A 140,460-nucleotide genomic window follows, 5' to 3' on the forward strand; every position below is an offset into this window, starting at 1 on the left:
ACATATGAAGATTGCATTTCTTGATACCGATCAATCATGGGGTTGTTGAATTGACCATCCCGAAGTATGGGTTCGGGCTCCAGTGGTAGTCCATTTAATCCAATCGGCCTTTCATATATTCTTGTCAACGATGTGTTCATTGGATCGGGTTCAAACACCTCTTCAGCATCATAGTCATACTCATCCTCCACAATCATGTTGTGAAGGATGATGCAAGTCATCATAATACTCCGCAGCACCTCCTCATCTAGCATCCGAGCAACACCTCTAATAATTGCCCAACGAGCTTGCAAGATACCGAAACACCTCTCCACGTCTTTCCTGTAACCTTCTTGAAAGGAAGCAAAGTTTCTTTCCTTCTCGGATTGGAGATTCGGAATTGTTTTCACGAATGTCGTCCACCTAGGATAAATTCCGTCGGAAAGGTAGTACGCACCAAAGTAAACGGTATTGTTGATTTGGTACGTGACTTGGGGGGAATGACCTCGCAATACCTCATCGAACACTGGGGATTGACCAAGGACATTGAGGTCATTTTGAGAACCGGCAACCCCGAAGAAGGCATGCCAAACCCAATAATCGAATGAAGCTAAGGCCTCCAAAATTATACTTTTTTGGCCCTTCCGATTCCGTACTCCCTTGCCAAGCAGAGGATTCTTCCACCGCCAGGCATACAATCAATGCTTCCAATCATTCCTGGAAACCTCGAGCCTCGCCTTTTTGTAGAAGCCGTTGCAGGTCTCTTGGCGTTGGTTTGCGAAGGTACTCCCTCGTGTACAAATTTTCCACTGCATCACAAAATCTCACCAAGCACTCTAGGACAGTAGATTTTCCCATCCTTGAAATCTCATCCACCGCTCTGCAGATGCCCCATAAGCAAGCATCCGCAGCATTTTGCTCCGGGATAAGACCTAAAGCTCCAACAAAGCATCATGCTTTTGAATGAAGTATGTGTCGTAATTACAAATATCATGCATGATTTTTTGGAACAAATGTGGTTGCATTCTATATCTTTCTCGAAACTTAGAAGCAGGATATAACGGATTTGGGATAAAATAATCCTCCATGAGATTCTTACCCCGAGACTCCCTACGTCTGTCCACATTCGGGGCACGAGGACGACGGTTTTGCCTTGATTGATCCATCATACACACCGCTGCTGCAAGCAGTAGTTCCTCTTCTTCATCGGCTTCCCGATCTTCTTGAGCACGTCTACGCCTTGTTTCTTCCCTTTGTTTCTGTTGCCTCTCCAACACCCTCAACAAGTTTGACATTGAGAGTAGAATGTGTTTTCTACAATCTGAGAAATGAAGGAATAGATAAGAGATGGTGTGAGAGGTTTGAAAATCAGGTCTAGTTTATAGACGGATTTAGAAGATAGAGATGACACGTGGCACAATTTGAGAGGATGAAAATCTTATCAAAAATCTGATATTAAAATTTCTTTAAAATATCTGAAAATGTTATCTGACATTTGACACGTGGCACAATTGTAGAGGTGAAAATCTTATCTGAAATCTGAGATTAATTTTTTTAAAATATCTGAAAATGTTATCTGACATTTGACACGTGGCACACTTTTAAAAGGAATTTTCTTGGAATAATTTTTATTAAAATCTAAAATACCGAAAATTAACTACGAAACTTTAAATGCCGTTTTGGAAGGCCAAACGACCTCAAAATGCCAAAATCTATTATACATCACAGCAAAGCTGTGAGTTTGACTCGTGGCGTCGTTCCCTTTCCGAAATGGTATTTTGTGTCCTAATCGGAGCTCGGACGACAAATCTGCAAATTCCCACTACGTCCTTTTTCTAGCTCAACCGCGATAAAATCTGCCATTTGTTCTACATCAGACGTGGCACAATTTTAGAGGGTGAAAATCTTATCCGAAAATTTAATTACAAAAGATTATCAAAATTAATGGTTTAAACTATTAAAAAATAGAAAATAAAGTACAATGAATAGTAATTGCCTTAGACTTGCCCTAGACTTTGCCCTTGTGGGTGGAACCACAAATGCAAAGGCTGACACTATTCACATGAATAGTGGCAGCCCTTGCTTGCCCTTACCTTAGACTTAGCCCTTGTGGGTGGAGATGCTCTAATGGGTGGATATTTTGGGGGAAGACGGGGGTGGGTGGGGATCCCAGATTTTTAAAAAATTCAACCGGAGATTGTATTGTTATCTCCATTCTCGAAGCCGGCCCGATAAGTGATGTATTTGTTTTTAATTAATAAATATATAATATAATACAATATAACAATTAAAAAGTTATGTAAGATAGTGAGGCTTTGGACTTTTATTTTATTTTATTATTTTATGATTTTATTAGTTTTGTCAAATTAAATTGAGTAGTTTAGTGAAATTTTATAGTTCAATTGAATGTAATTGAGTTGAATGATAGTTTAAGATGAAATTTAAGTGTTATAATATGAATGAGTTTTTTTTTTTTAATAGATTTTATAAACAAAGGATTAGTGTCGGGTTTAGGATAACATCCCTCAATGGGGACGTGGATTCCCATAAATTTCATATCGGGATGGGGGCGAGGACAAGTGTAATAACCCGATCCTAAATTATTATTAAATTATTAAATTATTCAAGTAAAAGACAATTTACCTCGAGAATATTTTATTGGGCTTAAAGTTGACTTTTGTTTGGGAAATATTTTGGGGAATTGAATGGCACCATGACGTAGATCGCGTCGAGATGAGTCCGTAGACACGTAGTGTGCTCAAATCGGAGTTGTAACAAAGAAGTTACGATCAAAGGAAGAATAGTGGCAAAATCGTAAATAATTCAGAGTCTGATTTTTTTACGATTGAGTACAAAAGATGGTGATTTTGCAATCTCTTTGCCAACGAGAACAACAATTTCAAACAAAGATTTATGGGTGTAGTAGTAAGCGAGGTGGTAGCATTCTTAATGTAAAATGTTGTTTGAATGTGAAGCAACTACCAAGAATACTGTAACTCAACATGCAATTCTTTACAACAAATAATGTGTACAGTAACAAAATTTAGTAGTACTCGAGAGAACGAGGTAGACCAAAGGCAAACATTCCCACACGAAAAGAAGAACAAATTGAACTCTTAAATTGATTTAGTGTCAAATTGAACGAGTATAATATAATATAATATATATATATATAATATATTTAAAGACCAAAGGCAAGCATTCCCACAAAAACAGAAGAACAAATTGAACTTTCAAATTGATTTACTGTAAAATTTCTTTCTTTTCAATATCTGCTTTGGAGATATAATATACTAAAACAATATAGCCGCGCGGCTATACTGGGTTTTTTTAATAAAATAAAACGTATGGCCGAGCGGCTATACTTTTTGACACGTGACGAAATGGGCGCAGGTGCTAGGCGGTTTTTTATTTTATTTTTTATAAATAGTCTAGCCCGCGCGGCTATACTTGGATTTTTTTAATAATAAAAATAGTATAACCGTGCGGCTCTACTACATTTTTATTACTAAAAAGGTGTATAGCCGTTCGGCTATACTATTTTTGACACGATGAGACATGGGAGCTAGGCGCCTGGCGCCATGCGGTCCTCTTATTTTAAATTTTTTTATAAATGGTATCGCCGCTTGGCTATACTCGGAATTTTTAAATAATAAAGATGGTATAGTCGTAGGGCTAGACTATGTTTTTTTAGTATAGCCGCTCGGCTATATGTATTTTTTTAATAATAAAAATAGTATAGCCGAACGGCTCAACTACATTTTGTTTTATTATGGGTATAGCCGTTCGGCTATAATATTTTTTCGTCCTCTCACTTTAATTTTGTTATAAATAGTATAGCCGCTCAGCGATACTCGGATTGTTTAAATAATAAAGAGGCTACACTACGTTTTTATTTTAAATAGTATAGCAACCCGGCATACCGGTTTTTTTTTAAAAATAAATAGTATAGCCGACTGGCTATACCTTTTTTAAGGGTTCCAGTTTAATAATCCGAAATTATCACTCGACCCGGCAACACACAGAATTTACTGGTACCCTCAAATAGGGGTAAATGTTCGAAGCTCCAAATTAAAAAAAGTCAGCAGATTACCTTTACAACTTTTTGTTTGCATTTGGAGATAACTTGGGCTCTGTTTGGTAATGTTTTTGGCTTATGCTATCTTAGTTAAAGACAGAGAAAGAAAAGGAAAGTTTAGAAGAGTTATGCTAGTGAGGGAGATATGAGAAAATATGTAAAATGGTTTATGAAGTAAAGACAAATTTACAAATTTACATAATTGTTTATTTTAAGTTTTAGTTTTATGTATTCTCCATGATTTCTTCCTCCCTTCCCCTCCATCCTTTTACTAAGAAAATAACCAAAAGAATACAGCTTTCCATCGGACTATGGATTCCTTATATACCCAAGGAGATGAGAATGAGGATAATTTCCAGAAGTTTAACAGAATCACACTATTATCTGTTGAATATACCGCATGGAATTGTCATCAAAACATATGCCCTCTCTCTCTCTCTCAAAACAAGGACTTGGAAAGCAGCCTACCTCTACATAAGACAGAAATTCTATGATCAAAAGTGCGAAACCAATTATGCTGGCCTAAAAATTTGCATAAAGCCAAGACTTAATTCGGCTTTCCAATAAATTCTCGAAACAGATTTTCTAGTTCGAACTCCTTCAACTAGTAGCAAGCTCACATTTTGGTTAAAAGAAAGAAAGTATTTTCCCAGAACAACTCTGATTAAATATAATATACTAAAAAAAAATACAATATAGCCACCGGCTATACTATTTTTGACACGTGCAAATGGCGTTACGCGCCAGGCGGTCCTTTTTTTTAATATATATTTTTTTATAAATAGTATAGCCAATCGGCTATACTTAGATTTTTCAATAATAAAATAGTATAGCCGTTCGGCTATACGGTTTTGACACGTGGCGAAATGGGTTTTAGGGCCAGGCGGGCCCTTTTTAACAAATAGTATAGCCGCCCGGGTATACCCTCATTTTTTAATAATAAAAATAGTATAGCCGTTCGGCTATACCATACTTCTGTTTAAAAAAGGGTATAGCCGGCCGGCTAGACTATGTTTGACACACAGCCATATGTGCCCTCGGCGTCAGGCTGTCTTTTTTTATTTTTTTATAAATAGTATAGCCGACTGGCCATACTGTATTTTTTTAATAATAAAAATAGTATAGCCGGTCGGCGATACTACTTTTTTAATTATAAAAACAGTATAGCCGCGCGGCTTTACGGGGTCCTCTTTTTTATAAATAGCCGACCGGCTGGACTCTTTACATAAGACAATTATATACACAATTTTGGCATATTATTGAATAAAAATAATATGTATTAAAAAAATTAAATAAATCATATTAAGAAAGGTAAAAACCAGACCCTCTGACCTCCCCTCCCTGCTCCTGACAGTCATCACTCTCAAACTCAGATACCCGACCCACACCAAACCTAGTGGTGTAACTCAAATTCTCCCTAAAAAAATTGTTTGGGTTTGAACAAATAAACTTTTACCAGCACAGTGCCATCCCCTCCCTCGTCTTCTTCGTGCACTCTCTTTAATTATACTGAAGGGTACTGAAATAGTTTTTGTTTTTCCATTCCCTTTCCTACTACTCATGCAATGCTTCTTCGGTTGATCGATTTTCTTCTTCTTCCTTCTTTTCTCCAGTTATTCACCGATAAATTGTGAAGCCAATTGCCTTGTCCCTTACACTTCTCCTTCGGTTATTCGTCCTCCATATTTCATTATTCTTCTTTGACAACTAACGCTTGAGTAGTTATTGATATCAGCATTTGGTCAATTAAAGAGGTAAGTGTAATTTAGTTTTCGTTCTTCTTCTTTGTTAACCTTATTGGGTGATAATTGGTTTGTTTCTTTTAGGGATTGCCCTTTTGGTATCGTATTTTTTTAATCCTTAATTAATTAGGTTCGGAGTTTGTCAATCTATACTATGTTGGTAATATTTAATAAGAAAGTAGATGGATAATTGTTGGATATTCGTACAGAAGGGATATTACAACTTGTTTCGTTGAACATTTAAATTCTTTTAATAAGTAAATCACATGAAATGGATGTTTGAACTTTGAACACTGCGATCCTGTAAAATATTGGGTTTGTAATGCAGGCCTACAATTACAGTGGCATATGGAAGCCGAGTTCAGACGAGTTGGAGATCAAGGTGAGTTTTGATATTGGTTTTTGCTATGCAGGCAGTTCAGTTTTATCGAATGTAGTGAGATAAGAAGTTTAAGGCTTTGAATGCTCTTGTTGTTGTCGTAGAATCTTGAAGGCTCTAGTTATTTCCAAGGCATATTAATCATATGGTTGAGAGGGTATTGATTTCTTTTCCAGTGCAATCTTAGCCATTAAACTGCTTTAATCTAAGGGTTGAAAATGTGTGTATAAATTTGTGGCCTTTTGTGTGTCCCCCCAATCCTGACCCTATATATATATTCATAGATTTTCCTTTTGTTTTGTTTTTTCATTTTAATTTTTTTTTGTTATACAACTTTTCAGATTGCAAACTCGTGGATGATAAATACAATGTTGAAGCCACTGAAAGTCTAGCCAATGAGGCACTAGTATGACACTGCAACTCTGCCCTATTTCAGTCTTTCTTTTTAGGGATAATTTATTTGGAGGTACACCTAATTTTATTCATATATCTTTCCATTTAGCATTTGCCTATTTCAGAGGCAGCACCAATATATGAGCAACTTTTGACGGTGTTTCCCACTGCAGTGAGTTCCTTCTAACTGCTATATATACAAATAATATATTCTTTATCTTGTGGCTTTACGTTCTTTAGATCATTCTTTAGTTCATTGCAATTCTATTTAAACTTGGATCTTGGACAACCCACAAGGAATGTTTAGGCACCTAATGTTAAGTACTTTTAACAGTAAAACTACCATGCTTTAAGGTATTGGATGAATATCCAAACGGTTAGTTCAAAATATATCATTTACTTACATGCTCTAAACCTTTATAAATTTAACTGTTTAGACTTTCATCCAAAGACTTTAAAATATGGTATGCATCTTATTAAAATACCCAATGTTATCTGTCTGAACACTCCTATATGTGTAGCCATATGTAATATACTTTTTATGTTTTGGCTTTGTTGTATTAGATCACTCTATTGTTCAGTGGAGTTCTATTTAAATTTTGCTTTTCTGTTTTTGTTTTTATTTTTGTTTTGAAGAATAGATTGCATGCCCAATTTTTAGACTGATGACTTAGACACTGGAGTATCAAGTATAAGGGCTGGTTATCTTTTTTTTCTGCTTAACAGAGAGTTGTTTTGATACACAAGGTGCTTAGCTATTACCAGAATTTTGGTGTTAATTCTTGGGACTAACCTGGAATTGAAGCAGGTTTCAATTAGGTTGAAGTTTTTATCTTATGGAAAATTTGTCAATTTGCAATTTTCTGGCTCATTTGCGAAGAGAATAGAAGAGCTTGTTTTCTGATCATTGGTGTTTTCTGTAGAGTTGAAAACTATTTCGTTGGTATTTTCTGATCATTAGTCATCCCATAGTAGGGTGGGCACTCTTTGCTCTTTCTTATGACATGGTCATGTTATTATTTTGACTGTTTCTGTTACAAACTGAATTATACCTAAGGGTGCAGAGAATATTTGTTTGTTGAGTATGTTACAGACATTTTTTAGTCTATATTTAATGTTTTCTTATTCCTGGCCAGCTTTCCATTTTTCATTTCAAGGAATGAATTAATTGCAAAGTTGGGGTATGAGGATATTATGATCTCTGTGATTTTTGGAGTTTCAATTATGACCTTTTGTACTCCTGGAATTAGCATCTTATATTATTTTTGTTGAAGTTTTTAAGTTCCATATCCACTATCTTCCTACATCCTGGAATTAGCATGATATATTTTTGTTGTTGAAGAGTGAGTACAAAAGTTTCTGTGGCCCTATTAGGTAGAGTGGCTGTGACTTGTGGGAAGGGCCATCATTTGTACTGTTAAGATTTAAAAAATATTTATTTTCAAAGGATAGTTGTGAAGTGTGGAAAGAATGGAACTATGATTTTTTTGGGGCACTGGCCCTGGGTTATTGAAGAAGAATGTCTTGTATCTGAACTCCTAGTTGCTTAAAGTACTTCTCTTTGAAGTAAACACTTGTTTGGAGAGCTTTTCTCTAAGGCCATGTTTGGTGACTGGGATTGGATTGGATTATGAGGTAGGATTGGATTGCATTGGATTACATTGGATTGGAAATGATAACACTAATCCAATGATGTGTTTGGTGTTACACATGATTAAGGGGTTGGATTAATTGAAATGTGCTATTACATGGCTTAGTAGGATTAGACATAATCCCAACATTTGAGTAGGATTCATAATCCTACTGCATTTGGCCCTAGTAGGATTAGACATAATCCAATCCATGTTCTTTTTAAGCCACCAAACATTTGATTAGGGTTATGAATCCTATCCAGCTACATAATCCAACTCACCAAACATGGCCTAAGTACCTTAATCAGGGTTTTGTGACAGATCATATGCTTATTAAATAGGGAGTTTCACTAAAACACCCAAAATAGGGGTTGAAATTATAAAAAAACCCAAGTACTATTTAAACATATAAACACACCCAAAACCCATCATTACACACACTCAAAACCCATTTATAAACACACCCAAAAAGTTGACTTTGGGTGTGTTTCTATGTTTAAATAGTGCTTGGGTTTTTTTATAAATACATGTCTAGGATTGGGTTTATTTATAAATTTGTATATTAAATATCAATTAACATAAATGATACTGAAAATAATATATGATGGAGATGACTTAAAAATATAAAGAAAACCCATTGAGGATAGGTTTTATAATCTACTTGTCACGAAATCTCCCAAAAAATGAGGGAAAAAAAAGTCTTGTAATCCTTATAAATCTGTGAAGGAAGTATGTTGAACTCTGCAAGACTTAATATAGAAGTCTACAAAAACTACATCCCCTTAAACTGTTTTATTTAAACTCATGTTAAGTATTTATAGGAGTACTGGACACAGAGCACATAAATGCTAATTTTTTTTTTGTTTTTTTTTTTTTGGAGTAGTCTAAAATCTGTTTAGTTATCTCATTATCTTTCCCATGTTTGGAAAATAGTGTTTTGTATTTAGCTGATTATTGCTGTTTCCCTTCTCTCCAGGCAAAATATTGGAAGCAGTATGTGGAGGCACAGATGGTTGTAAATAATGATGAGGCCACGAAACAGATATTTAGCCGGTGTTTGTTGAATTGTTTGCAAATTCCTCTTTGGTATATTATATTCTACAGCCTAAATACTGTCTGCAAAATCTTGCTTGCTTTAAGTTGAAGTTTACCGAATTTGATTGATAAGAGATTTTTTCTTGTATTTTTTTTGGTGATTCCATGTTATGATGTCGTATGCTTTTATATTTGAATGAGTAGGAATTGAGGTGAACTTCTTTTGTTGTCGATCGAGTCAAATGTGACAAGTAATTACAATGATTTGTGTCTTGAACCCACCTGATCATCTTCTGCATGCCTTTACCACCTAGTGAAAACCACTTAATCAAATAAATTTGTATATGCATAATGTGCAGTGTGTTTATCAACTTATAAGTCCTGAATAAATTTGTTGATTATGCAGCTTCTAATATCCTCATGATGCAGGATGGTTTAGGAAACGTATCGTATATAGGGTTATGTAGTTGGCTTTAGGAGGTGGCTTTATTTATTTTATTATATGGGAAAGGTGTCTTGGCCTTCTTTGGGCCTTATCGTTGCCCTTTAGATTTTTCTTTAGTGTGGTTCATCTTGACCAGGTGGGAGCTTTGTGTTGATTAGACTTAATGCTTTTTAACAGATAATGTCAGCAAATTACTTACAAATGGAGTTTTAATTGATAAAATAGATAAATACAAAACTACAAAGATGAAAACCAAACCACCCCTCCTCCATCACACCCCTCCGCCACCCCAACAGCCATCACCTTCCCCTAACCAGGAGCACTGTTGTGGTGACTCCTCATTCTTGGGACGCGAAGGAAAATAGTGAAAGATTGGAGCAAAGTGGAAGCAAACCATAATGTTGTGGCTGCTTGGGAGGTGGATTGATTTATTTTATTTTTATGGTAAAGGTGTCTCGACCCTCTTTGGGACTTACCATAGCCCTTTTGATTTCTCTGTAGTGTAATTAATCTTGACCAGGTGGGAGCTTTGTGTTGATTGAACTTAATGCTTGGCAACAGATAATTTCAGCTTATTCGCGTTCTTTTGAGGGCTGGAAGTTGGGGGTAAAATGTGCAGTATTTTGCTTTAAGTTGGGAAGAAAAGGGGCAGATGAATTTTCTTTATTTGAGAAGGGGCAATGAAGAGCTGAGAAATTTGGGGTATTCTTCTGCTTTGAACATTAGTGCATGAGCAGTCTGCAGAGAAGATAAATAGAACTTTATTTGCTTGAGTACAGACGAGTTTCATATAAATTTAGAATGTGTTGTATAAAATATAGTATATCAGTTACGTTGCATGTAAATAGTATAATAGATGACAAGCTTCAATTAAAAGAACAAAATAAAACACTCTATAGAAAAAAACTTAGATCTTAATCATATATAGCATTGTTTTTAGAAAATTATATATTCAGAAGAAACAGAAGATACCATGTTTTCTTGTTTTCCACTAAAATTTCATTTCTTCATACAATTACTCTACTTTCCTCACAAATAAATCTTCTGTGTTTGTAAATGTCTTTCTCCTATTAATGATTTGTAATGCTTCATTGTCTTGATTGTATTGGCTTTGTAGGCGATGCTACATTCGTTTCATCAGAAAGGTGAATGACAAGAAGGGTGTAGAGGGTCAGGAAGAGACTAGAAAAGCTTTTGATTTTATGCTTAGTTATGTTGGTATGTCTTTTGACTTAAGCCTTTTAGGATGCGTGTTAATGTTTACTCTGCTGTCTTCATTTTCTTTTAGTTGAAAATTTAAACACTTCCTAGTTTTGCTAGGTTCTCTCATTTGTGGGTAAAGAAAAATAAGTACTGAAGTGTTTCAGCTTGATAGCGTTTGATTGAGTTTTCAGTTTTTTTGGATCTGCAATATGATTTTAAATAAAATGACTTGAAGTTAGTAATGTTTAAAGGATAGAGTTAAACTGAAAGTGGGATCTATGTCTAGGGGTCCTTTGCCATTTGAATGGCAGGCAAAAATCCATTTAGGGCTTAGGGGTAATGGTTTAGGCTCTGTAAGCTCTGAAGATACTCTACACCCTGAAGAAATAAACAATGTTGGAATCGGGAATAAAAATGTATTAAAAAATGAAGTGCTGTTTGAATAGTGTGGTTTCAGCGAAGTGGGATCTTGTCTATGAAGCTCTTTATATATGTGTGAACTACTCAAGCTGATTTTTTGAGTTTTTCTTTTACCAATTTTTTAAGTTTTCTTTTTCTTTTTTCACTTTAATAAGTAAGATTTTATTTATTTATTTTGACATGTAAATGATATGTTTATGAAATATTTGTTTTTAACCAAGGGATGTAACTATTAACTATGCATTTACTGCTTATACTTACATTATATAGCATTTTGGTTCATCTAGTGAATTGAAACATGCTCCTAATTCAGTGCGGTTTAAAGCTGTTTTATTCCTTTGCATGTGCTACCAGGAGCAGATATAGCATCTGGGCCTGTGTGGATGGAGTACATCACTTTTTTAAAGTCTTTGCCGGTTTGTTATTTTCTTCCTCTATGTTCACTTTTATTAGGGCTCTTTTGGGGTGAAAGGGGATATATATATATATATACCGAAAAAAAGATATACTTCTGACAATAGACCAATGTTTGATTCTTATCAAACACTGTTGGACCCAGATTTCCTAAGTTGAAATCTGTGAAAAGCATTAACTCAGGAAGTTACTCAGAGTTTGAGAGAATACTGAAGTATTGATGGGAACTGATAGGGAACAATCAGTACTCATATCTGGAACAATCACAGGTTTGATGGAGTGGCTCTTGTACCACTTGATGTAAATAGAAGAAAGACATAGTCTATTATTCGCTGCAGTGGACCATGGACTTTACACCAAAAATTGTTGGATCAAGATTTTTAGAGTTGCAATCTGGGGAAGGCCTTTATTCAGGAAAACATCAAGTGTTTTACTTATGTAAACTAATTATCTTTATAATATCAACTTACTCTACTTATGGCTTCTAGGATTTGTTTAATAACCCATACTATATTTACTACTGTAAAACAGAAACAAGATCTACCTTTTGAATCTGACTGACTCTTCTTTTAGATAAAAAAAAAAGCCTCCTCATGCTTTTTTTCTTCACGGATACCCATTTTTGAGTCTCTAATGCAGACAATCTTAGCGGGTTATGTTGAGCATGATCATGTATGTGTCAAAACCTTATGAGCCCGATTAACCAGCTTGTGTTTTTGTTGAACTCACCTAACTAACAAATGACTCAAATTACACATCTAATAGTCATGTTATGTCGATGTGTTAACGTGTACTTGAAATGACCTTTTTATTTAAGACATCAGTTGGGTTATAAACATTGTTGAACCTAGTTAATAAACAGTTTTATGTGTCATGTTACCTGTAGGCGTTGATCTGGTTAGTATGTTGTCCTCCGCATAACTCCCTTTAAACAGCAGACTACAATCCTGCTGCCTCAGGAAAACTGCAGGTTAAATCTGATATCACATCTGAGTCTTTAAAAGCTCCAAATAGTTAGTTGTTCAATGTGCTGCATCTCATCCTGAAACTAATTAACCAGAATTTCCAGCCTTAGTTTTAGAATAGCACTGCTATTGTTGTCCCTCGTTCTTCTCACCCCATTGACTTTTCTTCTCCCCCCCCCAATTAAAATATAAAGGGATTAATCAATCCATAGATTCATATTACAAGAATGCTCTAAACTCCAACCCTAGACATTCTTTTTGGACACATTTTTTTGATACCAACGAAGCTAACTCTCTCAACAAGGGTCAGCAGATGACCTCTCTACCCGTGCATGGTAGTTCCCATGGCTCATGGCAGGATGTTCTAGAATTTTTCAGAATTTTTGTTTTGTTTTAATATATTATCCTTACAGTTATTTTATATAGGGACAAATTTTAAAAAGAAAAAAATTATTAAAGGTGGGTGTGGAGAACAAGATGGAGGTGGCAAGAATGCTGCACTTATTTTTTGTTGTAGCTGCTGTTCATTAATTATTGATGTCAAGGGCACTAATTTTTTAAACGTGATCTTGCAGGCTTTAAGCACACAGGAAGAGTCACAACGCATGATTGCTGTGCGGAAAGTATACCAGAAAGCCATTGTTACTCCTACCCATCACATTGAACAACTTTGGAAGGAATATGAAAATTTTGAAAATTCTGTCAGCCGTCAACTGGTAACTTTTCGGTTTTGGAATGCAAATGTGATATGAACTATGTATGACTGTCTGTCTGTGTGCTTGGGTTCTATATCTTTGTTAAGAAAGACATTTAAAGGATTGGAAATCTGATGATGTTGCATTAAGCAGGCAAAAGGACTGTTATCTGAATATCAACCCAAATTTAACAGTGCCAGGGCCGTCTACAGGGAGCGGAAGAAGTACGTTGATGGAATTGACTGGAATATGCTTGCTGTACCACCAACTGGCTCTTACAAGGCAATTTTGCTTATTGTGCTGTAATTTGTGATTTGTTGGCTCACAGATGCTGATGTTTTTTATATCTCAGCTGGTATCTCTTGTCCAAACATACAATCAAGGTTGCTGGCCTTGTTTCGGAAACACAATTAACTTGCAACTTAAATGTTCTTTTAGTGTCTGATTTTTCATATTACTGTCGACCCATGGTGGAAAAAGTTGTATGAGGATTTGTCTTGATTTTTTAGGTGTAATGTAACATATGCAGTCTTAGACATTTATTGACTTGCCTTCATACATGGCAACAAGCAGGCGTATTTTTCCTGGTCTTTGCCATTGTTTGCTGTATGAGAACCACATCTTTGTTTGCAGATTGGAATTCTCATGTATATTTTGCAATGGCAAATGGTAATTATGTGTTGTGCTCTTACAGGAAGAATTGCAGTGGATGGCATGGAAGAAGTTGTTAGCTTTTGAAAAGTAAGTAGTAGTTCCATACTGTTTTTCACTTTTAGTGGTTATGTATTCATTATCGTCACAGACATGATAGATCATGAATTATTATTAATCTGCAATCTGTTACTAACTTTATTTGCAGATTCCTTTTCACTTTAAGAATGAGATGCTTGTAGGGACCTATGTGAAAAAAATAAGTATGCTTATGTGCAAATTTTACCCTTTTAAGAGATTTGGTACTTCCTGAGAATGCCCTGATATTTCAAATGTGAAAATGATATGATTGACCACATGTGCTCATTGCTTCCATGAATTAGAAAGTTCTAAGATTAGATAACTACGAGAGTAAAGTTCTTGTATATAGAGCAATACAGGTTAATATTTCTACTGGCAGTTGTTGGATGTAGCTCCACTGAGTTTAAGGTTTTAGACAACCACTAGCCCCAAAAGTTTAAGCCGACATGGAATGGGCCACCTATGCACATCAAGCTTACACTGCCACTCACTTGCAGACCCATCCTGCATATGGAGAGGCAGATGTAGAAGGCTCTGATACCATGTTTGAAAACCACTAGGCCTAAAATCTTAAGCTGCCAGGGAATAAGCAAATAATGTATATCAAGCTTACAGAAGTCTCTGAAATGAAATGGAACCCTGAACCCTAAACCTCATGTATTTTATGTGATGATTCTGAAGAAAGATTGACATTACAAATAGTTAAAAATAAAAATGAATAACTTGCCCCAAAGTTTGCATGCTCATAGTTATTATTGTTCTTTCAGTTTTGTTGTCACGTTTATTTGTTCTGTAGTTCATTTGAGAATGTTGTGTATTTTAATCTATTTTCTTGTAACTGCATTTCAGAGGAAATCCACAAAGGATAGACAATGGATCATCCAACAAGCGAATTATTTTCACTTATGAGCAGGTAGAGAAAATATGATATAGTTTTTTATCACTTGAATTCATAAAATTAGTAAAGATTTTCTAGATTGTCTCTAAGTTTGTTGGATATTAACCTAAAAATAGCTTATGTGAATCTTATGAATTCCTCAATTTTAAAGAATTTATTGGTACATGTTTGGATATTCCTAGATACTTCGTGTTGCTTATCACGATGATTGGGATTTGTGTACAAGTCGATAATTTGAACACTTATGAATCTTTTCTTTTGGCTTGAACGCATCTCAATTTTGGACATGTAAATTTACTTGTTTATCCATCTTCTTTTCTAATTGTTGTATGTTTTTATCCTCTTTTGGTCACCTCGTGTCTTTGTAATCCTCTATTCTATGATGGGGATGCTATTCTGTCTAACTAGTCTTATCTAATTTAATCATCACCTACACATGCAAGTTGTATAATAATGTGGAGTGGAGTGGAGCTATTGTACCTAATGCAGTAGAATTAAAATGTAGTCTCGTGTACTGTATTTTAGTCCTATTCTAGATCTGATGCTCTGCTTTTTGATTTTTTTAAATTCACTCAACCATCATGAACAAAAACATATATTTGGAGTGCAGTTAATTATATGAGTTCACTTAATTATGCACACAAATAACTGAAAGTATACTTTCATAAAATTGTGTACATTTATTTCATTTTATTTATGCAATTGTTCACTGTTCCTTGTTCAAATTTTATTTCTGACTTCCTAACTGTATTTTGTTGGTTTCCAGTGTCTAATGTATCTATACCATTATCCTGATTTGTGGTATGACTATGCCATGTGGCATGCAAAAAGTGGTTCAATAGATGCCGCAATTAAAGTTTTTCAGAGATCTTTGAAGGCTCTTCCTGGTAATTTGAAGTACTTTTAGGGCCACTTCTTTTGTCTTGCTGCTTTGGCTTGATTGTTATATAAGCATGAGTGTAGTGGTCCTATGAAATTTTTTTGGATGGTTTTCACCCTTTGTCTATTAAATGGCATAAAGTAGCTTAAGAATCTCTCTCTCTCTCTCTCTCTCTCTCTCTCTCATCAGACTCAGAGATGCTTCGGTATGCTTATGGAGAGCTGGAAGAATCCCGTGGAGCAATTCAGGTATTAGGATTACAAATTTCTTTTCTAGATGTTGAAATTTCTGGCTCTGAAGGCTTGGTTGAGTTGAGGTGGAGCTGGATTTACTGCTTTCTTGCAGCCTACAAAGAAAATATATGAAAGCCTTTTGGGAGATGGTGTTAACGCAACAGCACTTGCTCATATACAGGTAAGTATTTTCTATTGGATCTTTAAGTGGACATGATCCTCCAATGTATGTAATTTTCTTGACTCCGGTCCTGCGTTTTTTTTCTTCTTGGAACCATTCTTCAATCTATGCTAGATAACCCCATTCAGCCTACCTTTGGTCCTAATAAGTTAATTTAGTAATACAGGTGCCTCATGATAAAATCAATACTTATGATATGCTTTAAAAGAGGAGGCCTATGCTTCTTGATCTCCTCAGTGGCATGTGTTGTGTGAAACAATGGGTCAATCATTTGTGTTATCTTCGTAAATTGCTTATTTGTGTCATAGATATGCACCAGGTTGTTCAGTGCTTTCGACTTTCATGAAATTGTTATTCTTTGTTGACTGAGATATTTTTGGGGAGGGGGCTTTGGTAGAGAGATGTTACCCTTTGGCATTGGGTGGTGGTGATGGGAAATGGATGGAACAATTTTTGGAGATATGGAAGAAGAGTTGATTTCTATTTGGGACGCAATTGGATTCTTTTGCTTCCTTGTGGGCATCTTTTCCTAAGCAATTTAGGGATGGTCCCTCTATTGTGATTCATCTCAGACTCGTTTGAAGTTTGTAATAGATGTGCTTTTGCACGTTTTGCTGTGTTTGAGGCGTTATAGTGAGTTCATGTTAGAGTTGGTTAAGTCTTCGTTGTAGCTTATATTGGATGACTCTTCTTGTAAAATAGGAGTTTCTAGTTTCATGAGGTGTCAAACGGGTCATGCCAGGCCCGTCCATTTATGAAAATCATCAATACCGGCCTGAGCCCATGGCCCTAGCCCGTATGGGCTTGGGTCGTGCTCGTGCCAGGCCACTAAATGGGCCGTGATGGGCCTATGCCAAATTTGACTTGTGTATTGCATTTTTTTGTTATAATTTTTTTTACAACTTCATTTAAATCTTTTTTACAATTATGTATATACAAACAAGATTTATTATTTGTTGAAAAGAGGCCAATAACTTTATTTAAAGTACATTTAATTAGAAAATAACTAGATTATTGTTTGGATTTTAAAATTTGAAACTTGAAAAACAAAATCATTATTTTATATATAAAGAAAACATTAAATTTTAATATATATTATTAGAGAAAAGAAATAGACTTGAATTTAAGATATAAATGTAATAATATTATGTATTATTTTTCTCTAAAATAAATGGGCTTTAAACTGGCTGGCCCGTTGGAACTTTATAGGCCAACCTAAGTTTAGAAGATACGGTCGAAGTTTTTTGTTGTTTTGTTTTTTCTATATAGGCCTTCCTTGCTGCTTAAACTTTTCTCACAAGCTCTTTAATTTGTTAATTCACTTATATAAGTAATCCTGCAGGCCTCTCCACCATAACATTATTTATGCCGAACATTTGTTTGATTGAAAATAGAGATTTGATTACATGTATTCTGCAGCTTACAACTAACTTTGTCCATTATTTGGGAAGAATCTCATGTTAGTATTTTTCACCGCAGTTCATTCGTTTCTTAAGGAGAACTGAAGGAGTTGAAGCAGCTCGCAAGTACTTTTTAGATGCTCGCAAATCTCCAAACTGCACGTACCATGTTTATGTTGCTTATGCGATGATGGCTTTCTGTCTTGACAAGGATCCAAAGGTTTTTTTAAGTTAAAATCAATGTTATCATGATTAGCTGTAATCAGTGCTGAAACTGTAGATAGCATTTATCTGTGTTTGGATTATATAGTCTATAAAATTTTCTCTGTTTTATTTACCCAAAAAAGAAAAAAAAAACTTTGTCACAACTTTATTTCTCCTAGTTGTGTTTTGCTTCAAGGAATAGAATGGAATCTGCATTTGAATGCATTGGAATAAAGTGGGCATTCCTATAGAAGGCCAGTTCCATTGTTTGGTTCACATATTTAGTTTGGGAACACTCTTTCCCATTCATGCCCAAACAATGGAACGCACATTCCTAAATTATAGGTTAGGAATGCTCATCCCCTAACTATAAGTCTCTTTAGCCAAAAGGCTCCAACACCCGAGACTTAGACTTGGGAAGCCAACACCCTAGATATCAGACTCCAAATCCTAGGCCTTGGACTCCAAACCCGGACCCTCAGACTTTGGACCTTACACTCAGAATCCATGATCTAGGTCCCACGTCCAGGATCCGTGGTCTCTATTCCAGGGTCCCTGTCTAGGGTCCCGAGTCCTAGGTACTGGGTGCAGTGTGTACCCTAGAGCTCAGACACTACACTTTGGAGGACCATCCACATCGAACCAAAGATCCAATAGTTGGGACAATGGACAATAATCTAATATACTGTTAAGGGACGTTTTTTATAATTATTATTTTTTTCTGATACGAAACAAATATTTACTATTATCTTACATCCATGCAGATGGCACACAATGTTTTTGAAGCTGGGTTGAAACGGTTTATGCATGAGCCTGTGTACATTCTTGAGTGAGTTCATGTCCTTTCCATAGATTATGCATACCAAATTGCTATGGTGATGTTTATTTTAGGATTTATGGAAGTGAAATGTTATATGCAGTGTCCAATACACTTAGTAAGTTGATCCTATAGTAGGAATTCTGGAAAGGGTTCCTTTTGGGGAATTGAAGAGCTCTCTTTTTGTTTCAAGTGCAATTCACTGTTGTGGCATTAATCCTATTGGCATGATGGATTCTACCTGTGGCTGCATTTCAGTAATATGTAGCTCAGATTGGACATTTTTTTTAGTAAGAAACAGCATACTTTGGAGAGACCTTATACTCTCCTAGACCGCTAGCCTATCAAGTTTAAAAAATTATTAACCCAAAGGTTTCATTTTTACTTTTTGATTCCTGTAGGTCCCCCACATCTGGATCCTATTCATGCTTGTGGGATGTGGCCCTACTTTTTGTGCGGAGACTCAACTTTGTGATATTTTATCCCAACTAATGCTGCTCACACACCACATAAATATGGGCCCCAGATGTATGTATTACAGTATTATTGTCTGTGAGTTTCGTTGTGTTGTGTGGCACATAGATATGGGTTGTCCAAGTAGTGAATTTGAGGCAGATTTGTTATGTGACTAACAGTGGCAATTTGTATTTCATATTATTAGTCATATTTAGGTAAAAGAAAACAGAAATTGAAGGATATGATATTCATGCTCTTGTTGATGTATTCTTATTGTGTGTTGAAGTATCTGTTATTGCATTCTTATTGATTATCATGTCCTTATTGTTGCAGGTATGCAGATTTTTTAACTCGTTTAAATGATGATAGAAATATTCGAGCTTTATTTGAGAGGGCATTAAGCTCACTACCATCAGAGGAATCTGTTGAGGTAGACACCTATTGTCATGTAAATAATAAATATACACGTGTGTTTGTGTTTGTCCTCTCGCTTGTATTGAGTTTCTATTTCTACCTGTGGTAGGTTATTTCTGAAGTCAGGATTTGTTACAATTAGTTATTCTAGTCATCTACATGATTAATCATTCCAAACTTCTTCTACACTAGGTAGCTTACTTCAATTTAGTTTTACAACTTTGGGTGCTGATCTGTAGTATTTGGCTAGGGAAAAATTGTAGAGATGTTGAAGATAAGTTGTTGGGATGCTTGTTCTGTTAGTCCAAGCAGGATCCTTAATATTATTTTACTATCTCTTGTGGATTTCATGTTTTGTTTACTTTCTTTATGTTTTCTATGTACTTTTTGTTTACCAAGAAGACAAAAAGGACCGAATGGATTGGAGCTTCAGAGCTTTGCTTTCTTTGGAAAAGTCATACAAAATTAAATTTTACTTATTTGGACTTCGTCACTAGCTTTGAGGCTTAAGCCTATGTACAGTACAAAACTAGGTTGTTTTCTTTGATGAAAATATCGTCCATATATCAGAAAAATAGGAGATGGATATGGAAAGGGGGTGATGACTTTATGGACCCCACGATACCAATATTCCGAAATATGGGCTTAATATTCTTGAAACCATGATATCGGCTTGAAATAAGGCGGCACGAATGTATTTAGGGTTTCAGAGGCAAAAGCCTCTAGGAAGAAGATCGCCTCAAATATAAATATATTTTTCCCTAAGAAAGTTTTTTGGCATATACGGCACCGTTTGATATCTGGTTTTTTGGCCTTTCAAATGAAACAGTTCATTGATCACTTGGACTTAAGACTCCTGGGGTTTGTTTATGGTTCTATGCTTTGACATTTTGCTCCTTGTTTTTGTGTATTTACTGAAGCTGACTAGCTGAGGCAGCAGAGTCCAAATAAAACAGCTTTGGGCTACCAAAAGTAAAGTGATTGATGTAGCCCAAACCTAACAGATAAAACTGAACAATCTATCAATACTAAATATTAAACTATAATAATTTATGTCTAAGAAAGCTTAAACCTCAATGTGTACGCCCAGATTTTTAGAAGACATAAAGCGCCTCTCCTTTAAAAACATTGAATCTCCAAATTAAGCTAACAGTCCCAAGGTTCTTCTTATATTAGTGAAATATATTGAGAAATGTATTCCAAGGATGAAAGTTTCAAATTTTTTTTTCACGTTTTAAGCTTATTTCCATAATTTCTGTTATGGTCACGGATATCGATATTTCTGTAAATTTGAGTCTGATGTTTATGTCGAAATCAAATATTTATTGTTTTCCTGCCTGTTTTTTATTTAAGATAGGTTATGCTGCATTCTTTGCTTCATTATTAATGTATTCAACATATCAGTGATAGGTTTTCTCAGTTCTTTTAATATTGAATGCAAGATTCTGATGGATCTTCCCTGTTAGGTATGGAAGCGATTCACCAGTTTTGAGCAAACTTATGGAGATTTAGCTAGCATGTTGAAGGTAGTAAATATGATCTTTCCTTTTGGTTTGCGATGTATTTTTCCATTTCAATCTTAAGGTCCTTTTTTTTCCTTGGTGACTGACTATTTTGCTATCTATGTAAAGCAATATTTTTGCTTTGGGTTGTTTGCCCTTGGTCAAAGTTTTGTTATGTGAATGGGCTCCTCTATAATGGTGAAAACTGTGAGTCTCTCTACTTAGCAAGAATTGGCAAACTGGTTTATGTATTTGGTAGAACAAGTTCCTCCAACCCTTGTGAGGTAGTACAGCCCATAGGTATTAGATTAAGCACTCAAACAATAGAACATAGAAGAATATAAGAGATCGAGGAGACGAAAATATAGATCGAAAAGACGAAAGAAAGGGCAGAACAGTAGAACAAGAAGAATATCGGAGGTCGAGGAGATGAAAATATAGATCGAAGGGACGAAAGAAAGGACCGAAATCAGAGAACCGAGAAGGAAGGACAGAAATCACATAGTTTTAAGAGAAGGTTTACTCCAGATCCAAATCTCCATTTTAAAGAACTACATGGGGGTATTTATAGCAAACTAACTTAAACAGAAATCCTAACCCAAATAAAATAGGAAACTTAAAACTAGAAATCTGGAAATCTGGAAAAGTAGAAATCCTACTAGAATTTGGAAAACTAGAGAATCTAGGAAACTAACAAATACATTAGGAAACTAATAAATTTAGGCCCTATGTGTCCTGAATCACCTTGGCTTCTGATTTGTTCTATGATTTATTTGACAGTTCCATTATATATAAAAAATAATAATTGCCTGGACACTAAGAACAGAATTTGTGTTGCCTTCATCGATACAGTTGTACCTGACTGACATTCTCTTTGATTTTTAGAAAGGAAAATAGTGTACAGTTACAGACGTTTTATGTATTTTTGTCAATTAAGCTATATAGCTCCAGGATTAAACATTACATGGGATACTAAGCCCTAAATCCTAAATTTTTTTTTTCTTTTTTCAATTACTTGTCTGTACAAATTGAATTTGTTATAAAAAGGTATTGTTAGATTATTGTTGCTAATTTTGATCCGTCTTCCAACCAAAGCAATAAGCTATTGAATCTGTGATTCATATAGGTTGAGCGAAGAAAAAAAGAAGCACTTTCTGGAACAGGTGAAGAGGGCCCTTCATCATTGGAAAGTTCATTGCAAGATGTTGCATCACGATACAGTTTCATGGATCTTTGGCCCTGCTCTTCAAAGGAATTGGATCATTTAGCCCGACAAGAGGTACCTCTAATGAAAATATTTTGTTAATGTGTCCATTGAAACTATTAACAGCTTTCTTCATCAGTATTTTCCTTTTTCCTAGCACACACATACACACACAGCCTCGTACCTACCCTAATCCAAAAAGTTGAGATTAAGAGCAAGCATTATTACATTGAGTTCATGCTGTCGTAAACTATTAAGCGTTCTGGTAGAGGGTTTGATTTTGTATTCCTGTTGACATGACAAAATCCGTAAGTGGACCTACTCTTTTTAAGTGAGAGGCGTAATTCTTCTATAACCTAGTTGTGGGCTTATGGCTGCTGCATCACTTCACTTATAATTTATTTGTTTCTCCATTGATTAGTACCTCACCCTGTTTCTGCTTTTCAGTGGCTTGCTAAAAATATCAATAAGAAAGTGGAAAAGTCAACTATGCTGAATGGACTTGGGTTTGTAGGTACACTATTGTTTGGTTATTACTTAGTAATCTCTGCCCTTTCTATATTTGTAGTTGGTACTGTTTGGCTATTACTTAGTAATCTCTGCCCTTTCTGTATAGATGAGGGTTCTACAGGCCTGACAAGCAATTTAGCAGTGTCTTCAAAAGTAGTTTATCCAGATACTAACCAAATGGTTATCTATGATCCACGGCAAAAACCTGGTAGGCAATTCATTTGTCTGCTTAGTTACTATATAACAGCATTTTACCTGCTTTATATGTTTAAGCAGTATGCTTTGATATTGCCATCAGGAGTCTATAATTTTTAATTGATATTTAGTGAGCCTGATTAATTTCATGCAATACATAAAATAACAGTAAAGTACACTTCAAAGAAATAGAAAACTGGTTTGGTGAAAGAAAAAAAATTGGTCTTGAGCTTTAAATTTCAGTAACTTGAACGTGTATAATAGAGATAGATCAAAAGTGGGTGAGTCTTCAGCAGTTAAATGGGATGTATTTACGACCTTGTAATTTTTTGTTTCTTAAGCTATCTGTTGATTCTGTGAATTAGAAATATTTCTTCCAGAGGTTTATGGTAATTGTTTCCTGATGTGGACTACATCTTTAAATTCCTTGGATATGACTGTCTGTGGTGATATGCTGGAATTGGTTTGGTAATAAACACAAGTCGTCAAACATTTTGAAGAAGAAGATCTATTATCACATTTAAGTTGAAGCTTTTAACTTATTAACTCCACAAAAAATAAAATAAAATAATGCCTCATGGTGCTTCGCAGTTACGGTGGTTCTTTGAACAGTTCGGATAGAGAGACAAATAACAAATTTTGGATAAGAGGAACAAAGCGGATATGTTATTGGAGGGGATAGAATTTTGCTGTCTTTATGGGCATCAATGTCAAAGAATTTTAGGGATTTTTCTCATAGTTTAATTCAACTTGATGAGATGGGGTATGATCAAATAAGTCTGTTTATTTCAAATATACTGTGAATAGTTTTAATAGTTTAAATGATTCATTTTCTTTAACCTCTTCAAAACAATGAAGTTTCAAGAATGTCTAATTCTATATTGTAATATATCATAGATGTGATTGTACCATGATCAAATAAGTCTGTTTATTTCAGATATACTGTGAATAGTTTTAATAGTTTAAATGATTCATTTTCTTTAACCTCTTCAAAACAATGAAGTTTCAAGAATGTCTAATTCTATATTGTAATATATCATAGATGTGATTGTACCATGCTTTTTTGGATTTATATAGCTTAAGTTCAGTGATTGAACTTTATCTGTTAGTCTTTTCTTTTCATAATTTTCTTTTACTGTAGGTGCTGGGAATTTTCAGACCACAACAGCAGCTGGAGTTCCCACTGCTTCTAAATCCTTGCCAAATCCTGTGATTGCAGCAGTAGGTGGTCAAACAATGAGTGCGTTTGATGAAATATTAGAAGCAACACCGCCTGCTTTGGTAGCCTTCTTATCAAATTTGCCAGTTGTTGAGGGTAAATTTTGAAGTTTTCTTTCAGTTAAACGGAATGTGTTTTCCCCCTTCCGGTTTACAAACTTTGTAGTCTGTATATTTAAAGCCATTCTGACTTGAATTGTATGTCAGAATAGACCAGTAAAAATTTGGACTGAAATGTCATTCTTGTGAGGGGTTTATAAATATTCATGCGTAGTGTGTTGCTACTTTCATAAAATATGGGAAGACAATTGACAAACGTATGATTTGACCTGTGACAAATGTTCAGAAGATGCTTGATCCGGTGGGTATCTATTTATATAAAATTTGAGAATATTAGGATCCCATAGATTAATGAGAATATTAGGATCCCATAGATTAAGGAATTGGTCTTGCTGAGGACTTCAAAATCGGAGGTGTCCTGATTTTAATTTTTTTCTTTTTAAAAAATTATGATCCGGATTGACTATGTAATTTTTTTCTTCCATCTGTCAATTGCATGGTGAGTTTATTTGGTCTTATCATATTAAATCTTATGGTGTTTGTCATTGGTAATGAAGGTTTACCCATATTTCATGACCCCTGATCCTTTATGCCGCTGTTGAATGGAAATTTTGTTTTTTTGAAATTTTCAGGTCCAACACCAGATGTTGATGTTGTGTTGTCAATTTGTTTGCAAAGTGATGTACCAGCACCACAGCCTGGGAAGTCAGGGGCTGCCCCAATGCCATTGCCATCTATACCTGCTCCTTCCACTAGTGACCTTTCTGTTTCAAGCAAGTCTCATCCCATCCCAAGTGCGTCATCTTTCAAGCCAGCCAAGGGGAAAAGGAAACATTTTGATAGTAAGTGGTTTCTTTCTTTGTGGTGATATATATGTTGGTATACTAGTTCAGAAAGATATTGTAGGAGTCCAAGTCACGTGCCTCTTGAAATTGAATTTTCCATCCATTAAGAGCATCTCCAAGGGAGATGTCAAATACTAAACATCAAATTTAAATTTGATGGCTGATGTGGCAATTTGACATTTACACAGTTTTACATTCCCGATATGTCAAATAAATAATTATTGCAACAGTCAAATCATTTAAGATGAAGAAAAAAAATATAAAAAGGAAAATAATAAATGAAAGTAACAACCATCTTTAAAAATAATAAAATATTCATTTGACATCTTGCTTTTGGGATATCAAAAATAACATCTCAACCTCCAGCCTTCATTCCACATCAGCTTTAACACATCGGTTGGAGTAATGTGAGATGTTATTTCTAGCCGTTAAATGTCTATGTGGCACTTTTTACACATCGGTTGGAGATGCTCTAAGAGAGATGTCAAAGAAGGAAAGTACTAACCGAAGTTCTTCTGAGATTGACATGATTAAATTTATGTTCAAAATGGACTAGACGCAGTGTAACTAGGGACACTCATGTTCATTCTTTATTTTTTTAAACCCAAAGTTAGGAAGGGGGAGGGGGGTTTTTTCACACGCACTGCCAAGATTCCATGGGGCTTAGAACTTGCAAGTCAAGGCTATTTTCCACTAGGCTAGACCCTGTTGGCCTCATATTTGTGCTTTTTACAATCTAATTTTTGTTGGTAATGTTGGCCATTGATGGCTATATTGCAGATCGTCATTTTATCAAACTGCCATGCTAGTCAGTTTCTGATGGACGTGGCAGTGCCCTGGTTTCATGGATTTGACATTACTAAATCGTAGTAGCTGGGGCTGTGTATGCACTTGGCATTGGTTTTGTGAATTTGTTAGGAAGGTCATAGTCTTTGCATGAGCGACACAGACCCCTAATTGAAATCATTATTTTATGAGTACCGCTTTTATGAGTTGTGCTGAGCACAAATCAAGCTGTCTTAATGCGTCTGCGCATGCGTGCGTTCCTAAATGTTATATGGAGAGTATTGACAAGTTCTCAGTAACAAAATATCTTATGAATGGTAGGGCAAGAGGAGGAGGAAGCTTCGGTCCAGAGCCACCCACTCCCAAGAGATGCCTTCAGGATACGGCAGATCCAGAAGGCTCGCGGTACTGCATCTCAAACTGGATCAGCTTCATATGGAAGTGCAATTTCTGGAGATCTATCTGGCAGCACTGGCTAATTTACATCTTTTTTTCCTTCTTTCAGATTCCTTGTTTCCCCCCTTTTTAGATTATGTACAAGATCACATACATTTTTAGTAAACTTCAATTGTATTACTTTTTATTTTTATATTAATTTCTTCTTTTTTTCCTTTTGTTGGAAGATAAGTGTTGAGTGGCCAAAAATAAAAACCCGACAGTGGACTGGATGTTTACTTTTTCAATAAAATCAAATTATAAAAATCAATGTTGGAAAAATCGTTAGGCGGTAAGCGGGCGGTAGGTAGGCCTTGCATATAAAGGAGTAATTGGGGTGTAGGCTTTTTAAAAAAGGGAAATTCTATATGAACCCCATAAATTATTCTTTACACCCCACTAAATTTTAATAAAATTTCAAATTACTCATTAAACCCTTTTTTTTCTCCCTAAATTGCCCTTATAAACCCCATCCCCTAACCACCCACCGAAAATCCCCTTCCCTTTTAGCCACACCCCATCCGAAATCAAACCCCACCCTATCTAATATCCAGCCACATCCCACCGAAAATTCTCTCCTCTTGCAGGCACACCCCATCGCACACCCCATCTCATTTACACCAACCTCCATCGCAGAACATAGAAGAACTCATCCCTTTGCCATCGCAGATCTTTGCTCACCATCGAAGAAGCCTTTTGCCAATTCCTCCAGCAAATCCGAACCATCTCTGAAACAGAACCATCACACCTATCTCCATCTCTGCAAACTCGAAAGCCATTGAAGGTCAAGTTCTCACAAATCCTTATTCAAGGTTTGATTTCAAATTTGATTTATATATTTACGTTTCTAAGTGTTGATTAAGCCTACATTTTATTTTACTTTTGAAAAGCCAAAGTCTGATATTGATTTCGATTTCGATTTCAAGGTTCTGGGTAGTTCGAACCTAGTTTTACGAAAATGGATTCCACCGAAATGATTACATTGCTTCAGGTGGTAGTCCACCGAATTGAACTGTACTTTGGTGGGTTACCACCAAATTGTTACCTTGTTTCATGGTAGTCCACCGAGTTTGTTTCTATTTTTCAGGACTCCACCGAATTTCTTTCGGTTTTGATCTACTCCACTTTGAATATGTATTCTTTTTTGATTGTCCACGAATTTATTTCCGTTTTGTGATTATGTACCGAATATTGTTTATTTTTAGATATGAAGAGGATTCGCAGGGTACTACTGAAGCTTCATCATCCCGACCTAATAGACAGCGTCCCACGACCTCGCGAGGAGACAGAGAGCGGCTCCCAAGATCACATTGAGGATACTACAGAGGTTGAAGATGTAGTTCCTACTGATTACAGTAATGTTGACGCAGAGGTTGAAGATGTAGCTACTACTCAGGATAGTAATGTTGAGGTACATACCGAGCCTACTGAGCCATCTCGAGTAGGTCCCATTGATCTATCTTTACTTACGAGTTTTAAAACTCACATAGCAGCTGCAATTTGGAATAACCAGGTAAGTCGTTTTACTATGACAATAGAAGGTAGAATATAAGTCTGGTTCATGGTAACTAACCTTAATTTTGTTTTTTGTTTTTGTTTAACTAGGAACGTGAGCCCCTTAGGTGCATGTCGAAAACATCTACCCTTCGTGAGTGGAATTGGTGGGGTAATCCAAATAATGGTATATTCAAAGGGTACATTCAGAGGTCTGGATTAGAGCACCTTATTAGGTGTTCTTATCGGAATGCTGATAAGATTGTGGTATCTACATTTGTTGAGAGGTGACATCCTGAAACGAACACCTTTCACATGCCTTTTGGTGAGATGACCATCACATTGGATGATGTGTCATCTATTTTAGGCATTCATGTGTCTGGTGCAGCGGTTGCTCCTCTTGGAGATGACGACGACACAAATTTTGAGTTGTTAGTTAAGTACTTAGGAGTGACTGATGAAGAGGCTACTGAACAATTGCACCAATACAGTGATGAGTATGTGAGTTTGTCATGGTTACGAGTGTGATTCTCCAATGTTTCAGACACAGATTCAGAGGAGTACATCATGTATTCGGGCAGAGCATATTTGCTATATCTCTTGGGTTGCACTTTGTTTGTTGACAAGACTGGCACAAGAATCCAAATTGTGCACCTTAGACTACTTAGAAACCTTGATAGTGTTGCTGGTTATTCATGGGGTTCTGGGTGCTTTGCATGGTTGTATAGACAATTAGGCCAAGCTTCGAGGTCTAAGGTGAAGCAGATTGCTGGGTACATGACTTTGCTGGAGGCATGGGTGTATGAGCACATGCATGGTGTTGTTGTCCTTGATTTTGACCTTGATTATTTAGAGGTCCAGCCTCGTGCACTTCGTTGGATTCCACGTCGAGACAATGGCACAACATCGGTAGACGTGCAGAAGTATAGACAGCGGCTTGACGCTTTGAATGCTGATGAGGTGTGTTTCTCTTACATATCATCCAACTGTTGCATTCATATACACATATGCAACAAAGAATGTCATATTAGTAGATGTCACCCCCACAATTTGCAATAGTGGGAAACGATACCTATTAGTCTTATAGGTGCAATCCATGATAAGTACATGTGGAAATGGGCGCAAAATATCAATATTAATGGGGTGTGTCCAAAACAGGTCAGTTACAATATCACCAGATGTCCTATGCCACTCAATATAATTGTGTTCGGATAACTTAGTAAGCAATTGTTGCATTTGGGTTCTCCCAACAAATTCTTTGGTTCTATTTCGGATCCTAGCATTGTATATTGTCTTCATAGTTGAAACATTCATTGCATCTCTATCTTTAATGGTGACCAAAATATCTCTGGGTTTCACCAAACTCTTAGACATGTCCACCAACAAGGCATTCTCCTCTTCAGTAAGTCGCCCCACAAATGAATGACCTTGAAGATACTATGAAATAGGATGGTTGTGTACTCCACAAACCACCTCCAACTTCCAATCATCCCCATCACCAATATTGATACCTTTTAACAAGAATGGGCATCCACATTTCTTGGTACCAGTGTCCCTAGCACATTTTTTCATATCACTATTTGCATCCGACCTTATATCAGTTGTCTCACTAGACTTGCAAGACTTATAGTTACCGTTCCTCTCACAAGCAAGTATTACACGAGGTCTCCTCTTGCCCTCACCTCCATAATCAGACCTTTTAATTACAATGACAATATTATTCAATTTTCCTTGTTCACCAGCCCATCTAAGTAATGCATCTCTACCATTGAATATCTATACATAAAACTCATATTATTTAAATATAAAATTTGAAACATTAATGCCATGTTAATGATACTAAAAAGGATTTTAGACAAATAATTACCGAATAAGTTGTGAATTGATTACTATAGTCCATTACACATTCTGTTTCCACATTGTTTCCTTCAGTAGGGGCGTCACCTTGATTTTGTTCCTTCAATGGGAGTAAGATCAAAATAGCTTGGATTAAATTTATGGTCGGCAATAAGTTACTGAAAAAATAAATAAATTTCGATTGGATGCCACTGAAACGCGGGTAAAAGTTTGGTAGTATACCATTGAACTACGTTCCATCTTACGGTGGATCCCCACTGAATATTAAGTTTCTCACCGGTGAAATCCAACTGAAAAAGGTGCAAAGTTTCGGTGGCATCCCACCAAATTACTGTCGCGTTCGATCGATGTCTTGAACACAACCAATGATCATATGAAATATTAAACTTGCAAAACGCCAAAAAATAAACTCGTACCTCATTCGAAGCGTCTCTAACTTCAATCTTACTCTTCATGAATAAATACAATATATTTTTTCACCAGTATAAACTTATAAATCTTGGGTTTAGGGTTTAGAAACATGACAGTTTGAGAAAAAAATCAAACTAGGGTTGCAGGAACATATGTGGGGTGTAGTAAGCAATTTTAATTTTAATTTTTTTTGTCCTTAACGGTAATTATGTACAAGGGTAAAATAGGTTATTTATATTTAAAATTAGTATGGGGTGTAAAGAGCAATTAATGGGGTGCCAATAAAATCACCCTTTAAAAAATATTTTTTTATAATAATTATTTTGTTTTATAAATTATAAATTTATACCAAAATTAATATTAAAAAAATGTGTATATGTGAGTCATATGATACATGCTTTGATATAAAGAGCAGAGGGTTGAAATAAAAACACAATTAGGTTATGATTTAGTATATGGGCTCAAGCCCATAACAAAAACTTGTTAAAATACCGCCCAAGTGAAACACAACGTTTCACTAACCTTATCTTCACCTCTTTTTGGATGAACCCTATCCTCACTCATCTCTCATCTCCTGCCTCCATCACTTCCCCTCTACGAAAATTCAAAGATACCTCCGATGAGTAGCGAAGAAGTCGTCGTTGCCAGCCAAGCTAATTGACCCACCCATACCCACCCAAGCCACCTAACTTAGGTTGAAATCGCGGCGGTGTCCTAGCGCCTAGTCGCCGCCTTGGACATGTTGAAAGAGCAAAATATAATATATATTATACATTTTAAAAATATAATTTATATTATACATTTTTAATATATTTAAAGAGTATAGATGCGCGGTTATATTCTGGACTTTTTTTAGACTAAAAGCAAACATTCCCACAAAAAAGAAGAACAAATTGAATTCTCAAATTGATTTACTATGAAATTTCTCTCTTTTCAATATATGCTTTGGAGATGTCGAAACTAGCAAATTAATCTATATATATAAAGCAAAAGGCAAAAAATGGTAAAATATTCAAAATACCAGAAAATACCATTAGTTAATGCAAACATTAAGAATTGAAATTATTATTAATTAAATGAGGATAATATGGTAAATTTAAATTTTTCTATATTAAAAAAAAATCAGATAATTAATATTATTTTTATAAAACACAACTATCCATTATCTTTTTTAATACTAAAATAAATTTAAAATTTTCACACGGAGAAGTTAGTATCTATAAAGTTTAAACTAATATAAATAAAAGAGTCATTTTCCTTTATTTATTTATTTAATAAATAATATATTAAATATAGGGAGAATTTTCCCACTCCCATTTTCTCCACTTATACTTTCCTCTGCTTTTTAATACTTTTTATCAATTTTGTTCTGTTTTTATTCTTCTCTTTCCTACTCTACCCTTAATATATATTAGGAAAGTTAAATAAAAATCAAAAAATCAAAAATGAAAAGAAAAAAAAAATCTCTCTCCCTCTCTCGCCTCCTAGCCTCCTCCAGCCCGACTGCTTCCTCCAAGGCACCACCAACTCAGCCACCCAGCCATCCTAACCATCAACCAAGCCACCCAAACACGACATCAATTCACCCCCACCCCCACCCACCTTCCCATACCCCCAATCTTGCAACCAAACTAGTGCGATACTAGTCCTACACTCCAATCTTGCTCACATCAAACTCAAAACAAATAATCAAACCTACACTAGAAAAATCCATATCAATTCCAAGAAACAAATTAAATTGAGCCCAACCCATCCATATTTGAATGATTTCTGAAAGTGAGAGAGCGACATAAACGGAGAGAGAGAGTGCACGGGAGAATCATCCCTACCCCGACGCATCCATCTCCAATATTGTAGAAACTGATTTTCCCTTATATTATTCATATGATCATTATACAATATATATAAAGTCTGTAGAGAATAATCTACAGTTACAACAAGCCATTATCATAAACATAAATATGGAGTTATGACCTAATAACAACGTAACTGACAACTGACCATTTCCTATCATTAGTAGGATTAACTATTGTAACTCCCTAATACTCCCCCGCAAATCGAGCGCACACAGTATAGCAAGATTTGAATGAAGAAACTACATAGTAATGGAGATGGCGGCAGCAGTCGGTTGTAGTAGTCCAGTAAAGGGAACCAAAAAGAAGAACTCCAATCTCCAGAGTTGCAACAGCGGCATGAGAGAAACAAAGTAAACATAATGCCCATTGAAAGGCAGGAAGTGAAGGTAGGATAAAGAGCATGCGGTAAGTGAGAAAAAAAAGTAGCCATGTAGAAAAATAAAAGTTGCGCAAAATAAATAAAAAAAGTTACACCCATAGGAAGAGAGGAAGTGGAAAGAAAAGAAAATGTATCACATGGTAAGCAACACAGTAGAGGATGCAGCACAACAGTAGAGGATAAGAGGTGAAACCAACTTGGGACACAGAGAAAAGAAAACGAGAGCATGGGCAAGTTTGAATTTCAAAGCACCATAGAAACAAGAAGGTATGAGGAAGAAAACCACGGGGGAATAGAGAAGTAATAAAGAAAAATCATCACACGAGCATAGAAGCCCATAGAGATTAAAATAAAGAGGGATTATTGACCCAAAAAAAAACAATAATAAGAAATAAAAAAGGAAACCAAGTGAGACAGAGAAAGTAGTCAAGAGAGGGAGAGAGAACAAGATGCAAGAGACAATCCATGAAAAGGAAAGGAAACTCAAGATTCCAGAGACAACCCATGACAGGGAGAGAGAAAACACAATTGAAAAGAAGAGAAGAGAATACCCCAGTAACATAAAATAATTATAAAGAAAAGAAGACAATATCCGAGTAAAAGAGAAGAAGAAAGGCAGCGCAAGAGAGCATTGAAGAAGACAGAGACCAACAGTAAAATCAAAGAAATAGATTGGGCTTAAGAGGGGAGGAGAACACAGGTTGAGCATAGATAGAGCGTGAGAGGCCGATACCAAGGCAACAACACAATGATAGGGCTTGAGTGGCCAATACCAAGTCGGCAACACAGAGGAAGAAACAAGGGCTGTGCAAAGGGAACACTGGCAGGGTAGCAAGGTAGAGAAGGCTCGGCGAGCGTTGACGAGGCTCACGGAGGAAAGAGAAACCAGCTCAGCGAGAGAGACGGCGTGAGGGAGACAAAGAAGTGGACAGAGATGTCAAGAGAAAGAGAGAAACCAACAATAGAAAGGTGTGGTCTTCAAGGGAAAACAGAGATATGGCCATCATGCCAAGAGACGGACATGGAGAAGGAAGTGAAAGGAAGTTTTATTTTTATTGATTTTTTTATTTATTGTTATTTTATAAAGAAGATACGGGCTTCTAATAAAAACAAATAAAAAACAAAATAATAAAAAACAAAATAAAGGAAGGAAAGCATAAAGTTGAGGAGCACGAGTGTTTGGGCAGGAGAGAGAGATGAAGCGAAGGGGAAGCATGCGTGTAGATAGATATTGGAAAAATGGGGGGCTCATGACACCAAAGAGAAAGAGAGAAAGTTCAAGAGGGAGTTTTGATAGAGAAAAAAAAAAGAAAAAAAATGAGATCCTGGAGAGAGAGAGGGAGAGAGAGGATAGAGCACATGAAGGATAGACAACGATTGTGCAAAGGGACTAACGACAGTGAAGCACAGCAGGATAGATACAAAGGCTGGCTAGGATAAGGCTTGGCGAGCGATGACAACTGACATGGGGGAGAAGGCTCAATCTTCAATAGAGAGCATAAAAAGGAGAAATGGCTCAATCTTCAACAGAGAGCATTACATGGAGAAATGCATGGCTCAATCTTCAACAGAGAGCTAGACACGGAGAGAGTGAAAGAAAAAGGCTCATCAATGAGCAGAGAGCTTGATAGGGAGCTTTGAAAAATAAAAGGAAATGGCAACAGCATAGAGAAAGAAAAAAAAAAGACTGATTATAGAAGGGAGGAGAAGATGGAGAACTATACATAAGCAAACACCCTTCGGGTGAGGAGAGCCAACGACTCTCAATGTTGGCAAATGAAGGATCGCTAATTGGCATTAGCCATTAGCTCTGATACCATGTAGAAACTGATTTTCCCTTATATTATTCATATGATCATTATACAATATATATAAAGTCTGTAGAGAATAATCTACAGTTACAACAAGCCATTATCATAAACATAAATATGGAGTTATGACCTAATAACAACGTAACTGACAACTAACCATTTCCTATCATTAGTAGGATTAACTATTGTAACTCCCTAATAAATATCTCGTCGGTGTTGAAGGCCAGATCTGATGGTGTCGGCGTTTAGAGTGACATGCTTGGATCTGGTATTGCGGTGTCGTATCAGGTGATGGTGGTGTTGCTGCTGGTTTCTTGAAGGAGGAAGGGTGGGGTGTCTTGATAAGTTTTGGAAGGAGAGAGAGACAAAGAGAGAGGGATAAATGGATAGGGATGGGGGAGGTTGGCCGGTGCAGCGGGGTTTTGGGGTGGGGATGGGAATGGTGTCGTGATTAATGGGCGGGCTTGGGTTTTTTTTTGTTTTTGTTTTATTTAACTTTTCTTCGTTAGTAGGAAAATCAGGGTTTAGCCGAAAATCACCTTCCTAAATATAATATACTTAAAGAGTATAGCCGGACGGTTATAATATTTTTTAAATTTAAAATAAGTGTAGCCGAGCGGCATTCTGTTTTCGACACCGGCGACTTAGACGCAGAGGAGGCGGGTCCTTTTCCATAAATAGTATCACCGGGCAGGGGTTATTTATTATAAAAACAATCGTATAGCCGCGGCTATACTATTGTTTAAACGCGTGGCAGAGCAGGCGCAGACGGGTGGTCTGTTTTTTTAATCATAAATAGTACCGCCATGCGGCCATACTAGGGTTTTTAATAAAAAGGTATAGCCGAGCGGATATACTACTTTCTTATTAACAAAAACAGTATAGCCGAACGCTATACTATTTTTGACACATGTTAAAATGGGCGCTAGCGCCGCTGTCCCGTTTTAATTTTTAATGAATAGTATAGCCGCGTGGCTATCGACTTTACATGTGTCCTTTTAAAAATATAAATAGTGTAGCCGGTGGCTATACGCGGTGGTTTTTAAAAAATATAAAAAGAGTATAGTCGGGCGGCTATACTGCGGTTTTTGTTATAAAAATAGTATAGCCGTCCGGCGATACTAGGGATATTTTTTTTAAAAAATAGTATAGCCGTGCAGGCTGTACTGGTCTTTTTAAAATATTTTTATAAATAGTATAGCCGGCCGGCTATACGCTTACGTAAGACACACCAAATTGCTCTCAACCTCTGTTAAATTCTTGGAGATTCTATTTTTTTAAAAAAAAATTCTACTTGATGATACAGTCTTTGCTCTACATAGCAGCTGAAGATGAAGCATTTTTGGCTTTTGATCGAGAGATGGATGCTTTCTCAATTCTTATCGAAGAGGGGTGTTTTTGGCCCATCTGGTGTCCATAAGTGGAATACTCCGGCGGGGATACCACTCGCTGGAAGAAGCATACGTGAGTGGTGTCAAACAAAGTAGGGCAAATATTCAGTTATGCTAAGATACGCTCATATTGGCTTATATTGACTCATATTCACACATACTATTATTCTTCTCCAATATGGAGGTATTTATAGAGAAGTACAACCCTAAATAAAATAGGAAATAAATCCAAATTACAATAGAAAATAAATATAAATTACAATAGGAAATAACTCTCAATTATAATAGGACTAGATAAATGGTAAGTAACTAAAATCCTAACATAGTAAGGAACCAAAATCCTAATTAAATAAGGACTCGCCAACACTCTGCCTCAAGTTGGGCAAAGATATTTCGCATGCCCAACTTGACAAGCGAGTCACAGAACACCATACTTGAGAAGCACTAATTGTAGAGAATGTCTTTTAGTCAACCACGAGTGAAACAAGTGACAAACTAGACTCGCCAACAAGTGGCAGACTGAACTGGATGCTATTGCCGAAGAAGTCAAAGCGGAGCTAATTTCAAGAGATATAGGTTGCCGTTTGGCTCAAATTTTGGAGGCAGTGAATGTTGTTCTTTTTGAGTTAAGAGGCTTCAGGAGGTCACCTGTCGTTTGAGATGCAAAGTATTCATACTTGCACTTGGTTCTAAGTTCTGGATGTGGAATTGGTGACATTCGACTCTTGCTTCCTTTATACATAGTTAAAGGCACATTTCTTTCTGATCATAAATTTAGGGGATTTTGGAAGAATTTTTTGCTATGATATAATTCTGTGCATATTTTGAGGTCTCATGCTGACTGAAAATATGTTTCCATGTTGACAGCAATTTTGCTTAGCATTATATACACTGAGGTTTTCCGAAGACTCGTCTGAACATTGTGGGATCTCGAGTTGGGGAAGAATTTTTGATCTGGCCCCAAACGAGTAATCTGGAGGTGTATTATTATTACTATTATTTTGTAATATCTTTTACTTACTAATGCATCAAAAATTCATAAAGCAGTACAACACCAACAGTTGGGGTACTAATTCTATGCACACTACATGTAGTTCCAAGTTTGTAACATTTGGTAACTAAGTCTGCCTTTTTATGTTTTTCGGTTTTAATCAGCATAAGTTGTGTTTCTGCCGGTAGGGTTAATATAGCAGCTCGAGTCTCATTTCGTATGTTCATACCGTGGAAGGATAAGCTAAGCTTTCTTTGGCGTTCGGTTCATTCTAATTTGTTTGACATTTCCTGGATATAATAAGTTTCAGAAGGGCTTTTATGAAATTAGAGAAGCTTATAAAGTATCCCATGTATGTTAATATTTTGGCAGAGGTTATTTCTGGTGTTGGGTGTAGTGTCTACTAAGGATGTCTGCGGATTAAGAAATGACTCAGACACCAAGACTAGGCCGCTTATAGATAAATATGCAATTTAAGATGGACTTAGTGTATGTTTTCTGTAGTTTACGGAGTTTGAACCAGGGGCAGAGCTATGTAATTCTGTTCTCATTTTACAAGAGAAGTACTTGATACAATGACCGCAGTCTGCATTTCCAAACAATGTAATTATCAGGTGTTGAATATTACTCTGACTTCTGAAGTGCTTGATAGCTAAAATAAGCGCCAAGTGTTTGCTTAGTTGTGCCAAGTATTTCCAGTATGTATTATCTCTCAATTAGTTTCTTCCATTTTGAACGTATTGAAGCCAGATTCTTTGCAGGCTGACCATCATGGCTTCGGAAAGATTGCTGATTTTGCAACCACATAATTGGGCTTCGAGGAGAGACCATGACATGATGTTATACTACAACAGGTATGTAATGTGCAATGTTGGTACTTTTTCCCCAAAATGTATCTAAATTTAATTGGCTGATCCTGTTGTTAATGGTGAATGCCAGGGACTAGCATTTGCATGGCTTTTGCCCCAGAATAGGAGGCAAAAGTTCTAGAACCATTTCTTGAGAAATTGCATCTGCTGCGGCTTGAACCATCGTGGAAACCTTTACATCACTCGAGTAAATTTGAAGTCTCTTAGCTTTATGTGTACATAACCAGCCATCTATGCCTCGATGGTTTACACAGATATCAGTTGCATTTGCTTCTGTGATGTGAGAATTCTTGCCCTCTCCCATGTTTAATAGCATGCACGGATTTGAAGAGACTGCTATGCTGCATTGTTGCCATGCGAGCACCATTAACGATTTCTTCATAAGAACTGCTGAAATTAGGCAAAGTGAAGCAAAAAAATGAAGCTTAGGGTTTAAGTGAGAAAATGACTTGGGAGTCTCAAGTGAGTTATGGGTCCTAATTTGAAAGAACTGGTCCTCAAACTTATACGTGAGTTACATTGTAGTCCCTCAACTAAATTATTAGTTCAAATGGTCCACCAACTCTTTATTATTAGGTGAATTGGTCATACTGTTACACTCCATCATTGCCGTTAATTTGAGGGTTAAAATCATCAATTTATATTAAAATATTAATTAATTAATTAAAACATAGGTAGAGGGAGAACGCAAAGGGGATGGGCAGTGGGTGTGGGCTGGGGTGGCTATGCCTTCATCTCTTCTCTCATCATGGAGAAAACATAAATTTCTTCATTCTCTTAATGAAGAATAGATTAAAAAAAACATGTGATAATAAAAACAAGAAATATCCCATTCATCTCATCCCGCATCTATCCCACAGAGCAACAAAAGAGAAACTACTTTTTTCTTTTTCCATTTTTGCAACTCCATCGAGAGGAATTCAGTACCATAAATTGATCAAGGCACCCATGTGCCTTCTCCCCTTAATCCTCGGCTCCACCATTGTAACCTATCGCGGAGCTCAATGCGTGCAGCCACCTTAGCCATCGAAGTCGGAGAAGTCATGTCTGAACGAAGTTGGTGCCGTTGTCATCTCTCCCGGGCTGATTGGTTGTCTTCCGGCACCGTTGTCATTTGGTTGTGCAAGGAGGGAAGAAGAAGAAGAAGGGAAATTGAAAACTCCACTATGAAAAAGTCACATTTACCGTTCCTATTCTCCTCAGTTCACATAATTTTAACTCACAAAAAATTGTAACGGTGGACCAATTCACCAAATAATGAAGAATTGGTGGACTACTTGAACGAATAATTAGTAGAGGGACCAAAATGCAACTTGAGTATAAATTTGAGGACCATTTGAGTAAATAAAGATTAAAAAAAAAAACCAATAGTCTAATTAATCCAAATACGAAATCAAAGAACTTAGTTTAAAAATTACAAACGGACATGAAAAATACATAATAAAGTTGCAAATAATTGTTACAAAATAACATGAAATTTGTTTAAATGGAGATGACATGCAGTCTTTAAATGATACTATAAGAAAGAAGTACCATAATGGGAGTCACATCCATAATCTAGCTTACAACATATGCACCAAGGTTCAAACCAACAACATAAACTAATTAAATTATAACAGAAACTAAAATAGAAAAAGTATGATCCTCTATAACAATTCTTTGGAGCAATTATGTTCAATATCAGTTCCATATCACTGAAACCCATGTGACTATAAATTTTCTAAATAAAGCACATACAAACACATTGTAAACACATAATCCATATGTAAACACTAATTTCCTGCGACAAATGAGACAAGAACACGTGTACAAAATAATATTTGTATTGATTTATCAAGTGTGTAGGTTACAATCTTTGTGGGTATTCTTTCACAAAAATTAAAGAATTTCCTCTGATTCGATCTCCAAGAGTGTGCGCGATTCAAGGGTGCCAAGCACTTGATCTTGAATCGGAATATGAGACTTCGTTGAGGGCCGTCACGGCTTGATCTCGAATACGTTAGGACCACAAGTAGTGTCACATAGTGGATAGTCTTCGACTTTGGCTGTGGAGGAATTGGCACATGTTTGTTGTGCTTAGTGATTCTCCACTAGCTTGATGAAGAACTTGAGAGTCTAGGTGTTGCTTCGGGTAAAGAGCTCTTTGGTTTTACAAAGTGTGTGTGTCTCCCCCTCCGAAGGTCCTTTCTCACGAATATGAGCCTAGTATTTATAGGCAAAGAATTGAGTCTTGGTTTGGAATCCCAATCTGAATCCCTTGATTTGTGGGATTGGTTTCTGATTTGATTTAATTTAGCTCTTAATTAAGTCAAAATCCTTCAATTAGGGAAATTAACTCGTGATTTAGGAAGATGACCAAATAAGGATAATTTATTCCTTTTCGGCATATGATTTCATTTGATTGATGAAGATCTTAGATGCTAACATGTGCCATCTCCAATGTACACCTTTGTCTGCATGAGTCATGTGCCACGTGTATTTATGTGGAACCCACGAATTTTCCAATTATCTTTAACTAGTCAAATTTGAATTTTAACTATTGACTGTAAATTAGTGAATTTTTATTTCACTAAAATTTCCACGTCTACACCATCTACTATTAAGTTGACACATATATTGGTATTTAAATAATAAAATAATTTTAATTATCGATTCGGTATGGAGTTTCATCGGGTTATGAATAATGTTACTCAGTCTATTAATCAAACCTTTCGGAAAGGATCAAATCGGAAGAATTAAAAATAAATGATAAATAATGAACTAAACTAAACCAAACCAAACTAAATTAAACAGTCAATTTGGTACAATGGGTACACAAATTGTTTGGATGCCCACCTCTAGATCCAAGCATACTATTATCGTCTGAAAAAAAATAAATTATCCAAGCATTTGAATAAGTACCGAGCTTACCGTACACGATTTTTTCTCTCCCCTAGAACGAGGAAGAGTTCGAGCATTTTAAGTGAGAATTTGGTAACAAGTTCGCTACATTTGAACTAGGAAAAAGAAACATCCATTTGTCTTAGCTTACAGGACTTGCCGACATGGACAAATTATGCAAACCGAAACTGAATTTTCTCGCTTCCATTCCATCTACAATTTTATGATATAATAAGGCGATTCATTAATCTCGGCACCGTAATAATTAATATCCCTTTTGTGGCGATTCACAAGCTACAGATAGTAAAACGTTGCAGTTGCCATCCTGGTAAGAGGAAGTAAAACTTGGTTGCAACATGAATGGCAATATTTTGCTATCTCCGGTCAATAACGCTATGCCACGAGGAAAAGTTATCACACGTGTCATAGCATTATTGGTTGGGAATAGCAAAACAGTGTTATCTAGTTTCATGTCAGTGTTCCTCTGGTCGAGGATATGCCTTTATCGAAACTGAAGGCCATCCATTTCATGCTACACAGTGCAATATAAATTTCCAATGATATTTTCAACCCCAACTTTCTTAATACGAGGACTTACTAGAAAATACCATTAACATGAAGTTAATAACACGTGAAGGGGGACGCTAGGGATGATTATCCCTGTATTGATAAAAGCAGCTAAATAAGGAAAGGCACTTACTGAGTTTGTGAAAGAGAAGCCAACGTAATGAAAAACTACAAGTGGAGTTGTCAATGACCTGAAACCTGGACCAAATAAAGGGCGTATCTGCAACAGGCGCCATGCCCACCAATTGATTAGTCATCACTTCCCCATTATGTAAATAATCTTCAATCACAATATTGAAAGAAGAGGGGTGAATGAAGTGCGAACTCTGCCTTCTCTTGCAACATCATGTGTCCTCTCAGTTTGTCTTACCCTGTTTGAGAACCTGTACTGTAAAGCTTTGCAGCAACTAATGAATCGAAGGTATAGGCATGGAGCGATCCCATGATGATCTCAAAGATAGGCATGTGTCCTCTCAGTTTCTTTCCTCATTTCCTTACAATGCAAAACCATCATGGAATAAGCCCATCTGGTACGGCCACATAACCTAGACGAACTCTATTAGGTAAAGGTCTTGCAATAAGCCCCTCTGTAACCCAACCCATTGATTCTCCATCGTTTTTGACATGGTTGAATTCCCTCTGCACATATTCTAGAGATATTTGCAATCTTCCTCCCGGTTTGCAGTCAGCGGAAGTGCCTCTTGCTTCATATCCTGCATTTTTCTCCAACCAATACAGATAATTGACATGGAACAATGCTCTCAGCATGTCTTGTAGAGAAGATGTTTCTTTAAGCACTACCTGATACATGACAATATATAAATTACAATTCAAAAAGATAGGTATATGTACAAATGTGTGTACATATGCAAGTATGAAGCATGCAAAATTTATGCGTATACAAAACAAAGAGTTGTATGATATCCTGATCTTGCTTTTATCTGTCTTATGTATCCACTTAGTTTATGTTTTCCATCCAAAAATATTCACTCCTCTCTCTCTCTTCTGCCCGCCCCCTTTTTAACTTGTAGTAGAGCATTCTCCATTGTTAAAATATCAAACCTTTCATAGACAGAAGTATAGGCTTGAATCATGTCAACAGTAGATGATTAAATAATGTCACAACTAGAAACTTAAGAAATTTAAATTCCCTATAAGTAATTAACTTGACTACACAAATTTCATAGGAAATATACAAATTCAAAAAAAAAAAAAAAATTGACTATGAATTTATACAGAGATTGATACCAAAGGGATAATTTACTCACGCAAAATCTTCCCTTGTGCTCAGTAAAAATATAGCCTTCTTCCTTATATAGACTGAGCAGTGCAAGCACATCCTCCTTGCTGTTGACTAGATCACTGAGCTTGGATCCCAACTGCAGCCTCTGCTCGATTTCAACAGCAGCATCCTTCGCTTCCGAAGATAATACTGTTGATTGTACCTTGGATGTGCAATAAATAAATAAATAAATAAAATTAAATATTAAAAATGCATGCAAATCAGACCATGTAACATTCAACAGGAACATATATGGACTATTTTTGATTCTGTCTAGCCTCATACTCTGTAAACTAATAAATGTACAAATTTTTCTAACCAAGTTAGTTCCTGATCATAAGGTATCATAAAATGTCTTGCACATATTCCACTGATCTTAATTGTGCGAGAAGTATCATCGCTTCCCAATTTCTAAAGGAATTTATACGAAAAATCACTCATACATTCTTGACAAACACATGGTTACAGGGAAAGAACCCTGACACAGTTTATCCTTTCGTTGCACAAAAAACAAAAACATTATTTATATAGGTTACTCTTTTTTTTGGGGGGGAGGGCGATGGGTGGGAATTGTTGGTGGGTGGGGAACCCATTTCAACTCATGATGTAACTTCTCAACTTGGCACTGGATTGCAGAGCATAAGGCACCATTAATTATCCTACATGGATGAATGACATTAAAATCCTGCTGATAATGGGTAGTGGTATGGGGGAAGGTGGGTGGGTCACCCGGAGATGGGAAGGGGTGGCGAGGGGTGGTTGCTGGGGCTGGTCCTTGTGGTTGGGGCAGGGACGGGGTAAGAGGGAAGTGGTGGGGCTTTTTTTATTATTTTAAGTTTTCATTTTATTCTTATTTTAAATTGAATTTTTGAAAGTTTGAAAGTTTTTATTATTAATACTTTAGTCCACCTAAGCAAAAAAAAAGTGGCCCCGGCACATGACACGTCATCACTTAACGGATTTCCTGAAAGTTTGCCTAATGGCGGAGCCAGATTGTCACAATTTCATAACATACGAGTACTAAACTCTAAAATTTCGAAACACATGTGCTAACATGCCTTATCAGGTAAAGTTCATGATACTAAACTGAAATTGACCCCTTTTTTTTTTAGTTTTCTATTTTTTTTTTTTTTTAATAACTATCATTTCCAGGTTGCAAGTGCAACAAGATTGTATAATGTTCGCACTCAAGACAGACTGTTTACACATACATGCACGCATTATGAGGTAATTAAAACAAATTATTAATTGTCATTGTTGCAGCCAAAAAATGAAGGTATTATTACTTCTTTTTTAATCTTTTATTCCTCTTGTGCAAATTCTTGCTATATATGATCATCATGATTATCATATCATCTTCCTAAGTATAGTGCTTGTATACCTAATTTGAATAGATAAAGAAGTAGAACTAAGCTGGGAGGTATGGAGCACTTACATGCAGGTTATAACTAAAAGTTAACTAACAACAAAATAGAGTACGAAGCTGACTACAAGCTGAGAGGTTTGGAGTTACTGCCTTCTTTGGACTAACACAGAGAAAAGATAAGAAAGAGAGGTATGGCGGTGGTGCCATGAACTTGAGGTGAGTTCTGGTGACATCTGTTGGTTTTTTTGGGGACTTGAACTTCTATCTGGTGGGACAGTGAGACTGAAGAAGGGGCTGGTCTGGTTTCTTTAAGACACTCAATGACTGAAAGGATGAGTTCAGTGGAAATATCTTTGTTCAAGCCACTAAAGAAGAGTGTAAAAGGAGGTCTCCATAAGTTTCATTACAAAGATTACTAGTATTTCTTTTCTTAGAAAGCAATACTATTAGTGAGAAAACCATTGCAAATGCAAGCAAAGGAAACTGGGCAGAAAATCTTAGGTAGATTCGCTTCAACCAATTGGTTAGTTCTTCTATACCTAAGAGTCACTAAGTAGTTTAGGGTCCAGTTCAAAAGCTAGAACTAAGATGCAATGTTGGCCATGTAAAGGATTTGGAAATTTTTAAAACAAGGCCTGAATCAATTTGTGACCTTTGTAGAAATATAAAAAGCCAAATGAGGAGGACAAAAATAGCTCACTTGGTTTGCAGGCTTCAAGTTAAGAAATGGTACAGCTGGAAAAAGCGGTTCCTCCTCATTGACCTCTTTGACAGAAGGTGCTTGGCCGCTAAGAAGATATTCGCTAAAAACCAAGCCTGTCAAATTAACCAGGAGCCAAGCTCAGATTTAATTATAACTTCGGTTGCTAAGAAATAATTATTATTCGATTTACAGATGAGGATTTAAAGTTGAAGAGAGAGAGAGTGGAATTACTTGCACGATAAGGATTTAAAGTCCTTAATTGAATGGATTGATATGATTTCAGATTGCAGAACATGTGGATCCAAGTGACAATGCTAAAAGAAGCAAGGCCAAGAAACGTAGAAGAGCCTATGTGGTTGGCCAATGCTATACCAAGCATGATACCAACAGACTTGCTCACCATTCCCTGAGCTTCACCCTTAGCAATCACCTACATTTAAGTATTCCTTTTAGAAATGTTAATTAGTACACCAAGGTAATAGCACATGTCTTTAAATGGATGGAAGTAAGAGGCTTCCAAGCTTCCAAACATTTCAAAATTTGATACCTCAGCAAAGTTTCTTTGAGCAGCAAAACCAGCATAGAAACAGCTCCTGGTAGCAGCCTGTGAAATGATGGATTTGAAATTTCAATTAAGTGTACGTCTTTATATTGGATGAATGTGAGCATGATTACAGCAGGGAGTCATATAATGATTAACTACTGAAATCATATAGGAGGCCAGAAAGGTTCATTCAACACGAGATCTACTTTTAAAAATAACAGTTTGTAAGGCATAGAAAAATGTTTATACTAAGACTGTTTATAATGTAGAGAAAATGTCTTTAAGAAGGAACAGGATAGCCGTCATTCTACACAAGCCGCAAACTTAAAACCGGAAAGTAACCTGAATAAGTGCAGCAGCTGAACGCCCTGCACCTGCAGCAGCACCAATTAAAAGAAAAAGATGGGGAAATGCAGGAGTGAGTATTTCCATTCCAAAGGCAGCATTTTCAAGAAGATCAGCAAACAACCTCCACCCTTTTGGATTGACATCAAAATGCCTTCCATATTTTGAGAGCATAATTTTGCTGAGGTATCCAATTCCATCCTTAAGGACCCAATTGACAGCAGCAGCGGCCGGAATAGCCCCTTTCCCCAATCCAACAGCGTAAAGCAATGCCTATAGACACAACACAAACAAACAAACTCACAGCGGTTGGTTAGAATATTAGACAAAGATGATGGTTGGTTAGGATAGGAATGGTAGGCGAGGGAAGTACCTGAGTGGCAAGGACACCACTAACTTGGCTGGCGACCCCCTGAACTCCTCTCCATAGAGAGTAGTCCAAGTAATCACTGGTAACGCAGTGGGGATAGCCTTCTGGGAGCATCAATCGCATAAGCAGATGTTTGCATTGTAACCACAGATTCCCAACACTTAATGAACCAAAACCAACTTCATGAGCAACAACAAAGGCATCCTTAACAAAATCAGGAATAAGCTTGGTCCAGTTGCCTCCCCTCACTTCCCACACAGGCTCGCACTCCTCTGATGATGCCAGCGCATAAGCCAATCGGAGGTGGCAGAAGCAACAAGCCACAGAGCAGAAGAAGAAGGATAAGAAGATAAACGGGTGATGCCCAGAAGAACCCGAAAAGGAACTACCTTCGTCATGCCACCACCATGAGGATGACTCAAATGGATTATTCCAGCCGCCGCCGCCTCCGCCGCCGTTTTTGTTGCCAGAGTCACAACCGCCATTGTCCAGCAGGATAGTATATGCATTAAACCGTTTCCAAGGCAGTCCATGAGCGTGAGATTGTGAGGCCTTGAGACTAAGCGAAGGCAGCAACACTGGATTGGATTTTAGAGCGGATGACGGTGGCGCAACAGAATTTCTATCACGGATGTAACTAGGCGGTAGAGGTGGAGTAATGCTTCCTTGGATGAACAAGGACTTGCACGCGCACCCCATCTCTTCTTTCCCTCTGACCCGCCTCCCCTCCTCTTTTTTGGTCAATAATGCCTCCCCTTCTCTTCTCCCCCATTCTTCATTCAAAACAAATTTTTTATTTTTAAAGCAATACAAGAAAGGGATTTTAATATAGAGTGCTGCTAAAACGAACCCTAACTTCCCGTTTGGATGAGGAAAAATAATTTACAATTTAGCTAAAAGTCGGGAATTTAAGAGGAGAAATTGACAATTCCTTATTTGGCAACTTAAGCGCGGGAATTCATATTTTCCAGTATGCCAAAACTTACGTAATAATAAAAAAAAGCGCCAAACTTTTTATTTATATGTAATAAAATAAAAAAATAAAAAAAATACAACCCCATAAACCTATGATAAAACCCTAGAAAACAGAGATTGCAAGCCTTGTCGCTTAAAGGCATCATAAAAAAGTTGGGAGCTAAGGAGAAGGAGTTCATCTTGAGTTCTCTCTGGATCAAGTCTAAAGGTTAGTCTTCAAGCCTCTCTCCTTCAATTTATGTTTTTCTATTTTATGGTTACCACGCATTTTAAATGGCTATCCAAATTGGGTGTTTCTGACTAAATTTATGAATATGTTATGAATAGGTTTTGTGATCTTTGTGGCACTATGACTAGATTTTGGGAAGTTTTAACAAAATACTCTATGCCCATTGATATTGGTGTGTGATATGCCTAGATTTTGGGAAGTTTTAACAAAATACTCTATGCCCATTGATATTGGTGTGTGATATGTGTTTATGGTGCAGCTCTATTTTTTTTTTCTAGCTTTATCGCTTTGTGTGATGCTTTTGTCTTCTCTGCTTTCTATATGCTTCGTTTTCTAGTTTCTTGGATTGTTACAACTATTAGTCTGTTGCGTTGGCTTTTCATGTCATGTAGTGAGTTACAACTAAATCGGAAAGTAATATTAATTCACACATATAAATTGTGCATCAAATTCTTATGATTTTCTTCCGACAAAGAAAAAGAGGTATTGTTAAAGATGTTATTACTGATTCGATTGCTAGAATGACTTTATCATTTGAAGAGTTTATCCATGCTGATACTAAGAACCTTGATCCAACAGAGGTATATTCTGAAGTACAAGCAGTACCAAGTCCTAGTGAAAATGAACCACTTAAACTGATAGAAAATAACAAACAATTTCAAATGCTGAAGGCACTCCCAATTAAGAAAAAAAAAAGTATGTTGCTGATGTTTATTGCACGTGGGGAGTGATTTGGTTTGCTAATACGCTCTGTTTGTTTAAGTTGAGTTATTTAGTTCATAAAATGATATGTTATTTTATACTTCGAAGAATACCTTCTATGTTGGTTATCAATTTTTTTTTCTTTTGAAATATTTAATTTATGTCATTTACAATTTATATCAGCTATCCAAACATTGACATTTTCAATTTCTGTCATTTATGAAATTCAACATACATAAATTCAAATACTGAAATATTCAATTGTCAAAAATTAAAATGATGGAAATCTAAATTCCGTAATTTTAGAATTCTATGTAATTTACAATTCTTTCATCCAAACGGAAAGATTAACTGAGTATACCCTAATTTGCAATTCTATGACCAAAAAAAATATATTAAATTATGAAACAAATGTAATTTTAATAAGTAGACTCTAATTTTAATTAAAAAAAGGCTACCAAAAGAAAGAAGTGGAGAACGAAATGGCGCCATGAGAAACAGGCAGACAAACACTTATCAACCTCTATCGAAATATTAGAGCTATGTAGAAAAGATGTTGAAACAACTTCCTGGTCCTAGAAGAGACCCACACAAATTAAAGGGAAGAAAACCTAGGGATAGCTACAAGCTGGCTATATCAATCAAAGAGAAGATTTAAATAAAAGTGCAACACCATCAAATAGACCAGCATATCATTGGACATATCAACTTGGGAAGAAAGCCCCAACAAGTCACTGAAACGGCCAACATTATTCAACTTGAAATTAGAATTAAGAATCAGGCAGCGTTCAAACTTAGTTCTTGCTTCAAGTGGAGAGTCACAAGAATTTATACGAATCAAGCTTTGAATTGAAGGAGTTAGCAAATCTATTCTCACAACAACTTACGAAATTAAAGATTTTGATGCAAATCCAAAATCTGAAAAGAGGACACGAATTCATGTAAAAAGATAAACCTCATTTAGGATTAGGGTGTACCAAATGTATTTTTTGTAGTTAAATAAGTTGTACTTAGTTAATTTTATATTTTAATTAAAATATTAGGGTGTACTTAGTTAATTTTAGAATTTGTTTAGCAGCACTCTTATCATATAAGGACAAATAAGAAGGTACGGAGACAAAATGATCAAGCTCCTCCAAAATTGAACAAGCAGGTCCAGTTACTCTCCAACAGTGACATTGACTCTCATGTCATAACTCTCACGGTCCTATTTTTACATACATAACTCTCATGTCACTCTCAGTTATGTCGATGTACTGGAAGAAACAATTTAAAACGCCTTGAACTTATTTAACATTGCAAATTGTGTAAAGGACTTTTTAATCATTTTCTCATACAAGGGAGAAATACAATAAATTATAAAAAAGGGTGTTTGGTATAATACTTTTAGAAATGAGATTTTCCTTTTTCTTTGATTTATGGGAAGGGAAAATAAAATTTGGAACATTTTCCAAGATAGAATAACTAGACTAATATAGATGGACGAATTTGTTAGGAGGAATCATTACATAGAAAAAATCAGATTTGATCTAAATTCATGTAATGTAATATATACACACAGCCGAAGCCCTAAATGAAAATCATTCTCTATACCATCTTTTTTCCATTATTGATTTAGGGGTTACTTTTACTAATTAGGTTTTATCAATGAATAATTATATTTTTCACGATATGTACAAATTGATATAGGGTTTAGGACTTTGGCTCTCTGTATGTGTGTGTGTCTATATATATATTTAGATTTTCTCTTATGCGGACATTTGTGTGGACGCTATGTATTTTCTATTACCCCTTTCTATTTACAATGGCGTACATCGTCCGCACAATAATAATGTGCATACGTACGGATAAGAAGAACTCGTTTAGAGTTATACCTATACAGTTCTTCTCAAATAATTGTATTTGAGAGACACCCTTTTGGATCCCCTACAATTTTTTTTTTAATGACCCAAACCGTCTATTTTGCAAGTCTTCATTGATAGATCATCCAAGGAAAAAAAGAAAAAGGCAAATTGAAAATCACTAAGACATCTAGTTGAAACCAACAAAATAGACGAACACGGTGTTTCAAGAAAATAATAACCATCTAATTGAGTGGTCAAATGATTTCATATTCAAGTAAAATTTTGCAAAGATAATCTTTGAGGTAATATCTAAAAACTAGACTGTTTAGATAACTAAAATACAATGCATAGTGGGTCATACAAAGGTGTCTCTCAACCAAAGCTTATTTGAGGAATCCTTCAATCGAAGCTCTTTGTGTATGTGTATCTATTTATTTGAGGGACACTCTTTAGGGTCCCCTACAAATATTTTTTTCAACGGTCCAAATCATTTATTTTTTAAGTCTATATTCATAGATCATCATTGCAAAAAATTAGAGAAATCGAAAACCATTTCGATATCCAATTATGTTATACAAAATTAATAAACATGATGCTTCAAGAAAGTACTAAAATTTCAATAATTCAATTGATTTGTCAAATGATATCGGAGTCAAGTGATTTTTTTGCAGAGATGATCTTTGAACGAGCATATACAAAATATATGATTTGGATTGGTGAAATACAATATAAAGTGGGTCATGCAAGGGTGTCCTCAACTAAAGCCACACACACACACACACACACATATATATATAATCCCCACATATATATAATCCCCCTTATGTTAAGGGATCCCTTAAATAATTTTATTTGAAGGACTTCCTTTAGGACCCCCTATGAATTTTTTTTCAACAATCCAAACAATTTATTTGTTAAGTCTATATTCATAAATTATCCTTGCAAAAAATTAGACAAATCGAAAATAATTTCGATATCCAATTATATCTTACAAAATCAATGAACACACACACACACACACATATTTATAATCCCCCTTCTGTTAAGGGATCCCTTAAATAATTTTATTTGAAGGACTTCCTTTAGAATCCCTTATGAATTTTTTTTCAACAATCCAAACAATTTATTTGTTAAGTCTATATTCATAAATCATCCTTGCAAAAAATTAGACAAATCGAAAATCATTTCGATATCCAATTGTATCTTACAAAATCAATGAACACGGTGCTTCAAAAAAATACTAAAATTTTAATAACTCAAATGAGTGGTCAAATAATATTGAGTTCAAATATTTTTTTGTAGCAATGATCTTTGAATGATTATCTAAAAATAGACGGTTTAGATTAATGAAATACAATGCAAAGTGAACCATACAACGGTGTCCCTTAAATAAGCTTATTTGAGTCGAGGCTGCGATTTTGATTTTCTCTTTTCATTCTTTCGATTTTAATGTCGAAATTTAAAGAATAAAAGTATGTATACAATTATTTAAACAGTAAGTAAGTGGTTGTATAAGAGGGAACTTGTATATCTTACTATAATTGCTGCAATCATCTATCATCACTTTTCATGTCAACATTTGCTAACCCACGGAGGAGGAAAATTCTGTGTTAATTGACTGCTAATTTCAATGAAAGACTCCTCTACTAATATCATATGTATAGTGTTGAAAACTTATGATAGTTGGATGTCTGATCCGATCAGGCAGGCATGTGCCTCGTGTATTAGCTCAGCCGATCTCCCCTGATTGAATGTAATAGTTGAAGATGTTTGGGAGTGAAAAGATAGTCCAATAAGATTGACGTCACAAAAAATAATTTCGCAATCACTGAAGAATAGCAGTGAACATGACCCAAATCTCAAGGAAATACGGCCTTGTTAACAGGTGAATTCCCCTTCTGCCAAAGGGGAACAGGAAAATTCGCCTGCAAAACAATCTGTTGAAATTAAAAGATCAGGCCAGCTCAACATTAGATCCACAAACCATTTGGACCCCTCCTCCCGCGAGAAATTTTTAAAAAAATAAAAAAGAAACTGAAGCACTTGGAAGAACAGAAACTGATATTCAACAGAACATATTTAAGGATTAAGTAACATGTAAAAGAAAATAAAGTTTCTGCTCACAAAAATTGGTCACAGTTGGCACCTGTCATCATATATAAATAAATACCCAAGCAAAGGAGATGTTTTATTTCCTATTCCTATTTTACACACACACATATATATATATATACAAATATTTTCTCCTATGCAGACGTCTGGACGTTATTACCATTCGAACACCATGTATTTTCTATTATCCCTCTCTGCTTTCCTCCCTGTTTACAATGGCGTCCGCATGGTAATAACGTGTGGACGTCCGGATGAGAGGAGAACTGTATAAATATATATATATATATATATATATATATATAAAGCTTTACAATCAATAGAGATATAGGTGCAAAAAAATGAGACATAGGTGCAGAGTCATCATTATGTTCATTAGTTTAGCAGCCGCACTGGAATTTTTCCAGGTATGCATCAGTCTGTTTCTCAGCTTTAATGGGCTACATGTTACAAAGGAATACGGTAAACTTCAATTGCGATTTTCATTTCTTCTTTCTTATAGTAAGAAAATCTTAATTTGAACAAGAAAGGAATGAACATACCAAAATATGCAGATGAGCATCCCTTAAACTTTCACCATGTGTGCCTCAGCCAGCGAAGAATTGAGGTCTTCTCGAGATTGTGATCGCCTGCTTTGAAGACGCATCTGAGATCTGTGAGGAGACCAAAAGGAACCCATGCTACTGCTGTCAAATTGCATCTGGCCCAGATTATTTGAGGAATAACTATGGGACATACTGCTAGTGGAGGGGTATAAGGAAGACTCCATTAACTGGATGCCACCACCACTGTTGAGACTATCCCCCAAGCCAAATGGTCTCCGTTGCGCACCACCAGCAATTGTTGGACTTAGAGGCATCTTTACTCTTCCATCCCCTGAAATGCCAAAGTTGACATTGACTTCAAATGATTAATAGTACAAATATTATAAAGGCTCTTCACTTTTGTTCCCACATGTTGGACTCAAATCTCAATTTGGTCATGAATTTTTCTAAACTTTTTCAAGATTTCCCCCCCTTTTTTTCAGTTAAGTCCCCCTTCATATATTAAGATATCCTAATTATCACTTTTAGAAATTGATAGCGTGTGTCATAGCATAATATCGCCATTATTATCTTGAAGTTTTACCAGATTGCATCACTTGATCAATAGCTTGAAACTGGATGGTGACAATAATTGGGAAACTGTAAGTAATAAACCAAGAAAATAAATTTTTACAAAAGAATAATAGTGATACATGGAATCATATCAAGTCAAGGAGAAACCAGTTGGCATCTAAACCCCCATTTGATTTCCTCTTTTATGTTCAAAAGATCAACGTATCTATAGTATAGTTTTCCACCAGACAACAATTTTCCATAACATAACTGCACACAAATAAGACAATATAAACTGATGAAAGACAATTTGCTTGTAATTTGTTTCTATATCCATGCCCAAAACGAATTTGCTGTATTTAAACCTACAGACATGCACCAACTAGCTCTTGGTCTAGTAGTACCTCTCTTCCAACGTTGCAAGAGATCCCCAGTTTGAACCCCCCTCCCCCACCTATCAAAAAAAAAAAAAAAAGGAAAAACCTACGGACATGCACAAGATTGTTAAACACTTCAATCTACTCCCTTTTCTCTAGTTGTTATGCTAACAGTGTACCCTAACATCACATTCTCAGGGTGACTTCACATCTACGGAAAGTGGATAAGATGAGTTAATGTCTTGTACAAGGAAACCACTCAAGAGGAATAATCGTAGACAGACAGTTAGAACAAATAAAGTTAAAAATTGTCATAAATATAACGGTATCATTTGGGAACTATTTCAGAACTACAAACACATTAGGAGTCTTGGGAAAGTGTTTACCAGGACTAATAGGACTCCAGCGCTGGAATCGAAAAGGCGTTGGAATACTCAGAACGGATGCAGAAGATGCACCATTAGTCCTAAACAGCGGGAGATATGACCTCCAGAAAAATTTTGGCATCCATTTTCCAACACATGATAATGCACAAAGGAGAAAAAGCAACGAAATAAACAGAACTGCAATAAAAAATATTGGGTTGATCTTGATCTGGAATATTTCATAACTGCGAAGGCCAAATCTGGTTGAAAGTGCCTTCCCAGCTTCCAACAGAGCAACCCCAAGTGTCCATGTAATTCTTCCAGACCCAATTATAACATGATTATCTGTAATGTGCAAGCCCTCTCTCAACAAGAATACAATATATGGTGCTCTAAAGCAGTACTGTTCAATGAAGGGCTGAGGAGCAACACTGTTCTTTGCAACTTCCCAAGTTCTTTCGCAAAACTCCCGACCCTTTTCCAATACATCATCAAGTGATGCCTCTGAAGTCAAATTGAAAAACCGATAAACCACAAAAAATCCAGAAATCGCAAAGAATTTCCCATAAGGACGGGGTAGACCATCTGGAAGAGCACAAGGTTGCACGTCACAATCAATTCCTGAGTTTCTATTGGACCATTCCGACCAATTGACAGCAATTCTTGCAAGTTTACTGCATTCATCCCAATTTGGAGCACCACTAAGCATCACAGAAATCCCTGATCTTCCTCCTTTGCCCAAACTCTTTTTTGCAATCACAGGGCTTCCACCTTCTTGGAATTTAGAAACACATTCGGAACAAACATATTTCTCCTTGTATCCGGACTGCAAGCAGGGGTGCCTAAGTTCTCCCTTCCCGTTTACTAGTTCTGCCTTGGTGATTTCTGGAAGCTTCTCCAAAAGATGAACCACAGACTTGTCAAATGCATCATTTAAACCATAGCTCGGGAGAGAATATGCAGTGAGATGATGGTTCACAGCCCCAATTCTAAGGTTTAAACTGGTCTCATTATGCACACGTTCATTACTCTCAAATGTAACCTGCAGCGATGAACCACCCAAGTCAAGTGCACCAAATGTTGGCTTTCTTGGTCTGGCCCCCAGCATGCCCGTATGATGGTTGAGGGCTATCCAACCAAAGTAAGCTTCTTCTAGGCCACTGATAATCTTAACCCAGTCTCTTTGGCACAAGAAAGGTGAATTCTTGAGTATAGACCATGCATTGTCTAGAAGCCACTTTGAATCGACACTCGGCAGTCTGCGAACCCCTGCAGTAGCATAAAGGAAAAGCGAGGTTGTTTTATGCGCCTTCTTTGGGATTTGCTTCTCTGCCCATCGAATAAGTGGTTTTATTGCAGCCTTCAAGCCCGAAACGTTATGAACCAACTTGTCAAGCCCAGGCTCAGTTTCCATTCGATCATAAGCTCGACCAATGTGTGAATTAGGTTTTCTTTGAAGACCTTCCGTTAATGGCTTCATGGCAATAGGAAAAGTGCCATCGTTCGCATTATCAAAGGATGCTTGATATACATAAACTCGAGTTCCAGTACTTCCACAATCAAGCACAATATAAAATTTGGGAGTTCCTTTAGACCAATAAGAATAAATGAACATGGAAACCAAATAAATTAGAAAACCGAACAACAAGATACAACACAGAAGCATGAGGGCTCGAACCAACTTGTTGCAGGCAGGTAGGATTCCTCCTCCTGGCAGTCCTTTCTCCTTCGAGAAGCTGGAGGCAGCAGTTTCTCTCTCTAAGGAATGAGGGTGTTTGGAATGGGCCACAATGCTGGGATGGGGATCTTCAGGATCGAGCTGATGATAAGAGGAGAAATCCTGGAGAGATGATGAGAGTCGAAGATGGTTCTTGTTGCGTGCAGGGTTAGCAAAGGCAAAAGCATGGGCACACGTTTTGGGAGGAGAAGATACAGTGGAACCCTGAGGATTAGACCAACGACTTGATGCAGAAGAAATTATATCGGCAATTCGACTAAACACCATTTTCTTATGCTGTTGGTGGCCTTTTATTAGGGCTAATTCGAACAGTTGCAATGAAGGGGATGAAATCTCAACATACCCAACAACATCAATCAATCACATAATATGACACAGTTGAGAAATTTATGAAAGCAAATGTGCATAACAAATAGCAAATGCAAATATAATGTACCAGTTGGAGTGAAGTTGACATCCGAGTCTAGATCCCGAGTGACACTAGAGTTGGGTACTAAGAGCACATAAGCCAAACGCCCAAAAAAACCAAGAGCAGGCCGTGGGTAATTACATAGACAGGGAACTTAAGGGAATCCAAAGAGAAGGATCAGGAAGAGGAGGACGAGGACCAGAACAACGAAAACACGTCATTTTTATAATAAAATGCTTAAACGTTTGTTAAGCAATCAGCAAAGGAGATGTTGATCTTCTTCTCGCCTTTCTCGTTTCTCTGTGGACTGGTCTCCGGGTTGTTTAGATCCAACCAAACCCAGAAAACCAAAGACTTCTCTCTCTTCGACCAAAAAAATAAAACACCTCTCTCTCTCTTTTTTTCTGTTTTATTTATTTCAGTATTTCTCTCTTGCGGGACAAATCTCTGAGCCAATTGATTTGATCATTAACCCATTTAGATTTTTTTTTTTTTTTTTTGGTCTGAACATTAACCCATTTAGATTTAGGCAGTATTGAAAGCTGAAACACCCACGACCCGATTACCCATCTGCTTTACCTCCAGGAGGAGAGGTTTGGTTCGATTTTGATTTGGTATGATCGGTTCGGTTTTTTTATTATTTTTTAATTGACTTGAATCCTCACCAAAAGCCCAAACTTAAAGCCCAACTCCCTAATTTCTAATTTCTATAGTTCAAGGGGGCAACCTCAAACCCTCAGAATAAAAGGTTTGTTAAATCATTTGCATCCAGAAAATTACTGAAAGGTTTTTGTTAGGTTTATTTATAAACATCTTTGTTTTACACATATATTCTTCTTCTTCTTCTTTTGTTGGTCGCACACACATTTCTTCTAATTGCTAAGAAACAGGTAAATGACCAGATGCATGTACAGTGTAGTACATAAGCTTAACTCTTGATTTGCCCCCCCTGAACTTGTACTTAACTTTCGATTTACTTCGTATTTTTTATTATAAAGAAAATTAAGGATATGGACTTTTCTTTTTCACCCATTTACCCCCTACCGTCTAAATCCTCAATATTTCATCTAATTTTATGTTAAATCATTTAAAAAATATATTTTTTTGCAAAAAATTGAAGAAAAAAAGGACAACAAATTCATTGGGACCCACTGAACCAAACCCAACGCCAACCCTTCATCCCTCTTCCTCCCCTTACCTTCCTCTGAACTCTCTGTCACCACCCTCAGCTCTCTCTCTCTCTCTCTCTCTCTCTCTCACAACCTCATTGATCACAAACCCCCTCGATGCACCCCTCCCACCAACTCAACCTCACAGACCAAGCTCCTACCCAAGACACATCCTCACCTTTGTGTCACATCCCAGATCGGCTCCGCCAGAGTACGATATTATCCGCTTTGGGCCCCTCTCTCTGCCCTCACGGTTTTGTTTTTAGGAACTCACGAGCAACTTTCCAATGGGTCATCCATCCTAAGATTGCTCTAGCCCCAACTCGCTTAAATTCGGAGTTCACATGACTCCAAAGCCAGTGAGCTCCCAAAAAGCCTCCTGCTAGATGGAGGTGGGCATACACATATAAGACATATAACCCCTTCTTTGTTGGTCGATATAAGATGTCACACTAGCCCCACCTCAGACCCATCCCAAAGCCTTTAACCAGACCCAAACCTAGACCTATACAATCCCCCGACACTTGCCCCCACCACCCCCAGACTCATCCCTACCCTCCTTGTAGACGACAACAGATTCATGCTCCCGCCCCTCCCACAAAACCTAGCCCGCAACCCACCCCTTGCACAGAGAGAGAGAGAGAGAGAGAGAGAGAGAGTATATATATATTCAATTTTTAAAAGTTTTTTTAAATTTTTCAGATAAAAATACAAAATTACAAATTTGTCTTCATATTTAATGGCAAATTGGATGAAATGTTTTTGGATTTAGACATCAAGGGGTAAATTGGAAAAAAAAAAAAAAAAGAGTTCATATCCTTAATTTTCTATATTAAAAAACCAAAAATTGTGAGTAAATCGAAAGTTAGGTATAAGTTCAGAGGGCAAATCAAGAGCTAAGCCTAGTACATATTATTTCTGAGTTTAGTAATATTTATATTTATTTGTACTGACAAATTCAAACCACCCAACCTCTATTGTCAACACGACCCATTAAATCTCGACCCAAATTTTTTGATCTTTAAGCCTAAGTTGTTCAATATATAAACCCACATTAGTTAATAAGTGATAACACTTTTACAATGCTAAAAATAGTACAAGGCTAAAGCAAGGCAACGAGGAAGGGTGAGAGAAATGAGAAAGCAAAGATTTAGGTATTAGATTCATAAGAAAAATGAGTTAAATATCAATATATAATTGGTTCGGTTTTTAGGTACTAAGAATTGGGAACTAAACTAGTTTAAGCAAAAATTGATTTTAACGATTTTTTCTGGTTCGGTTTAGTTCAACGATTTATTGGTTCAAATGCCCTAATATACCTCTAGTAGACTTGGACCCAACTTTATTTGTGGGCCTTAACTAGGAGTGGGCACATTTCAGTTTTCCCTTACAACTGAAATTGAAAAATTTATACAGATTAATTCAGCAAGGCAAGGAATTGTGAGGCAACACTTGATTTTGATGCTCATGGAAAGGCAATGGAAGGAAAGCTGAGGCAACGGTAAGGCAATGCACGTAAAGGCAATGGAAAGGTAGGGAATGAAAGGGAAGGCAAGGAAAATGTAAGGCAAAAGCATGGAAAAGAAAAGCAAAGGAAAGACAAGGACAAAGGTAAGGCAAGGCAGGTAACGAGAAAGCAGCGTCAAGGCAAGGCAAAGACAAGATATAAGCTTTTCACTCTATAACTGGTAAGATATTGGTTTTTCACTCTATAACATACCTGTAAGATATAAGTGGATCTTACAATAACTAATTGATCCAATTTCAACATAAAACTGAGTCATTCGAGTAGATATGACCCCCTAAACTAACTCAATGTTTAATTTCATCATAAAACTGAGTCATTTGAGAAGATTTGACCCCCAAAATATTTCAAATCTTCTCAAATGACTCAATCTTATTTTGAAATGGGATCAACGACTTACTCTAAGATCCTTTAAGTAGTAACGACAAGCTTGTTTGAGTGGTAGTGGGACACAAAACCCAAGGTAAATGCAAGAGAGAGTCAATTTTAGGGGTCAAATCTTCTCAAATGACTATGTTTTATGTTGAAATGATTGATTTAGTCCATTTAATGGGTCAAATCTTCTCAAATGACTTAGTTTTATGTTAAAATGAAATGAACCACTTACTGTGAGATACTATAAGTTGTAATGAAGAGCTTGTTTGAATTGTAGTGGGACATATAGGGTTATATTGTTATATTATAGTACTATCGTGTTAAAAACATTTTTTACATTATTCTAAGAACATAATAAATACCATCATTGTACATGGATGACACAAGAACACCACGTGAGCTAGTGGTAAGCCGTTATAATTGAGTATTGGAGGTGTATGGGTTTATTCATTCCGGAAGCTACTAGGGCCTGGGCTGTTGTAAATAGCAAAATAGATGAAATTGTCCCTTGAGCATGAGTTCGAAGATCAAGCCATAAAAATGCTTCGAAATGACAGAGATGCTTTAGGAAACACTTTGGTTACTTTCACCAACAAAAATAACAACAGCTTACAGATAGATTTTCTAGCTTGACATGAGAGTAGGGGAAAAAAAGGGTGTTAAGTTAAGAGAAGAAGGTTCTGCATGAAGGTTTGGCTGAGAATGAGGGAAAGAGAATGGAATTGGTGGCTTGAGTGTTTTTCCGGCAGCTTGATAGAGGTTCTGTTAAGTGTTAGAACAACCTGCCAGAAGATGGAAAATAGGGGAAAATGATGAATAGAGCACAAATTTGTTGGGTTTTGCAGGTGAGAGAGGAAGCTTGCTCTCTGGATGTGATTGTGGCTAGTGGTGAAGCATTGAGTGTGTAGGGTAATTTTCCAACAGCCTGACAAAAGCTATGTCAGACTTTGGAATGGCTTGCCATAAGAGAAAATGGGATGAGATGGAGGAAAAGGGCACGAAATTGCAGAGTTTCAGAGATGAGAGATGAATCTTGCTCTCTAAATGTAGGTTGTTTGGTTGGGTAGAAGATGCCTAGTTTATAGCCGCTGGAAGCTATCATTTTTCAAGAAACCCTAATGGTTTCTATCCAATTTAGCCAAGCTTTTTCCTTCCTTTCTCCTCCCTTCTTCTGACTTATTTTATTTTGACAACATCTTCTCTGCCCAATCTCACAAAATCAGGGATTTTTAGGAGCTCAATGCTCTTCTTGCAGTTGCCTCAGTGGAGAACTTCTATTCCCAGCCATCTCCTTCCTTTCTTTCATTCCTTCTTCCATGGCCAGGTCTGATGAGAGAAAGAAATGGGTATGCATGCTAGTTCAAAGGGTGATTCCCCTCCTTGCAAGCTGTGCGCCAATATCTCTTGGTCCCTTGGATGCTTTTTGCTTGAAACTTGTTCCTTTCCATGTGCTGGAGCCTTCAAACAGCTCATTGACATGGATATTTTGGCTTTCATCGTGGTGTTTGTTTTCAGCTAGGTGCTGGAGATTTGTAAATATTTTCTTGGGTTGCTTGGGCCTTCTAGGACAATAAGTTGTTTTATCAAGTAAATGGGCTAACTTCATAAATTATTGGGCTATTTTGGTTTAAGTAATGAGGTACTTTATCTTTTGTGCTCACTCACATGTTTGGGCCTAAGAAATGGGCATGAGTTTTGAGGCTCCTAAGCAACCCCGGGACTTCCATTTCTCGGCCCATGAATGGGTCTCATGTCAACTTATTATCATCCATACCACAACCCACTCAAGTAAGCCCCGGGCATTTAAGTGGCTTGGGCCCACTTAGGCTTGTTAGCGTGGTTGGATGTGAAGTAATGATTTCCTGCTTGGCATGACATGTCACTTGGCAGGATATAATTTTATCATCCCTGAAGAGGGACAAGACATTCAATTTAGTATGGGCTTGTAGAGCCAGTGCCTTTTATAAGCTCATTTCAATTTTTAGCATGACAAATTGCATATTTATTTGGCATGGCACGTGGATCATGACTCGTGCGAACGTGAATAACGAACTTTTGCGTGCTCCAAATTGGGTCTTTTCTTAATAAGATATTGCGCTGGGCTGAGAATTCATTTGGGCTGAACCATGAATTTTTTGGGTATTAACAGGATGTTAAGGGTTTGAAGCCCTTTGGCACACCAATACTTCTAATATTTGTTATTTTTTATATGGGCCTCTGAATAAGGGTGGGTTCCACAATTTTCCAAGTCATCCTTAGGGTTGTTTACGGAGTTTGGAATGGAGTTGACAGTAAAGGGCAAAGTGAATCACGAAACCACAGTCAAAGGGGCAATATGGGTCACTTTGAGTTTTAGAGGGGAAAATGGGATTTAACCTATATTTCAAGGAGCATTTTAACTAATAAGCCTTTTGATAATGACTCTAACCTACAGGTTATGGGTAGGCACAATTTCGGGTCAATATGACAACCATCCAACTCGTTCATAGTGGGTTAGGTTGGGTCTAAAATGAGCGAGTCTTGAGTTCAAAAAATCATAAACCATTAGGTTACGGATTGGAACCAAAACTTAAAAGTATGTTTAATTTTGAGTTAATTCGACCAAACCGCCCAACCCGATTACAAAAAATTTGAGTTAAATTGGCCTAATAATAAGCGAGTGTTGAATCCAATAAATCATAAACCGCTACATATCGGATTGAGTTATGGGTTTAAACTAAAGCCGACCCAACCCAACCCTGCTCCACCTATGTGGAGTAAAATGTAATTAATCCTTTTTTTTTCTTTTTTTTCTTTTTTATATATAATCAAGAACGTTGGTTTGAATTCTTTAAAATCTCACCCTTGCCCTTGGACGGAATAAGAGATAAGAAAAGTGGGTGGCAGATGACGAGTGAGAGTAGAGATTGCAAGTCCACACCTCCACATAATAGATAAAGAGAAAAGGGGAAAAATAATAAGAAATTAACAAGAAGTATTTTGGTGTGGGGTAGGGGGTTTTGGAGATTGAATTGGGATTGGGATTGGGATTGGGAAATAGGAAACAAAAGACGACTGGTTAGGTGTCTCAACGGAGAATTTAGATAAGATATACAGAATACAGAGCAGACAGAGGAACGATGAGTATAGCAACAGTAAGCACAGTCATAGCAGCCTCTTCATCCCTGAGTACGGCGGCGGATGCGGGACACATGAAATCATTATCATTCTCTTCCCTTCTTGTTGGGCAGTTTCATTTTCACATCACAAACTCACTCCCAGCGCTCTCGCCCACTGCCCAAGGCCAAGGAGGAAAAGTGGAAGGATTAGTTGCGAGGTCGCTACCAGATCAGACTCCTCGTCTCCTTCTTCTTCTTATTCTTCCTCTGCCGATATAACATCATCAGATGAAGCCGTCGCCTCCTCCAAGATCGGAGCTAGGGTTAAGGTGAAGGTGCCTTTGAAGGTGTTCCACGTGCCCAGAGTACCAGAGTTGGAAATCACTGGAATGGAAGGTGAGCTCAAGCAGTACGTTGGGCTCTGGAAGGGCAAGCGGATTTCAGCCAATCTCCCTTATAAGGTGCAGTTCGTTGTCGATGTTGAAGGCCGTGGCGCTGTCAAGTTCTTCGCCCATCTCAAGGAGGACGAGTTCGAATACCTTTGAATTTGATCAATGGATAATCCATTATGTATATCAGGCTATAACCTCTCCTCTCTCTCTCCCTATCTCTCTCTCTCTCTCTCACACACATTATATTATCTAATAATCAATAGCCCGGCTGCTCGTTTCTCAACTGCACTTGATTGTATTTTATTCTCGTCATTATTCTTATTATTACTACTCTTAAGCTTCTTCAGCAATATGCGGTTCATCTGGTTGGTTTAACCAATCTGTTAAATTGATGGATTTAAATGGCTCAAGATTTATGCAGAAATGTATGTAACAAACAGCTATTTCAAAATTTGATTCTTTGGAAGTTTTTGCGGATTAGAGTCACCCCCTTCTTTTGGTATTATTAACTGGGATTGTTTAAGCGAAAGTCCGTACAGGTATGTAACTTGTGTTTCTGGGTAGCCTGCCTAATCCCCTTCGCTAGAGTTGCATTGATGCAACTTCTGACAGACGTTCAACAAGAATATACAAGGCTTGTGTCTATGTTGAATGATTCTATATTCAACATGGCTGGTTTGTGTCAAATTATTTGTAGCCCTTGTATAAAAAAAAAATGTTGGTGATATTTAGGATACTGAGCTCTGAGTCAACGCTTCTTTCTAATTGTTTTGCATCACCCGCACTCCCTATTCTCCCAAATTTTGATCAATAATGGTTGTTGTTCATTAGGAAAAAAGCCTCTTCACATTCCGTTCGCCCGATTTTGATCGATAATGGTTGTTCATTAGGAAAAAAAGCCTCTTCACATGCGCGGGACGCATGCCTGAGAGACTGGTAATCAATTAAGCAAGCTGAAATTAATATCAAATTCAAGCTCAAGTTCAAATTATTTGTGCCGTAGTTTTTAAGTTAAGTTTGTTGCGCTAAAGTAGAAGCTCCAGCTAGGCACAAGCTTAGTTTATTGTCAAGCCATGTTCGAGCATCAATCATTGAGCTGAACTTGAGGTTAAACTCCTTGGGAGCTCATACAAAATTATCATGCCAAGTTCAAGTCGGAGAAAGCTCGGACCTGCTTGGCTCGTATGTACCTTCTGGAGCAGTGACAACTGACAAGCTTAACTCTTTTTTTAATGCAAGCGAAAATGAGGGAGAGGGAATTGAACCTAAGACCTTAGATGCAGGGATAAATATGCTTAACTACTTGAGCTACAAGCCCCTTGTTCCTAACTGACAAGCTCGTATCTACTAGTCACTTGAGTTCTGGAAATAAGAGAACATTTCCCATTTACAGCAATTAAATGCAGCACCCACAAACAGAACGCCACCAGGCCCCTCTGAACACAACAGATATGAAATTCGTTTTTTCTCTCCCTTCAAACTGATTATTTGTGATCAACTGTACCCTCAACATGAGTTTTCAATATTATCAATGGGTAACCACAGAATCAGTTGCACTTTCTGTGGTTACCCATTTTCCTGAACTAGCTCCAAGTTTCAAGTTAGATTGTTAGGACTCTATTAAGAAAACAAGGAAGGAAAAAAAAAGGCTAGATGACGATGGACGCATCACTACCTACGAGACATGAAGAAATTGAAGTCATGATGCTGGAATTTACAATGTTTCAGCCAGGAATTTGCAGCATTCAGATAAGAAGCAATATTTTCCTTGTCTGAAGTCTCAGGATTTGTCCAGAGTTCCCCATACATCTTATAAGTAGCCACTGCAAAAGGAGGAAGAGCAATTTCACCTCTTCTGCTATCTCTTTCTAGCATCCTGCCACCCCATTCCTTTCCTAGAGTATTAATGCTTTGAAACTTCTCATCTTCCTCCAATATGGTACACGGGAGTCCTAAGAACCAACAACAGAAAAAAGGAAAGTTCAGTTACAACAGTTACAAAACTTCTGACAGTTTGATCTTATCAGAAAACTCACCGATAATGGATCATTCAAGTATATGGTTTATCAGCTTCTACCTATGATAGCATATAACATGTAAGATCAAACTTTCTCCCAAAGTAAGAGTAACAGGGCAACTACCATTAACAGAATAGACAGAGTAGTAAGCCACTAGACCTTTGTATACTTTGCATAAGAGGCATGGTATTTTTTAAAATTTTCAAGAAAACTGCTCCAACCTATTGCCACTGTGGACTTATATAAATAAGGACCATGCTTTGTTAAAAGCGGTTAAATATGCTTAATATGTAAAACTAGATTAATTGGGGCATGGTAAAAGAAATAAAGTACATGCACATTACTTCAAATAAACAAGGAATGCCCTTTTTACACACAGAGATATCACACAAACAAATGCAAACTTAGATCTAATTGGTTAGGACTTACACGACCATGGAAAGAATGCAGAAATAATGACAGATTTCACAATTGTTAAAGGAGGGAGGGCCTTTTAGTTAATCAAGCATGGAATTGGCATGCAGAAAGAGGTTTCACGTATATTACATTCCTACAACAAATTTTCACTAAATCCTGATAATCATTTAATCAATGCTTTCATCATCTCATTTCAATCACTTTATACTCCAACACTCTCTCTTATGCTGGTAAAATGTAAAAAGATTTTGGAGCACCCAACTTGCTTCCGACAAGAACACATTAACTTCGTTAAGGCTCCCATGTTATGAGAATCTGCAAGCTAGCTCCCAGTAAATTTTCATCTTATACTATTAAAAAATTACATACATCCAATCACTGATGAATCACAGGTTGATTTATTACCAAGATAAGCAAACACGTAGCAACATATACCACAATCAAATAACCACAAAAATAAAATAAAAACCTGTACTATTAACTGAGTAAAATTCCCCATATGCCCTTAAAATTAGAAAAACAATTCCCTTCTGATAGAATACATTAAAGGATAAGTGTTGTGGTCCTAAACATTTAAAAGCTACACATGATGTGATAACAGTTTTCTCAAATGCCAAAAGAAAAGAAAAACTCCAAGCACTCCCTATGGAAATGTAGTCGAAATCAACTACAAAACAAATTAACATTAACATTTATCCAATGGACTGCTAGATCGAGTAAGCATTCGATCATGACGTCTGCAGGCAACATTTTTCGGCAGCTCAAATGTTGGCAGCTTTTACTCCGTGGCAGCAGGTAGCCTTTTTGCCACACAAAAGAAAAAAATTAAACTACAAAAGAAATTGCCTATTGTTGTATCAATTGTATTTATTACTAGATTATTTGATGCAGGAGCATCTATTGGGCTCTACAAGAGTACTTGGGCAGTTAGTCAATTGGGCTAGGGTTCTATTTACTTTAAGTCGCCTCTTTATGGTCTCCACACTATCGCCCCCTATCACCTGATCTGGTTGATACAGATAGGGAGCGGGGCCTTGGTTAAAATGGACGTCACCTTGGGACACATGGATAGCCGCCACGCGTGGCTAAAAGTAAGCCAAAAGAGCTCAAACTCTATCATTAGTTACAACTTACGCCTTTTGTTTTCCTATTCTTATTAGGATTTGATTTGATTTCCTGTTTTGGTCTTCAATTTCCTTTGTCAATTAGGTTTTCGGTATTCTAGTATAAATAGGCTATTAAGAGACTCTTGTATGGAGTTTTTTAATGAATATAATTCCAGACTTCTAGTCTATAGAGTTTCTTTTGGGATTTTTGCCCTAGAACTCAATTATCTTTGTTCCAAATTCTATTCTATAGCTTTATCCTTCTATTGTATGTTTGGATAACTGGACAACAGCTTATAGCAGCTGCCCTGCATCAAATTGGTATCAAAGCCAGGTTAAATCTTTGCTCCACACCATGGTTAGACGTGCTAGAGATTGTGGACGAAGGAACCAAGCCCAACAAACAGAGATGGTTGAGATGTGGTGTATGATCGAAGATTTGTCGAGAGTAGTGCAAGCCCTCCAACGACAGGAACGCACGGATGCCTATATGGAGATTCTGACACGCAACCGCAAACCCTTAGACATACTGGAAGGTGGTCCTAAGGATGACCTTTAAGAAGATGTAAACCCCCTTCATGAAGCTGAAAACTATGGTGATGGTAATCGAGGTGGATTGGAAGGAGTGGTTCACTCTAATTCTTCAGTTAGTTTCCTAAATTTGGATATCCCTCCCATATTTGATCATTGTTTTGAAGACGATTGTGAAGTTCGTTTTGGGGTTGAGAAATTTTTGACAAGGTATTTGGTGAGGGTAAAAAAGTTGAATCTAATGTAATCTTGAAGGCAATGGATCAAGAGAAGGTTGGGTCTAAACGTTTGGAGGAACACAATCCATACAAGTTCGAAGGAAAGGTGATACAACAAAGTACAGAAGGAATTTTTGAAGATGAGCAAATAACCCAAAATTTTCGAGACCATGTGCATGCTTTAGAAACTACTAATTCTAAGTACGTTGATTTCTTGGTGTTGATGCTTTCAGTTTGAACATTGCCAAGACCCTTGTTGATTGTGTCAATTAATGGTTTTTGGATTGCAGAATTTTTGGGCTGAGAGATTGGTTGCATAAGATAATTGGAACTGTTCCAAAAGGATCAAATATTCTAAATATCTATTTCTTTGGAGTGGGAAGGTTCAATTTCAAGGTCAAAGTTCTATGGACAGTTTATGTAAGCAGAGGTTCTGTTTAGATAGTTTTCATCAAAACATTGGAATTCGTCTATACCTCTTTGTTTTGAAAGGAAGAATTCAGTTTCAAACTTCTCAGGGTGTCTTTGACGATAACGATTTAGACTCGAGGACGAGTCTTTTCCAAGAGCACTTGGGCTAGGGTTCTCTTTACTTTAAATTATTAGTTACTTTTTTGTTTTCCCATTCTTACTAGGATTTGATTTAATTTCCTGTTTTGGTTTTTAATATCTTTTGTCAATTAGGTTTTTGGTATTCTAGTATAAATAGGCTATTAAGAGACTCTTGGATGGAGTTTTTTTATGAATATAATTCCAGACTTTTAGTCTATATAGTTTCTTTTGGGATTTTTGCCCTAAACTTAATTATCTTCGTTCCAACTTCTATTCTATAGCTTTATCCTTCTATTCTCTATATTCACTATTTTAGATCAACTAAGTACTCATGATCAGTCTTCTGCAAGACTGCAAACAACATCCTAGGTAGCTCCAATCTATGTAGCTTCTCTGGCGAAAAGTAGCCTTTTCATCACGCCAAACTCTCGCTCTACTCCAGGAACAGTTTCAGTCTAGATGGCTTTCACTTTGGTGGCAGGTAGTCCTCCTGCTGCATCAAGACAACTTTACTTAACGGAGTACTCTCTACAGTCCTCTCCAGTTAGCCTTCTTCAAGATAGACCTTTTCATCATTTAAACCATGTACTCTGACAGTAGGTAGCCCTTTCCAATATTTGTGACGGCTACACTGCATCAGTTCTAGTTAATAAGTTTAGGGGCCCTGTCTTGGCGTCAGTTTCGCCATGCAAGCTGATTTGATACCAAATGTAGCAAAAGATTGACCAACAAAATTAATTCAATGCTTTGAATTATGTGGGATCATGACAATATCTTTATTTGATTGTGTTCTTATACAATTGGATAATGCTAGAGTAGTCATAATTGTCATGAACAAAATTGGAATATATCCTTCATATTCATTCAGTTGCCATTTTTTTTAAATATTTTTTTTTTCTTTCTTTGGTACCCAGAAATCCACCAACCCGCTTTGCGGACACAGCTTTGAAACTGTGGCCCCAGTTGAACCCTACTATCTTTGGGAGGCCAGAAACACTACACAGACCACATGGGAGCAAACCATGGACCTGACCATCCAACTAACCCCACAATGGTAATTGGAGTGTGTGATATAATCCTCCTAGTATGCTCAACAATCATTTTATCAAAGCACATAAACCATAGTCTCACCTAACCATAATTACCTACATAAACTTCTTTGTAGTAACTGCATTAGTAGTGAAATTATTTCAGTTCGATTTTCTTTTCGATGTAATTCTTAAACCTCAATAGTGGGTGAGTAATAAATTCTTTTAAACACTCTGATGCACTCCAATTAATTCCTCTTTCTGATACTGTGTTCCGATTCTTCTGAAGCTTATATGAGTCATTATTCTGTGACCCTACTCCACCTAGCTCCTTGGAATACTTCTCAAAATTTGCAATGACTTTATTGGTTTTCAAGCTTTATTTTATTCTTCAATATCATCAACAGATTTCAGGAGCAGTTTGGAGCTGTCTAACTTTAGACCAAACCACCTATTCCTATATTCACTTACTATTATCTTGTGAAATTCTTAAATCTATTTCTTATCCATCTATATATACACAAAATGATCGTAGAAGGAATCGGGAATTTAATGATTATAATTCATACATACATACATTAAGGAATTCACGTCCGAAGAGTCTATTAAAAATTCTGTACAACTGTTCCATCAAAGAAAAAGGCAACCAACAATTCTGATATATTCAACATGTAGAAAAATTCTAAACAAACTGTCAAACAAAACCAAAACATCTTCATTCTAGCAACAGTTGAAGATAACAAATAGGAAAATAAGAAGAACAAAAGAGCACCAGCAAATAAATTTTATTTGCAACCCTAAGTTTACAAAAACCACTGCTGCATCTAATTTTGCAATCATATCAGTCAAATCACGCTCTACAGGCCATACTATCATACTGTTAGCATTTCTATGGACCCATTTCCTCTACCAACTGCATACTCTTCATTAAAATAAATATGAAAATGATACTTACACATCTTGTGGTGTATATCTGGTAACATTGATTTTCAAAAGCTTCAACGACTTCTGTCAGTTATAGAAAACCTACTGCCATTAGTAATATTCTGAGCATTCAATAATACCAAGTGTAAATGCACCAAGAGTTGTGTGTAATTAATGTTACCTCGTACGGGGAACGATACAGTACGTGGAACAGGTACAGGTTCGGTAATTTCTATTGTACGGATTCGTTGGGTGCATAGTCAGTCGGGAATTTTGGGTCGCAATTTTTTCGAGACCCCATTACTGCATAATGGAGACTTCTCCATACATGCACCTTCCCCTTGGAACTGGAAGCCGAAACATCTCCTCCAGCACCTCCCTCTTTCACATTCTCTATTGTCGCAGACTCGTATTCTTCTTGTCTCTCAAGTCAGATAGTTTAACTCAGACTTACCCATCTTCATCTTCGTCCTATTCCTCAACCGTCAAGAGTCTCTAAAAGCTCATCTTCTTCCCGCTTTCTGAAGAATTACCAGACATTGAATTTTGGAACTTTGGATGAAGATGGAACAGTGATTGCCCTAAGTCACCCAACGCCATTATTTATTTATTTATTTATTTTCACGATTTGAGTTTGCAAATCTATTAAACCTTACAATCATCTAGGATGTTAGTTTCTACGATTCGGGTTGCGATTGGGACGATTGAACCAGTTCGCAGTTCACCGGGAGAAGGGGGGTGAACGAAAGCACATGACAGAAAAACCATGGAAACAACTCAGTTAGACCAACTTTTCATGATGTTTACATGCTTGCTTCTTCGTTGATGGGCTAACATTGCCACTTTTCTAGAACAGCATTCTTCTACTTCTTCCTTAGTTCTTGTTATTTTTCTATGGGAGCGGGAGAGAGAGAGAGAGAGAGAGAGAGAGAGAGAGAGAGAGAGCTCCTAGTATTCTCTTGTTAATTAAATGACATTTCCACCCAACACTTTGGGAAAGATAGTGCATTTGTTTCAATAAATGCACATCAATTCTTCTATATGCGCCCCTAAATAGGTTCACTCAAAATCAAGCTATTCATCACCAACGTACAAATTTGGTAGCCTAGCACATTTATCTTTCTACATGATATGTGTATTGATAGTTTAAAAACCATCTTAAGTTTCCATAAATAAAAAAAACCATTTCAATTTGTTCTATTATAGTACAAATTGTTGTTGGTCAATATTTGTAATAAATAAAGTTTTCTTTTGATGTAACTTCCGTTTGACATCTTGCTTAGTACATGGTCTGGGAAGGTTTTCACACTAAGAATCTTTTCTTTGGACCTCTAAAAGTTATGTAAATTTTAGTCTACATTTACTGTTATATGACATGAGGTTGTAGGGATTTCAGACACTTTGGTAGATATGTAAGAAAGGAGACAACACCAAAAAGAGAGGGGCGTGTTTCTATTAATCCATTTTAAATTTGTATTCTCTTGTGTGGATAATCATCATGGGGATCTATATACGCATATACATGTACATTTATAAGGAAAACGTTCTCTTCCAAGAAAGTCTGAGCATATTATGTTACCAGGTCTGAATTCAGAACTATTTATCATGTGAATTCTTATGTTGTGTGGGTTCAGACAACATAAGTATCTAGCAAGAGATGAATTCCCTATATATATATATATATATATATATACACATTCATTACGGAAAGTTCTCCCAGTACAAACACATTAAAGATAGGTTCTGTTATAAGCATACATATATACCAAAGGATTAAGAAATGTACCAAAGGAAAAGGCACTGATTGGATTGCTAATACATATGAGTGTTTGATTGAAGAACTTGATTCCTAGGACTAAACGCTGGTTACATTACGTAAGAATCACTTTACGGGGATATTTCATTTTAACTACCACCTTTGATCAGTTCTTAATTGCATATTCATAAAACCATAATTGATTATTCATAATTGATTAAAATCATAGGAAAACCATTCTGTCTCATATACTTACAGGAATCAAACATAATAGATTTTGAAGATTGTGAGACAAGCTACCAGATCAATTAAATGTATAAAACAACAAAAGGTATAATATAAATGTAGTTATACTTAGAAAACTAAAAAAAAATGCATGGAAATAAACAACAGAGATTAAATTCTCACCCAACAATGGAGAGAGAGAGGAATACGTTTTTACCTTGAAAAGATGATAATGTGTTATAAGTGATGAAACATGCAGACAAATCCTTCGCATTCCTTGTGAATGGAATTTGGTAGATAGGATACCTAATAAACAATGAAGAATCATTTGTAAAATTCTTATATTTGTATCTCTTAAGACAAGATATGAAACGAAAGTAAACAATGGTGAAAAGTACGTCGGGTTCAGAGTAAGACATTGTTCTAATATTTTTCTCATTGCACACGAAAGATGTTTGCTATGAGAGTTGAAGTTGCAATGTCCTACCTAGTGCCACTAAAAATGAATTACTTTTTTTGTAACGACTGCACTGTTGACAAATAATAACTAGAGTTAACTCCAGTTGTTTGTAGTTTTTCTTGCAGAGGCAACTGCATTCATCTTAACATGGACTATAGTTTATGAAACAGCTTCCTGGGGTTTTCTTTTTATTGATCAAGGAAACACAAGAAGACAAAGATACTAGTAAAAGGCCAAAGTGGAAAAACAAGATACTAAAAAACATTGAAGGGATCCGCAAATGGAAACACAATATACTCTATACTGATAAGTAGAAAGATTAGTATCGCAATCTTCAATTGAAAATTACTAGCAACAAGAGCAAAAATCGTGCGTACCAAGCAACAGCCATCCAGCTATAGGGAGAAAGCTGCACGCTCTGAAACTTCAGCAGAGCAGGATAATTCTGAGCTAGCTCATTGATCTGATCAAACATCCCATTGCATATATGATGAATAAGAGTTATCAAAGTTGACTTTTTCTCAAGGGAAAAAATAAAAATAAAAAGATGATAGAATTCCAAAACTTGTATTGAAGAAATGGAGGTTATTGGGATATTTGCCTTGTCGGTGAGCGGAACTCTATCATAAGGACTGGCTGTTTCATTGTACTGGCAATACAGGTGGCCAAAGCGCTCAGTTGTTTGGCAAGAGACCTCATGGTCACCGGTAGAATCATCTGAAGAGTCACTCTCGAGTTTCGGTGTGCAGCTTATCCCTAACCTTGTTACCAGAAGAATAGCAACGAATCAGAGATGAATCGGAGATTTTTGAGCTCGAGAAACAAAGGAAAATAATACTTTTCAAATACCTGGAATAATAATCAACGGGTTTCCGAGTATATATTTGGAGAGCAGATAAGGATGGAGAATAGTATTGTAAGACGCCATCGCCGCTGTTGAGGAGAATCGGGACACCGGCACCAAAGCAACTCCAATCCTTGTAAAACTTCCAAAGGTCACTCAAAGAGAAACACCCGGTACTGTTATTGCCAAGGGATTGCGAAAGACACCCATTTAGCATTTGCACAGGAACCTGTATGTTATAATATATTTATAAATATTCACAACAAGAAGAAAAAAAAAAGTTTATTAAAATAACCAACAACAAAAAATATTATATGAAAAGTTGAGTTTTTTTTTTCTTTTCCTTTTTCCTTTTTATACAAGTGGAGATTTGGGAAAGTGACTCCTAGCTACTTGTAAAATTTAGGGTCCGTTTGGGTATGCTTTTTCAGACGACATCTTATCATATTTAAAGACAACTGAGATAGAAATGAGAAATAATGAATCAAAAGATGAATTCATTTTAATGAATAATTAATTTTTTGATAACACAGTCTATCTATGAAAAAGGTTTTTTATAGTTAAAATTTTAAATAATCCAAAATTATTCTAATTTAAGGAAAAAAAAAAGATTAAAGCAGAAGTACTTGATTTTAAATTTAGAATACAAAAACTTCATTTGAAATAGAACCAAGACGTAAAACAAGAAAGAAAATGTAAAAACAAAATTGAAAACAAGAGAATGGTTACCTTGGGAGGCTGTTGTTGAGTAGGGACTGAGGGCGTTATAGATTGAAGAAAACATTGGAAGTTGGAATACTCACTGGGATTAGAGAGAATAGGTATGTCCCAGGGAGAGTAGGGCATGATTTTGATCTGATGTGCTCCGGTCCGGTGCTGCTGCTGCTGCTGCTCTCTCTCTCTCTCTCTCTCAAGAGATGATTGATTGAAATTAAGTTGGCAAGATTCTTCTATCTGCACTTCGAAGTGCTCAGCTGCTCAGCTTGCTCAGCAGGTATAAAAGCAAGGAAAGGAAAAGCAGCATATATACACATTGTCAGACTAAGAAAGGAAAAAACAAATCATATAAAAACAAGCATAATAATTCATTTGCATTAAAATAAAAAAAAAGGGGCTTAGACAATCCCCTCCCCTGGTAATTAATTGCAGTGTATTTTGCATTCATATGCAGCATTGGCAACCCTTCCCACTCTTTCCTACCCTCTCTCTCTCTCCTCCCTGTAATGCCTGTCGTCTTGCTCAGAGTCACAATTACCTTAGCCCAGTAATTTAATCTCAATCTCTTGTTTTACTTTTATGCACAAAGCCAGATATTAAAACATCTTTCTTTTTCCTTTTTATTCAATTTTCAATCAAAATATATGGAAAGTATATGTGTGATAATCCAAAATTAATTTATGGAAGGAAGAAAGAAACAAGATTTAATATGAGGAGACTCGAAATTAAATGGTGATGAATTTCAAAGTACTGAGCGAGGAAGTGACCACTGACCGCGGCAACAAACGGATTGCACACACGTTTAAGTCACTTTCAAGCAGTGGAAAAAAAAAAACCTACAACCAAACGAAGATGGCAGAATGAAAATGGCAGCTTTATAAGTAGAATAGAAACAATGACAGCAACCTGATTTCTCATTTGGAATTTTGGAGACGAGGTCAGATTCGTCCTCCAACGAAAAAGTTAGGGAAATTTGCACTTTAAAATTTTGCTCCTATGAAAAATTTCGTAAGGTTTTTATGCCAAAGTTAGAAAAGGGGAGTCGGAAAGTACTCACACACGCGACTACTATAGAAGCTTGAATTCATATCACTTAATAGCACACCAACGGCTTAAGAGCCAATCCAATTAAAACCTTATTGGTGACCAATATTTGTGTTTGGAGGAAGTATTTTGAAGTGCCCAATAAACCCCCTTTTTTGAAACAAGAGATATTGGAAAAATCTCATCTCCTGAGTATTATAGTTTCTCGACCAATTTTTAATTTCTTTTATTGTATCTTTATATATGGATAATTTTTGTTGGATCTGAACTTTTATTTGCCTTTTTAGTAATTACTTGTTTTGTAACAGATCTTCATTTTTTACGTATTTGTTCTTTTAAAATAAAGCAGTTGTGTTTTCAAATTATTTATTAAATAATGGTAATTTTGTGTTATTTAAATAAGGCCAATGGGTATAGCTTTTTAGTATCCTAAACCCTATAGCTCAGTTTATTAAGCTATTCCACCTCCGCTTATGTGAGCAAATGCTCGAAACTCCGAGGTACCTAATGAATTTGGGTAAATCTCCCTCTCCCAATCGATTTATACTCAAAATTCTTACTATAAGAATATTTTACTTTATATAGATATTCTATTCACACATAGTAACCCAACAACTATATTTTGGCATGTGAATTCCAATTAGAACCCTTTAAAACCAATTAGAAAATGAAAGAGAAATCTGAAAAAAGAAAGACGCAGCACGCAACTACCCATCTCCCCACCTTCTCTCTCTCTCTCTCTCTCTCTCTCTCTCTGCGCATAAAGTTTGACTGCCCAGAAAATAGAAGGAATGAGTATGGGCAATTCATTAGAAACATTGGGGGGGGAGGGGGGAGATTAGTAGAATTTGTTGGCGGTGATGTAATGACAGGAGAAGATAGAAACTGGGTGACAATAGCACCACTCATTACATAATTTGTATTTATAATTTAAACACAGTTTCTCTTATCATTCAAGTACAAAATAATTAAAAAATGGTGGATAAATGTGTTTTGGGAATTGTTTAATTTTCCTGTTCGGTTAAGTGCTGCTAAATGAACCCTAAAATTAACTGAGTATACCATACTACAAAAGTATATATTGAATTACGATTTACCCTAATATTAAATGACCAAAAATGATATATGGAATTGTGAAACAAATATAAATTTTAATAAGTACATCCTACTAACCATATTCAACCCTAATCAAGAGATTACTTGGTTCCCATCTTTGTGATCCATGAGTACAACTAGGGACAACGAAAGAAAGAGGCTGAAGTTGATTTCTGGCCATAGACTTTGGCCAGCAAAACAAAGCCACCGCTTCGAGGTAGGAGAATCTTAACTCATTACTAGCAAACAATAAAAAGATTAATATTTCTCAAAATCGATCCTTTCGTCTCCCTCTTTCTATGTTCATAGTGGATACCAAAAGTACACCTTAGAGCACTTGCTTTGGGGGAAAAAGTCTTGTTATTCGTGCACGTCCACCTTAATGTGGGGCTTAGAACAAGCCAAAACAGTTTTGGAAGGACACAAATGAATTGACCTCTTATTAGTATATTGCAGAGATATTATTCCAGTTTTATGTAGCATATATCAATATAAAAGCAACATTAAAGGATCATCAACAAAGATAATAACTACGAATAGTCCATCTAGAGAGGTTGGGAAAGTTGAGAACAAATAAATTTCACAGTAGCATAGTAGTATATAATTGAAACATGCATAAAAAATCACTATTAACGAAAGTGGTGGTGATTGCAAGAACTTGGAATTGCAAAAAAAGTGTTAACAATTTTAGTAGAAGCATAAATCCATATTAAAAGTCAAAGATTTATACACACTATTAAAAAAATCAAGTTGAAAATCAACTATAAAATAATGCTACAAGTATTAGGGTGTACCATAGGTATTTTTGGTAGTTCAATAGGGTGTACTTAGTTAATTTTACATTTTAATTAAAATATTATGGTGTACTTAGATCATAGGGTGTACTCAATTAATTTTAAGATTCGTTTAGCAGCACTCAAAATATAATGAGATTTAAACACGGAATTCTTTTAAGAGGGCATCAATCCATAAATGAGGTGGTGCTTTGTAGATTTAAATGTCGTGGTGGTTGCAGGGAGGTGATGGTGAGGGAGGTGGTGACGGCAATGAAGGTGGTGGGTTGTTTGTGGCTAAAAATTCCAAGTTTTTTTTTTCCCACATGAAATTTCTAATTTTTGTTTTGTTCTTATTTTATGAATCCAAACAAGGGAAGAAAAAGTAACTATAACAAAACGAAAAGGATGTAATTCACCATTGACAATGAGGTGAAAGAGGACTTGAAAGAATCTAACATTAAAGCCGTTACTCACATTTGCAGTTTTTTTCAGGATACCTGTTACAGTAGCACCAATCTTTTACATTAGGAACGTATCTATTTAAAAAAATAATAATTAAATCATCACTGATGCAACCAAAGGATACAATTTGATGCTACATATTCGGTTAAGTGTGAAACGGAGTGGTATCTCTTCTCCGCTGAGCAGAAATGGATTGATAGTTCCCAAAACCGTGCAGACAGGATGTATACCGACATGTCAACTAGCCTCTTGTTTTACTGAATAGTTTAGAATAAGCTTGTAGTTAATAACTCCACTTAGCATTAATGTACAACCAGGGGATGCACGAGCCAGGCCACACAAGACACAGAGCGTTGCGTCGATAGCCAGCCATCAGGTGTTGCAAGAAGAGGGGTCCATAACTCCAAAATGCACAAACTCCCTCCAGACTGCACTTTCACTTTCAGTCATGAAACTTCCTGAAGTGCTAGATTCAACTCTTGTGCAGACTTCGCAATTGATCCTCCTCTTCTATGGGCAAAAGAGTGAACAAAAGGATATTGGCACCTCTGGCATAATGAGTTAAAATGCAAAACAAAGTGTTGGTCAAGCCAACTTTAAAAATCTAAATTTTTTGAAAACAGGCACCTGGTAAGAGCAGACAAACAGGTTTTGACTTTTTCAAGCTCCATAAAACAGTTGTTGCAACGCTCCAGCCTATGATAAGCAATTCAAAATAGAAAGCCATCTCAAATGCGATCAATGCTTAAAATCTGTATATAAGGTAAAGAAAAATGTATATCACAACAAACAAAGCATACCTTTGCTCGGCTTCAATATCAACACCAACAGATGATGATGCGGACAATGTTGAATAGATCACAGAACCAAATACTCTAACCAGCTTGAGCAGCATTTCCAAAGAAATGCCTAAATGCCTGAATACGGTCAGGCCATCAAATAATGAGCAGCAAATTTGCAGATGAAAGATTCCAAGCACAAAATCAAATAAGTACTGGTTGAGATTTTGTTTCACAATTAGCCTTAGGAATGTTATAATTGCCTGTCAAATTTAGAAAATTTGCAGATGAAAGATTCCAGGATCACAAAATACATCACCCAGGTACATCCATCCCTGGAGAGAATTGTGATTAGAGTCCCCTCTTCCACCGCCACCAACAACCCACCCTCCCGCCTTTTTCTTTCTTGATTCCAAACTTCTTTAAACAATTGTTCCCATTAGGTAAAATTACATGCAACAATACAGCACTGCTTCTACTTCTTACAAAACATCTACCTAGTAACATGATTGCTCACATGGCATGTCACGAGTTTCATTCAACCTCCGCAGTACACCAGAAAACCACATAGCATTCCATATTATGAGTAAAAATAAAGTCAAAAGAAAAGGGCAAAGAAAAAACGATAATCTCTGCAGGCAACATTACTCCCAAAAGAAGAGACAAAAATAAATAAATAAATAAATAAAAAATAATCAAAGGCTCAAAGCATATAAAGTTCAAAGAAATAACATAGTAGAATGATTTCCCATAGACAAAGCTTGCACCAGCTTTTCCAATTGCAAACTCAAATAGCCACAGCAAGTCATATTTAACGAGAACATGCCACAACAAATGAGTGGATGATACTTCTATGTGTACACATTGGGGTTGGGAAAGCATTTGGTGGGGGGGGAAGAGGCACCTACAATATAGTGAACCTCCTTGTGTGATAGAACAATAGGAAAAAGACAACAAAGCAAACTTTTTTAATAGATGGCTTGGACGATTGTAGTACTGCAGTGCAGTTGACTACAACTAAAACTCACAAAGAAAAAAAAAATAAAAAAAGAAAGTTTCTAGAAGGTAGCAAATCTCTCCACATGAAACAATTTGATGTCATTAAGTTTCTAGAAGGCCTCTAACTAACAAAGACCCCAAATAATAAAAAAATAAAGAAAAAAGGAAGAGGTTGCTAGAATTCTTACCTATCCATGTTACTTTCTAGAAGGCCATTGAGGAGTGGCAGAAGACAAGTGCATATATCCAGTGTGACAATGTCAATTTTTTCTGTCATAATGCTAACTACATCCGCAATGACCTGGATTAAAAGCCCAAAAAATTAAAAAGATATTTAAGTTTTCACAATAACTGAAAGGGATATTTGTTCCACATTCAGTAGTATCTAGAAACTGAGGGCTAAGAAAAACAATTAAGACAATCCACAGAATATTCTTACAGCATGATCAGCCATCTTCTCCATTGCACCAATGACCCCCTTAACATCATTCCTTTCCCAATATCTATAGACTACCTGCAAACAGTTACCCACAAGATTCGTCAGTAAAATATATACCGTCTGCAAATCGTCACTATTATTATTGTGACTAAGCAACACTTCAACAATTGGTAATTCCTCATTGCAGCTCAGCTGTTCTTAAAGCTTGCTAAACTCCATTTGCAACCGTTAGGTGGTACCATTATTTTTATAATCCATCATAAACGCTAACCCCCTTTCTATTCGCTAGTTTTTCTCCCATTCCTAAAGCTAGTATCACAAAACACTGATATAACTGCTACTACGAAGCATTCAAAAGGTCTTTCATCTCCGTAGCCACAATGTTGCAAACAGGAAAAAAATAACAACAACAAAAAAACAAAGGCACAAGCAAAACCTACAATTAAATAAAGAAGTATTGCATGCAATTTAATTTCAAACGGAGGACCTAAAGGACTCTTCTTGGACAGAAAATAGAAAGAAAAGAAATTATGTAAAAGAAAGAAAGATGGGATACAATAAATAATGGTCAAGAGAGCTGAGCATAATTGACTACCCAACCAACAAGCATTGAGCTCCCACCATCAACTCAAAAATACCCAAAGGTCATGTAAAGAAATAATAGATACATAGAGAAGATAACAGCACTGCACAAACACTTAAGCAAAGTCTCAAAATCAATAAAGATGACCTGTAATTTGGTTGAACGAGATTGCATGGAGCCAACAAATTGGTCATGTTTTTCCATGAGATCTGCAATAGCATCCTCATCACTAGCAGACACCAATTCTTTTTCAGCAGATGTAGGATAACCTCGCTGCTTAAACTTCAAACAACCATCCAGAAGTTATCATGAGAAAATGATAGATCTTATACAAGTTCAAGGTTTCCACTATGGCATTCAATTCATGGTTTCTAGCAGTTCTCATAAATGAAATCATGAGGAAAGAAAAATATTTTGAGAATTAGCAATAAATAAGCAATTAAGTTTAACTTATGGTTAAATGTCATTCTTTAATTTGAAATGCTAAAAGTCTGCCATCTTCTTAAATGCAATTTATGATGCATGTTAAGAAAGAAAGATGTCACAAAAGGGCAGAACAAAAATGTGGCAATACCGCATTCAAAGGGGGAATGTTCACCGCAGATGCTGTTCCCAGGGTACTATTGGGCGTAGGTCCCTCGTAGTTAGAATATCTATCTCTTTTCTCCCAATTAACAGCAAGTGAGCGCATTCTTCCTAGATGTACCATATAAAGCTTCGGTCATACTTCATGAGACTAGTCATAGAAATGAAGCAGAAGTAAAAAGCTATACCTCCTCTTTGACCTTCAGCAGAGTATGCATCTCTGCTCACCTTGTGCCCTCGAGTTTCATCTAGATAAGAAATAAAAATAAAGGTCAAAGATTAAAATACTGGAGCTTTAGCATTGGCAGTATGACACTCCATCTTAAGAGGACATATGTACATGACTAAGATAGACAAAACCACATGCACAGTACAAGGCCATCAATCATTAGAGAGAACATTACACAAAATATAGAATTAAGCATTACGGAACAGAGAAACCAAGCTAAAGCACATGAGATATGACAGCATTTAATATGAAAAACATACACATGTTCCTTTAACTGCCATTAGTGAATCCAAATATGGAGAATCCATCCTCAGAGTAAGGGCCCCATCCCCTTTGCTGGCAATACCATCATCAAAGGGGTAGTTGTTATTATGGTTTTCATGCTCAGAGGCCCATCTGCCTTGCTTTCACACTAGTCTGAGAAGGCCCTTTCTTCGAGTAACTATTTGATAAAAACCTATGTGGAATAATGATTACCAATCATTTAATGAAATGAGATGGCTTGTGGTTCGACTGAATGCTGGGTTAATTCAACCAGCCTTGTACAACCTTTGCAACTGTGTGAAAATTAACTGTTTGATTCCCAAGCTAGTGTAAGAACACCTATAACATTATTGTGGTACCAAAAAGTGATTATTTAAGTAGGGGGTGAGGCAAAGGGGAGGGAGATCTCCACCACTCACACACCACAAACACACAGAATGGCTTGAGAGGCTGAGATTAGAAATCTAATATTTACAACATCCTGCCCGAAATAAATCATTTAAAGTATAAATATAATTTTCACATATTGAAAGCTTGGACAGCTGAAACTAGAAAATCCATCAAACTTGCAATATTATGGCTCATATATAGATATGTCATTGATGTGTGAACATCTTCAAATCCATAAGTAAAACTGAGATAAGATATATAACAAAGTTGACAAGCACCTCCAAAATCCAGATCCATATTTACACTAAATTGGAAATATACTAAATATGCCGAACTTCCATTAATATCCTACACCCTGGTGAAAACCATGACATGGAACCAAATGAACTGCATTACTCCATTCTACCACCATTACTGTTAACACTAATTACTCATAATGACCAGAACAATAAACAACATTCTCATATCCACCAGATTTGTCATCATTCAGGTTAATGATTTATATTTGTTTTGGTAGGTCTAGGCCTCCTGCCCGTGGTGGATGTACATCTGATCCATGTGACATTCTCAGATAGTTAACAAAAGAAATGATGTTTCAATTGAGACTCAAAACACCTCTGGTGTGAGGCTGAGTCACAAACTTAAACTGTTTTAATAACACTAAGTATGGTACAAGTTTCTTTTTCTACGTTCAAGTTACAGTTAAAGAAAAAACTATTAAGAGTGGACTCCCCCGCACCCCCTTTTTTTAATTGTATGTTCTGTGATGGAAAAGCTATGAGTGGAAAGAGTGCTATTAAAGATCAGATACATACAACTTTCATGCTGGTGGCTCGCAGTTGCCTCCATCATTGAACTTGTCTCATGCTTCCCAGGTCCAAAATATCTGTCATCCTTTGTGTTCCTTTCAGCAGTATGTATTCCCTGGGTTGAACTTATAACTGTTGAGAAACCATTCTTATCTGCAGCACTGCTTAACTCAGTAGCCTTAGAAGCAGCGGAATCAGACACTGAAGAGACAGTTGGCTTATCCACTTCTTCTCTGCTATTGGACAACTTCCGGAAATCAGTTGCCTTTGACTGCAAAGAAAATGCCAGTGTTCTCCCAGAACCACCGGCCTCTTTTCTGGACTCAGCTGGCAACTCTGATCTTATACTAGTTCTCGGTACAATTACAGGTATGACATCAGACTTGTTAAAAGTTGGAAGATTGGCTGTTGAATTGATCTTAGTAGAACTCCTCTTCAGGGTTGTTGCACTAGGAACTGCTGCTGAACTAGCCGCAATAGTTTTTGGACTGGAGTTCAAAGTGATCCTTTGAGGAGTACCAGGAACATTTCCTGTGGCTTCATTCAGGATGGATAGCCAGACATAAAAAGTCTAAACATCAGAGAAGTAATAACAAAAGGACATGCAAAGAGGCCAAGATAAGATCCATGATAAAACAAATCTGAGAATCCCAAAAACAATAGATACACACAAAAATACTCCATGAAGAAATTAAAAACAGTAAAGGTTAAAAAGTTGCCTACATGCAATAACTTTTGGCTCCTTAGTGGGATCTGAATTTTGAGAAACTGATAACCTTCCAAGAGATTTTGTTTCCTTCACTAAAGAATCTGAACATTGGGAAACAGATAGCCGACCCAAACTTTTAGCAGCATTCTCATTGAGTAATGACAGATTCCCGCCAGACAACGGTTTAGATTCTGTGTGCCCATTCAATCTGCTAGCATTACCAATTGCATACGGTTCTATGCGCTGTGCCAAGCAACAGATCAGTTTGATATCAATAGATAATACCACCAGAACTAGAAAACAAGAAAACATCTCAATGTAAGAACAAAGATAAACTGAGTAATACCGAGATGTCTACAACCCACACTCCAACACAACTCTGATTGTATGAGCATCCAAGAAGCTTTCCCTCATGAACATTAAGATCTGACAATCGAGACCATCCAACATCCACGGCATCATGGCATCTTATTGGCTCCCATGAGAAAACCTACATACTAAGAGTTTAAGCATGCAAATTTCACAACCCTGATTCATATGAAGGATTACATGAGCTTACCTTCAAACTTTCATGCAATCCACAGAGTAGGGCTCTCCCATCAGGACTAAAAGTCAAAGAACGCACTCCAGTTGTCTGTTAGAAACTAGAAATTAGACAAATAATCTCCTTATAGAAAGACAATCCTGAAAACATTAGCTTCTTGGCAATTTGGACCATTAGCAGTATTCATGGGGTATACCTCAGGTCCAGATGAGCCAATTAACTCAAAGGTTTCGAGGTCCCAAAATTTGACTGTCCTATCAGCTGAACCTGAAAGGAAATGAGAAATAATACATAAGGAACAGATGTGGAGTCTAACAGATGAAAGTATTTCCACCCCTTAACAGAAAGGAGAAATGTCTCACAAATTAATAAAAGCTCAACCATGCATATTTTTAACCATAACAGTTGCAAACTAGTTGAAAACTAAGATAAGATTTAGAACCTAGATGTATGAGGTATCTACATATTCCATCTTATGTCACAGAAAGAAGTCGCAATTATTAAACCCAAGGGAGTGAGGGAGTCCTTCTTTGTAGCTGGTCCTGCCCATTGTACAGAAAACCTACTCTTAACAACACAAAGCACCAGAGACCAGGGTATTCAATGATCAAAATGATGCAGTTAAGAACCAATGGCTATACAAACCTAGAATTTTCATAAGAAATGAAAATAATGGGTTAAACTACCATCTATAGCAAGGGAGAAGCGGCTTACAATGAGGCAATGATCTATGTTCAGCAGTAGGAGGACAAAACGGCACTAAAACAGAAAAATCCAATATCTCGAGGGACTATCGTGACACACCAAGGATATCGACACCTATTTTCAATTGCCAGGAAACAATGCATTCTAACATACAGCTAATAACGCAAGCAAAATGCATAACTGATGATTAAAAAACAGAAGTATCAATAACCTGTAGCTAGCAGAAACTCGTGGGGATGAAAATCTATGCACTGAATCTGGCCCTCATGACACTTGAAATCATGCAGCAGCTTACCAGCAGTCAGATCCCACAACTGGTAAAATATTAGATATTGGTTTATATTTTGTCAAAATCAAATGGCAAATTTTGGTTTACTATCTACAAGTTACATGTATCAACATCTATAATTGCCCAAGAAGATAGAAGCAAATATTTTTCAAGACGAAAGCAATTCAAACCTTCACCGTGTTGTCCTCTCCACCAGAAACAACCCAACGGCCATCCGGTGTAAATCTGATAGCGTTGACTCCTCGAGTATGGCCTTTGTATGTGTGAATACACCCCTTCTTCCTGATATCCCATATTTTGAGATTTGTGTCCAGCGAGCCAGATGCAAAGAACTCCCCAAAAGGATGGAAGTCCACAGATATACAATTGGATCTGTGACCAGTAAGTGTGCGAACAACTACACACAAAATCACATTGCAAAAACAATAAAGATATATCAAAGACAATTTGACAGCATACAGCAGATATCTAGAAAAACAGCCAGTACAGTTTCGATAGGGGCAGTCTCTTGTTCTGATGATTTAAAGAAATATATTGCAGAGTAAAAAATAAATGGCATACTCTTTGCCTCTTCTAAATCCCAAAGCTTAATTGTGCCACTTGCAGCTCCTGCAGCTACTAAGACCTCTGAAGAATCAAAGCTTACCGAATCAATTCCACTGGTGTGTCCAGACAAACTCTGGGTACGAAGGCACATTGAGTAGATTAGAATCGACAAAATAACAGAATTTGGTCTAAGTTGATAATTATACAATTTCAGTGGAAAATTTGCATCTGTGTCAGTTAACCTCTGAAAACCTTTAAATTAAGAGGAGAAGAGAGAAGAGGAGGGTGGTTAAGAGAGCGAGAGAGGGAGAGAAGGTTACCAGTATGGCATTGGGTTTCCCAATGGCCCAGAGATTGACCTTGTGATCTTCTCCGCCAGTGACAAGAACTCTGGAAGATTTTCTCCCTATCTTAAGGCAATTCACAGCTGAAGAATGTGCTACGAATTCCTCTGAGCCACAACCCAGGTTAAGGCTAAAACTTTCGGATACATATTCTTCTCAGTCTGATACTTATGAATACATACATACATACATACATACATGTGTTTAAAGATAAAAAAATATATATATAGATTGTGCAATCAGCAGGTGAGGGAGGGAGATTGTATGGTAATTTCAGGAACATAATTAAATCAAGAGGAGGATACGTAGCTTGTAAGCGCGTTTAGTAGTCATGGGCAAAGAAAGAAGAGAAACCCTAGCAATTCTTTCAAGGTTTATCTTTTCTGTAAATAAATATAGCAGTACCAACTCTCCACTCCACACATTCAACTCAAATCTTGCGCCCTTGGAGAATAAAAATCAAATCTTGCGCTGATTAAGAGGATGCTGATGCTGATGGGCGTTTCATCTTGTTCAGGCCGGATCTCGAAGAATTCAATCCGTACCTTCAAATTTCAAATTTCAAAATTCTAATACACACAGACTTTAGGGATATAATAAATTAGATCTTCAGGCTTGAGAGTAGGAAGAGAGAAAAATAATAATAATAATAATAATAGGCTCAAAAAGAACAGTTGAAGCTTACAGAGGTACATTGCGGAAGGAAATGAACAAGGTTGCTTGGTCCTTGGCTTGGAGGCTCCTTTTTTCCGCTCAAGTTGAGGCCGTCTCGACTCTCTGCCTTGTTCCTTGACACTCTACATTACATGGTTTAGTCTCTTCTCTTTCTTGTCAAAATTGAAAATATACGCAACACAGAGACGAAACAGTAGCGTAATAGAGTATTCTTACAAGATAATTAAACTAGGAGGAAGTTACTGTCGCAGCCAGGCAGAGACTGAGTATTATAAGCAAAGGCAAAGGCAAAGGCAAAGGCATGGATTTCCTCGTCGTCTTCTATTTCTCTGCTTCCAACTCCACGTCATTCCCCAGCCTCCTCCTCCTCAGTCCATTTCTATTCTATTTCTCTTTCTTTCTTTTTTTTTTTCTTTTTTTCTTTTTTTCTTTTGGTTGCTCAAGTACAAAGGCAGCGGCGGGCCAGTGCCAAATATGTGTAAATACGCATAAGCAGAGTAAAGACGCTGTCACGAATTGAGTCACCCTCTCCGCCGTCCTTAAATGTATAATAACATTTTATTTTTGGCTTTTGTTTGATTTTTTTGTTTTTTTTTGTTTTATTGGAATTGTACTTTGAAGTTTTTGGAATTATAAAAAATAAAAACAATAAAAATTAAAAAACACTTGGAGGAAGTATTGTATTAAAATCTTTTTCTTCTTCTTTCCAAAGTAGCCTTGTCCTGGAAGATAAATCAATCTTAAAATGAGAGCTGGGTCTCTCTCCCTCCTTTCCCAAGTCAAAATAAAACAGACTACCCACCCATCACTCACCTTCCTCAACTCTCTCTCACCTTTCTATTTATATCTCTTTGCCTTTTCTTCATTTTTCTTTCTTTTTGAGAAGCCTTTTCTTCATTTTTGTTGTTTTAGTTTATCAATTTACTATTTAATCTATGGCAATCTATGTGTGAGCCACTCTTTAACACGACCACACAAGATTACCCATCACACTTTGTCACAACTTCAATTAGAGATGCTGAACTCGGACCGAAAAATAAATATAGATGCTTAATAGCTTGACCTTAAAAAAGTACGCAAATTGTACAAGTACATGGTCACAAATTGCTAACTCTAAGCCCTCAGAAGAGGTAACGATAAAACATGGCGAAATACTATGGCATAAAATACATGTTATGTTGTCAACCTCAAGCCCCTCGAAATAGTACAACTTTCAGAAACATCTATATCTGAATATATTCAGATCTTGAAGTACTTATATCCATCCTCTGTGTTGGTCATCCCCTCTTCCCAATCACCAATTCTTTGCCCGCCAAAAACTATCTGTTGAATGCCAAGATATCTGCCAACAAGAAAGCAAGGAAACAATGCAATGTAGTCAATATCCGTCCAGTCAAAGATTGAGACATCTCTCTTTCGATTATTCAGACTTACTCTGAGCTCAAGACGGTCAAGCAGTTGAGGAGCACATCCATGGCAAAATAGTCAGCTGTACCAAGGTCTACCCTGTTGTACATTTATATTTGAACTATCATATGGACAAGAATTACAAAGTATTACAAAACAAAAATTCAGCTAAGTTCTGCAACGCATACCAAACACGACCCCAGTTATCCTGAAACTCAACGTCACTGATATCATGAAATGAAGATGGCATCACTTTGAAACCCTTATCCACATCATAGAGGGGATTATACTCCATGGAAGAATTTGCAAGCTGCCAACAATGCTATGTTAGCGCATTTCAATTGTTTTACACAAAGCAACAACTATTACTAGAATTTTAAAGCAATTGACAAGATGAAGCACTTTCTGCAAGTTTCTGCATATGTTTTATAAAGCAAAAGGACCTGATACAATTGCCTCTTGCGTTAGGAAAAAAAGTTGTAAGCTAGTTGAATAATGAACTCAGTTATATGAATTTACAACATGTGTTATTCGCATAGCCAATTACCATCTACAAAAACACTCTACATAGCATATAATTGATACTATGTTACAATCTAATACCAACAACGCCAACAATATGCCAAACTGATGTGATAAGGACTTCAGTTGTATTAGATTCTGTGGTATAAAAAAATATGCAACACAACACAAACATTTCAGAAACCAAATCTCTTCCACTTTTTACTGGTCTACACCCAAATTCCAGTTGTATTATACTGCAAATCGTTTTCCTCCCAAATTGTCAGCAACCAGATGATGCATTGATGAATAAGAATGAGATGTTATAAGCCCAGTGAGGCAAACAAGAAACGGGTTCCTTTTTGAAAGTTGTAAATGGTTCATTATCAAAAGGCTGGCTGTAATTGCTAGGAGCGTATGCATTTCTGATAACAGGATGTTGTTATATATGTCACTAGCATTGCCATGATCACCCTATAGTCAAAACCCCTCGCCACTCCTATCATCATATCTTCATATGTTGAATACCAATATACCATTTTAAGATCACCAATCCGGCTAAACTATTCAGAATTACCAATATACCATTTTACAAATGTTCAGTAAAGTTGTAAGAACTTAAGGTCTTAAGCAATAATAACTCGCAAAACAATAAAGTTAGTCATAGCAGGCCACGAACCTGCAGATTAGTAGAATTAAAGGCACCCAAGCGTCCCATAACATACCATGACTGAATAACCTGCACAAATTTCCCAGTAGATTCAGTGGAAATAATAAATCATCCAGATAGGAAAAAAGAGTGTTTTTCTAAGGCCTAATGTTCAAAATACAGAAAGGAAGCAAGTGGAAATACACTGCCAAAGAGCTCGACGTCACGATCAGATGGTGATCCATAGAATTCAAACCATATGTAGGAATCAAGAGGATTGAAGCTGCCAGGCACCAAAAGAACATTTAATAATATTAAAGAAAAAGCATAGTTTGCATTTTATTTATTTATTTTACAAATCAAATGGAACACTAGGCTACGTTATGCAGACAAGAAAGAAAGAAAGAAAGATGAGAAATTTACTCTCTGAAGGTGACTTTGAAGGCAAGGACAGAACCGGTTTTGGATTTGCTGAAGTCCCTACCCTTCTTGCGAACTCTTTCTTCAACCCTTTTCCTCATGAGCTCAGGGTTGCCAATGCTATCTCCAAGAACCGCTCGCAGCTCAGCATCGTCTTTGCAGGCGTCTTCCAACACTCTGCGAGAGGGAGGGAGGGAGAGAGACCCAATAGGCAACAGGAAATACATAACAAATTAATAAATAATAAATATGAAAAAGAAAAACAGAGAGAGAGCACTACTTGGCCCAGGCAGGGTAGTTGTGAAGGCGATCGTGCTCGCGTTTCCTCTTCTCTTCACGAATTTTAAGAAGTCTGCGTCCTCTGGCAGTGGTTCCTGAGCCTTTGGCACCACCACCAACACCCAGACCCAGCTCATTGGTACTGGTATTGGTGCCATTGGCAGTGGCACATACTAGTAATAAGAGCCGAGGTGGCTTTGGCAGATAGGAATTGGGATTGGGAAAGACCGTTTTCTTCTTCCATGAATGACAGTGGGATTCTTCAGTTCTACTACTTTTATTAGACGGGAGTATAAAGCCGCCTTTGGCTGTGGCTCCTGTGGCTATGGCCGCCTTCATTTCATTTATCCACTCCTCTATTCCCTTTGACAAGAGACAATGGGTTTCTAAATTCCATATTCTCTTTTTTCTGTGTCTCCCGCAACCGCTGGAGCGCAGTTAATGAGATACTCTCTCTACTAGAGCAAGAGCCCATTCTGTTTGCCAAAGCAGGAAACTTCAAAGCCCAATCTGCGAATACGGGAATAGGGGTGATTTTAAGACAGGTCGGATCGGAATTAGGAGATTTCAATTTCAATCCAAAAATATTCGGAATGAAAATTATATTCCAAATTTGTTCTAAAAAATTTCGGAACAATATCCATTTTAATTCGGAAAACTCTGAATTTTTGAAACTTATATATTTTTTGGGAATATTTTTATTTCAAAATTCTAAAAATGCCCAACCATTTGAATGATTAAAATCGACTCAAATTAAAAAATCATATGGTAAACTTGTAAAAATATGAAATTAAGGGAGTTTCAAATGAGCTTTTATGCTCAAGGATTTTAGGTTAATGAAATTGCCCCTTACACCGTCAAAGAAATTGATAGGTGTTGGGGTCTTTTTCGTCCGAAGGCTCATCCGGGTTTTGTTGATTCTTGGATCCCCGTAGAGTAATGAATGAAGACTTCGTTGCCCCTATGTCTGAGTTAGCGAGAATTATGCCTAAAGTATCCCGAGGGAGAAGCAAGTCCCGAGGGAGTACTTTGTTCTTCTTTTAGCGGCTGCGTGTTTTGTGTTGATGTTTCTGGCAGCTCGACGAAGAGTTGAAGATGACTTGCTGATGTTGATATTAGATTATATGGGTTTGACATGAGAGCTTGGAGTGTGGGAGCTAAAGACCCACAAGTTTAGCAAATGAGAATGCATGTGCTTGGCTTTGTGTTTGATATATTTGAGTTTGGTGTTTATAATTTGTTGTGTGTGGCTATAGCTATGGGGATTTAAGAGTTTCAAGAGAATGAGGATGGAAGGAAAAACTTGAGGTTTGAAGGCTATGATGTTTAAAACTTGGAATGAATGAAAAGCTTGGAGTTATGCTTGGTGAGGCTTTATGGAGAAGATGATGGATTTCAAGGGTGAGAAAGTAGAAGACATGGTTGTGATGGCTAAGGAATGACTATGAAGGCTACTGGAATACTTGCAACAGCTAAGGAAAGGTGAGTTCTCATGGTTGCTGAGAAGCTTGCAGCAACCAAGAGGGGTTGATGGTCTGGGATGCTTACAACAGAGTGAGGAGTGTTGGCTGAAGAAAAATTGGTGCCCTTTGCTTGAGCCATGACTGCCAATTTATAGAGGGTGAAGGTTTTCCTTTATTTTCAATAGGTAAAGGGAGGTGCTAGAACCAACCTCTTTCAGTGGTTAAAAGAGAGCACTAGGGCATACTATTTTCCAGCATGTAAATCTAGGTATCATAAACTGATTATTTCCTATGGGTAAAAGGAAGCACTGAAAACTGCTTGTAGCCAATGGGTAATAGGAAGTGTTGAAAAATGCTTGTTTCCAATGGGTAAAGCTAGGTATTTGGAAAATGACTATTTCCTATGGGTAAAAGGAAGTGCTTGAAAAATATCGCATTTGCTCACCCACATTGGAGAACTCTAAGTAATGGGTTTGGACTTTGGTGCTCTCAAGTAGCTAGCCCAAAGTTTCCATTATCCGAGAGCTTTCATGGCCTTGTGGACCTCCGTAACCTTCCACACCACAATCCCTCATGTAAGCCCCGTAAACCACATGACTTGGGTTCATATGAGCTTGATAGGTGATCGACATGGAAAAATGTATTATTAGTTTGACATGGCATGTACGCTATTTCTATATTTATTTAATGAATTAAATCCCAAAATACAGTTTGGATTAACGCATGACTGACATTATATGTTATATTGGGCTTTAAATGTCTTTGGGCTTCCCGTGACTTTTTTGGGCCTCAACAATAGGAATACTAATTTGTCATTGAATTGCTACAAATTTACTCAAAAACTCGAGTTTAGATAGAAATTGATATTAAATACTCAAAAACTCCGTATGACTAAATCCATGAATAAGGTGTTTGAGGGTAAAAGGCAATGTTTAGATATCACACATGTTGCCTCTATTTCAAATTCTCGATTAAACTCAACAATGTTTTATATGTTTTAATATTTCCCACAATCTTTTATTTGTTCATCAAGTTGTTTCTGATAATCAATGTCACATAACTTTCACATTTCACTCCGCATGGATGTCCTGTGAAGGATATAGCTTCGGGGAGAGTTCCATTTCAATATTTCCCTTCATCCCCTTCTTCAATGTGGGAAGAAGTCCAAGTTCGAATCCCCATTCAGACCTGAAAAGTGAAGAGTTGGTTTGATCTATCTTGAAAAGTCCGGGAGTCGTAGAAATCGAAGCAAGTCTCTCAATTGTTCATAGCTCAACGCATCAATTTACAGTACTAATTTAAGTCATGTTAAGGTTAAGCGCATGGAGGTAGGTCATAGACTCAAAATAGAAAAAGATCACATTGCGTAAGATTTACTCATTCCTTATGTCCATCCACCAGAAAATGGGAAGATACACATAAATCAGTGGAGAAGAGGAGCTTTGCCTCCTCCATATTCTTATTAATTGGAAATCAAGTTTTGGGAAAATGCCAAATAGGAACTCGTGGATAGTAAACCATGAGCGTGACATTAGATATATAGTTGGGCGGTCGACAGATCAACAGCAACATCAACATTCCAATCCAACTAAACTCATGGTTACGAGACTGGCTTCAAAACATACATTTTGCATGCATGAGAGCCCACGGTGGCTGTCAAGTTTCCAACAAATCGTGCCTTCAATGTCTTGTGCTGCATGAAAGAGACATATCAGTAAATATCTCACAATACAATACGGCTGCAACGGAGTAGGAAGAACTGAGAAAGAATGCTAATTACGGCCTTATGTTAGACCATATAATTATAGGTTATACCTCCCAAAGGTCTCTTGCTTCAACAACACTGTTTGTGGGGATTCCAACATCATCCCAGTTAGCTGTAATGGAAGTTCGCGAAGGGCCTTGGTTGACAAGGAGTAAAGCTACTCTGTAGCCTGAGAGCGGACCAGCCCAAACCTGTTCAAAGTACATAAAATTGAGAGTCGATCAATCTCACAGACAGTGACAGAATTCTTACGGAAGCAGAACAGCAGCCTACATATATCAGAAGAGATTGCTGGCATTTTCAGTTTTACCTCAAGATCACCTTCCATTCTGACCTTTTTGGCTTGCACACCAAGTGGATCTGTTACAGTTAATCAACACAAATTTACAATTCTGGGTTCTATTAATGCAAACTCGTTCAGTCACCAGGAAGGAAAACAAGTGTCTATCTAAAGGTTGTAGTTAGTTACCTTGGTTTACAGAGATAACTTCTTTATTTGCAACGATCTCCATTGTCTCTTTTGTGATATTCCTCACATCACAACCAAGAAGAAGGGGAGCCTGCAGCATGGCTTATGCATTACCAAACCGATGACCTTAAACTGCACATATCATATAAAAGAAGAGAAAATGTTTATGGTACCTTAGAAATGGCCCATATGCTAAAATGGACTACATATTCATCTTTTGTCATTCCTCCGTTCCCCACTTCAAGCATGTCGGGATCTGTTGAAATTCAGCACATAAATCTCTTACTGAAACATCAACAATGTGCCTAAACGACAGTATAGGTAAAGCATAGCTGCATTAGAATACTAACCATTCCAACCACCAGGTCTGGCAAATTCAGCATAAACTTCGTTCATGTCTGCTCTAGAGACCATACTGCCAAGGGAAATGCAAGAAAAGTATTATGTGTGACCCATATAGAAGACCAATTTGAGAGTTCATTGGTGGCACACTTTTCTACCTTTCCCATGTATCGGAAATGTCTTTAGTAGTTCTCCAACTATTTCCTACTTTAGCACCCCATAGAGCAGGGTGCATATCTCCCCTAAAAAACAAGAACAATTAGGGATTACTAACAAAAAAGAAAACAATTACATGATTTTTGAGTTTTAACAAACAAGATCATTACCATTCACAAAGAGAAAAGAATATGGGACGGCCTGCTTTCATCAGAGCTCGGGTCATTACAGGATATCTACAAGATGATATAGAAATCTTTATCTGAGGTATACCTAATACAGGGAAACTTAAGTGCAGGCATGAAGAACAAACATGAGTAGCGTTACTGCATTATCATCATAGATATTTTATTTTACCTAGCAGTTGGCTTTGAGCCGTCATTATAACAGTTATCATACTTCAAATAATCAATTCCCTGCAAAAAAGTTGCAGTATTTCAAGATCCTATGACCAAATATCATCATTGCAGATGTCATGACTCCTTCTGATTAAAATCATTACAACATATCATACCCAAGCAGCAAATGTGTTGGCATCTTGTTCTTCATGGCCAAGTGAACCAGGCATTGTTTTGCTGCAAGTAAAGTACCTGCAAAGTATAATTGCATGCACTATTTGTTTAGTTGTAACAACAAATATACAGCATATATTTTCTGTATTGGAGTGTATGAGAGTCATGTTACCCTGCATCTGAGTAGATTCCTATCTTAAGACCCTTACTGTGGACATAATCCGCAAGAGATTTAATGCCTGATGGAAAGGTTGATTTCTTGGGCGCTAGATTACCCTGAATTTGAAATCTCATGCTTAGTAAATCTCCATATCTGTTTTAATCATTCTAAAAGCCGAATTGTTTATGATTAAAAATAGAACCTTGTCATCACGAGCAATTTCGGCCCAGCAATCATCTATAGATAGCAAGAAATGAAGTATGTCATCATCTTCTGACTAAATTGGAAATTACGAAGAGAAAAAGAAAATAGCAATGTACCAATGTTAACGTAGGTATATCCAAGTTTAGAGAGCCCGGTGGAAATCAGAGCATCAGCTGTCAAACCAGAGAAACAAGAACCGTTATTAAACCCTAATAAATTTACAAAACCAACAACCCCAACCATCAATGCATTTATCACTATGCTGCCATAGCTTTGGGAACATGGCTTTAGACTTAGTATATGAAGCTTGGATTAGGCATGAGCTTTGGTTACAGATTAAGCATAAGTTAAAGTTACCGGTTGCTTTGATGATTTTCTCATCAATTTTGCAGTTGAAGTGATTCCAACTATTCCACCTGATAAAAAAGAAAATACCTGATTAATCCCACAAGTATTTGAAAAGGAATGAAAATATAAGGATTATAAAAATTGCAGTCAGCCGTGAGACATTTGAAGGGTCACAACTTCATAACTTCAAATGCGAGAGGAATCACTGAGTAGTAAATAATGATGAGATTTTCCCTTATTATTAAAATCAAATAGGGGATTAGTGTACAGACATGTATATGAAATGAATGTAACATACATAGTTAGAACTTAGAAGCTGAAAAATAAACTCTGATCCATATCGTACATACATACTGCAGTAAAAGTGCATGTGATATAGTTCAGGACACTAATTCGAATTACTAGAGTAAAAGTGCTAGGAGGAGTAAAACAAAGCATTACTGCAATCCAGAAAGGGAACAAAACAGAGAGGAATCACTAATTTTGCAGAAAGATGAGTGAACCATTGATATTTGATAACCGAACCAGCTAGCTAAAACCAACTAAAAACAGAGAAAGAAGCAGGGAGAGAGAGAGCTAGCTTAGCTTACCCCATGGGAGGAGTCAATGCAAGCCCATTGGCAAGCAGATTCCGTCTGTGCTGCTCTTGGGTTTCTGGCACCATCATTCTTGTTCTCTGCGAAGCAGAAACACCCATTAACATGGGTGGTGATATAAATGAGCAGAGCATCAACGCCATCACAATCGTCGTTGTTGGCACTACTGCACCGTCGGCGTCCTTTTTCCTCATGTTCAACATTTCTACCAATACTACTACTCTGCGTCTGTTGCTTCTTTTTCTTTGCTGTCTCTTACTCTATCACTCCCTCTCCTCTACTGCTCTCCAGTCACCTGACACTCTCTCTACTCTGGACTCTAACCTAATGAAAACTGACAACAGCACCAGTGCTTGTTACATATATAAGATATTTCTCATAGGATGAGAACATGATAGCCAACATTGCTAAACCATGACTCTGTTATTGACTTTGATTTTGACTTTGTTTTATGGGTAACCTTTTTATTTTTTAGTTTTCCATTATGTATATTTAAAAGGTAACAACTACAAATAAACTAAAATTGAAAACGGAAAAAAAAAAATTAGAATTTGCTTTTATTAGAAAGCAATCTTCCTGGAAAGTCAAGTGAGAAAAACTTGCTATGGTCAGCAATAGGGGTGGCATTTTAAACACCAATGAAACCGCAATTGTAAACCAACCGCATTTGTGATTAAGAACCGAACCGCATTTGCGGTTATGTTCTTGATCCAACCGCATTTGCGGTATTTGATTTTCAAAATTTGCGGTTACTGATACCGCAAAGTATAGCCGCATGATAATGAAGTTGAATTCTACAAGGAAATGGAACATATGACAACTTGTAAGTAATTAGTTTATTTATGCTAATGTTATTTATGCTTCTTCTTATAATAAAATGTATTAAACTATGTTGTTTTATTTGTAGATTATATTGGTGCTCAAACAACACAACGAGGTTCTTCAAATCCACTCACCACCAACACTTGAGTTTGTAACTTTAGTTTGTAACATTGGTGCATTGCAATTTCCATTTAGTTTGTAATTTTAATTAACTTTAAATTGGATTTTTCTTTTTTGTTGTAACTTTAATTCATTTTACTTTGCATTTTCCTTTTAGTTTATAACTTTAAAGGATTTGGAATTGGAATACTTGATAAGTTTAACTTTAATTGGAATGCTTGGAATTGTAACTTTAATTTTCTTAGGTTGTGAATGCTTGAGAAGTTTAGAAAATTGTGAATTTATATATGTTTGAGAAATTGAGGTTGTGTATTTATTTATTTAGGTTGTGAATTTATATTTTTGTGAATACTTGAGAACTTGCGGTTTTCAATCTGCTAATTCGTATTTTTTGCGGTTTATCAATGTAAACCGCAAAACGTTGTCGGTTTGCGGTTTCAAAAATCATCAAACCGCAAATAGTCGGTCGGTTTGCGGTTTGAGTAAAAATTCGCGGTTACCGAACCGCAACCACCCCTAAGCAAGACACCTTAGTATCCCACACCAATCATATGATGCCAGCTGTCTATTGTTTTGCCTTCTCTTTTTCACCTATCTTTTCTCTTCCTTTCCGTTCCCTCTCGCCCGGTGGTATCCACCTTCGCCTTTGTATTTTTTTTCTTCTAGTCTCAACTCAATACTCCCCCTTTTAAGAACAACTCCACCCCAAGGTGCAAAGACAATGCAAAGTTTGTCACTATTCGTGTGAATAGTGATAACCTTGCCCTTTTGGGTATGTGAATAGTGATAACCTTGCCTTTTTTATTCAACCCAAAAAGGCAAGAACAATGACAATTACTATTCATTTTAACCTTGCCCTTTTGGATCCGTGATACTATATTTTTAACACAAGTTTTCAACCATTAGATTGAAATGGATTGAAGGGCTAAGATTAACTAAACTAATTATATATTTTAAATAAAAATAATTATTAATTGACTTTCTTTTTCTTATTTCTCTATCATCAATCAATGTTTTATAAAATCTTTATATTTCGTTGTTCTCTATCGTCTATAATTCTTCAGTTAATGACTTTCCCATCCTCCTCCTCTTTCTTCTAAAACTTTACTGGTTTCTGATTCTTTTTCATCTCTATCCCTAACTTTGTTTTTTGCTTTTTTTTACTGCTTAGTTTTTGGGACAGTTATACATAGATTATGACTCTCGAAGTAACGGCTTGGGGATAAAACCCCATCCACACACACACACAATGAACTGCACAACAAACTGTCTTTTGCCATATAATTTTTAATGTTATTATTAATCAAAATGAATAAAAGCTTGTAAGCCATTAAGATTTCAATTTCAATCCAAAAATATTTGGAATGAAAATTATATTCCAAATTTGTTCTAAAAAATTTCAGAACAATATCCATTTTAATTCGGAAAACTCTGAATTTTTTAAACTTATATATTTTTTGGGAATATTTTTATTTCAAAATTCTAAAAATGCTCAACCATTTGAATGATTAAAATTGACTCAAAATTAAAAAATCATATGGTAAACTTGTAAAAATATGAAATTAAGGGAGTTTCAAATGAGCTTTTATGCTCAAGGATTTTAGGTTAATGAAATTGCCCCTTACACCGTCAAAGAAATTGATAGGTGTTGGGGTCTTTTTCGTTCGAAGGCTCATCCGGGTTTTGTTGATTCTTGGATCCCTGTAGAGTAATGAATGAAGACTTCGTTGCCCCTTTGTCTGAGTTGGTGAGAACTAGGCCCAAAGTATCCCAAGGGAGAAGCAAGTCCCGGGAGAGGACTTTGTTCTTCTTCTAGCGGCTGCGTGTTTTGTGTTGATGTTTCTGGCAACTCGACGAAGAGTTGAAGATGACTTGCTGATGTTGATATGAGATTATATGGGTTGGACATGAGAGCTTGGAGTGTGGGAGCTAAAGACCCACAAGTTTAGCAAATGAGAATGCATGTGCTTGGCTTGGTGTTGGATATATTTGAATTTGGTGTTTATAATTTGTTGTGTGTGGCTATAGCTATGAGGATTTAAGAGCATCTCCACCCACAAGGGCTAAGTCTAAGACAATGGCAAGTAAGGGCTGCCACTATTCACGTGAATAGTGTCAGCCTTTGCATTTGTGGTTCCACCCACAAGGGCAAAGTCTAGGGCAAGTCTAAGGCAATTACTATTCATTGTACTTTATTTTCTATTTTTTTATAGTTTAAACCATTAATTTTGATAATCTTTTGTAATTAAATTTTCGGATAAGATTTTCACCCTCTAAAATTGTGACACGTCTGATGTAGAACAAATGGCAGATTTTATCGCGGTTGAGTTAGAAAAAGGACGTAGTGGGAATTTGCAGATTTGTCGTCTAAGCTCCGATTAGGACACAAAATACCATTTCGGAAAGGGAACGACGCCACGAGTCAAACTCACTACTTTGATGTGACTTATGATGGATTTTGGCATTTTGAGGTCGTTTGGCCTTCCAAAACGGCATTTAAAGTTTTGTAGTTAATTTTCGGTATTTTAGATTTTAATAAAAATTATTCCAAGAAAATTCCTTCTAAAATTGTGCCACGTGTCAAATGTCAGATAACATTTTCAGATATTTTAAAAAAATTATAATATCATATTTCAGATAAGATTTTCACCTCTACAATTGTGCCACGTGTCAAATGTCAGATAACATTTTCAGATATTTAAAAAATTATAATCTCAGATTTTAGATAAGATTTTCATCCTCTCAAATTGTGCCACGTGTCATCTCTATCTTCTAAATTCGTCTATAAACTAGACCTGATATTCATACCTCTCACACCATCTCTTATCTATTCCTTCATTTCTCATATTGTAGAAAACACATTCTACTCTCAATGTCAAACTTGTTGAGGGTGTTGGAGAGGCAACAGAAACAAAGGGAAGAAACAAGGCGTAGACGTGCTCAAGAAGATCGGGAAGCCGATGAAGAAGAGGAACTACTGCTTGCAGCAGCGGTGTGTATGATGGATCAATCAAGGCAACACCGTCGTCCTCGTGCCCCGAATGTGGACAGACGTAGGGAGTCTCGGGGTAAGAATCTCATGGAGGATTATTTTATCCCAAATCCGTTATATCCTGCTTCTAAGTTTCGAGAAAGATATAGAATGCAACCACATTTGTTCCAAAAAATCATGCATGATATTTGTAATTACGACACATACTTCATTCAAAAGCATGATGCTGTTGGAGCTTTAGGTCTTATCCCGGAGCAAAATCGACAGCTGCTGCGGATGCTTGCTTATGGGGCATCTGCAGAGTAGGTGGATGAGATTGCAAGGATGGGAAAATCTACTGTCCTAGAGTGCTTGGTGAGATTCTGTGATGCAGTGGAAAATTTGTACACGAGGGAGTACCTTCGCAAACCAACGCCAAGAGACTCGCAACGGCTTCTACAAAGCGAGGCTCGAGGTTTCCAGAATGATTGGAAGCATCGATTGTATGCGGCAGTGGAAGAACTGTCCCTGCTTGGCAAGGGAGTACGGGAATCGGAAGGGCCAAAAAAGTATAATTTTGGAGGCCGTAGCTTCATTCGATTGTTGGGTTTGGCATGCCTTCTTCGGGGTTGCCGGTTCTCAGAATGACCTCAATGTCCTTGGTCAATCCCCAGTGTTCGATGAGGTATTACGAGGTCATTCCCCCCAAGTCACGTACCAAATCAACAATACCGTTTACTCGGTGCGTACTACCTTTCCGACAGAATTTATCCTAGGTGGACGACATTTGTGAAAACAATTCCGAATCCCCAATCCGAGAAGGAAAGAAACTTTGCTTCCTTTCAAGAAGGTTACAGGAAAGACGTGGAGAGGTGTTTCGGTATCTTGCAAGCTCGTTGGGCAATTATTAGAGGTGCTGCTCGGATGCTAGATGAGGAGGTGCTGCGGAGTATTATGATGACTTGCATCATCCTTCACAACATGATTGTGGAGGATGAGTATGACTATGATGCTCAAGAGGTGTTTGAACCCGATCCAATGAACACATCGTTGACAAGAATATATGAAAGGCCGATTGGACCAAATGGACTACCACTGGAGCCCGAACCCATACTTCGGGATGGTCAATTCAACAACCCCATGATTGATCGGTATCAAGAAATGCAATCTTCATATGTTCACGAGATACGTCAACGTGACTTGATCGAGCACTTGTGGGAGATGAAAGGCAATCACAATGGATGAAGTCAAGATTAGTGCTTTGTTTGGAATTATGCTTTGTTTTTAATTATGCTTTGTTTTGTGTGTGGTTTTGTTTGGAATTATGCTTTGTTTTTAATTATGCTTTATTTTGTGTGTTGTTTTTTTTTGGAATTATGCTTTTTATTATTATGCTTTTATGTATGGTTTGTTTTGTGTGTTGTTTGCAATCAATGAAGGTTTTTTTTAATTAATATTTGTCTTGATGCTCAAATGTTTTTAATAAATAGTCATTTTATTTAATGCTTTTTTTATTGAATATGAAGGAAACAATACAACAAATTAAAGGATAATACAACAATACAACATATGGCAAAGGTGTTTCAATTGCTTCCTAATGGTTTTCATCATTTAACCAATCCGTATTGCTAGGTTCGTCGTCATTGAAAATTTTTTTCCTCATCACATCTCTTCGTCGTAGCTTCCAATAGGCCTTTGTTTCGGGAGACATATGGCTCGTATCCATAGCCATGATTTTCATCTCTCTATCCTCTATGTCTTTTTCTTGTGCCATTTGTTGTTGGAGAACAAATGCTTCCTCTCGTGCCATGTCCATTTCATCTCTTTTCAAGTCTCTCTCGATTCTTAGTGAGGTGCTCTTAGCTATTTGCTCCAATAATTGTACACAATCATTGGTCGAAGTGGCCCCTCTCTTGGCCTTTGCCGCCTTTCTCCCAATAGGTCTTGGCGGACGTGGCACAAATGGTGACTCCGTTTCCATTGGGGAGTCCAATGGAGAATCGGTTGATGTTGAATCGTGGAGTGGCGTCTCATTCATCACAACCGCGGACCGGTGGGAATAATTTTGAATCTCGAACAATCCTTCACAATTTCCCAACATTGAAAATGCACGAAACTTTTTTTGCCTTGCCCCATGGCGCCGAACCACATTTGTGCTTGTACCATCTATTAAAAATAAATAATTGGAAGTGCAAGAAACAAAAATTATTATGCAAGAAAATATAAACTATTTTGAAATGCAAAAATAAAATTGATTATGCAAGAAAATATAGACAAATTAAAGGTGCACGAAGAAAAAAAAAATTATGCAAGACAAACAAATAGAATATGCAATAAAAAAAAAAGTGACATTGAATTGATTAAAATGGCAATTATAAATATTTTACCTCATCGGTCAAATTTTGACCGCTTTGAATGTTCGCCTTTGCTTTTGTCAAGGCATTTCTCCATTTCCCTAACTCTTTATTAAGAAGTTTCCATCTACTAGACAACGCCATTTCGGTCCGAATAGAACCCGATCTTTGACAAAATTCTCCATGAATTTTGCTCCACATGTGATGAAACTTCATCTCATTACCCGTGATAGGGTCATGACTAATATTCACCCAAGATTGACACAACGCAATATCTTCATTCGTTGACCACGAGCCTCCGACTTCAATAGAAGATGCCATTCGTTTTTTTTATACAAATGGAAAGTAGTAGAAAGAGAGTAAAAAATATTGGAAGGAGAAGAGTTTGTATGGAGAATTGGTGTGGAAGTGAAAAATGTGAGTGGAGATAAACAAAAAAATTGAAAGGAGAAAAGTTTGTATGAAGAATTTGTGTGGAAAGTGAATAATGTGAGTAAAGAGTAAAAAATATGGGATGGAGAAGAAATTGTATGAAGATTTTAGTGTGGAAAGTAAATAAAATGGTTAGGTATTTATAGAGAAAAAATACAGAATTTTTGGGTATTTTAAAAAAATTTCAGAATTTTTTCGATTTTTTTTGCAATTTTTAGCCAAAACGAGGACCGTCGATTTCTGGAAAAATCCATCCGAGAGTCCCCGCGCCACGTGGCACACGCCCGTTGGTGGTTGACATCGTAGCATCACGCCGACGCCAACAAGATGGAACTCAAATTTTTACCGTTGGTGCGTGTAATTCACGCGCCAACGGTAAAAATTTGACTTACTGTTTGGCGTCGGCGTGACGCCACGACGCCACCTAACTCGGCTTCGGCCAGCAAGACTTGCCCTTGGGCTTCGTCGGGCTCGTGGGACCCACCACCAAACCGGGCTCCCTGAGCTACCTCGGGCTCCTCTCGCAGCCTTTCCCGGGGCCATGCGCTGGAGATGCTCTAAGAGTTTCAAGAGAATGAGGATGGAAGGAAAAACTTGAGGTTTGAAGGCTATGATGTTTAAAACTGGGAAGGAATGAAAAACTTGGAGTTAGGCTTGGTGAGGCTTTATGGAGAAGATGATGGATTTCAAGGATGAGAAAGTAGAAGACATGGTTGTGATGGCTAAGGAATGACTATGAAGGCTACTGGAATACTTGCAACAGCTAAGGAAATGTGAGTTCTCATGGTTGCTGAGAAGCTTGCAGCAACCAAGAGGGGTTGATGGTCTTGGGATGCTTACAGCCAAGTGAGGAGTGTTGGTGAAGAAAAATTGGTGCCGTTCTTGAGCCATGACTGCCAATTTATAGAGGGTGAGGGTTTTCCTTTATTTCCAATAGGTAAAGGGAAGTGCTAGAACCAGCCTATTTCTAGTGGTTAAAAGATAGCACTGGGGCATACTATTTTCCAGCATGTAAATCTAGGTACCATAAACTGATTATTTCCTATGGGTAAAAGGAAGCACTAGAAACTGCTTGTTTCCAATGGATAATAGGAAGTGTTGGAAAATGCTTATTTCCAATAGGTAAAGCTAAGTATTTGGAAAATGACTATTTCCTATGGGTAAAAGGAAGTGCTTGAAAAATATCTCATTTGCTCACCCACATTGGAGAACTCTAAGTAATGGGCTTGGACTTTGGTGCTCTCAAGTAGCTAGCTCAAAGTTTCCATTATCCGAGAGCTTCCATGGCCTTGTGGACCTCTGTAACCTTCCACACCACAATCCCTCATGCAAGCCCCGTAAACCACATGACTTGGGTTCATATGAGCTTGATAGGTGATCGACATGGAAAAATGTATTATTAGTTTGACATGGCATGTACGCTATTTCTATATTTATTTAATGAATTAAATCCCAAAATACAGTTTGAATTAACGCATGACTGACATTATATGTTATATTGGGCTTTAAATGTCTTTGGGCTTCCCGTGACTTTTTTGGGCCTCAACAATAGGAATACTAATTTGTCATTGAATTGCTACAAATTTACTCAAAAACTCGAGTTTAGATAGAAATTGATATTAAATACTCAAAAACTCCGTATGACTAAATCCATGAATAAGGTGTTTGAGGGTAAAAGGCAATGTTTAGATATCACACATGTTGCCTCTATTTCAAATTCTCGATTAAACTCAACAATGTTTTATATGTTTTAATATTTCCCACAATCTTTTATTTGTTCATCAAGTTGTTTCTGATAATCAATGTCACATAACTTTCACATTTCACTCCGCATGGATGTCCTGTGAAGGATATAGCTTCGGGGAGAGTTCCATTTCAATATTTCCCTTCATCCCCTTCTTCAATGTGGGAAGAAGTCCAAGTTCGAATCCCCATTCAGACCTGAAAAGTGAAGAGTTGGTTTGATCTATCTTGAAAAGTCCGGGAGTCGTAGAAATCGAAGCAAGTCTCTCAATTGTTCATAGCTCAACGCATCAATTTACAGTACTAATTTAAGTCATGTTAAGGTTAAGCGCATGGAGGTAGGTCATAGACTCAAAATAGAAAAAGATCACATTGCGTAAGATTTACTCATTCCTTATGTCCATCCACCAGAAAATGGGAAGATACACATAAATCAGTGGAGAAGAGGAGCTTTGCCTCCTCCATATTCTTATTAATTGGAAATCAAGTTTTGGGAAAATGCCAAATAGGAACTCGTGGATAGTAAACCATGAGCGTGACATTAGATATATAGTTGGGCGGTCGACAGATCAACAGCAACATCAACATTCCAATCCAACTAAACTCATGGTTACGAGACTGGCTTCAAAACATACATTTTGCATGCATGAGAGCCCACGGTGGCTGTCAAGTTTCCAACAAATCGTGCCTTCAATGTCTTGTGCTGCATGAAAGAGACATATCAGTAAATATCTCACAATACAATACGGCTGCAACGGAGTAGGAAGAACTGAGAAAGAATGCTAATTACGGCCTTATGTTAGACCATATAATTATAGGTTATACCTCCCAAAGGTCTCTTGCTTCAACAACACTGTTTGTGGGGATTCCAACATCATCCCAGTTAGCTGTAATGGAAGTTCGCGAAGGGCCTTGGTTGACAAGGAGTAAAGCTACTCTGTAGCCTGAGAGCGGACCAGCCCAAACCTGTTCAAAGTACATAAAATTGAGAGTCGATCAATCTCACAGACAGTGACAGAATTCTTACGGAAGCAGAACAGCAGCCTACATATATCAGAAGAGATTGCTGGCATTTTCAGTTTTACCTCAAGATCACCTTCCATTCTGACCTTTTTGGCTTGCACACCAAGTGGATCTGTTACAGTTAATCAACACAAATTTACAATTCTGGGTTCTATTAATGCAAACTCGTTCAGTCACCAGGAAGGAAAACAAGTGTCTATCTAAAGGTTGTAGTTAGTTACCTTGGTTTACAGAGATAACTTCTTTATTTGCAACGATCTCCATTGTCTCTTTTGTGATATTCCTCACATCACAACCAAGAAGAAGGGGAGCCTGCAGCATGGCTTATGCATTACCAAACCGATGACCTTAAACTGCACATATCATATAAAAGAAGAGAAAATGTTTGTGGTACCTTAGAAATGGCCCATATGCTAAAATGGACTACATATTCATCTTTTGTCATTCCTCCGTTCCCCACTTCAAGCATGTCGGGATCTGTTGAAATTCAGCACATAAATCTCTTACTGAAACATCAACAATGTGCCTAAACGACAGTATAGGTAAAGCATAGCTGCATTAGAATACTAACCATTCCAACCACCAGGTCTGGCAAATTCAGCATAAACTTCGTTCATGTCTGCTCTAGAGACCATACTGCCAAGGGAAATGCAAGAAAAGTATTATGTGTGACCCATATAGAAGACCAATTTGAGAGTTCATTGGTAGCACACTTTTCTACCTTTCCCATGTATCGGAAATGTCTTTAGTAGTTCTCCAACTATTTCCTACTTTAGCACCCCATAGAGCAGGGTGCATATCTCCCCTAAAAAACAAGAACAATTAGGGATTACTAACAAAAAAGAAAACAATTACATGATTTTTGAGTTTTAACAAACAAGATCATTACCATTCACAAAGAGAAAAGAATATGGGACGGCCTGCTTTCATCAGAGCTCGGGTCATTACAGGATATCTACAAGATGATATAGAAATCTTTATCTGAGGTATACCTAATACAGGGAAACTTAAGTGCAGGCATGAAGAACAAACATGAGTAGCGTTACTGCATTATCATCATAGATATTTTATTTTACCTAGCAGTTGGCTTTGAGCCGTCATTATAACAGTTATCATACTTCAAATAATCAATTCCCTGCAAAAAAGTTGCAGTATTTCAAGATCCTATGACCAAATATCATCATTGCAGATGTCATGACTCCTTCTGATTAAAATCATTACAACATATCATACCCAAGCAGCAAATGTGTTGGCATCTTGTTCTTCATGGCCAAGTGAACCAGGCATTGTTTTGCTGCAAGTAAAGTACCTGCAAAGTATAATTGCATGCACTATTTGTTTAGTTGTAACAACAAATATACAGCATATATTTTCTGTATTGGAGTGTATGAGAGTCATGTTACCCTGCATCTGAGTAGATTCCTAGCTTAAGACCCTTACTGTGGACATAATCCGCAAGAGATTTAATGCCTGATGGAAAGGTTGATTTCTTGGGCGCTAGATTACCCTGAATTTGAAATCTCATGCTTAGTAAATCTCCATATCTGTTTTAATCATTCTAAAAGCCGAATTGTTTATGATTAAAAATAGAACCTTGTCATCACGAGCAATTTCGGCCCAGCAATCATCTATAGATAGCAAGAAATGAAGTATGTCATCATCTTCTGACTAAATTGGAAATTACGAAGAGAAAAAGAAAATAGCAATGTACCAATGTTAACGTAGGTATATCCAAGTTTAGAGAGCCCGGTGGAAATCAGAGCATCAGCTGTCAAACCAGAGAAACAAGAACCGTTATTAAACCCTAATAAATTTACAAAACCAACAACCCCAACCATCAATGCATTTATCACTATGCTGCCATAGCTTTGGGAACATGGCTTTAGACTTAGTATATGAAGCTTGGATTAGGCATGAGCTTTGGTTACAGATTAAGCATAAGTTAAAGTTACCGGTTGCTTTGATGATTTTCTCATCAATTTTGCAGTTGAAGTGATTCCAACTATTCCACCTGATAAAAAAGAAAATACCTGATTAATCCCACAAGTATTTGAAAAGGAATGAAAATATAAGGATTATAAAAATTGCAGTCAGCCGTGAGACATTTGAAGGGTCACAACTTCATAACTTCAAATGCGAGAGGAATCACTGAGTAGTAAATAATGATGAGATTTTCCCTTATTATTAAAATCAAATAGGGGATTAGTGTTACAGACATGTATATGAAATGAATGTAACATACATAGTTAGAACTTAGAAGCTGAAAAATAAACTCTGATCCATATCGTACATACATACTGCAGTAAAAGTGCATGTGATATAGTTCAGGACACTAATTCGAATTACTAGAGTAAAAGTGCTAGGAGGAGTAAAACAAAGCATTACTGCAATCCAGAAAGGGAACAAAACAGAGAGGAATCACTAATTTTGCAGAAAGATGAGTGAACCATTGATATTTGATAACCGAACCAGCTAGCTAAAACCAACTAAAAACAGAGAAAGAAGCAGGGAGAGAGAGAGCTAGCTTAGCTTACCCCATGGGAGGAGTCAATGCAAGCCCATTGGCAAGCAGATTCCGTCTGTGCTGCTCTTGGGTTTCTGGCACCATCATTCTTGTTCTCTGCGAAGCAGAAACACCCATTAACATGGGTGGTGATATAAATGAGCAGAGCATCAACGCCATCACAATCGTCGTTGTTGGCACTACTGCACCATCGGCGTCCTTTTTCCTCATGTTCAACATTTCTACCAATACTACTACTCTGCGTCTGTTGCTTCTTTTTCTTTGCTGTCTCTTACTCTATCATTCCCTCTCCTCTACTGCTCTCCAGTCTCCTGACACTCTCTCTACTCTGGACTCTAACCTAATGAAAACTGACAACAGCAGCAGTGCTTGTTACATATATAAGATATTTCTCATAGGATAAGAACATGATAGCCAACATTGCTAAACCAGGACTCTGTTATTGACTTTGATTTTGACAAGAAGATTTGTTTTATGGATAACCTTTTTATTTTTTAGTTTTCCATTATGTATATTTAAAAGGTAACAACTACAAATAAACTAAAATTGAAAACGGAAAAAAAAATTAGAATTTGCTTTTATTAGAAAGCAATCTTCCTCGAAAGTCAAGTGAGAAAAACTTGCTAAGCAAGACACCTTAGTATCCCACACCAATCATATGATGCCAGCTGTCTATTATTTTGACTTCTCTTTTTCACCTATCTTTTCTCTTCATACAATTGAAATACTCTTACTCATAGTCCGACAATCATTGGCGAAGGCTGGATCACGACATAGGGGAGTATTTTCCTTTGGATGACGTAATAGTGTCATTATTGTTGGCGAGTCCTTACTTAGTGAGGATTTTGGTTCCTTACTATGTTAGGATTTTGATTACTTACCCATTTATCTAGTCCTATTATAATTGAGATTTATTTCATATTGTAATTTATATTTATTTTCTATTGTAATTTGGATTTATTTCATATTTCCTTACTTAGTTAGGATTTTGATTCCTTACTATGTTAGGATTTTGATTACTTACCCATTTATCTAGTCCAATTATAATTGGGATTTATTTCCTATTGTAATTTATATTTATTTTCTATTGTAATTTGGATTTACTTCATATTTCCTAGGATTTTGGTTCCTTACCCATTTATCTAGTCCTATTATAATTTAGATTTATTTCCTATTATAATTTATATTTATTTTCTATTGTAATTTGAATTTATTTCCTATTTTATTTAGGGTTAACACATCTTTGTACTTGTATAAACACCTCTATATTGGAGACGAATAAGTACATGAGCAAATATAAGCATAATTGAATATTTGCCCTGTTTTGGTTGACTATTATTTTCAACACGGAACGCACCACTGGAACCGACTGCGGACATTGTTTACTTGAGGAGCCATGTGTAATGGTTTTCCTCGTTTTTGTTTTTCTTGAATAATCTATTTTAAAAAATAAAATTGGAAATGCAAGAATATATATATATATATATAGGGCGGATCCGTGATACTATATTTTTTACACCAGTTTTCAACCATTAGATTGAAATGGATTGAATGGCTAAGATTAACTAAACTAATTATATATTTTAAATAAAAATATATATTAAAAATAATTATTAATTGACTTTCTCTTTCTTATTTCTCTATCGTCAATCAATGTTTTATAAAATCTTTATATTTCGTTGTTCTCTATCGTCTATAATTCTTCAGTTAATGACTTTCCATCCTCCTCCTCTTTCTTCTAAAACTTTACCGGTTTCTGATTATTTTTCATCTCTATCCCTAACTTTGTTTTTTGCTTTTTTTTACTGCTTAATTTTTGGGACAGTTATACATAGATTATGACTCTCGAAGTAAAGGCTTGGGGATAAAACCCCATCCACACACACACACAATGAACTGCACAGCAAACTGTCTTTTGCCATATATTTTTTAATGTTATTATTAATCATAATGAATAAAAGCTTGTAAGCCATTAAGATGTTAGAGAAAAAAACAGAGAGAGAGAGATAGAGAGAGAGAGAGAGAGAGAGAGAGAGACACAGAGTTAGATCAACCAAACGGTAGAGAAGAAATATTGCAACAAATATGGGCTTTATCTTTTTTGGTTAAATATTAATATCTTATTTTCTCTTCAATATTGGTAGCTTGAGACAGATTTTCTATGTCGTGGAAGAATGCTCGGTTGTGTAGATGACAATGGCAAGGTGAAGGTAATGGTGAGGTTTCACAGGTTATTAATTGAGAAGATCATGATAAGAAAACAATGGGGGGGAAAGATAATTGAGTGATTTTCGGGATTATCATAATAAATCAATAAAATGAAATTTACTTGGCATTAGAGATTTAATTTAATTTAAGTAATTAATGAAACATAATCTCAACCATTCAATCCATTCTAATCTAATGGTTGAAATTTTTTGTCAAAACTTATGTAAAAAACATAGTGTCACGAATCTACCATATATATATATATATGTATATATATATAAAGACATTAAATTAAATAAAATGGCAATTAATTTTTTTTTACCTCGTCGCCAAGATTTTGACCTCTTCGAACGTTTGTCCACGACCTTCCGACTTCGATGGAAGAGGCGATTTATATTTGGCTTAATTGCTGCACCTTAAAATATTGGTCAATTCTCATTTTACCTCCTCAAAGTTAAAGTGACTCACTTTGCCCCCTTGATCAAGGTTTGATGTTCCACATTGCCCATACCGTTAACTCCATCCAGAAGTCCATTAAGTTTGATGACGTGGCAAGAGTATTTTAGTAATTTTGTGCACTTAGGTTTTTTAATTACTTAAAAAAATTAAAATACAAACATAAAATTGGAAAAAAATAATAATAAAAGATCCCTACCCATCCCTTCTCCCCCAGTCGCACCAAATCCACCTCTTCCTTCTCTGTCCCTGCAACCCCCTTCCCACCAGAAACCCATTGCTCCCGCCCACCCGCAACCCACAACCCACAACACACCCCTTTCCTTGTGCAGAACCCAGAAAGCCATCTCGCACCTGCAACCCACCCCTCCCTACGCATAACCCAGAAACTTATTCCTTTCCCCCCCCTCCAGTCGCACCAAAAATAAAACAGGGTCAATCATGAAAGGTATGTAGTAAGCCCTTCACAATTAAAAATCTATAGAATGTTGTTCCATGGTTTTATGAATATATTTAGATTGCCTCTGTGATTAGTAAGTAATGTTCTCCAAGGTTTCCCAGATGTTCTAAATATAAGATTAAAGGCAATACTCTGTAGTCAACTTGTTAAAGGGGAGCAGAATGTGTAACCCATCAGGGAAACCTTGATGGGGAAGGGGGAAGGGGAGGCGACCAGTCCCAGTCACCAGTAGGACTACTCTCCCTCGACGGAGTCTAGCTTTGTAGCTTTGTTGATGTCAAACCGAGCAACCAAAGAGACTCTAAGACAATCTAGTTTACATCAAATTGCAAAAAGATATTGGCGGTTTTGCAGTTCAACGTACCTAATAAACACCAACTTGAGTTTTGGAAGGTCTGAAACATACCCAATTTGTATTTTGTTCCTACCCTTATCTCGAACATGGTGCTCCAATGCAAGAAATGAAATTTTTGAGACAAACCCATTTCAGTTCCAGGTCTGATCTGTAAACTTTCACTTTTTAACCTCAAGTCTCAGTCAATACTCAATCCCCCCACCCCCCCAACCCGCAAACCACCCTCCCTGCGCAGAACCCAAAACCCATCGCCCCTCCCCGGCAACCCACTCTCCTGGGCAGAACCCAAAAAGCCACCGCCCCCACCCCACTGATTTCTTACACCTCCCCCGATTTCTTCTCTACTCCTCCCTTTCCTCATCGAGACCCATGGCCCCTTCCCTCTGGTTTTTTCTACCACACTCCCACAGAACCCCAGCCCCCATACCCATTCCCCTTCTTCCCGACCCATGCCCCTCTAGCCCATAAACAGAGTTAGGTTAATGGTAAGTAAGAGAGGACAGGTGTCACAAAAATAAGAAAGAAACAGGGTGGCACAGGGAAAATGGTAACAGGAAAACTGAACTCATCGCAACTCACCCCGCAGAGAGAGAGAGAATTCAATTTTTTAAAGTTTTAAATTTTATGTTTGTATTTTAATTTTTTATTAATTTTTTTTATTCATGCTAGAGGTGAGCTCCACTTGACCATATTACCCACTCAAATTTGTGAATAAAAAACCTAGGTGCATAAAATTACTAAAACACTCATGCCACGTCATCAAACTTAACGGACTTTTGAATGGAATTGACGGTAGAGGACACTGTGAAACATCGACCTTAGTCAATGGGGCAAAATGGGTCACTTTAACTTTAAGGGGGTAAAGTGATAATTGACCAATATTTCAAGGTGCACTGTAGTAATTAAGCATTTATATTTTTGCACAAATAAAATTTAGTAGTAGAAAATTTAGTGGGGAAAGTGAAAAATATTGGAAGGAGATGAATTTGTATGAAGATTTGGTGTGGAAAGTGAATAATATTGATAGGTATTTATAGAAATAATTTCCATAATTTCTTGATATTTTTTGATATTTTTTTTGTTTGATATTTTTGATATTTTTTTTAACCAAAAATTAGACAACCATTGGATTGGGCAAGATTTTTTGATTGGAGACTCCAGGAGAAGCCACATGGCTTGTAGCCATTGGGCTATGTGGGATAGTGGGTCACACTGATGTCAACAGCCTTCGGACAACAGCCTAGTCCATTTTGCATGTGGGCTTGTCCGGGCTAGTGGGTCCCATGCCTTGCCCGAGCTGAGTTTGAAGCACTGGAGGTGGAACTCGGGCCTGCGGGGGCCTATTGCCAAAGTAAGGCCTTAGCGCTGCACTTGCTCTAAGTCCCTCTCTATTCTCCAATTCAAATCAAACTTAAAGTGGGGCGTATTTGTTGTTTTAATTCCTTTTTATTAAGCCTTCTTTTATTTTTATTTTATTTTAACTTCTTACTTATATTTTAGATTTTTTTTAAAAAAAGATACTTTAATGACGGAATATTCAAAGTGCAAACTAATTTTTGATTGTTGATATTAAGTGATTGCATCAAGTTGGCACCAAATTATCACTTTCTCCTTTATGTTTCTTTTTGGACATGATTGGCCGTTACCATACTTACATCAAATTAGTCTCTCCATCAAACCTTATGTTAAATTGATGAGGTGACATATATGTGGAGCCCACACATTCATTGATATAGAGCCACTTGGTGGGCTCCACATATGTGTCACGCAAGTAATTTAACAGAAAATTTGACAGAAACTCAAACAACACATACCAAAAGTGATAATTTCACGAACCTCATGACCATTTGTGATTTGAAAAAAAAAAAAACCATTTGAATATGATAACGTCTTCTCTTATGTGTTGTGAGTGATTACTCTACTGATAACTATGGCATTCCCAAGATTAATAAGGAGATAATCTAGGGAGGCCATTTACTTACCATGAATGAGGAAGTAATGAATCAGTATGAGAGGAATCATTTCCATTAAATTGTTTACTAACCATATGGAATCAACACATGAATGGAGTTTATTCCCATTGTTATTGTTTATTAGTTCTCTTGAATCAGAACATAAACTAATTTGATTACTAAAATGCCTCGCACATATATTATATATATTTTTCACCTAAGTAACTTGTGAAAAAGCAAATTGACAAAACTTTATTTACAATTAACATATAATATATGATACTATATGACGAGTGATGAAAAAACTAGTATATGATAATATAAGGAATATAATAGAAAAAAAATAACAAATATGACACGGTGATAAAAAGTATAACAAGCGAAGTAGAGGCTAGTAACTAAGGTGAAAAGGGAAATTTTTTTTTTTTTTCATACAGTGATTAAAAGACAGCCATTGATTTATTTTTTTTTCAAACAAAAAAGGCTTCTAAGGTTTGGAGCGTTTTGAAATTATCATAAAGTGGAAATGGTATTTTTGAAAGGCAGGGAAAAAATGAATGGGAATCGGATCAATTGCTCCCCCTAGTTGATCTAATTCCTGGTTTTGAGGGAATGTGATAACGGATTTTGAGGCAGGGGGAAAATGATTCATGCAAACTAACAAGGTTTAATAATACAGCTTCTAAAACCAACTTCTACTGGCTACAATCATTCATATGGTCATTAATTTGCACTGTATTCGGCAGATGACAGACTATTCTGTCTGTGCCTGCTATGCCAACAATAAAAAGCAACAGAAAAAATAATTCACTAGATAAATCTAACACCTTTCGAAGAACACAACAGTGGTTAACAAACCCAAGTAATTTTTGGAACTGTCTAGAGAAATCATTTCAAGTTCTACCATTAAACTGGTGAGCAAGGTGGGCAATGCCATTGCTTTGAGAGACTTTCCGTCTCAGGTTGAGATGATCCAAACCCCATACTCGAATTGTACGGTCATCACTAGCTGAAGCCAACATATGAAGGTTCACAGGATTCCAGCTCACGCAATTTACAGCTCCAGAATGCCCAGGAAGAGCCAATAGGAGCTTCCCAGACCCTCTATGCCATATATACACCTACAACAAGTAAGATCAAACCTACAACGTCAATCCAAAATGCCTTAATAAATCAAGCATATTAAACCATTTTAAAATTTCTAAAAGGAACAAGCATGTTGTTCTGGTTCCATGAGTGGCTAAAGTCTCTCTCTGTGAAGAAGCTTCCCATTTCTTTGCCTACATTCCAACCAATTTCATACATCTCAAAAGAACATTTGAAAAAATGAAATGAATAAGGAAAAGAAACTGATTTTTTAAAGACAAATCAATTGTATAACAGTCCATGGATGTTCCAATTACATAACGACAGAGATTTGAGGTATGACTGAAATCCGACTAGCATACAAGTTGCTCAAAGCAATTTCACGTATTTCTGATTCTTCCCATAACAATGGAATAAAAGTAAACATATAAAGTACGCAGGATTGCTACTGTTAGGACATCATGTAATGTTTTTGGACATAAACTGGTGTAAAAAGGACAGTTGCGTCCTGTTATACCCATTTCACGGGAAATCAATTTGTCATAACCAAGCAACCAGCCCTAATTTTTGTCAGACAAGTAAGTTCATGTAAAAGTACCTGTGAATCCTCACTCCCGCTAGCAATAAAGGCTTGCTCAAATCCACCAAAACAAGATCTAATGACAAATCGGGCACGCTTGTGACCTTTGTACTTGGAAACAACCTTAGGTTCACTCTCTATGCTCCAAAGATGAATTTCTTGGTTTATGAGATTGACAAGCAGGAACTTATTGTCCTTCGATAACGAAAATGAAGTAATCACTTCATCCTCTTCAATCAGCCTTTCAAACTTTGCCTCCCTGTCAAGTAATAATATTGTGGTTTCTCTGCATATGTTTATGATCCTCTTCCCATCATCAGTTATAGCCATGTCCGATATCTTGAGTGTTTGCTGCCCTTTCCAACATTCTAGCTCTACTCCATCCAAATCCCACAGGCAGATACTCTTGTCAGTCATGCCAGAGAATATCCCTCTACCATCAGGAAACCACCCGCAGGAAATAAGACCAACACCATTTTTTTCATAAACATGGAGGCATTCTCCAGAAGTAACATCCCACTGTCTAATGACCTCCTCTAGTCCGCATGTCAGCAGTTGGCGGTCATCAGGGCTCCATGAAACAGTCAGCACAGGTTTCTGGTGACCAGTCAATACATGTTTCACTGAAACTTGGCCATCCCCTTTGACCTAAAAAGGTAAAATTGCATTCAGAAGGATTAATAAAGCGAAACATATTGTGTCTGTGCTCGCACATGGTTGGATTGATATGGAGATGCCACACTTGTGTTTATGAGCAATAAAAACAATCTGCTAGAGGATAGTAATATCAAAGAAACATAATGTTAATAAATATTTAGATTGCATATAAAATCAAGAGATTTCAACAAGAAATTCCATCTGCAGAACGGATTTTCAGGACATGGGAGCATGTTAAATTGTAATGTGATCCAAATATTATTCAAATTGTACGAAAGAGGGGAGGGAGGGAGAGATATCAAGTGAGGTTTAAAATTCTTTCTCAATAAATTAACAGCCAATAATCAGATAAATAGTTACCTCCCATATAATGGACGACTGATCTTTGGAAGAAGAAGCCAAGTATTTCCCATTGTGTGAAAATTGCAAAAACCATATTTCGTCACTATGCGCATGCAGTATCTGTTACAATAAATGAGTATAAGTTTTCAAATTGGCAACATGGAGCCCATCCAAACAGTTAAAAACAAAATCATAATTAGAGGCAAATTTTCTGTCCAATTCGAGGTAAACTATATATGGGACATCACCAAATTGATTGAACAGAAGATGAAATCCAATAAATCAAAATAATAAATTTGTCAATGGCAAGATGATGACACATAGTTACACAAACGGACAGGGCTGGGCCTTGCAGGCCTGAAACCCAACGGGCCGGCCCATTTAAAGCTCATATATTAAATTATATTTGTTTTAGAGAAAAATAATATATAATATTATTATATTTATATCTTAAATTCAAATCTATTTCTTTTCTCTAATAATATATATATAATTTAATGTTTTCTTTATATATCAAATAATATTTTTGTTTATCAAGTTTCAATTTTTAAAACCCAAACAATAATCTAGCCATTTTCTATTTAAATGTACTTTAAATAAAGTTATTGTCCTCTTTTTTCAACAAATAATAAATCTTGTTAGTATATACATAATTGTAAAAAAAAAATATTTAAATGAAGTTGTAAAAAAAATTACAAAAAAAAAAATGCAATACATATGTCAAATTTGTCGTGGGCCCATATCGGCCCATTTAGTGGCCCAGCACGAGCATGGCCCAGCTAGGGCTGTGGGCTCAGGCCGGGATTGATGATTTTCATAAATGGATGAGCCCAGCACGGCCTGTTTGACACCTCCAAGTGCAACATAGGTATCGAGCAAGTATATTTCAACAGTAACTATGATAATGCTGACAAGTCTAAGTATAGGCAGCATGATACAATCATATGCCATTACAAATCATAGAAGGGGGAAAATTTAGTACTTTCAACTATGTTTCCTGAACACAGACTACTCATTTTGAGAGAGTGACTATTAGCCCAATATTCCGAAGAAAATGCAAGAGTCAATCAGCTCATAGGCCAACTGAAGAAACAAATACATAGATGGTATGAGAGGCATCATAAGCAAGCATCCATAAAAGCAGAAGGCATTCTAACCTGCGACGTCTGAGAAGGAATCTGGTCTCTTCCACACTGATGGTCCGAATACAAAGACAGGTCACTATCAAAAGTGTTATGGAAAACACAAGTATCTCGTTGCACGTCAAGGGCCTGTTCAACCAGACGTTCTAACCTATTTCCAGGAATGAAGAGTTCAGCAGGAAGCAACTTCTGCAGTTTCTCCAATATCTTTGATCGTGTGCTTGCACCATCAGTATCTTGACTTGAAGGCTCAAGTTGCACAGGCTGCAAAGGAGAAATCATACAGGCAGCAAGTTCATGTACATTGTTCACATTGATGCGAAGAGGCACAATCTCATTCCGTAGAGTATCTAAGGCCGCAACCATTTTTTCCTTTTTCAAAAGCTCAAAGAACTTCTGTTCCAATATCACAAAAGATGCTGATTTCATGGTCTTTTCATCCAAGAGATCAATTGCACGCAAAGTGGCCACACTGTCATCCCATTTTCCATCCATCACTTGTTGCATAAACAGGTTGACCACTGACGAGTGCATTGGTATTCCAGATTCTTCCTCTAGTATGGCTCCAGTCTTATCATAACCTAGTGAGTACAATGCCCTAGTTATAACTTTGATGAATTCTGACCTTTTGATGACTCCTGTTTTACCAATTGTTTCTTCATCTCCTTGGGATGGTAGAGGCCTAGCCATATAGTCTCCCAAAGAGGAAGCAACAGGATCTGTAATAGATGAGTGGTCTGAGGAGTCTGAGGAGTTCTTTGATTCCGTCAAGGTAACTTCAACACGTTTCAGAGGTGGTTCGCTGTCCTCCCTACCTCCCATAAAATGCTCAACTCAGCCCATTTAGAAATTCTACAAGTCGAAAGGAGCAAATTTAAAAAGATAAACATCTGACCACTAATGCATCCGCATGAAACTCTTTCTAGAAGAAAATTGCATTGAAGAAAAAAATAAGCAGAGGCAAAGGTTTAACAAATCACTAACAAATTACAACACAAGACCTAACGACTGAAAAGGCCATATATAAAAGGAAAATAAAAAGAGCCATGAAATAGTGAACAACAATACGGGGAAGCAGTGTACATTCTATTAGAGCTAATGGCAGCCATAGCACGAGTTTCACATCTTCTTTCAGCGAACTGAGGATTGTTCTGGCTAAGCCATTAGTTCAAATACCTGATGACTGAAATGCCTAACTGAAGCTCGCAATTCCACGAACAATGGAGTCCCAAGACAGTTCAATGAGGGCTGTGACAATGTTATGATGATACCAATGATAGTAAATATCTAAATCTCCCCAACTAATGTAAATATCATATATAATGGAGGTGAGGCTCCAGAAATACCACCATTTATTTTCTTTTAAAAAAAAATTCATAAACTAATATGTAAAACTTTAACATTTGGATGAAGATGATGAATGAAAGAAAATGGGAAATGCAGTTTCAGTTCTTAGTATTATGATTCCATATAATTCTACCAATAAAATATTTGACCATTTGGATTCCACTTTGAAATTTGACTCAGAATGGTAAAGGGATAAATATAGGCATGCGAATTAAATGGCTTAGCCGCTCAAGAGATGATATTGAACGGACAAAAGATGGCTGTCCAGACCTCACAAAGCAGTAGATTAAACAAATGCAATAATCAGAACAAGAATCTAATATAAAGCATAAGCAAAAGTCACCAATAAGAGAGTAAAGAAAAAGGCAGCATGAAGATGAAAAGCAAACAGCTAGAGATCGAAGATTTCATACCAGAAGGCATAACCCAATAAAGGGAATCAATCTGGGAAGCCAAAAACTCGCCAACTGGGAAAAACCCAGAAGCCAAAACAAGAGAAATCTTTGAAAAGTGTGGTGTGTTCTACAGAAACAAGGCGTAAGGAGAAAAGGAGAGAACAAGTAGACCGAAAGTAACACCGAAAGTCGTGTACGGAGAGGTATGAAATAGAGAGATATTGGTAGGTAGGTTCAAATTTCTTTTAAAGAAAATTATGCTTTTGGCAATTGGCACGGAGAGAGAGAGAGGAGAGAGTTTCGAAATGCCAACAAACACCACACCACCCAACCCACATGGGCACTGCCACTGCACAACGCACTTGTGCGTGCGCCTATTTTGTTATGCGCATTGTCATTCTTGTCTTGCGCGTGAGTTTAGTTCTGTTCTGAGTCCTGACTTGGTTTCTGGGTTTCACACACACAACTCGAATTGCCAAGCCAATTTACCAAAAGAAAAAAAACCACTGCTTCGTTTTCATTTTTGACAGCTTCGCCATCCAGGTAACAACCACCATTTGTCCCAACTGTGCAACTCCCTCAAGTTCAACTACGCAAATTTATCTCGTCTTCTATACCTAAACTGAGAATTAATTCGGATTTTTAGATGCCATCAGAAGTCAGCAGAGCCAAAAATTTATCATTGTGGGGCGTGAACACTAAACATTTTGTCCCTCCCCTTAAGAAGCTGAAGAACATTAAGGATAACGTTGTGCATATGTTTACTTGAGATTTTGGGAAATAAAAAGAATTATTGGGGTCAATTGACTGTAACTTGAACGCAAAAGTAATTATGTTCACAAACAAATGATTGCGGCACGGCACATCAACATTCTCAATTGAACAGATACTTCTATAGCAAACCTATGAAACTCAGAACCTAAAAAAAAAAAATTATGGTCATTGGCTCATTGCAACTACAAATTTGCCCTATTTTCAGCTGTTCATGCCACTAAATTCTTGTTGCTTCGGTAGCCATTAAAATGGGAGTCCATAAAAGTTGCTAAAATATGCCAGTAGAGCCCTTAACCCTTTCCCTGACCATTGTCTTAACAAACAGCTCCCCCGCCCTATATGAGGACCGGACCTGAAAAAATTAATCGACACAGAGATTTCTCATCAATAATGGCAAAACTAGGTTACTGCATTCAATCAAGAATGGTAACAAAAGATAATTCTCATGTTCTATACAATTGACATTAATGAAGATCTCACCAAGGGCCCACTGGCTACATAACGAAACCCAATAGACTCCCCATATTCCTTCCAGAAAACAAATTTCTCAGGGACAACATATTCTTTGACCGTCAAATGCAATGGAGTTGGCTGCAACAATTTAAGCAATTTAGAATCGAAGTCTTTATCACAAAATTCTACTGGAGTAACATAGTCTCATTTGAGGATTGCCTCAGAAACAGTAAAGTGGATCGCTTATGCAAATAAAAACTACCACGGGTAAACAGGGCCAGATTACAGCCATTCTTCAATTATACAACGCGAATAGACAGCCAAAATTCCAGGGCTAACCCGGTCCAACCTTGGGGACTCATATGAAATGGCACCAGTCTTACAACTGTAAGTTCCAATGTATTTGCATGAAGTACTCAATGCTAAATACATGAAAGCTATGTGTATTAACTAACCTGTAAATATTGTCCAAGTGTCAATATATCAACATCTATAGCCCTTAAATCAGCCATAGCTTGCTTCAACTCGTCGTCTGATTCTCCCAGGCCCAACATTATAGAAGTTTTTGTTATCATCCCCTTCTTGCTCTCTTTTGCATGCTTTAGAACAGATAAGCTCTGCTCATACCTGCATTACCAGATTAAATATAATAATCTCAAGTAGCAGCAGTGAGCACAATTTCAGAATGAGAACTAATCTATGAAAAGCAGATGATGTACTAGGTTAACTACCCTACTATCGAGACATTTACCCCTAAACTGGATTGACGCTCTTAGAAACAGACGGATGATTTTCCACGCTCTAGAAATCCATGGAAGTTCCGTATGTGTCATTTCGTCAACTTAAAGAGGCTTAAGTTACAATGAGTGAGAGCACATCCAAAGTTTCATAACTACAAAGAGCCACAAAGCAGGTAGACAGATTCTGAGAGGGATGCCTGGACAGGTTTTTCTCCATATCAAGGCTTTTGAAAGTGGTTAATGTGGTCTATCGCTGAAAACCAACAGTTAAGATGTGAGAATATGATCAGATGAATTTGGATTGGTGCAAACATGGGACACTTACAACTCAATCTCACTAATTTTTTCAACTAGAGGTCCCCAACACTTGCATCCATTGGTTGGACATGGAGAGGGAAGCAAACTTATACGAATCAAGTTTCCAAGTAAAGAGAATTTATAAGTTTCAGAAAGGAAGTGGCATGATTATCATAAGGTGCAGACCTAACTCTTACGGTAGGACCAGTTCACCCTATAATAAAGAGTTGAGGGACCATTTGAACGAAGAATTTAGTTAAGAGACCATTTGAATCGAAAATTCTTTAAAACAATTTTGCTTAATCCAAGTTTCTAGTTGACATCATTGAAAAATGCAAACTTCACAATTCACAGACCACATTTCATGTGCAAACTATGGGAATATATGGATTTCAAAGTCAAATCCTTTAAGATCAACACCAATTATGTACCATTCACATTTAAGTTTAACTCAAAACCCGTCTGCCTATCCCCAAGTGAACAAGCTAAGCTATGCTAAGAGGAGAAAGGGAATAGATAAGTAAGCAATGCATATCTTGATATAACTTGATGAGCCTGTTGACTTATCAAAAAGGGAACATCTACAACACATGACATTCAGTAGCCCCATTTCTCTGTGTGTAAGCATACAATAAGTTTGAGCATCTGTGCCTAAGCATGTGGCGCTTATACACGCACTTGCAGGCATGTGTATAGATCAATGTGGTTTAATGAAAATGTGCTGCTGTGTCTAATATCAAAATTATGGTACACATTAACCCAGAAGAATTCCTTTGGTGTCTAATTTCCCTTTGTTTAAGCTATATGGTGAATGGATGTGAATAATCTATGCTGCTAGCATAATGGAAATGACACTCCAACTATATTTATGCTAATTTGTGGGTGAACATAATAAGCATGCCCAAACAACAAGTTAAACGGACAATGGGTAGTGCATGATGCAGATGACTAGTAAGCAAAATATATAACTGAAAGGCTTTGGGGAAAAGAAATAGAAAAAAGAAGAAGAAAAATAAGATAATGGGTAGTGCATCTGACCCCGCCCGAGGGTCTCTGACAATTCGCTGGAGGCGTTTGACGGTCTCAATGTTGTGAGCAAAGACATCAAGCCCGGAGTAGAGCAGAGTGTCTACAGCCGTCAAGTCACCACGAAAGTCAGAAGTTAAACATTCAACCATGATGTCAGGTTTGAGAGTCTGCAAAAGTGCAAAATAAGTTTGTATTAGTTGAATGCATTACAATCAAGTCAAGGCTTATGTTGTCTCAGTATGTTGCCAAACAAACAGTGAGTATTGCAAGAGGAGGAAGGTTATGTGTGTATGAGATGATTAGGAAAGATGCAAAGTTAGTTATGGGGTGAGAGAATTACCTTGAGGGCTTGGACGGTCAGAGCAAAATGTCGACTTCCACCATCAGGCAGGTCATCACGATCGACGCTGGTTAAAACAATATAATCGACACCCCAGCTGACAATGGCGTTAGCAGTGTTGAGAGGTTCCATGGGATCAGGAGGTGGAGGGGTTCGGCTGGTCTTGACGGCACAGAAACGACAGCCACGGGTGCAGGTGTCCCCAAGAAGCATGATAGTGGCAGTGGAAATGCCATCCCCACCTCCATTCCAACACTCCCCGATGTTTGGGCATTGGGCCTCCTCGCACACCGTCTTCAGATTCAAACGGGACAATGACTCCTTGACCTCCTCATACTTGTTTCCTTGTGGGGCTTTCTGCCTTAACCAGTCGGCCTTCTTCACATTTGGGTCTCTCCCCGTGTGCAGGCCCCCCACCACCGCCTCACATCGTAACCTCCTAGACCTTGATTGCACATTCAAGGGTTTTGATGATGATGCTCCTCCTGCTGCTGCAGACATAATCTGGCCTTTTGGAATATCAATTGGGATTATTGACCAACATGATGAACATTGCACCTGTTGAATCATCATTTTCAATTCTTTCTTCTCTTCTCAAGATTTGATTGCAATCCACCACCAATTTCACTTTGAAGGAGCCTCCTTGTTTTTCCTGCGTTTGTAATAGTGCCTCAATCTTAAAAACAGAATCTAAACAGCCCATGCATTATACCAAAAAACAGACTAAAACATATTCATATCATTTGGATATAAATAAATAAATAAGCCGGATTCATATAATTTGATAAAATAAAAAACAGAGATAAAAAGTACGTAATTTTACCCTAAAAACAAACCAAACAGGCTCACAACAAAAATTAACCAAGCATATCATTCAGTTGGTTAATTTCCCAGGCATACCAACAGAATAATATTATTCCCAACCATGAACTAATACCAACAGAAATTAACTAAAAACAAAGAACTAATGCCTCAGAAATTAAGGGCCCATTTGTTAATGTTTTGAGGAGCTGTTTTCCATTTCTGCAAAATGAAAACGATGAAAAATGCGCTCAACGAGCAATAATTGAAAACACAGAAAACAGAACAATAACTAAAAGACGTTTTCCACATTTAAAAAAAAAAAACTGAAAACGCGGGATTGAGTTTTGAGAAACACCCCACAACCACATCAAGCCATACAGGACCTGGTTGCAGATTATTTGTGAAATTTTTTTAATTACTGAGGTGTTTCAATTAATCTCTGATCTAGCCATTCTATACGTTTCGGGTTCTACTAAAATTTGCAAACTGATGGTGTGGTTGTGAGGTTGTTGAGCAGCAGTGTGGTGCAGTAGTTTGACGATGAGCAATTTGACTAGCCGACGATATATTATGCTCTTCTGTCAAGTGTAAGAGCTGGTGGGAGGGATGGTTGGGTTAAACTTGGGTTAATTATAAGAGGCTTATTAGTTTTTGATAATTACATTCATGGTGTCACTCAAATTTTGTTCAAACATTTGATGTCCTAGCATTACTTTTTCGGTAATTATTTCTATGACAATGTGTTTGATTCATTATTCATTAACAGGTCTAAACAAACATACCACAGAACAATTAAAACAAAATCCCCAATTTAATTTCCACAAACCTAAGTCTGGAAAATCAAGTTGAAATACAGAGCAATTGGAGCAAGAGGACACATACGTACCTGATATTGAGATGAGATGAGAAAGAGAGTTAGCTGAGATGGAGCGGAGAGGCTGAGAAGTTTTGGATGAGAGAGAGTTAGCGGAGCAAGAGGATCGAAGGGATAAAATACAGAGAGATGAGAGAAGCTGACCTGCGTGATATTGAGAGGAGAGAGGCGCGGAGGCGGAGGCGGCTGAGAGACTGAGAGTGAGAGGAGCGAGCGACGAGACGACATAGAAGAGAAGGAGAGCACCCTACTTGTAACCTTGTTCCACCTTGAACTTTCCGCCATTTGTTGGGTTGGTACTCTACTACTAGCTATTCCACCCAATGCAGAAATAGTAATTCAGTGAAGAAAAAAAATAAAAATTCACTTTTAACCCCTGTTCTGTTTTAGTGTGTTAACAATTAAGAAAAATAAAGTATTAGAAATAATTAACTTTACTAATTATTATTTAAGACATTGGGCATTTTTGTTTGGGTTTTAATACCTAGGAAAGAATTGTTATTTTGGAATAGGCCAAAGATGAGGCCCATATTCGTTGGGTTTGTCTAAATTATAAAGGTAAAATACAATTTTATCATTTTGTTTAAAACCATATCTCAGCCCCTCTTTCTCATCTTCCTTATTCACTCCATCGATAACGACACCCCCTCTCTCATTTTCCATTTTCTCTTCATCAACGATACGACGCCCTTTCGTTCTCCTCTTCCTTCTTCGCTCAATCAACGACGATGGCACCCGCTCTCTCCTCTTCCTTATTTGCCCCATCGACAACGACACCCTCTCTCTCATCTTATTTCTTCTCACGCAAATCTCTGTTTTTCATCTGTGTTTTCTAGATCAGATTCGTGCCAGCCTATATGGATCTAACAATAGATCCGTTATTTCCATTTTCTAGATCAGATTCTTCTCACACGAAGTTCAATTTATGTATCTATTGATTTATTAAGACTATATCGAGAACAAAAATGTAACACCCCGACTCTATTTAATTTTCCAATTCAAAAGGTTAAAATTAAATTAACTACAAAATTACGAAACTACCCTTGGGGTAGGGTATTTCGGTCATTTTCTTGTCGGAAGAATTTTGGGTCCACCAGTGGTTTGGTTGCGTAGGTGGTTCTGAGATGAATTCGTAGACAGACGGTAGGCTTGAATTGGAGTTATAACGAAGTTTTGGCGATGAAATTTTTTTTGGTGGCAAAATCGTAAATAATTCGAAAAGGGTATTTGTAAAAAAAATCAGATTCTTCAATTTCATTTCACTCTTTCTCTCTCTCGCGAACTCTTTCTCGTCATTATTCACCCGAACGGAAAAATCCACGCCGCCATCACTTCCGGCCACCTCAGCTCTCGAGATTGGTCCCAAAAGCTTCGTCTCGACGTCCTGGTCAAGACCCACTAGTTTTCGTCGCCGGAAAACTTGAGAATAGTCAGCAATATCGACTAGTTCAAATCGGAGGTTTTCCGATCGTTGCACCACCGCTTCAGTCATCCTTTTCCGGTGTTAAAGGTGAGATTTCTCCTTCTTTTTATCTGTTCTAGTTGCCTATTGCTTAGGATGGAAACGATTTTGAGGTTTTGGAAGTTATTTTCGAATTAGGTTTTTGGCCGGTTTTCAATTCGAAATTCGGCCAGTTCCCGGTGGTTTTGGGCTTGGCCGTAGTTGAATGAAATGCTTCCCTTGTTGAGTAGGATCTGTAGCCGGGAGGATGACTTGTGATTTGGAGATTTTCCGTCGTCGAAATTTCTCTGCACACCCGCTTGCTGCCAGCGCGTGTGGCGGCGTGGGCAAGTGTGGTGGAGCTGCAAACTGTTCCAATGTGATCTTTACGTTGTTGCGAGCGCGTAGGATTTCGCGGATCTCGATTCCGAGGTCGTTTGACTATCGAACGGATTATCGCATATTGTGCGTTATTCGGGTTCGATATGTTCCGATGGATCATTTTCAAATTGAAGTATGTTTCTTTAGATACCCTTAGGATCGTGTAGGATTCGACGGATCGTAAAACTGAGTCCCGGATACTCCGAAAATGCCAACCCTAGGGTGAGGGTTTCAGAATCGTCCAATCGTGCGATCGTGAGCGATCTAACCATCCGTTTCGGACCAAACTTACAGGACGTGTATCCTAGACCTCGTAAAACCTATAGGAACTCCCGAGAAGCTAGGGTTTTATTTTAAAGTTCTGTTTTGAAGCGCTTGATATTCATCGCATTTTCGTATTTTGAATCGTGATCTCACCCAAAGATACGCAGCAGCGGACCTCTAAGGGTCAAGCTGTGTGGGACTACTTGTGAGTGGACTTTTCTTTTGAAACTTAGTATGATTTTATTCATGGGAATATGGCATATTGTTTTATTATGTCTATTAATTATTTATATACGCTCGAATGGGATTTCGAGGTTTTCGTAAAACTTATTATGATATTTGAATTTTGAGAAACTATATTTACATGCGGCTATGCATGGGGTACTTGGTGATTAATATGAACTATGGAAAGGTAATGTTTGATCTGTTAATTGGAGTGCGTTAAGCACTAATTCATGTACCTCCCCTGATCTGAATTTGGTTACGGATATTGGATACTTTTGAAATTATTAGAACTCAGAACATCCTTGAGGGGATGTTGCTTTGTGGACCCTGGATTTGGGGTAGTCTATGCGCGTAGGATCGGTATTTCAGCGCATAGCTTTGATATCACCTGCTACGTGTTGGTGAGAGTTAGTCCCCAGTTGGACGGCTCGTTCCCTAGACACATGGTAAATTGAGGAATGGCTCTGCCATGTGGACTAGTCAAACAGTCCCCCGGTTGGATTGTTTCCCCGGTACAATTAAATATTGGTTATATTTATATACTATTATTATTATTATTATTATTATTATTATGTTATATCATATTATTATTATGTATGTATTTGTATATATAAATATATATATATATATATATGAATGAATGTTCTTTCGTTCTATTTCTCGGTAAGGATACTTCCTCGCCGGTCGTACCTTTGAGTACGTTCATGAGAGTCTAATCTCTCGGGACTCTTAAGTTGAGTGGTGGGTTTCGTGAAGCATTATTCACGGATTACGGATTTGAGATCCGGTATATATGTGTTAGTATATGTTTATCTACTGTTTCTGATAGTTTTGTTAAGCTTATGGTTTCATTGCATGTTTTTATAAAGGTGGGGGTTACACTACTTTGATTTCGCTTGAACTGAACTTAATTTTTGTCCACTCACAACTTTCTTTTTGCGCCCCACCAAGATGCGAGCTCTGCATTGAGCCGGACCGGGTGCATCTTGGAACTCGAGTCTTAGTAGAGATTCTTGGTACTTTTTCCTTTCAGCTTAAACGGTACTTGGTTGTATTTTGAATTCGTAGATATGCTCTGTATCACCCGCTGAGGGTTTAAATTTTGTGAGGCCGGAGGCCTTGTTTGTAAATTATTTTATTGCTTGTAAAGCATGCTGCCAGTTGGTTGTATTTAACTGTAAATTTTGAACAAGTTGAAGTTTGGAAATGTTCAATTTACAGGGGAGACTCTGCCAAATTTTTGGTAGAAAGTCTCAGTCTTTAGTAAGTGGGCCTGGCATCGGGTTGATGTCGGTAATTAGGCGGGATCCGTCCCAGATTCCGAGGAATTTGAGGGCGGTTCTTGTCAAAAAATTTGTGTCATTAAAGATCCATATAGTCTTAATAAATCAATAGATACATAAATTGAACTTCGTGTGAGAAGAATCTGATCTAGGAAATTGAAATAACGGATTTATTGTTAGATCCATATAGGCTGGCCTAATGGATCTACAAAATTGAAATAAGAATCTGATCTAGAAAACACAGATGAAAAACTGAGCTTTGCGTGAGAAGAAGGAAGATGAGAGAGAGGGTGTAGTTGTCGATGGGGCAAATAAGGAAGAGAAGAGAGAGCGGGTGTCGTCGTCGTTGATTGAGCGAAGAAGGAAGAGGAGAAAGAGAGGACGTCGTATCGTTGATGGAGAGAAGAGGGAAGATGATAGAGGAGGCGTCGTCATCGATGAAGTGAATAAGGAAGAGGAGAGAGAGGGGCTGAGATATGGTTTTAAACGAAAGGGTGAAATTGTATTTTACCTTTATAATTTAGACAAGCCCAACGAATCTGGACCTCTTCTTTGGCATAATCCCAAACAACTAGACAAACTCTGGATTCTGAGCTCTAGGGGTTATTCTTTGGCTTGAAGCTTGTTGCGGCTAAAGGGGTGGCTAGGCTTTCTATTGAAATGGATTCTATGACTGCTGTTCAGCTTATCAAGCAGCATGTTCCTAGTTGTCTTCATCCTTTTGCTAGGGTGATTGCAAGTAGTATTGCTTTGATGAGTAAGTTTGAATTTGTTGAGCTTACTCATGTTTATAGGGAAAAGAATGTTGCTGCAGATTGTTTGGCTAATTGGAGTCTGAATATGGATTTGGGGGTCTGCTATTTTGATGAAGCTCCGGTTTGGATTAGTTTTATCCTTATTGATGATTTGTTGGGGGTTGTGAAGCCTCAGATGATTAGTGTTGGCTAGTTGGTTTTTTGTTTATGGGGTTTTCCTCCCTTCTTCATCACAAATAAAATAAAATAAATAACCAAACAAAATGCCCTATGTCTTAATTACTAATTAGTAAAGTTAATTATGTCTAATACCTAATTTTTCTTTTGTTTTATTTACTTTACTGCTTTTTCTACAACACCTATCTTTTCTTTTTGCTCCACCAGCGTTTATTATAGGGGAGATTTAGAATCAGACGTGGGCTAGAAGATGGCATCTCGCCATGGCAGAAAATAAACGCTTGATATAGCAAAGCGTCCGTCAACTTGTTTATTACTCCCATCTTCATAGATATCAGAAATTTAGGGTGATGTTTGGTACCCTATTCAAATAGGAAACTCAAAAATATACCATTAATTTCCAGTATAAATCAAATATTATCCTATTTAAAAATAAAGATAATACACACTTTATGTGACAGAATCTGGGCTGATGCTGCAACCAAAATTTTTAAGTCTACATGATCCAGAAATGAAACAGATTACGCTTATATGGACAGAATTTTTATCTGAGCCAAAACTCTTGGATATGGAGTACGTGAATCAAGAAGGAGAGAGCCCTAGCCAGATTCATCTGAATCTGAAGCATCAACCATCTTTTCCAAGGAATCCATATCGCCAGCTTCAGAGATCGCATGTATCCGTAATTTGTCTGCATCTTCACTGGGCATAAGAGAAAAGAAGAAGAATTAACCAAGAGCACCGAAAACATTGATCTTAAAGTTTCGTTCTGATCACAATGGCATGGCCATTTCTTTTTCCCTCATTCTTTTAAAAAAATTAAATAAGAGCTGAAAATTAGGATAGAGGCCTACTCAGTAACACCAAATATTTCTTTGACAATTAAGGAGCTATCCCTCGAACAGAACTCTGGCAGCTGCCAAAATTTTCCAAGAAGATTATTAACATATTGAAGGTAAATGATTCACAAAATAACCAAGATAATAACCAAGATGAAACAAGGCAAGAACTAATCATAAAATGACAAAAAAATCAATGAAATTTTAGTGATGATATGCAGATTTCTCAACCCAAAAAGAGGGGGGAGGAAAAGCTGTTCTATACACTTATGTAAAAACTCAGAATCTTTGAGGCTATGGTACCAAAATGACACCTATTTGCTGAAGTTGGCTCACCATAGATGCGGAGGAGAAGGGGAAACCAAAAGGGCTGCAAGGGAGCAGCGGGACGAAATGAAGAAATCGCAAGGAAGAGCAGCAATAGAGTAGGCAACCGGGTTTTCGTCCAGGGAGCTCCAGTTTTGGCCTTCGCGTCTCTGTTATTTTGGAGTTTTCTAGCCTAATTTAATAGGGTTTTAGTTTCTTATTCCTAGTTAACTTGTAGCTGAAAGTCTTATGCATTATAAATAGGACTTTTAGGGCTAGGTTAATTTTGAAGCAAGGCACAAGAGAATTTAAGAGGGAATTCTAGGATGTTTACAAGGGCATCAAGGGTTTTAACAAGGATGAGAGAAAAGAGAGCTAGAGTTCTTGTGAGAGCTAAGGGGGTTCAAGTTGTAACCAAAGTTATTCTTACATACTAGTGAATTTCTTGGGTGGATCACCCAGAGAACGTAGGCACAAGGCCGAACCTCTATAAATCTTTGTGTTCTTGTGTGTTTGCTTTACTCTCTTCCTGGTGTGTGTGTGTGTTTTATTCTAACGGGGTTTGTGTGTGTGCTGCGCATATTCCATCAACAACAAAGTCTTGGAGTATTTTCGCACAACACTATTTTCGTGCTCACAATTCATAAACTTAACCACCTCTGTACAAAAATGTTTTAGGGACCCAATTAGATAATTTAACCAATGGAGTTCGGACCGTAACCCTCACATGTGTAAAAACATGTTTGACCATTCCCAGCAAAAATGAATTCGCGGCAGGAAAAAAATTCTAGCATCCAGCGGGTACATACCGAGACCGCCCTCATCACAACAAATTGATCATGCGACCAGCATGTGAAATGAGGAAGGTGAGAGGGTTATTTTGTATGGAAGAATTTCTCCAGCGTAGCACAACTGGCAAGAACTTGTTTGGGAACTTAAATAAAATAAGTGAAATATTTTTTCTTATCATGCGGTAGTTTTTGACCATGTCTAACTGAACAAAATAATTGGAAAAATTACCACAAAATGGGAATATGTGTATCGTGTGACTTTATGCGAGAAGAATAGAATTTTAATGACAAAAAAAAGATGGTGAGGAAAACTGAAACATACAAGGAGTTGATCAGAGTCATTTTTTTGACTCTTCAGTCCCTTACCTCTGACAGATAGAAAACCTTTCCAAAAAGGGCTTGAACAGCTAGTTTTCTCTTGAAACCCCTTTCAGTGTAGCCTGAAATATCCATTACAACTGGGCCTGGAAGTCGCAAACAAGTAGTCAGCATCTGATAGCACTTTTTTGGAAAGCACTTTTCTAACTTCTCAATGATAAGTTCGTTAAATGGTAAAGCAACCAATTAGTATAGCAGAAAGAGTGCTCGTTCTAAATGCACTAGAAGCATCCATCTTTTGTAACTCACATGTTTAATGATAAGGGGGTATCAAAAGATTAGTGTAGAAGAAAGAGTGCACATTCTAAGCATACTAACTCACATGTAGGAGGAAGTGGTATGGTCCTCAGCATATTATTTAATTTTCGATGGAAAATGAAATGTTTTGTAATTAGACCATACAAGTAATGAGAGCAGTTGTTTGATGAGTTAGTTACCTTTATCTCGTACAATTCTTCTTGAAATTTCATTTAGAATTTCAGCAACCCGAGAGTCATCGAACATGGAAGCTTTTCTGAGCTGAATTAAGTTGGAAACCACGTCTGGGTTGAACGGTTTTTCATTCAAAGTATAGCGAATGTACTTTCGCAAAATATCCTCCATGCCAAAACCAGTCTGAAAAATTGATTACCGGCTGTTAACAAGCTCAAAATGGCAAAAGTTTACATGCACGCACAAACAACACAAATGAAATTGTTAGAAGGAGACAGTAATCATTGAATAGTTTGGAGACAATTTATAAATGTAAGAAGAGCCATATAGCTGCACTGATAGGGTTGCTCCAGGAAAACCAATCCAATTGAACAAATTAATGATTTTGAAAACGACCCCATGTCAACAATAAGCCAACAAACAGCTACTTGGTTCAGCAGAGTTGACAATAGTGTAACCATGATAAGGTAAATTATGACATTAATGGTGTAGAGTACTAGTAATTTTTACAAATTACAATCCCATGAAGAGACCAGCATCTGAATTGGTCATGTATAAGTAGAAATGTCACCTTCTGCACAAGTTGGTTCAAAGCATCAGGTTTGGGTTGATCTGCGCCACTTTGAAACAAGTCGTCTATTGATTTACATAGCATAGCATTTTTATTGACCTGTTACAAGACAATTAATAAAGTCAAGCGAAACTAAATACTATTAGTTCCTAAACCATAAACCCTAAACCAAATGAAGGGAAAAGAAATAGGAAGAAGAAGAACAGGGGGGAGAGAGAGAGAGAGAGAGGAGCAGACCAGTCTCTTGCGTTTTTGTCGAGGGGAAGAAAACTTTTTAACGGTCTTGACAAAGGCAACGACGAAAGTGAGACCGGCATAGGCCAGAGGAAGAGCCAGAATCCAAGGGAGAGAGCTGGTGCCCACTCTGGGTCCAGGAATGGCCTGGGATACGGAGCCCGTGAACTCCACGAGGTCCAAGGCTTTCTCCTGAATCCATGGCAGATCCTCTTCCACCTCTTCAACTGCTTCTTCTTCTTCTTTACTGGTTTTGTTAACACTAGAATTCGAACCCGAATTACTCTTCGCCGCCGCTGATAGAACGCATAAGGGTCTGCGTGCTCTGAGTGTCAGACTGAGAGGTCTGAACGTAATTGTGACACGACGAGTATTATAAGAAGGAAATACGAACGGGGAACTCTTTGAGGGGCTGCGGGGAAGAAGCACTTGCAGTTGGGAAGAAAAGCAAGTCGCAGAAGCGAAAGCCATGAGCCAGTCTCTTCTCCTCACTTGGCTTATTCAACTATGCTGCCTACAACCCTTATTATTTCGGAAAATTATAATTTTAAAGTGATTTTTCATATTGGTAGTTTTTATTTTTACAATGCAAAACCTCTGTAAACCGTCTTTTTTTTTTTGGCAACTATTATAAAGAGAGGCTGAAAATCGGGTACGGCCGTGCGGCTATACGATTTATGAAAAAGAAAAAAAGGAGTTCCCGCATAACGCCTAGTTGCTCACGTGTAAAAAAAAGGGTATAGCCGATCGGATATACTATTTTTTATAAACATTAATAAAACCAAGTATAGCTGTACGTCTATACTATTTATTTATTATTATTTTATTTTTTTAAAAGGGACTCGTCTAGCGATTAGGCGTCATGTGTCCAAATAAGTATAGTCACGCTGTTATACTAACAAAAAAAAAACCAAGTATACCGGTTGGCTATATTATTATTATTTTTAAAGGGCTCCCTAGCGACTGGGCACCCATGTGTCAAAATATGTATAGCCGAGCGCCTATACCGGTTTTTAAGAAAAAAAAAATCGTAGTATAGCCCCACGGCTATACTATTTAATTGAAAAAAAAGAAGAAAAAAGGACCCTCCTACTTCCATTCGTTTATACTTGATAGATATTAATTTGCTAGTTTCAACATATCTGAAGCAGATATTAATTGGCCACTATATACCAAATTTTTTTATTTTTTTAATATATATTATTTTTATTCAATAATATGTGAGAGTTCTTTGTATAATACGTCAATTTAGTGTGACTTACTGAAAATTTTCTTGAAATATATGTATGAAACATGAGAAATACGTACAATACGAGTATTTTATATTTGTTTTCTTAAAAACGTGAATTTTACCGAGTCTTTAACACATGTACAGAACACGGATGTAGTATTGAAAAATACTTATGTGTATAATAGAGTATTAAACGTGAAAATGCTAAATTCTTTATGTGGGTAAAAACTCTGGGAAAGTAAAAAATTAAAAGGGGACAATAGACAAAGACTCGGATAATAGCCTAATAGTAATGGATTCTAAACTATCCTTATCGATAAACGAAAATAGGGGATAAAACTTAAATGAAAAAAAGATCCAAATATTTATATAACGAGCCAATCGGCTATACTATTTATTTTATAAAAAAAATTAAAAAAAAAGTAAAGCCAGGCTATACTATTTTTAAAAAAATTGGAAAAAAATCGAGTACAGTCCGGCTATACTATATCTGAAAAATAGAGTTGCCGCTACGCCAAGTTGCCTACGTGTCAAAAACGGTATAGCTGGGCAGTTATATTATTTTTTAGAAACATTAGTAAAACCAAATATCGCCGCGTGGCTATACAATTTTTTTAAAAATAAAAAATCGAGTATGGTCGCCCGGCTATACTAATTTGTGTTTGAAAAAGACGGCTCCGTAGCAATTAGGTGTCTGCGTGTCAAAACAAGTATAGCGGCCCATCGATACTATTTTGTAGGAAAATCGTGGTATAGCCGTGCAGCTATACTACGTGTCAAAAAAGGTATAGCCGCGCGGGCATACTATTTAATTAAAAAAAGTAAGAAAAAATGGTGTTGCTTGTCCCCAAAGATCACTATGAACAACCTCAAATGGTGTTGCTGACTTTGAAGACACCAAAGAAAAAGGAAGCTTAGTAAATTTGCCTTTTAAACAGGACTGACAAACAACATAATTAGTAGAACTAGTTGAGGAGAAACCAGACCTCTCCAAGGCAAGTTGAACAATGGAATTGGTGTAGTGCCACAAAGTGGTAGTATTACTTTTCGTCCAAGAAATGCAGTTGCTGAAGAAACAAGTAGAGAATGGTATAGTCGTGCGGCCGTACTATTTCATATACTATATTCAAGGAGTATAGTCGCAACGATACTAGAGTGCGCGACTAGAGTGATTGTTTATTAAACCTTGCTCTTTATTAAGATGCCTCATTAGAAAGGAGCAGTTCCTTTCAGTTTGCCCATACCAGTTTCTCCATATTTCGTTCCTTCTTCCATTGCTATTATATTTAAAGAGAGAGAGAGAGAGAGAGAGAGAGAGAGAGAGAGAGTAGAGATGGCGGGAGTGGGTGTTGTTGTAGGAGTACTGATATTGGACGAGTCTGTTGATGCTTTTTTTGGGAGGTCAACTTAGAAAGAAAGTAGATAGTCTTCAGCAGGGGAGAAGGTGAAGACCTTCGGTAAGGAGAGAGCCTGCGGAAGACAAAGTAGGAGAAGCAGATCATTAAGCTTCGGACACCGGTGTGGTGCGGTAGAAGGCTCTCGATACTTAAGTCACTAAGTGTGGTAAAATTGGCAGAATAACAGTAAAAGTGATAGAGAAGTTACCTTTTTTACTTAGGTATTGTTCCCTATTTATAAGGAAGTGAAAGTGGGTGGTTTGCACAAAGTTTCAATGTAGAACTTTGTGCAAGTCACGTGTCCTTGGAGATTAGGTTCGGCTTGGAGTTTGCATGGTCTACTACTGAATAATGTTTGTCTTCGACGACGAAGAAGGCGTGTCTGCCTTGGTGCTAGTCATTTTGATGTTGGATATGCTCGGTTGATTATGGTACTTTTGGCACGCTACTACTACTACTACTACTACTACTTCTTCTTCTTCCAATTTTGCCTAATTCTTCAACATTTCACATCACTCTCTCTCTTGTTATAGTAGATTTTGTGTTTATATATATATATATATATATATTTAGTGCTTAAAGTTTTGATCTTTTTGTTCATATGCAATTGGACTAGAATTTGGTCTTTTTGATCTTTTTGTTCAGAAAGGAGCAAGACTTCCAAGAGATTGTATGAACTATAATTTGGTCTTTTTAATCTTTTTGTTTATGTATCGTCCGGTCATTTAAATTGTTGACTAGGGTATGATAATCTTCAATTGTTGATTTGGTTATTTTCAATTTGGAGGGACTAGAATTTACAGAGGCTTTGATCCACTTTTCATTGCAGGTTTTAGTACGGATGTTTTCTTTTTTAGCAAACTGAAACAGATTAATAGAATTTGATTTTTATTCATGGTTTCTCTCCCGAAAATAACAATTTTCCTTTTCTCTCCGTCTCTGCTTTCGCTTACCTAATTTTTGTTTGTTTTTTGGCATCGGCAAATAGTTTTACTTTAGTTTCTAACTTTGCTAAAGCATGAACAAGACTTGCGAGACACCCTGCAATTCCTTTTCTTCTTAGGTAAGGCGCTAATTCCTTTTCTTCTTAGTTGGATTTCTCTGTGCACTTCATATTACTTTTTGGTTGTATTTTTTCCTGCACTGCATGAAGTTTAAGTTTCGTGCTTCATGAATAGTTACACTGTTAGAATCCAGAAATTGAATCATTTGCTTCAATTGGGTAATCCGTAATTGTCTTTTTATTTATTTATTTGTTGTATGTTGAGGCTCTGTGATTATATTATGGGTGTTGTACTTCATTAAACTTACTGTCTTTTTTTTTCTTTCTTTCATTATACTTCATTGTTTGCCCCTATTCTACAACTTGGCAGATGGATGGAGAGAGATTGGGATTTTTAAACTACTCTTATTGATAAACGGGAAAAAAAATTAAAACAAAAAAAAGGGTATTAGAAGAGTCTAGCCGCGCGGCTATATTTATTTTTAATAAATAGTATAGCCGTTCGGCTGCACTTGGGTTTTATTTTTATTTTTATTTTAAACAAAAGAGTATAGCCTGGCGGCTGGACTGCTTAAATATAATATATTCAAAGAGGATCGCCACGCGGCTATACTATTTAAATATATTATTTTTAAAGGATATAGCCGAGCAGCTACACTATTTATTTATTTATTTATTTTCAAGAGGATAAAAATCGCCAGTCATCTTACAATCACACAACCACCGACCATTACACGTGAATCTATTTATTAGTATTATATGCTAGAATTTTTTGCATTTATACAACCAGAAACCCCCAAAAAAAAGTATTTTTGAAAAAAGCCTCAAAGAAAATTCAGCAAAGATATGATCAGCTTCCCCCATCTCTTTAATAAATCCGTAAATAGCTTCAAATTTCGGATTCTTCTTTTTTAAAAACATAAAGTTGGCCTTTCACTGGAGATGCTCAAGAGCTTGGATTTTGGACTTGGGGATTCCCTGGACCATTTTTGGGGGATGATTTTGTAATCCTGTGTTTTAATTTTTAATTTTTAATAAATAGTATAGCCGCCTTATCGCTTAAATAACGATAAAGCCGATCGGCTATACTTGCGTTTATTAGTATAGCGGAAGGCGATCTTGTACAAGAGTATAGCCACCCGGCTATACGAGAGTAATTCATTGAACCTTTCTCTTGATTATGATGCCTCATCGAAAGGAGCAATTGCTTTTTTGCCCAAATCAGTTTCTCCACATTTCGTTCCTTCTTCTATTGCTATTATATTTAGAGAGAGGTAGAGATGGCGGGAGTGGTGCTTTGTGGGAGTAATCTGATATTGGACGAGTCTCTACTTTTGGTACGCTACTACTACTACTTCTTCTTCTTCCAATTCTGCCTAATTCTTCAACATTTCACATCACTCTCTCTCTCTCAGGTGAATTTTTGAAATTTTAATAGTAGATTTTGTGTTTATATATATATTTTTTTTGGGCTTTAAGTTTTGATCTTTTTGTTCATATGCATACAGTGCATTACATGATTGGGTTAAACACTAAGAAAAACTTTACAGCCTACATTTTTCAACACTAATCACTCCAGACACCCTGAAAATTTTCAAGGATGACTCATTGCAAGACCTTTAAGGACGTCTTTAAGAATCAGCCATGCAATTACCATTTCCGTGTTTAGTGTATTGAAATTATTTATGGCTGTTTGAATTGCACATTTTTACAAGTTTGGATTTTCTCTTCTCTCTTTTTTTCCACAATTTATTTTCTTCAATAAATTCCCATTTTGGTGTAATACAATTGTTTTGATGTTAACAGCAATGTAAAGTACATTTGACACTTTGGCAGGGGCTGTGGAAGCAAAGCAAGAGTTCCAAGAGATTGTATGAACTAGAATTTGGACTCTGTTGATGCTCAAAATGGTTAGGCCAAGATTGAGTCCAACTTAGTGATGAGGTGTGATGGATGATGAATGAAGGTGAGGACCTTAAGCATGTGTATAAAGACTTGGGCAAGCAATAAATGTAAAGAAGACAAGATATACGTGGTTCACCCTTAATGAATGGGCTACGTCCACGGAGAAGTATGTTCTCAATATAATAGTGTATGATTACATTTGTACATGGGATTGGACTCGAATATAAAGATAACAAGTGAGATGCCCAGGTCAGGGATCTAGGAGAGAGTCCCCGGCCCTAGGGTCTAGCTCTGAGACCCGGATCCTCTCCTAAGTGGAGAGAGGAAGTCCCATTTTCACATGGATACTATTCCCTATTTATAGGGAGGTGAAAGTGGGAGGTTTGTGTAGATTTCCGATGTGGGACTTTGCACAAGTCACTGTGGTGGTGACACGTGTCTGCCTTGGTGCTAGTTGTTTTGAGGCTGGATATGCTCGGTTGATTATGGTGTAAACAGTAGTCCCCCAAGTTCGCGGTCAAGAAGTAACTTCTGGGTTGGGAACTTGTTAGGTTTTTGTGTAATCGTGACCGAGTATTCCAAGTTCAGATGGGAGCCGTAGGGCAGTCCCTAGTCCCCCAAGTTGGCAAGCTAGAAGTTGCGTTAACACTTGAAAGAGATAATAAAAGCTGTGTGAGCCTTGGACTTGTTGGTAGCTAGGTACCTGGACTTTTGGCAAGGAGGCCGGACTGAGCTCTGTGGGGCTGAGCTTTGGTAGAGGTCGTGGCCTTGAAGTTTTGGCAAAGGGGGCCTTGGGGAGCAAAATTTTGAAGAGCAAGGAGCTGGGCCATTGGAGTATACTTAGGTTCCTGACAAAGACCTGAGATAAAAAGGCTGGGCCTTAATAGAGATTTCGGCAAAATTCCCCTTGGAGCTGGGCTTTGGCAAGGGACCCAAGTGGTTTGGGCTTAAAAGATTTGCAAGGGCTAGGCCCTAGGTGGGTTACAACAAGGAGGCCAAGACATTCTCAACCCCACCCTTTTTGTTCTTTGTTTTTTTTTTTAGAGGAGAAGAAATGCATGGGGCCTTTGTTGGATGGACCTTCGGCAAGTAGGCTAAGTCATGGTTTCGGGCTTACCCTTAATTGGGCTTTCGGCAGGAGTCTGGGTCCATGGGGCCTTGGCTAAGGCTGAAGTGGGTCCGGACCAAATGAGGCCCTAGGTTTGAGAAGTCGGGAGCATTGGCAAGACTTATTTGTTTTGCCCTATTTAGTTTGAAGCACGACCCTTGCCGTTCGGCAAGGGTTCATTGGGATTTTTGAGAGACCTCCTGCGGTGTCTTCAGCAAGTGGGTCTAGGTGCCTAGTTTGAGTTTAAAATTTGAAGGTTCAGCACTCACTCCTTCGGCAAGATGACTAGAGGTCTGATCCATACTTCGCTTAGCTGAACCTCGCTCGGCGGGCTAGCCTGGCAAGTCGTGTGTTCGGTCCGTAGGTAGCTTGGTGGTTGTGCTGAGTCACGGCTTTAGATCGAGAGTTGTGAGCCTCCTTCTAGTTCTTCCACGACCCTTGCCGTTCGGCAAGGGTGGGCTGCGCTTTCTCGAGGCCTTGGTTTAGCAAGGGTGGACGTCTTGTGAGGAAGAGTTCTCTTGGAGCTGGGTCCTGTGGGTTGATCGGCAAGGTTACTAGCTTGAATGTCCGGGTCGGAGCCTAAGCTGGATGAGTTCCCAAGCCTTTGATCGAGCCTTGCCGAACGGCAAGGCTTATTAGAATTTGATTTCGTGAGATCCAAGAGGAGGTCGAGAGGTTTTTAGGCACGGCTTCGGTAAGGTGAAGATTTTGATCGAAGACGGAGAGCCAGAGCGCTGTTGGCAGCCTCGGTGATATTCGTCTTTGCTCAATTTTCTGCATAGTCCGGTCAAGTTGGGAGTCGGGCTGCGGGTGACTTTCGTCTTGGTGAAGGGTCGGCCTGTCGGAGCCTTTGAAATTTTGATATGTGTAGGGTGCTGGAAGATGTGTCTTGTTAACTTGAGATTTTTGTTTGCTGTTCTGTCTTTCAACATATAGATTTGAAGCCTTCGGTAGGTGGGTTTGTGAGCTGGGTGCCTTGATCACATTTTCTGAAATAAGTGTTATTGTGAGTGTGACTTAGGCACGTTGTTGTGGCAAGGAAGCTGGGTGAGTTTTCGGTTTTTGGAGCCCATTTTTCCTCTTTGCTCAGTCCTTGCCGTTTGGCAATGGTGAGTTCAAAATTTTGTTTGTGGTGCCCATTCATACCTTTGGCAGGTTTGAGTATTGACCAAGGATCTGAGGAGCTGGGTCATTTTGAATTTTTCAGCAAGGAGTGAGAGCCTAGAGCTGGACCTTCGGTAGGTGTCTGAAGGATTTGGCGAACATTGGAGCTGGTCTCGTTTCGGCTAGGAATTAGCTAGGATTTGGAGCTGGGCTCTGTGAGGTTTGGTGGTCTTGACTTGGGACCGTGAGCTGGGCCATTCGGCAAGCATTTGAGGCTAGGCCTTTAGAGCTACGTCAGTATGAAGTTTCATGGAGCCAGACTCGTGAGGTGGGCCATTCGTAGGTCGGGCCTGTGGAATCCTTCGGCAAGCTTGAGTTAGGGTCGTGACCTTTGTGGGCTTCTCAAATTTGTAGCAGGCCCTTGCCGTTCGGCAAGGGTACCTAGAGTAATTCTGAAGTTTCAAGTGCTAGGGTCTTCGCTTTACCAAAGGCGGTGGGGTCTTATGTCATTTTCGTGAATCAAGAGTCTCCATGTTCAGCAAGCTTTGGGTGGGATTTGAGGAGATACTAGCTACGTGGTGAGCCGGCAAGGAAACCGCTGAGCTTCATAAAGGTGCTATGCAGCGTCTCAGTATCTCCAGCAGGTGCTTGGTTCCAAGTCATTCACCAAGGCAAGGTGAGCTGGGCACTCGGGTGTCTTGATCAAATCATGACTCCTCCGTGAAGCTTGATAAAGCCGGTCGAGAAGGTGACCAACCGACAAGGATGTTGCCGATGGTTCGGTGTATTGAAGGACGCGTTGTGCGTGCGTTTGGTACACCTTCGCACGGAGCCCGCCGAACGGTAGTTGTGACATCACGTTGTTGATGGAATTTGTCGGTCGTTGAAGTTGGATTTGGGCTATCTCATAGCTTCGGTCGACAGCCTACCGATTGGGAGGTGTGATGTCACACCGCCGTTCGGCAGGGGTTCATTGGGAATATTTTGAGGCCACCTCCAAACTTGGCTTTGGCAAGGAGGGAAGTTTGGAGCTGGATCTGCAGTTAGGACCCTTCGTAGTGGAGATTCGAGTTGGAGCTTGGAGTGGGCTGGGAGCATTAGAGCTAGGAGCATAGGGGCTGAAATTTTGGAGCTTAGGCCCTTCGATGGTTTTCATGCTCTCTCTTCAATTTTTCCAGCCTCTGCTGTTCGGCAAGGTGAGTTGGGATTGTGATGATGTGTTAGCTTCAGCAAGTTCGGATGCCTTGAGGAATTTCAGCATGAGTGCCGTTGAATTCTGAAGCTGCTGAAGCTCATTTGTTGTAGACATGCATTTTCCAATATGGTGAAAAGCATGTAAAAGACGAACAAATATAATAATTGGGTGGTGGGCTGCACTTGTGGTGAGTCAACACGTTCATAAAAATAATAATGGTGCTTGCATTATTCTAGTTGTTCTAGGTGATAATGGACAAAGATAATAGTCTTATCTTTTTGTAAACGTGGTAGCCACATTTGGGTTGAACGGTGGCTGCTCCATGCAAAGCCATGTATGCCAAGCATGGTGATACCCTTGGTGTATTTGGAATATTTGGCCATCCATAATTTGAGACTCCTTCAAGGTGACCGAAGGGTGGTTCCTTGGGCTGAAATGGTGGCTTCCTCCTTTGGCCAGGCAAGGCGAGGTGTCAAAGGCATCGCTCACGCTGAATAATGATGGGTGCCGAAGGCATCGCTCTCGCCCAATGATGACGGAGGTTCCGAAGGCATAGTTCGCGCCTAATTGTGGCGTGGTACCAAATGTAACACAGAGCTTGTATATTGCAAGGCTTTGTAGCCGAGCACGGGGTGCCGAAGCCAATACAAAGCTTGCGTGTCGTAAGCGATGTGGCCAGGCACGATGGTGCCGAAGGCGACACAAGGTGTGGATAGGCGCGGGGGTGTCGAGTACAACACAAAACTTGCGTGTCGCAGAGCGATGTGGCTAAACGAGGGTGCGGAGGCAACACCAGGCTTGCATGTCGCAAGGCAAGGTGGCTAGACACGAGGGTGCCGAAGGGGACACAAAGCTTGCGTGTCGCAAGGCGATGTGACTAGGTACGAGGGTGCCGGAGGCAACACCAGGCTTGCATGTCGCAAGGCAAGGTGGCTAGACACGAGGGTGCCGAATGGGA

The 140,460-nt window shown here is 37.3% G+C and overlaps 13 protein-coding genes across 25 annotated transcripts; 3 read left to right on the top strand and 10 right to left on the bottom strand.

The window, feature by feature from the left end:
- The first annotated feature begins 5,385 nt into the window (after positions 1 to 5,385).
- On the top strand, positions 5,386 to 26,525 carry CSTF77 (Tetratricopeptide repeat (TPR)-like superfamily protein). 6 transcript variants are annotated; one of them, XM_008222901.2, is made up of 25 exons: positions 5,386 to 5,573; positions 5,671 to 5,811; positions 6,128 to 6,181; positions 6,520 to 6,584; positions 6,681 to 6,743; positions 9,179 to 9,288; positions 10,800 to 10,900; positions 11,660 to 11,721; positions 13,260 to 13,400; positions 13,533 to 13,661; positions 14,074 to 14,120; positions 14,961 to 15,024; positions 15,776 to 15,896; positions 16,079 to 16,137; positions 16,235 to 16,303; positions 17,783 to 17,923; positions 18,672 to 18,736; positions 19,514 to 19,610; positions 21,061 to 21,120; positions 22,223 to 22,375; positions 22,748 to 22,814; positions 22,917 to 23,018; positions 24,147 to 24,320; positions 24,916 to 25,125; positions 26,236 to 26,525. In XM_008222901.2, exons 3-25 carry the CDS (start codon positions 6,148 to 6,150, stop codon positions 26,391 to 26,393), a joined length of 2,292 nt encoding a protein of 763 aa, XP_008221123.2. In that variant the 5' UTR covers positions 5,386 to 5,573; positions 5,671 to 5,811; positions 6,128 to 6,147; the 3' UTR covers positions 26,394 to 26,525. The 6 variants fall into 6 exon arrangements, with proteins under 6 accessions (XP_008221123.2, XP_088901950.1, XP_088901951.1 ...); XM_089045824.1 differs by having other exon boundaries at positions 5,386 to 5,811; XM_089045825.1 differs by lacking the exons at positions 5,386 to 5,573; positions 5,671 to 5,811 and adding an exon at positions 6,283 to 6,335 and having other exon boundaries at positions 6,155 to 6,181.
- An 8,929-nt stretch (positions 26,526 to 35,454) lies between these two features.
- LOC148919718 (transglutaminase family protein) lies at positions 35,455 to 37,680 on the top strand. The gene is given in 8 exon segments (XM_089044417.1): positions 35,455 to 35,534; positions 35,536 to 35,625; positions 36,048 to 36,259; positions 36,416 to 36,457; positions 36,460 to 36,516; positions 37,260 to 37,297; positions 37,299 to 37,413; positions 37,479 to 37,680. Coding segments are annotated over 8 exon segments (771 nt in total). The 3' UTR covers positions 37,616 to 37,680.
- Positions 37,681 to 40,865: 3,185 nt separating this feature from the next.
- Positions 40,866 to 46,234, bottom strand: RUS1 (root UVB sensitive-like protein (Protein of unknown function, DUF647)). Of its 2 annotated transcripts, none has more exons than XM_008222899.3 (7): positions 45,469 to 46,232; positions 45,093 to 45,368; positions 44,754 to 44,810; positions 44,438 to 44,636; positions 44,204 to 44,319; positions 42,124 to 42,300; positions 40,866 to 41,656 (listed from the first exon to the last, which is right to left on the bottom strand). In XM_008222899.3, the coding sequence occupies exons 1-7, from the start codon at positions 46,162 to 46,164 to the stop codon at positions 41,366 to 41,368; spliced, it is 1,812 nt and encodes a 603-aa protein (XP_008221121.2). In that variant the 5' UTR covers positions 46,165 to 46,232; the 3' UTR covers positions 40,866 to 41,365. The 2 variants fall into 2 exon arrangements, with proteins under 2 accessions (XP_008221121.2, XP_008221122.2); XM_008222900.3 differs by having other exon boundaries at positions 41,477 to 41,652; positions 45,469 to 46,234.
- Positions 46,235 to 50,626: 4,392 nt separating this feature from the next.
- LOC103321130 (GDA1/CD39 nucleoside phosphatase family protein) lies at positions 50,627 to 55,781 on the bottom strand. 3 transcript variants are annotated; one of them, XM_008222897.2, is made up of 3 exons: positions 53,185 to 55,781; positions 51,867 to 52,200; positions 50,627 to 51,140 (listed from the first exon to the last, which is right to left on the bottom strand). In XM_008222897.2, the coding sequence occupies exons 1-2, from the start codon at positions 55,166 to 55,168 to the stop codon at positions 51,890 to 51,892; spliced, it is 2,295 nt and encodes a 764-aa protein (XP_008221119.2). In that variant the 5' UTR covers positions 55,169 to 55,781; the 3' UTR covers positions 50,627 to 51,140; positions 51,867 to 51,889. The 3 variants fall into 3 exon arrangements, with proteins under 3 accessions (XP_008221119.2, XP_008221118.2, XP_088902503.1); XM_008222896.2 differs by having other exon boundaries at positions 50,627 to 51,152; positions 53,185 to 55,780; XM_089046377.1 differs by lacking the exon at positions 50,627 to 51,140 and adding an exon at positions 51,678 to 51,764.
- A 5,477-nt stretch (positions 55,782 to 61,258) lies between these two features.
- Positions 61,259 to 62,219, top strand: LOC103321364 (ferredoxin-thioredoxin reductase, variable chain-like). Its single transcript, XM_008223163.3, is given in 2 exon segments — positions 61,259 to 61,586; positions 61,589 to 62,219. Coding segments are annotated over 2 exon segments (522 nt in total). The 5' UTR covers positions 61,259 to 61,498; the 3' UTR covers positions 62,023 to 62,219.
- A 1,010-nt stretch (positions 62,220 to 63,229) lies between these two features.
- Positions 63,230 to 73,785, bottom strand: LOC103321128 (uncharacterized). Its single transcript, XM_008222894.3, has 6 exons — positions 72,678 to 73,785; positions 71,954 to 72,177; positions 71,706 to 71,865; positions 71,482 to 71,567; positions 70,862 to 70,950; positions 63,230 to 63,821 (listed from the first exon to the last, which is right to left on the bottom strand). Exons 1-6 carry the CDS (start codon positions 72,792 to 72,794, stop codon positions 63,541 to 63,543), a joined length of 957 nt encoding a protein of 318 aa, XP_008221116.2. The 5' UTR covers positions 72,795 to 73,785; the 3' UTR covers positions 63,230 to 63,540.
- A 2,225-nt stretch (positions 73,786 to 76,010) lies between these two features.
- On the bottom strand, positions 76,011 to 85,437 carry LOC103321127 (katanin p80 WD40 repeat-containing subunit B1 homolog KTN80.4-like). Of its 2 annotated transcripts, none has more exons than XM_008222893.2 (20): positions 85,148 to 85,437; positions 84,942 to 85,053; positions 84,562 to 84,801; positions 84,233 to 84,363; positions 83,928 to 84,045; positions 83,537 to 83,763; positions 83,289 to 83,391; positions 82,569 to 82,639; positions 82,388 to 82,462; positions 82,175 to 82,318; positions 81,843 to 82,071; positions 81,126 to 81,656; positions 79,616 to 79,675; positions 79,417 to 79,538; positions 78,990 to 79,124; positions 78,260 to 78,334; positions 78,009 to 78,121; positions 76,843 to 76,959; positions 76,670 to 76,738; positions 76,011 to 76,549 (listed from the first exon to the last, which is right to left on the bottom strand). In XM_008222893.2, the coding sequence occupies exons 3-20, from the start codon at positions 84,587 to 84,589 to the stop codon at positions 76,489 to 76,491; spliced, it is 2,409 nt and encodes an 802-aa protein (XP_008221115.2). In that variant the 5' UTR covers positions 84,590 to 84,801; positions 84,942 to 85,053; positions 85,148 to 85,437; the 3' UTR covers positions 76,011 to 76,488. The 2 variants fall into 2 exon arrangements, with proteins under 2 accessions (XP_008221115.2, XP_008221114.2); XM_008222892.2 differs by having other exon boundaries at positions 76,011 to 76,552.
- Positions 85,438 to 85,962: 525 nt separating this feature from the next.
- Positions 85,963 to 88,614, bottom strand: LOC103321126 (structural maintenance of chromosomes-like protein, putative (DUF3531)). Its single transcript, XM_008222891.2, has 7 exons — positions 88,189 to 88,614; positions 87,912 to 88,085; positions 87,693 to 87,771; positions 87,519 to 87,578; positions 86,527 to 86,648; positions 86,366 to 86,437; positions 85,963 to 86,273 (listed from the first exon to the last, which is right to left on the bottom strand). Exons 1-7 carry the CDS (start codon positions 88,524 to 88,526, stop codon positions 86,171 to 86,173), a joined length of 948 nt encoding a protein of 315 aa, XP_008221113.2. The 5' UTR covers positions 88,527 to 88,614; the 3' UTR covers positions 85,963 to 86,170.
- Positions 88,615 to 90,997: 2,383 nt separating this feature from the next.
- Positions 90,998 to 94,583, bottom strand: LOC103321125 (alpha-galactosidase 1-like). The gene is made up of 15 exons (XM_008222890.2): positions 94,197 to 94,583; positions 93,616 to 93,674; positions 93,375 to 93,431; positions 93,257 to 93,291; positions 93,067 to 93,170; positions 92,897 to 92,972; positions 92,740 to 92,798; positions 92,553 to 92,618; positions 92,385 to 92,468; positions 92,235 to 92,299; positions 92,058 to 92,140; positions 91,885 to 91,975; positions 91,726 to 91,775; positions 91,466 to 91,606; positions 90,998 to 91,343 (listed from the first exon to the last, which is right to left on the bottom strand). Exons 1-15 carry the CDS (start codon positions 94,403 to 94,405, stop codon positions 91,251 to 91,253), a joined length of 1,272 nt encoding a protein of 423 aa, XP_008221112.2. The 5' UTR covers positions 94,406 to 94,583; the 3' UTR covers positions 90,998 to 91,250.
- Positions 94,584 to 103,001: 8,418 nt separating this feature from the next.
- Positions 103,002 to 106,588, bottom strand: LOC103321124 (alpha-galactosidase 1-like). The gene is made up of 15 exons (XM_008222888.3): positions 106,202 to 106,588; positions 105,620 to 105,678; positions 105,379 to 105,435; positions 105,261 to 105,295; positions 105,071 to 105,174; positions 104,901 to 104,976; positions 104,744 to 104,802; positions 104,557 to 104,622; positions 104,389 to 104,472; positions 104,239 to 104,303; positions 104,062 to 104,144; positions 103,889 to 103,979; positions 103,730 to 103,779; positions 103,470 to 103,610; positions 103,002 to 103,347 (listed from the first exon to the last, which is right to left on the bottom strand). Exons 1-15 carry the CDS (start codon positions 106,408 to 106,410, stop codon positions 103,255 to 103,257), a joined length of 1,272 nt encoding a protein of 423 aa, XP_008221110.1. The 5' UTR covers positions 106,411 to 106,588; the 3' UTR covers positions 103,002 to 103,254.
- Positions 106,589 to 112,288: 5,700 nt separating this feature from the next.
- LOC103321123 (transducin family protein / WD-40 repeat family protein) lies at positions 112,289 to 117,623 on the bottom strand. Of its 2 annotated transcripts, none has more exons than XM_008222887.3 (5): positions 117,190 to 117,613; positions 115,445 to 116,281; positions 114,306 to 114,407; positions 113,307 to 113,936; positions 112,289 to 112,743 (listed from the first exon to the last, which is right to left on the bottom strand). In XM_008222887.3, exons 2-5 carry the CDS (start codon positions 116,249 to 116,251, stop codon positions 112,516 to 112,518), a joined length of 1,767 nt encoding a protein of 588 aa, XP_008221109.2. In that variant the 5' UTR covers positions 116,252 to 116,281; positions 117,190 to 117,613; the 3' UTR covers positions 112,289 to 112,515. The 2 variants fall into 2 exon arrangements, with proteins under 2 accessions (XP_008221109.2, XP_088901513.1); XM_089045387.1 differs by lacking the exon at positions 112,289 to 112,743 and adding an exon at positions 112,750 to 112,902 and having other exon boundaries at positions 117,190 to 117,623.
- A 329-nt stretch (positions 117,624 to 117,952) lies between these two features.
- LOC103321122 (Radical SAM superfamily protein) lies at positions 117,953 to 122,786 on the bottom strand. Of its 3 annotated transcripts, none has more exons than XM_008222883.3 (7): positions 122,627 to 122,786; positions 122,495 to 122,546; positions 120,805 to 121,456; positions 120,474 to 120,631; positions 118,854 to 119,025; positions 118,426 to 118,536; positions 117,953 to 118,297 (listed from the first exon to the last, which is right to left on the bottom strand). In XM_008222883.3, exons 3-7 carry the CDS (start codon positions 121,375 to 121,377, stop codon positions 118,214 to 118,216), a joined length of 1,098 nt encoding a protein of 365 aa, XP_008221105.2. In that variant the 5' UTR covers positions 121,378 to 121,456; positions 122,495 to 122,546; positions 122,627 to 122,786; the 3' UTR covers positions 117,953 to 118,213. The 3 variants fall into 3 exon arrangements, with proteins under 3 accessions (XP_008221105.2, XP_088901514.1, XP_008221107.2); XM_089045388.1 differs by lacking the exon at positions 122,495 to 122,546 and adding an exon at positions 122,435 to 122,494 and having other exon boundaries at positions 122,627 to 122,764; XM_008222885.3 differs by lacking the exon at positions 122,495 to 122,546 and having other exon boundaries at positions 122,627 to 122,774.
- Positions 122,787 to 127,414: 4,628 nt separating this feature from the next.
- On the bottom strand, positions 127,415 to 131,077 carry LOC103321120 (ribosomal RNA small subunit methyltransferase J). Its single transcript, XM_008222882.2, has 6 exons — positions 130,563 to 131,077; positions 130,326 to 130,424; positions 129,760 to 129,937; positions 129,311 to 129,408; positions 127,863 to 127,924; positions 127,415 to 127,710 (listed from the first exon to the last, which is right to left on the bottom strand). Exons 1-6 carry the CDS (start codon positions 131,028 to 131,030, stop codon positions 127,608 to 127,610), a joined length of 1,008 nt encoding a protein of 335 aa, XP_008221104.1. The 5' UTR covers positions 131,031 to 131,077; the 3' UTR covers positions 127,415 to 127,607.
- Between the last annotated feature and the right edge of the window lie 9,383 nt (positions 131,078 to 140,460).

Source organism: Prunus mume, linkage group LG2, assembly GCF_029339155.1.
Source record: "Prunus mume cultivar Tortuosa linkage group LG2, ASM2933915v1, whole genome shotgun sequence".
Classification (NCBI taxonomy): domain Eukaryota; kingdom Viridiplantae; phylum Streptophyta; class Magnoliopsida; order Rosales; family Rosaceae; genus Prunus; species Prunus mume.

Excerpts from the sequence above, each read along its gene's own strand:
- CSTF77 (XM_089045824.1), top strand. The coding sequence starts at position 6,148 with ATGGAAGCCGAGTTCAGACGAGTTGGAGATCAAG. Across the intron at positions 22,815-22,916 it reads GAATGGACTTGGGTTTGTAG|ATGAGGGTTCTACAGGCCTG; the intron begins GTACACTATTGT and ends CTTTCTGTATAG. Across the intron at positions 23,019-24,146 it reads TGATCCACGGCAAAAACCTG|GTGCTGGGAATTTTCAGACC; the intron begins GTAGGCAATTCA and ends CTTTTACTGTAG.
- RUS1 (XM_008222899.3), bottom strand. The coding sequence starts at position 46,164 with ATGGGGTGCGCGTGCAAGTCCTTGTTCATCCAAGGAAGCATTACTCCA. Across the intron at positions 45,369-45,468 it reads GTGGTGTCCTTGCCACTCAG|GCATTGCTTTACGCTGTTGG; the intron begins GTACTTCCCTCG and ends TTGTGTCTATAG. Across the intron at positions 42,301-44,203 it reads ACTTGAAGCCTGCAAACCAA|GTACAATCAACAGTATTATC; the intron begins GTGAGCTATTTT and ends TGCACATCCAAG.
- LOC103321130 (XM_008222897.2), bottom strand. The coding sequence starts at position 55,168 with ATGGTGTTTAGTCGAATTGCCGATATAATTTCTTCTGCATCAAGTCGT. Across the intron at positions 52,201-53,184 it reads CTGGAGTCCTATTAGTCCTG|GGGATGGAAGAGTAAAGATG; the intron begins GTAAACACTTTC and ends TTGGCATTTCAG.
- LOC103321128 (XM_008222894.3), bottom strand. The coding sequence starts at position 72,794 with ATGCCCTACTCTCCCTGGGACATACCTATTCTCTCTAATCCCAGTGAG. Across the intron at positions 72,178-72,677 it reads CTCAACAACAGCCTCCCAAG|GTTCCTGTGCAAATGCTAAA; the intron begins GTAACCATTCTC and ends TATAACATACAG. Across the intron at positions 71,866-71,953 it reads CCCGTTGATTATTATTCCAG|GTTAGGGATAAGCTGCACAC; the intron begins GTATTTGAAAAG and ends TCTGGTAACAAG.
- LOC103321127 (XM_008222892.2), bottom strand. The coding sequence starts at position 84,589 with ATGACTACTAAACGCGCTTACAAGCTAC. Across the intron at positions 84,364-84,561 it reads TAAACGCGCTTACAAGCTAC|AGGAATTCGTAGCACATTCT; the intron begins GTATCCTCCTCT and ends GTTGTGGCTCAG. Across the intron at positions 79,676-81,125 it reads GAGCCACCAGCATGAAAGTT|ATGAAACTCGAGGGCACAAG; the intron begins GTATGTATCTGA and ends TTTCTTATCTAG.
- LOC103321126 (XM_008222891.2), bottom strand. The coding sequence starts at position 88,526 with ATGAAGGCGGCCATAGCCACAGGAGCCACAGCCAAAGGCGGCTTTATA. Across the intron at positions 86,438-86,526 it reads GATAACTGGGGTCGTGTTTG|GGTAGACCTTGGTACAGCTG; the intron begins GTATGCGTTGCA and ends AATGTACAACAG. Across the intron at positions 86,274-86,365 it reads TTGACCGTCTTGAGCTCAGA|ATATCTTGGCATTCAACAGA; the intron begins GTAAGTCTGAAT and ends TCTTGTTGGCAG.
- LOC103321125 (XM_008222890.2), bottom strand. The coding sequence starts at position 94,405 with ATGTTGAACATGAGGAAAAAGGACGCCGACGGTGCAGTAGTGCCAACA. Across the intron at positions 93,171-93,256 it reads AAATTGCTCGTGATGACAAG|GGTAATCTAGCGCCCAAGAA; the intron begins GTTCTATTTTTA and ends TTTCAAATTCAG. Across the intron at positions 92,619-92,739 it reads GGCTCAAAGCCAACTGCTAG|ATATCCTGTAATGACCCGAG; the intron begins GTAAAATAAAAT and ends ATCATCTTGTAG.
- LOC103321124 (XM_008222888.3), bottom strand. The coding sequence starts at position 106,410 with ATGTTGAACATGAGGAAAAAGGACGCCGATGGTGCAGTAGTGCCAACA. Across the intron at positions 104,145-104,238 it reads CAGACCTGGTGGTTGGAATG|ATCCCGACATGCTTGAAGTG; the intron begins GTTAGTATTCTA and ends GAATTTCAACAG. Across the intron at positions 103,780-103,888 it reads AGTTATCTCTGTAAACCAAG|ATCCACTTGGTGTGCAAGCC; the intron begins GTAACTAACTAC and ends TAACTGTAACAG.
- LOC103321123 (XM_008222887.3), bottom strand. The coding sequence starts at position 116,251 with ATGGGAGGTAGGGAGGACAGCGAACCACCTCTGAAACGTGTTGAAGTT. Across the intron at positions 114,408-115,444 it reads TTCCTTCTCAGACGTCGCAG|ATACTGCATGCGCATAGTGA; the intron begins GTTAGAATGCCT and ends TTATTGTAACAG. Across the intron at positions 113,937-114,305 it reads AGTCGTCCATTATATGGGAG|GTCAAAGGGGATGGCCAAGT; the intron begins GTAACTATTTAT and ends TTACCTTTTTAG.
- LOC103321122 (XM_008222883.3), bottom strand. The coding sequence starts at position 121,377 with ATGATGATTCAACAGGTGCAATGTTCATCATGTTGGTCAATAATCCCA. Across the intron at positions 120,632-120,804 it reads TGACCGTCCAAGCCCTCAAG|ACTCTCAAACCTGACATCAT; the intron begins GTAATTCTCTCA and ends GCACTTTTGCAG. Across the intron at positions 118,537-118,853 it reads CACTTGGACAATATTTACAG|CCAACTCCATTGCATTTGAC; the intron begins GTTAGTTAATAC and ends AAATTGTTGCAG.
- LOC103321120 (XM_008222882.2), bottom strand. The coding sequence starts at position 131,030 with ATGGCTTTCGCTTCTGCGACTTGCTTTTCTTCCCAACTGCAAGTGCTT. Across the intron at positions 127,925-129,310 it reads AGGTTTTCTATCTGTCAGAG|CTGCCAGAGTTCTGTTCGAG; the intron begins GTAAGGGACTGA and ends AAATTTTGGCAG. Across the intron at positions 127,711-127,862 it reads GAAATATTTGGTGTTACTGA|TGAAGATGCAGACAAATTAC; the intron begins GTAGGCCTCTAT and ends TCTTATGCCCAG.